The 136,011-nt window shown below is 50.4% G+C and overlaps 6 protein-coding genes and 1 non-coding gene across 9 annotated transcripts; 5 read left to right on the top strand and 2 right to left on the bottom strand.

Annotated features, from left to right (window-relative positions):
* Window positions 1-1,344: 1,344 nt before the first annotated feature.
* CCDC40 (coiled-coil domain 40 molecular ruler complex subunit) lies at window positions 1,345-43,629 on the top strand. The gene is made up of 20 exons (XM_059996270.1): window positions 1,345-1,446; window positions 2,908-2,968; window positions 3,397-3,834; window positions 8,782-8,914; window positions 9,796-9,959; window positions 10,819-10,902; window positions 10,976-11,195; window positions 16,871-17,028; window positions 17,209-17,331; window positions 20,591-20,712; window positions 28,022-28,265; window positions 28,346-28,528; window positions 32,771-33,016; window positions 33,986-34,199; window positions 34,610-34,779; window positions 34,890-34,981; window positions 36,398-36,518; window positions 39,618-39,806; window positions 41,326-41,484; window positions 42,531-43,629. Exons 1-20 carry the CDS (start codon window positions 1,418-1,420, stop codon window positions 42,774-42,776), a joined length of 3,396 nt encoding a protein of 1,131 aa, XP_059852253.1. The 5' UTR covers window positions 1,345-1,417; the 3' UTR covers window positions 42,777-43,629.
* Window positions 43,630-44,043: 414 nt separating this feature from the next.
* GAA (alpha glucosidase) lies at window positions 44,044-67,829 on the top strand. 3 transcript variants are annotated; one of them, XM_059997607.1, is made up of 20 exons: window positions 44,044-44,125; window positions 46,858-47,556; window positions 48,548-48,693; window positions 50,366-50,531; window positions 50,615-50,711; window positions 51,211-51,330; window positions 51,411-51,529; window positions 51,616-51,747; window positions 52,620-52,730; window positions 53,207-53,320; window positions 53,418-53,502; window positions 53,965-54,082; window positions 54,447-54,580; window positions 63,046-63,197; window positions 63,361-63,509; window positions 64,522-64,663; window positions 65,069-65,212; window positions 65,621-65,785; window positions 66,093-66,245; window positions 66,654-67,829. In XM_059997607.1, the coding sequence occupies exons 2-20, from the start codon at window positions 47,032-47,034 to the stop codon at window positions 66,711-66,713; spliced, it is 2,832 nt and encodes a 943-aa protein (XP_059853590.1). In that variant the 5' UTR covers window positions 44,044-44,125; window positions 46,858-47,031; the 3' UTR covers window positions 66,714-67,829. The 3 variants fall into 3 exon arrangements, with proteins under 3 accessions (XP_059853590.1, XP_059853591.1, XP_059853592.1); XM_059997608.1 differs by having other exon boundaries at window positions 44,054-44,125; window positions 47,008-47,556; XM_059997609.1 differs by lacking the exon at window positions 44,044-44,125 and adding an exon at window positions 44,152-44,157 and having other exon boundaries at window positions 47,008-47,556.
* A 2,371-nt stretch (window positions 67,830-70,200) lies between these two features.
* Window positions 70,201-83,165, bottom strand: EIF4A3 (eukaryotic translation initiation factor 4A3). The gene is made up of 12 exons (XM_059997610.1): window positions 82,948-83,165; window positions 80,832-80,904; window positions 80,142-80,208; window positions 79,210-79,272; window positions 78,266-78,398; window positions 77,991-78,071; window positions 75,873-76,014; window positions 75,272-75,410; window positions 74,165-74,280; window positions 70,859-70,966; window positions 70,631-70,758; window positions 70,201-70,445 (listed from the first exon to the last, which is right to left on the bottom strand). Exons 1-12 carry the CDS (start codon window positions 83,114-83,116, stop codon window positions 70,429-70,431), a joined length of 1,236 nt encoding a protein of 411 aa, XP_059853593.1. The 5' UTR covers window positions 83,117-83,165; the 3' UTR covers window positions 70,201-70,428.
* On the top strand, window positions 72,144-72,216 carry TRNAE-CUC (transfer RNA glutamic acid (anticodon CUC)). Its single transcript has one exon. It is a non-coding gene; the product is annotated as a tRNA-Glu (tRNA).
* Window positions 83,166-95,093: 11,928 nt separating the features above from the next.
* Window positions 95,094-109,056, top strand: CARD14 (caspase recruitment domain family member 14). The gene is given in 17 exon segments (XM_069540118.1): window positions 95,094-95,255; window positions 96,253-96,372; window positions 96,995-97,120; window positions 97,559-97,714; window positions 98,750-98,857; window positions 99,389-99,531; window positions 99,620-99,714; window positions 101,358-101,418; window positions 101,613-101,671; window positions 101,674-101,850; window positions 103,092-103,153; window positions 103,874-103,985; window positions 104,870-104,952; window positions 104,954-105,044; window positions 107,303-107,424; window positions 108,116-108,231; window positions 108,861-109,056. Coding segments are annotated over 17 exon segments (1,986 nt in total). The 5' UTR covers window positions 95,094-95,096.
* Window positions 109,057-109,263: 207 nt separating this feature from the next.
* Window positions 109,264-116,679, bottom strand: SGSH (N-sulfoglucosamine sulfohydrolase). The gene is made up of 8 exons (XM_059998037.1): window positions 116,582-116,679; window positions 115,286-115,446; window positions 113,690-113,795; window positions 113,258-113,408; window positions 112,751-112,907; window positions 112,304-112,385; window positions 111,250-111,453; window positions 109,264-110,436 (listed from the first exon to the last, which is right to left on the bottom strand). Exons 1-8 carry the CDS (start codon window positions 116,676-116,678, stop codon window positions 109,877-109,879), a joined length of 1,518 nt encoding a protein of 505 aa, XP_059854020.1. The 5' UTR covers window position 116,679; the 3' UTR covers window positions 109,264-109,876.
* Window positions 116,680-116,801: 122 nt separating this feature from the next.
* SLC26A11 (solute carrier family 26 member 11) lies at window positions 116,802-135,500 on the top strand. Its single transcript, XM_059996701.1, has 17 exons — window positions 116,802-116,866; window positions 117,967-118,181; window positions 118,742-118,934; window positions 119,315-119,400; window positions 121,604-121,683; window positions 122,771-122,913; window positions 127,318-127,493; window positions 127,936-128,008; window positions 129,691-129,741; window positions 130,857-130,917; window positions 131,333-131,388; window positions 131,583-131,723; window positions 132,342-132,469; window positions 132,799-132,898; window positions 133,351-133,484; window positions 133,819-133,891; window positions 134,682-135,500. Exons 2-17 carry the CDS (start codon window positions 117,969-117,971, stop codon window positions 134,771-134,773), a joined length of 1,800 nt encoding a protein of 599 aa, XP_059852684.1. The 5' UTR covers window positions 116,802-116,866; window positions 117,967-117,968; the 3' UTR covers window positions 134,774-135,500.
* The last annotated feature ends 511 nt before the right edge of the window (window positions 135,501-136,011 follow it).

The following is a 136,011-nucleotide window of genomic DNA, read 5'->3' on the forward strand; positions in this document are numbered from 1 at the left end:
TGACATGCGGCTCTTAAACAGTCGAACCACCCACCCTAAGGCCGGGAATGGTAAGCGCGCGCGCTGTGCGGGTGGAATGCACACTTTAGGGGGCTGTGTCGGCGAACGGCGGGCCCCTACAACTTCTCATTCGCGTGCTCTGACGACCAGCCAGACAAAGACCGCAAGTTCTCCGGCCCAAAGCTCCAGACAGGCAGACACCGAATCTTCCCGAAGTAGGCCCACTCCCGGCCCCAGGGGCCCGCATCCGCCGCGGAGAGGGGGCCCAGGGATCTCTCCGCGTGATGCGGCGTGCTCCTGCCCGCCCGGCTCCTGCTCCGGCCCTGCACCTCTCTGGGCTGCGGCCAGACCCCGGCCCCTCCCGGGCCCCGCGGCTGCAGGCCCACGCGCCCCACGCGCCCCCACCCCGTCCGGCGGAGGGGATGTGCCCGGTCCCCCGCGGGCCCCTTAGACCCCGCCCCCGCGGCCCCCGGCCTGCCCCAGATACCCACCCGGGTCCCGCACCGGGGGCCGGATTCGCGCCGGCTCCCGGAGCCGCCGCCGCCGCCACTGCCGCCGCCGCCTGTGAGGAGCGGTGGGGCGGGGACGCGAGGCGAGGCCCGGCCCCCGGCACGCCCCCCGGGCCAACCCGGCCCCCGGCCCAATCAGGCCAGCCCCCCAACCCCCAGGTCCCAAACGGGCTCCAACCCGGCCGCGGAACTGCCTAAGTCACCTTCCGCCCTCCGACCCCAAGACCCGGCCCGGCCGTCCGCATCCCGTTTCGGGCCTCGTTGCCCGCCTGGGACTCCGGCCCCAGGACTTTGCCCCGGAAGGAAGCCCCGAGCCCCCAGAGTGAAGGCAGAACCCCTAGGACGCTCCACATGCGTGCTCGCCCTCTCTGTTCCACCCTCTGCGTTTGTTTTTCCTATTTTGAGGTAGGAAAAGAACACCAACCATCAGGAGACCACGGAGCATCCCTCTTCCGCCAAGAATTCTTCTTAGGAACCCCGGGAAAGGGGTGCTGAGGCCCCCAGGTCTGCAGATGGACAGGCGGGCACTAGGAGAGGTCTCGGCATCCGAAGGTGCAGCCGGCTACGGAGCCCCTCGTGCCCCTACCTCCGCCTGCCACCCTCAGGGCACTTAGCCGTCCCAGGTCCCCGGCTCCCCGAGTGCCCTGCTCGAGCCCCCGGGGAGCCGGAGTTGCCCAGCTGGACGCACGTTGACATGTTTGTCGCTTTACAGAAACTGAGCCAGGAGGGGTAGAGCTCGGCCTTAGAGATAAAGATGGAGAAAATGCATATTTATCCTTTAATATATTTACATAGTTAGATGTTCTGTGTTTCTAATGCACATAAATGGCACAAAGGCCGTCCGCCCCGCACGCCCAGCGCGTGGTCCTCGCCAGCCGGATGTTGACGGCGTCGCGTAGCAACGGGGGATGGCGGAGCCTGGCGGCAGGGCTGGCGGGTAAGCGGGCCTAGGGACCTTGGGTCTCGCAGCAGCCCCCACGCCTCCCCCTTTCTATATCCCCCTAGGCGCCCCTTCCCTTCCATGTCCCTTTCCCCTCTCCTCTGCCCCTGCCATCCCCACCCTCTGGGCCTTTCCTGCCCTCCCCGGCCACCCCCACATTCCGGCGCGCCCTTCTCCCTTCTCACCTCGCGTCCCTTTGTCCTCTCCCGTACCCTCCCCTTTTCCCCTCGCTCCGGGCGCTCCACTCGCTGAAACCCGGGACTTCCTTGTCCCACAGTAACCATGACAACCACTGTGCTTGGTAGTCCCTGCTGCAGAGCCCCGAGAGCAGGGGTCTCTGTACTGGATGCTGCCCCAGCGAGGTGCTGTGACAGGGAGCATCAGCCCAGCCCCCCGCCTCCCTCCCCCTCACCAGGGTTGGAGGTGGCAGGCGATGGGCCGGGGTCCCTATGGTCAGGCAGCCCCACCGTGAATGCCTTGAGCACACAGATAGACCGTAGTAAGGTAAAAATACCAGGCCTCTGTTCTCTTATGCTTTGTTTAAAAGGATAGAAACTATTTTAAAGAATTTAACCTTTTACATTAGACACTGCTGTATTGTTTCTTTTTTTTCTTTTCTTTTTTTTTAAGGTAGGTCTACATGTACTGACATGGAAAGAAGTCTAGATTACAACAAATGAAAAGACTAAATGCAAAACAGTATATATAGTGTGATCTCTAATTTGGGTGGGTGGGTAGCTTTAAATGCATAGAAAAATATTTGAAAGAAGATACCCTTAAATCTCTTACTTTTTACCACTGGTTATCTTGAGAAGGAGAGGAGAAGTCACAGAGGATTTTCATTGTCTGTCACATATTTCTGTATTAGTTTTACTTTTTAAAAAAATATAGTTTTTTTCTAATTAGAAAAAAAAACAATTTTAAAATGTGACATTCTTGTACTCTCTACATCATGGGGTAATTGGCACTTCCCTGGCGGTCCAGTGGTTAAGGCTCTGCACTTCCACTGCAGGGGGCACGGGTTTGATCCCTGGTTGGGGAACTATTATAAAATCCCACGTGCTCTGAGGCATGGCCAAAACAAAAAACAAACAAACAAAATTCACGGGGAAACTAACCAAGAGTTGCTAGGGTATTTGTCCTTTTTGTACAATTTTCTCTTATTTTGCATTTATTTTCCCCAGTTTTGTCACAGACAGAGGTATATTTAAGGTGACTTTTCTAGAGTAATCTACCTGTTCCTTTAATGTTTTGATAATTGCATTTTTCATTCATTCTTGGCATGACTCTTTTGTGCCACTAGTGCTGGTGTTAGTGACAAAGTCATGGCCATCAGCCTAGAGGGAAGGCAGATAATTAACGAGTAAATAAGTAGATATACAGACATCAAGGAGGTGATAAATGCCAAGAAAAAGAAAGATGTTATTTGAAACTGCTAAATTGTTTCTCTGCCACCAGGTCTCACCTGGAAGGCAAATCTTCTGAAGGAGAAGAGGACCAGAATCATGAAGGCAACAGGGTAAAGTTCCTTATGGGATGAATTATTCTGGGCTGTATTTACTAAGAATTAAAGAGAGTTCAGACTTTCTCAAGAAAATTGTACGATGATCCTATGACCTTACTATAGAACAGACTCAAGTCATTTGCAGAGAAGCTCAATTTCCTTCCACCCCATTCTGAAGTGTTGGTGGCTGTTCAGGAATGCCTCGGATATCCTACAGTTAGATTGCCCTGAGTTTTTCAGAGGTCATTTCCTGTAAAGAAGGATGCAAAATAATTACCAAAAACAGAGAGCAGATAAATTAAAGCATGAAACATAATCTCCTAGCGATGCTCAGAGTGTGTAGCTGCAGTTTTCCCATCGGTGTAATTACCTTATTAAGAATAAAACCTCACAAGACCCTTTATACTTTGTATCCTGATTTTTTTCCTGCTACATGGCTACAGGTATCACCGATAGAGAGGAGCAGTGACCAGAGAAATGAAGAAACTGAGGGTGCTACAGAGCATTCTGAAGGGGAAATCAAAAACGATGGGGAAGTCTCAGCGCAGGGGAAAGATGAAGACGATGAGGAAGTCGAAATCCAAGGGGGAGTGGAAACGGAAGAGGAATTCGAATTTGAAGAGGAGTTAGAATCTGATATTGAAGCCACGGCCCCTGAAGGGGAAGTCACTTCTCCAGATCTGGCTTACTCAGACATCAGTCCTGGGGAGGTGGCCAGAGATGAAGTTGGCCCCACACACCGGCATGAAAGAGCAAGGAGGAAGACAGGTCTTGAAGACGGAGAGGCCCCTGGCCCATCCAAATCTAGAGGAGTGGGGGTCATCTCCACAGAGCCCTCCCAGCAAGTATCAGGCTCATCTGAGCAAACGGACCAGGAATCGGTGAGTAGCCTGAGGTCTGTTTTACACAAGTGTTTTACTGCTCAAGTTGTTTGTACTCCTATGTGAGGAACTCAGGGTACACTATAAATAATTCACATTGCAATCCCTGTTAGAAATGGCTTAGTAAACTTAGGTCTCAGGATCTACCATCAAATGCCAAGAGTTTCTGGACCCTCCCTTGCTGTTCCCAAACCCAAGTTGGGAACATTCCATGTAAGGGCATCTAGGTGTCCAGTCTCTGGAGCAGCACTGTCCAGTAAAATTCTGCATGATGATGGAAATGCTCTTTATCTGCTCTGTCCAATATGGTACCCATTACTCACTTGTGGCTATAGTGCACTTGAAATGTGGCCAGGGACATGGAGGAACTGAATTTTTAATTTTTTGAAGATTCTAATTAATTTAAATTTATATAATCCAATTGTTACAAGTGGCTACCATACTGGACAGTGCAGTTCTAGATAATGACAATAGTTACATTCTTATAATTTTCATTTTTAAATTTTTTTTAAAGATTTTTTGTGTGTACCATTTTTAAAGTCTTTATTGAATTTGTTTTGGGGTTTTTTTGGCCAAGAGGCATGTGGGATCCCAGCTCCCTGACCAGGGATCGAACCCACACCCCCTACATTGGAAAGCGAAGTCTTGACCACTGGACCGCCAGGGATGTCCCCTCATTTTTTAATTTTTAAGCAAGCACAGACTTACAGAAAAATTGGAGTACCATAGAACTTTTAATTTTTTTTAGCATTTGAGAGTAAGCTGTCGATCCGATACCCCATTGCCTCCTAATGCTTCCATGTATGTTTCCCACAAACAACAATATAATGACTATCAAAATCAAGAAATTATATTACATTACCCAATCATCCTCAGGCCTCCTTCACCAAATGTCCCAGTAATGTCTTTTATAGCAGAGCTCCAGTACGGAGTTGCCTGTTGCCTTCAGCTGCCCAGTTTCTTTAGTCTTCTCAATCTGTCCTTGACCTTGATGACCTTGACACTTTTAAAGGTCACAGGCCAGCTATTTAGTAGAATGTCCCTCAGTTTGGCTTTGCCTGGTATTTCCAGGTTTCCAGGTATGGTTTATGATCCTTCGGCAGGAATGTCACAGAAGGATGCTGTGTTCTCCTGATGTCCTGTCAGGTGATACATCATTTCAGCTTGTCCATTATTGATGATGTTGGCTTGGATCACTTGATGAAAAAAGTGTCAGCCTTATCCACTGTAAAGATACCCCTCACTCCTAGGCATTTAAGAAACACTGTGTGAGAAGGTGCTTTTTTGGTTTAAGATAGGAAAGTGAATATTTATTTCAAATGAGAAAAAACAACAACAGATTACACCATTGTTTTAGGACTTCTTACTTCTCTCAGCAATGTGTACTGTTGTTGCACATCTTTTGTCAGGTTTATCCCTATATATTTTGCATTTTTTAAAAAGAATTTGTGGAATATTTTATTTTATTTTTTTATTTTGTTGGCTACGCTGTGTGGCATGCAGGATCTTAGTTCCCAGACCAGGGATCAAACCCGTGCCCCCTGCAGGGGAAGCGTGGAGTCTTAACCACTGGACCACCAAGGAATTTCCTATTTTGCATTTTTTGATGCCATTATAAATGGTTTCCAATTGTTTGTTGCTAATTTATAGAAATACAATTGATTTTTGTATATCAATCTTATATTCGGCAACATTGCTAATCACCCTTATAGGGTCTAGTAGCTTTTTTTTTTTGTAGAATCCATAGGACTTTTCATGAAAAGGATTGTGTTGTCTGTGAAAAAAGGCAGTTTAACTTCTTCCTTTCCAATCTGGATGCCCTTTATTTCTTTTTCATGTCTGATTGCACTGACTAGAACCTCCAGTACAATGTCAAATAGTAGTAGTGAGAGCAGACATCCTTTTTCCAGATTTTAGGGGGAACATTTTCAATCTTCACAGTTGCATATGACGTTAGCTGTGAGTTTTCATAGATGCCTTTTGTCGGGTTGAGGAAGTTCCATCTATTCCTAGTTTGTGGATTTTTTTTTAATCATGAAAGGATGTTGGCTATTGTCAAAAGTGTTTTCTGTGTCTATTGGGAAGATCACGGTTTTTTCTTTTTTAGTTTGTTAATTTGGTGGTTACATTGATTAATTTTCAAATATTAAAACAACTCTTCATTCTGAGATAAACATGGGAGGGATACTCTGAAACTATGGTAACATCCATTCCTCATTAAACTTTCAATTTATTCATGTAAAATTTCATATCTGTATGGACTCATTGTTTCCCATTTCATTCACTGTGTTATAATTCATTACTATCATTATTTATATTGAGACTCAGATTGTTCCCAATTTGACCCGTGAGCCTATTCAAATTGGCCTTTGTGTCTTTCTGACACATCAGTACCATTCTTTTTTTTCTTTTTTTTTTTTAACCACCATCATCCTTTAGGCACTTTCTTGTTCTCTGGCACAGACTGCCCCAGCCTGAGAACCAGACATTTCTCCAGGAGCTTGGTTTCTTTTCACGGAACCCTCGACCCCAAACACACCATACACATACACACATACATGTAGCTCACACCAAAACGTCTCTAATTCCAAACACCCTTGACATGGTTCCTGCTAGTTTTCTCCCCTTCTATATTTTAACTCCTTTTTCCAACAGTAGGAGACCTGGTCCCTATTATCCTTAACATATTATTAATTTGATCAATCCCCCGAATGTAACCCTCACTGCACTTCCCTGCCCCCATGTGGACACTCCTCAGCCCACTCAGGCTCAGACACACACCCTCACTGGGCCACCCAGACTGTGGACACCCTCATCACCTTGTTGGGCCAACCCCACCCAGGCCAGGCCCCAGTTGTTTGGGCTGTGACTCTCCACACCGGGACCCCTCCTCAGCAGGCCCAGGCCTGATACCTGTGCTATCATGACCCACCTCGGGGACAGTCTCTGGAATCTGCTCTCCTCACCTTGTCCAGGCTCATCACCCCACACTGGACCAAGCCAACCTGTTGGCTTAGGTTTGATTGTTCTAGAAGGGAAGTGAGGGGCAGGGCGGGGCAGGAAAAGAACGCGTAACGTTTCTCCATCATGGACTCTGGGCTGGACACTTCAATGCCTTTGACATGTGTTGTTTCAGTGAATCCTGACAACAACCCTGTGGGGTGGGAACTATTATTACCCCATAGTTCAGGTGAGGAAACTGAGGGGCCAAGGGACTTCCTTGCCCAGAGGCATGCAGCTGTGATGGCAAACGGTCACTCTGGCTCTGAACAGTGAAGTGACAATCCCTCCCCACCCTGTGAAACCTAGAAGAGTTAATAACTTTAGAGAATGACACAATTCAATATTCGATGACCCCCAATTAAGCTTTATAATTACAAATGACAAGTACATGATCAAAACCACTTTTAAGAATTTAACACAACAAAACAGTGCCCTCCTTTCTAAGAAAGCCAGGACTGGGAATTCCCAGGCGGTCCAGTGGTTAGGACTCTGCTCTTTCATTGCCAAGGGCCCAGGTTCAATCCCTGGTCGGGGAACTAAGATCCCACAAGCCGTGAGTCATGACCAAAAAGTAAATAAATAAAAGATAGCCAGGAGTGTTGAAGTACCGATCACTTGTTGAGCTGTAAAACCAATTTCCATCCTCGAATCTAGTTTCTGGAAAACTCATGAAGAAACAGTCTCCAAATTTGATCAGCCAGAAGGGCAGAGACAAGCCCAAAGAGAGAACCCTATTTCTCTCCTCTCAGCTCTCAGTCTTAAGAAGTAACTTAATCGTGGAGTAGAAGCTGCTGTGTCATTGGGGTGTTCTGACACCTCATTGACGTCTCATTAGGAGAAGCCCTTTCTGGACACCCCAGAGGTGGGCTTTGGACTCTGGGCCCCCATTAATGTCATTGTGGTTCTGGATGCCTCAGAAATCATTTCTAGAAGGAGCATCACCTGAGGAAGTACAATTAGAAAGAACAGGAGCTGGGCGTTGAGATGACCCTTGGCTGGCTGTGCGAACTTAGGCAAGGGCTTCAGCTTCTGTGAGCTGCTTCCCCTACAGATGACAGAAATGACTGGCATCCACCTTGCAGGGTCTTGTGCAGGGTCATTGTCTGTTGTTACTAATATTCACCTATTCATCAGCAGCAGTAATTACTGTCAACAATAATCATCGCAAGAGTCCCCTTTAGAGCTAAAATGGAGCCAGGTGCTTCTATTGAGGGAAAACCTTTTCATATGGAAATGTCCCTAAAGTGAAATAGTTTGAAAGAAGAGAAGAAACAGCCCTCTTGGGAGACCCTGGCCAGGGCTCAGGCTTTCCAGCATCCCTTTATAAAGAGGATGCTCAGAGATGTTTCTTACCATCCTTGGAGAGAGCAGCATTTGGGAGTAAAGGAACCCACGTCCAGCACACGCCCATGCCTCAGCGTTCACACTTTGCTACAGATCTAGACGGAAAGAGACCACTCCCGATTCCTCATGGGAGTGGCGGTAGGTGTTTTCTGTTTTGACCATTTGCAAAAGCCAAATGTTATGCAAACAATATTCTATTTTTTAAAATAAATTTATTTATTTACTTATTTATTTATGGCTGCGTTGGGTCTTTGTTGCTGCACGTGGGCTTTCTCTAGTTGCAGCGAGCGGGGCAACTTTTCATTGCGGTGCGTGGACTTCTCATTGCCGTGGCTTCTCTTGTTGTGGAGCATGGGCTCTAGGTGCACGGGCTTCAGTAGTTGTGGCGCATGGGCTTAGTTGCTCCGCGGCATGTGGGATCTTCCCAGACCAGGGTTCGAATCCGTGTCCCCTGCAATGGCAGGTGGATTCTTAACCACTGCGCCACCAGGGAAGTCCACAACTATGTTGAATTGAACACTGTAATGAATTAACTCCTTTGTCCTGACTAAACCCTCATAAATTCAGATTTGGTTGTTTTTGCTCTAAAAACAATCCCAGGGAGCGCTCCAGCAGAAGGTCTTTCCTCTGGGGGCTCAGCACCGCCTCGGACAGAGCCGGGGGAGCAGCAACACATCCCTGGACTTTGACGAGCCGCCTCTGGTTACCGAGGGCCCCTCCACGCAGGAGCCAGGTATTGTGGGACAAGCCCCTTCACACGCCCTTCTACGCGAGGGCTGCCACTCATTCACCACCTGTTACCTTGTTTCCTGTTGCGCTGTGAGCCAAAAGATAAAAATATCATTAACAGATATGGATAACACATGTGGAGCATTTTTCTGTTTTATCTCATTTAATCCTTACCCTAACCCAGTGAGGTAGGCACTGTTCTCCATTTTAGAGACCCTAAGCGTCATTAAGTAACCCAACCGTGTAAGCTCACCCCTAAACATGTGTCTGTTTGCTGACTTTCCAAGGCTTTCCCGGCACACCCTTATCTTTCCACTTGGCTCCGGTATCCCAGTGTTGAGTATGTGGGAAAGCAGATTGGGTTTTTTTATCTTCCATGTGATGGGTGTGTGTGGATGGTCCAGCTAACAAGCCTCACGTCGCTCACAAGCAGCAGGCAGACAGCACACATCTAAAGGAGTTAGAAACAGAACAGGATCTCTGCAGCTCAGGAAGGGAGAGAAGTTGAAACTAGAGCCTCACTGATTTCTTTTCAATTATATCTGTTTTCCATTAAAAAAAAATCTAGTCCATCATTAAGAAGCCACCTTTCTGTTCACTATTTGTGTATTAAAAAGTATCAACAAAATGTGTTTCCTTCTTGTCTACCTTTACAGTGCAATCCTTTCTACAGAATGTGTTGAATCAGCTAGTAGAAAATTCATGAGCAGAAGACCCTGTGAATAGCACTTGTGAACCCTAACCCAAAGGGATGCCTTTTGTTTCTTTTTTCCATCATGTTGCACGAAACTGGGCGTCAGCTTTGCCTGATAATTCCTCCAGAGAAGCACTCTCTCTATTAACTCCTCAGTGATGTTTGTTGTTCCCCACTACTCGTCCCCCCAGAGCCTGATGCCCACCCCGGGGAAGGAGCCACATCCTCATTCCTGGACAGGACCCAGCAGTTAAGCATGGCCGAGGAAGGAAGCCTGGTGGAGAGTGTGGAGTCTGAGGCCAGCGACGAAGCCGAAGAAGACAGATCCCAGCTGGTGGTTTTGGACCCAAACCATGTAAGGAAACATTCTGGAGTTTTGCTTTTGCCCCATGCAGACGAAGATGGACTTAGAGACACTCCTACACCTGCCCTGTAGGCCCTGCCCTGCCCCAAGCCTCCACGGCCCACCCTCCACCCGGCAAATGCCACACTCAGGTCTCACCTGCTCCCTGAATGGATTACCTGCAGGGTTTGAGCTGCCACCTTGTAAAGTTTATTCTCCCTTTAAGTTCATTCACTCAGAGTCAGCATTTCCCAGCCTCCACACTATAGACGTTTGGGGCCGGATCACTCTTTGTGGTGGGGGCTTCCTGGGCACTGTAGGATGCTGAGCAGCGTCCCTGGGGCCTCCACCCACTAAATGCCAGTAGCACCCCCTTAGTTGTGAGGGCCAGAAATGTCTCCAGACTGGGTATTGGGTGGGCGCAAAATCACCCCCACTGATAGCCACTGCCTTGAGTGTCCCACCCCTCTGGCAAGTGGGGAGGGCAGGTCTTGGTTGGATGAACCTCTTTGGAAAGACTTGGTGCTCCCGGTACCACGGGAAGGATCAGGGCTGCACTGGGAAAAGGGGCTGAGAGTTCATTTGGTGCTGGCATCCCAGGCACTGCTCATCACTGCCCTCTGGCCCCAGGGATTAAACCAGGACCACTGCCCCAGCCCACCCTGTCATTTTGCACTCAGGTCCTTCAGTGCCTAGGGTGAGACCACAAGTGCCTTGAATTTGTGGTCTCTGGAATAAGAATCCTGGGCAGAAGTGGGGAGCACCCAGCGTGGAGGTCATTTCTGCTGTCCCCTGCCAAGAGTTGTGGCAATTCAGGCTAAGCCCTGGAGGGGACAGCACAGTAACCGGCTGTGCTCTTCCACTGTTTTAGCCCCTGATGATAAGATTCCAGGCTGCCCTGAAGAACTATCTTAACCGGCAAATAGAGAAACTGAGGCTGGAACTTCAAGAGCTGGTGCGTACCTGTCCCGCTTTCCACCTGGCTGTGCACCCGCATCTCCATGACCCAGCTTCTCTCTCTGGTGCAGGGCGTGGCCACCAAGCAAAGCCGAATCCAGAGGCAGGAGCTGGGGGTGGACCTTTACGGGGTCCAGCAGCACCTGGCCCGCCTGCAGATGCAGCTCGAGAAGAGCCACGACCGCCACTCGATCACAGCGTGCGAGAGGCGGAGGAAGGAGGAGGAGCTGCAGAGCGTGCGCCTGCGCTACGCCAGGACCTGCGAGACCGCCGGCGAGGAGCGCAAGAAGCGTAAGGCGGCCCCGTGTCCTCGCAGGCGTCCCCGTGGCGCGGCCCCGCGTGCCATAGACACCCCAAGGGGCATCCTCACATGCCTTCGTATCCCTGAATGCCATTGCAACCTGGTGGGGTGTTCCCACGTGCCATCATGACCCCGAGGGGTGTCCCCACATGCCATCGCAGGACTTCATGAAAGGCAAGCTGTGTTCCCGTACTGGAGGGGTTCCCAAACTTTTGGGGGAAGGAAAACATAAATGTCTTAAAATGCACCTAATTAGGCAAAGTAGCAAACACTGAAAGCCGGCAGGTGGGGTATTTGGAGTCAAAAGCGGGAAAGGCGGGCTTCCCTGGTGGCGCAGTGGTTAAGAATCCGTCTGCCAATGCAGGGGACACAGGTTCGATCCCTGGTCTGGGAAGATCCCACATGCCAAGGAGCAACTAAGCCCGTGTGCCACAACTGCTGAGCATGTGCTCTGGAGCCCGTGAGCCACAACTACTGAAGCTCGTGCGCCTAGAGCCTGTGCTCCGCAGCAAGAGAAGCCACCACAGTGAGAAGCCTGTGCGCAGCAACAAAGACCCAATGCAGCCAAAAATTAATTAATTAATTAATTTTAAAAATGCTGGAGAGGCTGGTGGGCTGCTGGGGTTGAAGATGGGGTATCCAGAAGGCAGGGAAGAGCGGGGATGGGCAGAGTTTAAATAGGTGGGGAGGTACAGGTGAGGCCAATCCAAAGCACAGGAGCCCATGGTCCAGAGCCCTGCAGCCCCACGATGTGTGGCAGATTACGGGGAATAGGTGGCTTTGGAGCAGAAGAGACAGTGAGGGTGCGACTAATCACCGTGCACTGTTCCTACCAAAGCAACAGCTCTGCACGGAGCGGAGGTCGTGGGCCACAGTGAACAGCGTGGTCACAGCAGGCTATTTCAGTTGTTGTGCTTTTTCATGTTTCCAACTTTCTTTATCAACTCTGTATTACTATAATAATGGGGAAAATAACCTAGAAGAATTTGGGAGGAACAAAAATCACACGTATATCCCAACTGTGGATGGAAAGAAGCATTTTGGACCCTGAGAAATGCAGGAGAGTTTTCTGGACAGAGTTGGGGAAGAGCACCCCTCCCTGAGTATCACCAAATTAACAGAATCTACCAAAAAGAGAAGAGCACGACATTCACACTAAAACAATGGAGCCACATCCTCCGGATATAACAGAATTTAGACCAGTCTGAAAGAGGACACAGGTCCCCCACCCCCTCCACACAGGAGAAGTGAGTGCCCACCAACACCCCTCATCAGATCCTCGAGGTGTGGATGGGCTTCTGGAAAGATCCAGTCATCTTTTGGACACTCTGTCCTTTCTGGAAGTCACCAGGTAGCAGGAGCAGAAGCTGTTCAACCAAGCAAGGACCCACCTAACGGCACCTTTTCTCCCCTCTTCAGACTAAAGAACTCGGGTGGCGGTCCCAGCCCTGCCTACCAGGTGCCGCCACTGCACTGTCCCATAGGTGAAACGTGGGGCTTGGCCTCTGGAGAATGTCCACTGTTGACCTCCTCACTTAGGAGGGGGGTGGAGCCCACCAGTCAGTAAACCTTCACATCCAAATGTGAGTCATCAGTGGCAATCCCCAGACAGGAGAGCAGACGCCTCCACAGACACAGACCGGGTTCCGAAAACATAGCATACGCCAGCTGGTGTTCGACGTGAGATTTTAGAGGACATCGCATCAGTCAAATGAGAACCAACTATTAGGGAAAAGGATACTCGGAATTAAAATATAGAATCACCCCCCACACCCTGCCAGAAGTACTAAATAGGCAAATCAGCACTGCTGGAAATTGAACAATTGAACTTGTGTCTAAAAGGCCAGTTTGAGGAATTCTGCCCAGAATTCAAAGCAAAAACTCAAAGTGATGGACGTTTTGAGAAGGAGATAAAAGACATGGACTGTAGGTCTGGTAAAGTCAGTATCCATGAGATAGAAATTCCAGGAGATTAGGGGCATTAACCAGTGACATCAGAGGAAAACATTTGCATGAGTTCAAGAAAGATGAATCTTCAGATGTAAAGTCTCATGGAGGGCCAGATGGGTGGAAGAAAAAATAAACATGCCTAGACATAGTTGGTGAAATTTTTAAATTCCAAAGGTAAAGGGAAAAAATGCCATAGGATTACAGACAGGACCAAACCAGACACTTCCTATGTTATTTAACCCACAAGTGGGTGGAAAATTTGGGAAACTCTTCCCAGGCTTTTTTTTTTTTTTTTTGGCTGCATTGGGTCTTTGCTGTGCATGGGCTTTCTTTAGTTGCAGTGAGCAGGGGCTATTCTTTGTTGCGGTGCGCGGGCTTCTCATTGCGGTGGCTTCTCTTGTTGCGGAGCACCAGCTCTAGGTGCATAGGCTTCAACAGTTGTGGCACGTGGGCTCAGTAGCTGTGGCTCGCGGGCTGTAGAGCGCAGGCCCAGCAGTTGTGACCCACGGGCTTAGTTGCTCTGCAGCATGTGGGATCATCCCAGACCAGGGCTTGAACCCGTGTCCCCTGCATTGGCAGGCAGATTCTTAACCACTGCGCCACCAGGGACACCACGCCTCCCCCCGCCCCACACACCCCACCCCAGGCTTATTTTACAATGTTCAGTATAATCCTTACTGGAAAAGCTTACAACGTACAAAAACAGAAAACTATAAAGTGTTCCTACTTATGAGGTGTAAAAATCCTAAATAAAATATTAGCAAATATTAAATTTTTACTCAGCAACAAAAGATTAAGTTCAGCAATATATGAAAAGAAAAATACCTCCTAGTCAAGAGGGCTTAATTCTGGAATAATTTGAAATTAGGAAATCTACTGATTCATTGCATTATATTCTTAAAGGAGAGAGAACAAATAGATTTTCTGGGTGGATGTCAAATGGGTGTTTGGATAAAACTCATTGTCAATCCTAAACTAGGATAGAAGGAAAGTTCATTGTAAGTATTTATCAGCAACTAACAAGGCAGTTTTACTCAGAGGAAAGCCCTGTAGTAATCATAGTTAAGGAATGAGACGAGGATGCATTGTTTTGGAAGTTCCAGCCATGAAAGAAAACAGGAAAAATAAACGAAGTATAGATTCTGGATATGAAGTCATGGAACTCATTCTCCACCAATGGTGTGATTGTTTACCTAGCAGATTCAAGATCACTGATGAAAAGCTAAAAAAAACAGTAAGAAATCTATAAAGTAACTGAATACCAGAGCTATAATTTTCTTTTCTACCAGTCATATCCAATTATGAATTATAATTTTTTAAAACCTCATCCATAATAGCTATAACAACCATAAAATACTGAGGAGTAAGTCTAACAAGAAGCAAGTGAACCTATCTGAGGAAAAACAATAAAATCTTACTAAAGGACATAACGCAGATTTAAATAAATGGAACAATCATGTAACCAAATGAGAGGAAACAAATGTCATTTCTCTCCAAATTAATAAGTAGTTCAATGCAAGTCCAGTTAAAATCCACGATGGGATGTTTTGGGTGAACTTGAATTTATTTAACACAGTTATGATTTTCAAGAAGTAATAATACAAAATTAAGGCACTCTGAGTCTCCCCAACCCCAGCCTCCAGCCACCTCCACAGAGGCACATGGTATTATTGATTCTTGTGTATTCTTTTAAAGATGTTTTTGCATATAAAAGCAAAGCTACAAGAGTTGTGGTATTTTTTCTATATTTTTTACACAAGTAGCTGCATATTATACCCAGTGCTCTGTCCCTTGCTTTTTTTCCCTCATCAATGCATGCGTGCAATACCTAAAAAGCTCTCCAAGGATTTTCAAGTTCCAAGTTCACTCGGAACACTAAATGCACAAGAATATCCCAGAAAATGGTGAAAAGGAAGGATAATGAAGGGAAATTGTCCTATCAGGTATCAAAACACAGTATCAATCTACAGCAATAGAAACAAAATGGCACTAGAGAAAAAATGGGCAAACAGATCAATAGTGCGGAGTAGGGAGTTCCAGGAAATTTACTCAGGAATTTAGCTATTTACTGCAAATTGAAAGTACAGGTTGTATTTTTAAATCACTAAATATTTTTGATCATTTGACCACCTGAAAATAAACACTTAGACTCCTATTTCACACTAAACAAATCCCGTTGACCCTGCAAATCTCTCTGGCTTCCTCTTCTGACACCAGGTCAAGAAAACTCTGCTTCTAGAGTGCTCAACTGCTCAGGTCAGGCCCACCTGATCATTTCCCTTTTTGCCACAAAACACAATCACAGGAGTGACACTGGGGGCAGAGGTCATGGGAGGCATTTGAGACTCTAGCCACCCTGTTTTTATTACGTGAAGGGCCCTTTGAAGCCTAATAGGTAAAAGACGACTATCCCACCCGTAGAAGGGCCAATGGTATGAGCGGGCAAGTCGGAGAAGGAAAAGGACAGCTGGTCTTCAAACTGTGAAAACAGACTTGATTTCACTAATGTTGAAAGAATACAAATTAAAAAGAATATTTGAAATATTGACTCTCAGTCACTCAGCCAGGAAAGGATAGAGGGGCAGAAGTGAGTGCCCTGAAGGATGGGTGGGCAAGCTTTCTGATTCAGGTGGGGGTGGGTTAGTTGGCGCCCTCTGCCATAGAAAAGGGCCACAGACTGGGCGGCTTGAAGAACAGAAGTTTGTCTTCTTGTCATTCTGGAGGCCAGATGTCCAAGATAAGGTGTTGGCAGGGTGTTTCCTCCTGAGGCCAATCTCCTGGGCTTGTAGACAGCTGTCTTCTCCTTGTGTCCTCACAAAGTCATCCTCTGTGCGTCTGTGTCCTAACCTACTCTTCTCATAAAGACACCAGTTGTTAGGGCCCACCCTAGTGACCTCATTTTATCTTAATTACCTCTTTAAAGACCCTCTCCCAAAATACACCTCCACCCCAGTCCACCCGGCAACCACTCTTTCTACAAAACCTCCCCCCTCGTTTCCCTGCATTTGCTCCATTCCCCTCCCCTACAACTCTTAGCCACACAGGAGCCGAAGAATTCTCTAGTGTTAGAGTTTTTACAGTCATCTTAGATGTAAAAAAAAAAACAAGTTATTTTTCAAGTTTAAGTTCATCCTTCAAAAACACCTAACTCCAACATGATATTCACCCAGCAGCCTTTTGATCTATAAATCGATTTTCTGTTTAGATCTACCCACGGAATAAGGAATGCTCTACACAAGTGAGCCAACAATTACTGGTTGAAGTCTATCTCCCTAAATAAACTGGTGTTCTACCTTATAAATCAATCTCATGTGGGTTTCGTTCCAAGAAACCCATGCTTCAGTAGTGCTCAGCCCACCCTTCAGGCTGGTTTCCTCCCAGGGGATTTAGGACTGTACCTGAGATTGCCAACCTCTAAGTGGTAAGAAATCTGTAAAATTCACATAAGGCCTCCTAACCTTGACACTGTTTCAGAACATCCTTAGACACGGAGAATCTCTAATATGTGGTGGGAATGGAGGGCTTATTGCAGTTGGCGGGCATTGATTACATATATTTCATCTCTCCAACTAGACTGTAAAGTCTTTGATGGCAAAGGTATGGGTCTTTGTAGTTTAAAGGCTGTTTCCCAGACCCACCCCACAGTGTGGGGAGGGGTGCTACTTCCACGATGTCTGGTGTGCGATGCTGGGACACCCTCCCCCTCTCTCCCCAGTGGCAGCTCTGCAAACCGAGGTGGAGACCCTGGCTCTGCATCTCTTCTACATGCAGAACATAGACCAGGACGTGCGTGACGACATCCGGTTGATGAAGCGAGTCGTGAAGAAGTCAGAAGCCGAGCGCATGCGGGCCGAGTTGGAGAAGAAGCAGCAGGTGTTCTGCAAAGATGATGCCCGTGTGACTGTTTGCCACATCTTTGATTTCCTGATCTGATCAGCCCTGCCCCTGAGTGAATACCGCAGCCCTGGGGGCCATGCCCAGCATGGGGTTGCTGACATGGGTTGAGGTTGCTGGGGACCCATCTCACTGTGCATCTCGTCCCCTCCCTTCCAGGACCTGCACGTGGACCAGCTGACCACCCGAGCCAACCAGCTGGAAGAACAGATTGCCCTGTTCGAGGCCCAGTACCGCGCGCAGGCTGAGGACACCCGGACGCTCAGGAAGGCAGTGAGCGAGGTAAGCGCTCAGTGGCACAGGTGCCATCTGACAGCGCCCAGGCAGTGCCTGCATGCCTGCAAGGAGACTGACTGAGCCCCCAGTTAGCCGGCCAGCCTCCTGCACATCTGTCTGTCCTCATAAGCGTCTCAGAGCATCTGGCTGACCCACGTTGGGGACGCAGTAGATACCAGCTGACTGGTGGCCAGTATTCTTATTCCCACTGTAGCCAGGGATAGATTGAAAGGCCCCTCAGGAGATGGGACATTCTGTCCTGCTTGCTGAGGCATCCTTAGCAAGTTCCTTCAGGCCTCTTTCGGAGAGGGCTGAAGTCTCCCTACCCATTCTCAGCCTGGGCAGGCAGTGCTCCAGGGCAGTGCCCACATCTCCCTTCCCGTGTGGAGTAAGGGAGGGCCCGGGTTCAGTGCAGCTCCCAGTTCAGTGGCCAGCACTGGAAAGCAAAGTGGCTGTGACCTTTTTTTTTTTAATCTGTGAGTCACCATCTGCATTCATACGTGCAGTGATGACACAAAGGAAACAAGACACTTTTATTGAAGGAGAGACAGATGGGCTTGAACAAACGAACAAACACACCTGGGTCCACATGGGAAAGCACCCAGTGCTTGCCAACCTATGAATATACTTAATCTAGAATGTGCTCCCATCAGAACCTCAGGGGGGAAAAAACTTCTTAGTTAGCAAAGTGATTCTTAATTTTATCTGAAAAGTAAATTCAGAGGACTAGCAGAGAATTGTCCAGGGGGGAAGGTTCATGAAGGCTGGCCCACGGTCCCAGTTTGCCCAGAAATGACACATTTCCCGAGACGTGGGACTTTCTGGGCTAGAACCAGGGGAGTCCAGGACAAACCGGGATGGTGGGTCCACCTAGCATTAAATACTATAAAGCCCTAGAGGCTAAAATAATGAATTACTGGAGTCAGGGACCGACAGGTAGGCTGTGGGAGCCTGTGAGAGAGCTCAGAATCAAGGAAACGTTTATATAGAAATTTCATGGATTATAAATTAATGGAGAGCAAGTGAATTATGCACCCAGTGGTGTTGGGACATTTGGTTAATCATTTGGGGAAAAAAAATCAAATCTTTTCCTCATACCACACACTAAAATAAATTCCACATGGGCTCAAGGATTGAAACAAGGGAAACTGTACCAGAAGAAAGAAAATGAGAAATATTTATAAAGCCCTGGATTGGAGAGGCCTTTCCAAGCATAACACCAGTAAGTTTGGTGGTATAAAGAGATTTTGAAAATCGATTCAGAATCTGCCGTGTGCGATTCTGCTCTGTGATGATTGTGTACACACACACGATGCTGTAGTTCTCTTTCATTACGTCTTTTTTGCCTCCCGCCCCTCCCTGCTGGCCGTGTGCCATCGGGGCAGGGCCGTCCCACGTTTGTTCACCCTGCACCCAGAACGGGGGGCCCATGGCAGGTGCGACACAGACATTGACGACAGATGAGGGCGGGACAGGGGTTCTGCCACCAAGTTGGCAAAGATGAACAAGGCAGGGGAATCGGGGCTCCCACACTGATGGTGGGGGTGCAGTCTGTCTTCATCAAGATCCTTATTCAAGGGCAATACTGTACTGCATGTCAGGGACACCCACCCTGCTCCCCAGCAAGCTCTCCCAAAACGTCACTTTTTGGACTTCATTCCAGGGAAAATAGGCATGCAAATAAAATTTCTGTATACATTACATACTTCACGAACAAAATGAATAGAGAGTCACTGGGGACACAGTGCTGTGTGTGATAACCAAGAAAGTCCCAAGAAGAGGATATTGGTTAAACAAATTATGATATATCCATGCAGTGGAGGACAATCCCACCAATAAAATAAATATTTGCTGGCATGGAAACCCATTCACAATATGCTACTTTTTATTTTCATTTTTAATATTTATTTATTTGGCTGCATCGGGTCTTAGTTGCAGCACATGGGATCTTAGTTGTGGCATGCAAACTCTTAGTTGCAGCTTGTGGGCTCTTAGTTGCGGCATGCACGTAGGATCTAGTTCCCTGACCAGGGATTGAACCCTGGCCCCCTGCACTGGGAGCGCAGAGTCGTAACCGCTGGACCACCAGGGAAGTCCTGCTACTTTTTAATACTAAGTTACAAAACAATAATAGGATATGATTGCTTACACACACACACACACACACACACACACAACACACACACAGGAAGATAACACCAGGGTGTTAGAAATGGTAAACTCTAAGTTGTGGGATTCTTTTTATTTTCTTTTTGCTTATTTCCATATTCTAATTTGAGTAGAATAAACACTTTTTTAAATGAGAAGTGTGTTTAAAACATTTAAAGACTGAATTCAGCCTCGATTTTTGCATCTCAGCCTGTACCTTGGTCAGCAAGCCTTCGTCCGGCAGCCTTGGGGACTCGGGGGGCACCTGCCTCTGGCTGACCAGCCCCACACAGCCCAGCCTGGGGAGGAGCCCAGTGGTTTGGGTACCTACTGCCTCGGCCGGGCACTGTTGGGCAGTGCACAACCTACTCCACGGCACAGAGCAACCTCCTCAGTTAATAACTTACCCAAATCTGGAAATGTCTCACCAGTCATGGTATAATTAATTCATACCACTTTATGCTCTATAATAATAATAATGAATAGATGATTTTTTAAAGCCCTGACACCTGAGAGTGGGATCCCCAGGGGTGACGCCTCCTTTCACGTCCAGCTCCACCCTTTTATTGTACCTTTGAGTGTTCAAGGCCACTCTGACTTCCTCCAGCATCTACCATGCACATCCACCAAGAGCAGACGCTGCTGGGACTCAGCACCTCCACAAAGATGCTCGTGGCCTAATGGGGGTCTCACCCAAGCTCCCATTCAGCGCCCCTTCCGGGAATCAGCACGAGGCCAACTTGCTAACGGTGCAATGATTCCACTGAAATGACCCATCAGGACATTCTGAGCACCACGTGACACAGCAATTGTGGTCGAGCTAAGAACGTGCTGGGCATACAGGCACCATCCCCTCTGATCCGACGGCCGCAGGATGTGGGTACTGTTAACTGTTCCCGTGTCACAGCTGGGGCTCAAGGCTCAGGCAGGTGTTAGACAGGTCTTTAGAGCCATGTTTAATTTCACATGTGTCCTTCTGCTGATGCAGATAAAGAAAAGCATGGGTAACAGAGAAGGAAGATGATTCAGGAAGCTTGGGGCTCTCCGACATCCTTTTGGGGCTCTGAACTTAATGACATAAGACCAACATCCAAGTAACCTCAACTCTCCACTGCAGGCCTGCACGGAAATAGATGCCATCAACGTGGAGAAAAAGCGCATCCTGCAGCAGTGGGCCGCCAGCCTGCTGGGCATGAAGCACCGCAACGAGGCTCACAAGACCATCCAAGAGGCACTCAGGTACAGGCAGCCCTTCTGGTTGCCATGGCGGTGGGCCAGGTGGCTCAGGACCAAAGGGGGGTCTGGGCGAGCGGGGAGAGCTCGTGACAAGTGTGGGAATGCGGAGGTGGGTGCGGAGTGGACTCCACGCCCAGCTCCTCACAGGTGAGCACGGAGCGCCCATCCTCGGCTCTCCTGGGACAAAGGGGCACACCTGCAGCCGCGCAGCCCTTCGGCCCCAGCTTCCGTCCTGAAGCCACCCTTATTGTTCACCCAGATTTCAGTGTTTCTTAAATCCTTTCAAACTTTCCGTGGCACCAGGAGCAGTAAAGCTTTCATGCTCAGATTTCCTGGGAGGATTAAGGAGAAACAGTGAGAGAGAGAGAAAGAAAAAGGGGTATTTATCTTGGGGAGATAAAGGTGTCCCTTTGATTTGCAGTTTCACCACCTGTGTGCAGAAACTTCATCCCTTCTCTATTGTTCTGCCAAGGGCTGAGTTCCAACCGAAATCCTGCTTTAATCTCCCTGAAAAGGGAAGGAAGAGGCCCCCCTCGCGTTCCCCTCTCACTTCTAGCGAGGGCTGGATGTGTAGCCTGGGTGGGGTGCTGGAGACAGAGGCTTCCAGACACAGCACTGCCTGAATTCCCCAAACCTCCAGGGTGCTTGGGGCCCAGATGTGGAAGCCGGTTCTGGAGGGAGCACATCATAGCTCGACTCGACCTCAGAAAAACAAAACCGGAGGGACTGATTGTTTTTACAACAAGTCATTTTACATGGGTAATGCTGGATTAAAAATACTCATTTCCTTCATTTCCCTGAGTCGATGAGAGAAAGCCAAAGGGAGAATCATGGAATTATCCTGGCAAAGTCCGGCTAAACATCTGCTTTCCCTTTAAACATGCAGGTGGAGGAACCGGGTGGGCTCAGGGCTGTAGGGTCGGGCTCCTCTCTGCCCTGTCCCCGGGGCTGCTGGCCTGCCCACTCCCGCCGTGTCTGCCCCCTCAATGCTGCCCTGTGGTTGGTGTGGGAGAGGCCTCGGCCTGTGGGCAGCTTTTCCCTCCTGCCCAACGTCGACCTTGAGTAAGGTTGAAGCTGGGAGTCTTATGGCCTGTGCCCCCCACAGGGACCCCCCCCCCCCGTTGTCTAGCACTTCCTGTGTGTGTCTGTTTTGTGTGTGTGTGTAAGCAATCATATTCTATTATTGTGGGTCCCCGCCACACCAAGACTTGAAAGACAGCAGCTCCTACGGAATCTTCATAGTTAGTGACAAAGTCGTATCAGGAGTGCGTCCCAACCACAGGTGAAGAATCATGTTGAGGCTGCAGCAAACACTGAAAGTCATACATTCAAAGCAAATGGGTCATTTCCACATGAAACGTCTCAGAACAAGCCAGAAAATACCTACTATACTGTGGGGCTACCCTGCCTAGAATTTACACCCTCTCAGGGATAGGGACACAGACAGGTCCCCTTGTGCCCTGGTATCTGCCTCTGGCATACTTCCTGACAGGATACGTGTGGTACAGGCAGGGCTCAGCACCTCTGCTGGCTGTTAATTTGTCAGCTTCATCGCCTTGAGATCCTGTAACAGGTTCCCTCTAATCCTCAGATGGATTGGGCCGAGCCTCAGACATATTCTAGATTCTGCCAGTTCTTTTCGTTCTGTTTATTTTCCACTGGTGTCTGTTAATCAAGGACTCTTTTTAATCAACTTGTTAATTGAAGTACAGTTGATTTACAATGTTGTATTAATTTCTGCTGTACAGCAAAGTGATTCAGTTTTACATATATAAGCATTTTTTAAATAGTCTTTTCCATTAAGGTTTATCATAGGATATTGACTCTAGTTCCCTGTGCTCTACAGTAGGACCTTGTTGTTTATCCATCCTATATATAAAAACTTATATCTGCTAACCCCAGCCTCCTACTCCATCCCTTCCCCAACCCCCTCCCCCTTGGCAACCACCAGTTTGTTCTCTATGGAGGACATTTTTAAAGAGTGTCTTTTTAATTTTATTATTTTTTAAATTTTTGGCCATGCTGTGGGGCTTGCGGGATCTTAGTTCCCTGATCAAGGATTGAACCTGGGCCACAGCAGTGAAAGTGCCGAGTCCTGGACAACTGGACCGCCAGCGGATTCCTAAGTGTGTCTTTTTTAGAAATAATTTTTATCAAGTGTAAGTGATCACATTACGGGAAATTAGAGAAAGAGAGATAAAGATTTAAAATACACAGTCTTTCTCCTTTGTGACAATGACAGTTGATTAACTAGCTTTCTGGTGTCTTTTCCCCCATGCATGTTTTACTGAGTGTTCAGATTTGTGTCATAAAAGTTGGATGTCTCATTGTTATTGTTATTGTCAAATTCTAGGTATTTATAAGGCTTCTACTTCCTAAAAAAGAAAGTGAGTAACTTTTAAAAATTTGGTTTATTGAGGATAATTTATGTACAAATTTATTATGTAAATTATTAGTGTTATGTAAAAAGTTATCCTTTTTCAGAGCACAGTTCAGTTCAGCAAATGGACAGACGCAAGTAGCCATCATACACTCAAGATATCAGCTATTTCCTGCATCCCAGAAGTCAGTACCTCTTCCCACCTCCAGCCCCCAGCAAACCCTGATCTGCTTTCTGTTCCTATAGTTTGGTCATTTCTAGAATGTCATATAAACAGGATCACACAATACGTAGCTTTTCTTGTCTAGCTTTTTTTTCACTTTGCACAGTGCTTTGAGAGTCAGCCTGATGTTACAAGATCAGTTGCTGAGTAGTAGTCCCTCATGTGCATATATCAACATTTGGTTGTCTCCAGTTTGGAGGGTAGCATGACCAGAGCTGCTGTGAAATTGTGTGCAGGTCTTGGTATGGGAATGCAAAATGGAACAGGCCACTTTGGGAAACACTTTGGCAGCATTTGAGATCCCCAGCCATTCTCATCCTCACCAACACTTAATAGTGCTGTCATTTAAATTTTGGCCATTAGTAGATATGTCGTGGTGTCCTGTCGAGATTTTAATTTGCATCTTCCTAATGACCGATGATATTGAGCATCTTTTCATGTGAGTATCTGCCATCCATATATCTTCTCTGATAAAAGGTGTCTTTTGCTCATTTTTAAAAATTGAAGTATAGTTGTTTACAATGTTTCAGATATACAGCAAAGTGATTCATATATATATATATATATGTATACTTTTCCATTATAGGTTATTACAAGGTATTGGATATAGTTCCCTGTGCTATTGTTTATCTATATATCTGTTAATCCCAAATTCCCAATGTATCTCTCTACCCCCTTTCGCTCTGGCAACCGTAAGTTTGTCTTCTATGTCTGTGAGTCTATTTCTGTTTTGTAAATAAGTTCATATGTATCATTTTTTTAGATTCCACATATAAGTGATATCATATATTTGTCTTTCTCTGACTGACTTACTTCACTTAGTATGATAATCTCTAGGTCCATCCATGTTGTTGCAAATGGCATTATTTCATTCTTTTCATGGCCGAGTAATTGCATATATATGTGTGTGTGTATGTATGTACGTATATATATACACATACCACATCTTCTTTATCCATTCATCTGTTGATGGACATTTAGGTTGTTTCCATGTCTTGTCTATTGTAAATAGTGCTGCTATAAACACTGGGGTGCAGGAGTCTTTCCGAATTAGTTTTTGTCTTTTCTGGATATATGCCCAGGAGTGGGATTGCTGGATCATATGGTAACTCTATTTTTAGTTTTTAAAGGAACATCCGTACTGTTCTCCATAGTGGCTGCACCAATTTACATTCCTACCAACAGCGGAATGTAAATTTTTCTCCACACCCTCTCCATCATTTATTATTTGTAGACTTTTTGATGATGGCCGTTCTAACTGGTGTGAGGTGATACCTCATTGTAGTTTTGATTTGCATTTCTCTGATTATTAGTGATGTTGAGCATCTTTTCATGTGCCTGTTGGCCATCTGTATGTCTTCTTTGGAGAAATGTCTATTTAGATCTTCTGCCCATTTTTTGATTGGGTTGTTTGTTTTTTTTTATGTTGAGCTGTTTGAGCTGTTTGTATATATTGGAAATTAATCCCCTGTCAGTCACATCATTTGCAAATATTTCCTCCCAGTCTGTAGGTTGTCTTTTTGTTTTGTTTATGGTTTCCTTTGCTGTGAAAAATCTTTTAAGTTTAACTAGGTCCCATTTGTTTATTTTTGCTTATGTTTCCATTACTCTAGGAGATAGATCCAAAAAAATATTGCTGTAATTTATGTCAAAGAGTGTTCTGCCTATGTTTTCCTCTAGGAGTTTTATAGTATCCAGTCTTACACTTAAGTCTTTAATCCATTTTGAGTTTATTTTTGTATATGGTGTTAGAGAATGTTCTAATTCATTCTTTTGCAAGTAGCTGTCCAGTTTTCCCAGCAATACTTATTGAAGAGAATGTCTATTCTCCATTGTATATTCTTGCCTCCTTTGTCATAGATTAATTGACCATTAGTATGTGGGTTTATTTCTGGGCTCTCTATTCTGTTCCATTGATCTATGTGTCTGTTTTATTGTGCCAGTACCATACTGTTTTGATTACTGTAGCTTTGTAGTGTAGTCTGAAGTCAGGGAGTGTGATTCCTCCAACTCTGTTCTTCTTTCTTAAGATTGTTTTGGCTATTCAGGATATTTTGTGTTTTCATACAAATTTTAAAACTTTTGGTTCCAGTTCTGTGAAAAATGCCATTGGTGATTTGATAGGGATCACATTGAATGTGTAGATTGCTTTGGGTAGTATGGTCATTTTAACAATATTGATTCTTCCAATCCAAGAACATAGTATATCTTTCCATCTGTTTGTGTCATCTTCAATTTCTTTCATCAGTGTCCTTTAGTTTTCAGAGTACAGGTCTTTTGCCTTCCTAGGTAGGTTTATTCCTAGGTATTTTATTCTTTTGCTTATTTTTAAACTGAGTGGTTTATCTGATTATTGAGTTATGAGTTCTCATATGTTCTGGATACAAGTCCTTTACCAGATGTGTATTTTGAAAATATTTTTCTCCCAGGCTGGCTTGTAATTTCATTCTCTTAACGATGTTTTTTGAAGAGCCAAAGTTTTAAATTTTGATGGATTCCAATTTATTAATTTTTTTCTTTCATAGTTCATGCTTTTAATGTCCTCTCTAAGAAATCTTTGCCTGACCTAGAGTCATAAAGATTTTCTCTATGTTTTCTGCTAAAGTGTGATAATTTTAGCTCTTCCATTTAGGTATATGATCTATTTCAAGTTAATTTTTTTTTTTTCTTGCGGTATGCGGGCCTCTCACTGTTGTGGCCTCTCCCGTTGCGGAGCACAGGCTCCAGACATGCAGGCTCAGCGGCCATGGCTCACGGGCCCAGCCACTCCACGGTATATGGGATCTTCCCGGACTGGGGCACGAACCCGTGTCCCCTGCATTGGCAGGCAGACTCTCAACCACTGCACCACCAGGGAAGCCCTCAAGTTAATTTTATTATGGTCTGAGGTTCAGTCTTTTTTTGCATGTCCATCTCCAGTTGTCTTAGCACCCTTGGTGAAAAGACCATCCTTTCTCCACTGAAATACCGTGGCACCTTTGTCAGAAATCAGTCAATTGTGTGTATGTGTGTGTGTGTGTGAGTGTGTACACACTCCATCCTGTTCCATTGATCTATTTGTCTATCTTTCACCAATACCACATTGTCTTCATAAGTACAGCTTTATAGAAAGTCTTTAAATCAGATATTGGGAGTCTTTGTTCTTTTACAAAATTATTTTGGCTATCCTAGGTCCTTTGGATTTCCATATGAATTTTAGAATTAGCTTGTCAATTTCTGGGGAAAGAATGCCTACTGGCATTGAGATTGGAAATGCATTGAGACTATAGAGCAGTTTGAGGAGAATTGGCACCTTAATATTGAATCTTCTGCTGCGTGAACACAACATATCTCTTCTGTATCTTTTTTTTTTTTTAATGTGTACAGGTATTTATTGCTATACTGGTGAAATTGGGAAAAAGCAGAAAACTGGATAGAGCCTAAATGTATACCAATGAGATATTTAAAATACTATCTGGTCATTGAAAAGAATTAAGGCGATTTCTGTATACACTGATATTGAATATCTCTAAGATACAACAGAAGAAAAAGTAAGGTGCAGAATAGGATATACTAAGCTTCCACTTGTGATTTTTTAAGTGGAGAGAAATACGCAAACACCCACAAACATAATGTTTATATATACATAAAATATATCTGGCAAGACATTTAAGAGACAGTAACAGTTTGCTGGGGGAAGAGAGTCCAAGGCCCAGGAATAGATGTGAGAAAAATATGGAAGGTATTATTCTAGTTCAAGAAGAAAGTACTTTTTGAATTTTTGAATAAAAACTTATTCAAAGGATAAGATACCACAAGTAGAGAAAAGCATGCTTAAAGTACAGCAGGACAGCACAGAATGAAAGGGAAAAAATGTCTCACACACACAAATTCAAATTCCATTATCCAGGATCTGCATTTTTTAACTTGACATTACTTATGGGTATTTCCATGACCAGTATGCTGAGACGATTTGAAGAGACAGCCACCTGTATTCCTCCCAGCCACACCATTCACTGTGCGCCTCAAATGCTTTAAGCTTCGTGTTCACGAGTACAAAACTGAGATAACAGCATATCCTTTCCAAAGGTTATGGTCATGACTAAAGGAGATGGACTGGCGCCAACCACTCCCCACCCACAAGCACAAGGCAACAGTTTCCTGCCCTTTCTCCCTCCCATAATCACAATATTAGAAGAGTTTTAGACTTGAATTTGAGATAGGTAATAGTTCTTTTAACTTTTATTTTTATTTATTTATTTTATTTTTGGCTGCACAGCATGCAGGATCCTAGTTCCCCAACTAGGGATCGCACCCATGACCCCTGCAGTGGAAGGATGGAACCCCAACCACTGGACTGCCAGGGAAGTCCCAGGTAATAGTTCTAATACATTAGAAAATATTAGTCAAGATTTGAGTACTGTTGGGACTTCCCTGGCAGTCCAGTGGTTAAGACTCCATGCTTCCACTGCAGGAGGTGTGGGTTGGATCTCTGGTCAGGGAACTAAGGTCCCACGTGCCGCACAGTGCGGCCAAGAAATTAAAAATAAATAAATAAATAATGTGCGAAAGTCATAAATTTTTTAAAAAAGATTCAACTACTATTGAAAGAGTTGGTTTCCTAATTTCTTTCTCTCCACTCTGTGAGCTTCCTCTGAGCAGGGTACCACCATACATACATACATCGTTGGTGTTCCAACGTCCTAGCTTTGCTCTTTCACTTTTGGCAGCGAATGCCAGCATCAAGTCAAGTCCATGGATGGCGAGCTCGAAGCCTATAAGAAATCCATCATAAAGGAGGAAGAAAAGAATGAGAAACTGGCCAGTATCCTGAACCGGGCAGAGACGGAAACCAGCCTGATGCAGAAACTGACTTCGCAGTGCCTGGCCAAGGAGGAGGCCCTGCAGAATGAGTTCAACACCTACAGGCTCACCCTGCTGGACACGGAGGACGCACTGGGCAAGGCCCACATGGTATGGTCATGTCTCCCACCTGCAGGGCAAGCCTCCCCGACCTCCTTCACAGCGCCCACCCTTTGGCTCTTTCTTTCCAGGAATACACGGCAACCATAGGCCAATTGCAGACTCTCCACCAGACCATCCAGCATGAGCTGGAGCTGGGGAGGAAGATGGATGCCTCCATCGTGGAGAAGCTGCAGGAGCACGTGACCTCCAACAAGATGACAAAGTACTTCCACCAGCTCATCCTGAAGCTCCAGAAGGAAAAGACCAACCTGGTATGCCACCTGCACACACCCGGGCCTCGAAAGGCAGGTGCCCCCAGGGAGAGCAGGCATTGGGGTGCCTCTCGCGGGGAACAGACCACATGTGGTGGAATGGGGGGGAGCAAGGGGCACTCAGCATGTTCATTCACCTTTCATTTTTTTCTAGTTGAAAAGAAATGCATTTTTATTGTAGGGAACCTAGAAGTACAAAAAGGCATAAGAGGAAAATAAGACAGCTAAGTCCCACCATCCAGAGATAATCTCTTCTGAAATTGTGGTGTATTTCCTTCTGGAAATTTTTCTAAACACACACGGTCATACTCATACACACAAAGACACACAGAAACACACGTGCACATACACATCCCCATGTGCACATGTGAGCAAACACGCACACTCGTTCACACACACGCAAACATGCACACATTTGTGCAACATGTTCACATACATGAACACACATGTGAAGACACCTATGCATACACAACCCTACAGGACATAGGACTCTTACTATATACCAGTTTTTAATCCACTCTAATCCATTTACATTAATTTTAATGAAATATAACACAGAGAGAAAAGTGCACAAACAAGTGTAGTTGTCAATGAATTTTTCACTATGTATGTAGTGTTTTATTTTACATTATTGGCCGCATTCAACATAACATTTTCCATTAAATATGCTTAGAAAAAGTACATGTTGGCTTATGCATCACATTTCATCCTACAAATGTATGTGTTTTGTTCAACAGTTCTCTCATTAGACACTTCAGGTTGTTTCTAGGTTTTAAACTTTATAAATAAGTCAGCACTGAACATGCTTGCTCACACATCTTTGTCCACATGTCTGAGGATAAATTGCTGCAGCAGAAACCCTGGTCAAATTGGTAGGAGCATTTTAAGTGGATTGTGGAGTTGCCCAAGCCTCTGCCTCCCCAGGGTGTGCCTGGAGGTCCTGAGTGAATATGATTGGCCCACCTGGCCTGGGGACCCCACCCCTACCCCTGTCATGAGCTCTCTCTTGCTCCCCCAGGGGGTCTTGCTTTTCTCTGAGTGGGGGGGGGGTCCCTGTGTCCTTAGAAAAGCAATTTGTTACTTAAATAATTTCTTCTTTGGCTCTTCCTGTGATGTGACCCCCTGCCTCGGGGCTGCTGTCTATCTGGCTAGCAGCCTGAAGCACCTCACCCCTCCCAGACACCTGGGAGGAGACCAGCTCGCTCCCAGCCTGGTGTGCTAAGGAACCAGAGAGACAGGGCTGGAACCAAGACCGCCCATGCCTGGATCTCCTTGAGATGCCCTAGCTGACGCTGGTGGAGTACTTCCAGTTCTTATTCTGGGAAGTGGGGGCAAGACTACCTGCTGGGAGCAAAAATGGGGGGGCAGTGTGTACTGGAGAAGCTATGGAGTGTGTTGGGTGTGAAGTAAACCTGCCCAGCCCTGCTGCAGCACCACAGAGGCCGGTCCCCTGGCCCCCAGGTGTCCCTCTTCCCCAGCCACCCATGTAGGCGGCACATGTACTACCACTCATGTCCACAGGAGGGCAATAAGGAGTCCAGGTCCAGCATTTGTTGCAACAGTTGGTGGGCGGCAGGTGTACTACCACCCATGTCCACAGGAGAGCAGTAGAGAGTCCTGGTCCAGCATCTGTTGCAACAATTGGTGGGCAGCAGGTGTGCTACCACCCGTGTCCACAGGAGGGCAGTAAAGAGTCCTGGGTCAGCGTTTGTTGCAATTGGTGGGTGGCACATGTCCTACCACCCATGTCCACAGGAGGGCAATAAGGAGTCCAGGTCCAGCATTTGTTGCAACAGTTGGTGGGCGGCAGGTGTACTACCACCCACGTCCACAGGAGGGCAGTAAAGAGTCCTTGGCCAGCATTTGTTACAATTGGTGGGCAGTCCGTGTACTACCGCCCATGTCCACAGGAGGGCAGTAAAGAGTCCTGGGTCAGCATTTGTTGCAATTGGTGGGTGGCACATGTCCTACCACCCATGTCCACAGGAGGGCAATAAGGAGTCCAACTCCAGCATTTGTTGCAACAATTGGTGGACGGCAGGTGTACTACCACCCATGTCCACAGGAGAGCAGTAGAGAGTCCCGGGCCAGTGTTCGTTGAAACTATTGGTGGGCGGCATGTGTACTACCACCGATGTCCACAGGAGGGCAGTAAAGTCCTGGTCCAGTATCTGTTGCAACAATTAGTGGGCAGCAGGTGTACTACCACCGATGTCCACAGGAGGGCAGTAAAGTCCTGGTCCAGCATCTGTTGCAACAATTGGTGGGCAGCAGGTGTACTACCACCCGTGTCCACAGGAGGGCAGTAAAGAGTCCTGGGCCAGCATTTGTTGCAACAATTGGTGATCAGCCCATGTACTACCACCCACGTCCACAGGAGGGCAGTAAAGAGTCCTTGGCCAGCATTTGTTACAACAATTGGTGGGCAGCCCGTGTACTACCGCCCATGTCCACAGGAGGGCAGTAAAGGGTCCTGGGCCAGCAGTTTTTCCAACAATAGCCAGCAGATGCAAGTCCAGCTCTGGAAAGGGGGCACTTTTCCCAAACTGTTCATTACACCTCGTGGGCTGGTGGCAGACAGGGTGGGCATATCTGGGACAAGGAGCAGAGATTGTGGAGGGACAGAATCATACGCAGCTGGGTCCAGAGGGAGGGCAGGCACAGGTGAACCATGGGGCCTACACAGTTCAGGAGCAGTACTGATGTCCCAGGAGGAGGCCAGGGTGGTCTCAACAAAGGGGACAAACAGCCCGAGGGGACTGAGGGGAGGTCGGGGTGCTCTGGTTGGCCTGGTTGGTGGCTGAAAGGGGACTTAGGAGCTGAAGCCCTTCCAGGGTGGCTAGCACTGGGGTAGAGAGGAAGGCAGGGCCCCTGTGAAGACCCAGTGACCTTGGATGGTCTTGGCAAAGAAAGGGACGGGTGGATAGCCAGAGCTCAGAGGGGCCAGAGGGACCAAGGTGTGACCGCAAGGAGCTGGGTGACTTGAGATGCTGGCAGGGTCTGGCTTTAAACCTAGGAATGTTCTGGAAAGTCATGCATGATGGCTGGTCAGAGAGTGCATGTGTGACAGAGCCAGCTGGGGTCGTGTGGGGAGGGGCAGAGATGACCCTGGGAGACCAGGAGTTGATGGGAGCCACAGGCTGGTAGAGAGCTGAGGATTTTCGTGGGCAGGAACTTGTGGGCAACCAACGGCGAGGGGCTGGCTAGCAAGGTCAAGGCAGAACCACAGCTCGGGGAAAGGGGCCCTGATCCCAAAGTGAGCCCGAGCTGCCTCCCTCCCTGATTCTCACAAGTATCCTTATGATCAACCCTCCATGGTAGGAAAGAGTGGAGCAAATCTGTCTTCGGAAGCCAACAGAGGAGGCAGGGTGGGCTGGCCCAGCCTTCGGGACAGTGGCAGCCCCACGGAGCCCTGGGCACTTCTGCCCCGGGCTGAAGCTCCCACCCCCAGAACCAAGGTTGGCGAGAGCCCCAGTACAGTACAATCTTTTCTCTTAAGGACTGTGTCCAGCTTTTCCAGTGAAATGTAAGGACATTTGTCCCATCAAATAGAAATTAGAAGTTGGTGTTTGTCACAGCATTATTTAGAGTTGGAATGTTGATAAGAGATTGACAAGCTCAAAGAAGGCAGGCATCTTGGTATTCCTCACCAAAACACATGAGCTGTCAAGAGCAGTGCTCCATGATCATTGTGGAACAGATGACATTCCCAGGGACAGCTGTGACTTGCTTCCTAATCTCTGTTACAAATATGACCGAGTATTACACAGCCATTAAAAATGACATGACATGAAAGTTGTCAAATTGCAAAGTGGCTTACAAACCTATATGTAGAGTGCGATCCTGTTTTTCTTTTGGTGGGGGGCAAAGGGGTTTATATACAAAGTCAGGAAGGCAGGATAGATTCTAAATAGTGACGCTGGCTAACTGTGTGGCAGATTTATGGGTGATCATCTGTATTTTCACATTTCCCCGTTTCAATGCACGTTACTGTTTGTTTGATAAGAAGAGATAATAATGTTAGCTTTCTTTTTCTGTGAGAAATCATTAGGGTTCCAACAAGTAGGTCCTTTGACAGGTCTTGAGGTGGAGAGAAAGCCAACATCCTCCTCTCCTGATTATGTTTTGGAATTTCTCCAGATGAATACCTGGATGATCAAGGAAACAAGAAGCCAACCAGCTCCTTTGGAGCCTCCCAGAGAGAGAAAAAAAGTTCAGACATGTTTCCTTCTGCTAATTCAGGTGACACATCATTCCAAAATTGACGGTGACATTGCTCAGACCACCCTGGATGTCACGAACACCAGCTGCAGGCTGGACATGCATCAGAAGACACTGGCTGAGCTGGACAAGGAAGTGAAAAAAGTCAACGACCTCATCACAAACAGTGAAAATGAAATCTCCAGGCGCACAATCCTGATTGAGAGAAAGCAAGGCCTCATCAACTTTTTGAACAAGCAGCTGGAGCAGATGATTTCTGAACTCGGGGTAAGACCCCAGGGCCGGGAGAGGCCGCTCGGGTTGATATCCATGCCTGGCCATTCCAGGAACTTCTTATGTTCAGAAACGAACTCACGTAGGACACACGCGTTCCTGTCCCGCTGATCATACAGGTGAAGCACACGTGTCTGTGCCGAGTGCTCTGACTCGGGCTGTCTGCAGACCTTCTCTGTCGGGCCAGATAGTATTTCAGGTGTTACAGGCCAGATGGTCTCTGTCGCAATCCCCCACCCCAGCGGCTATGAGGAGGCACGGGCAGTACGTAAACAGATGGGTGTGGCCGTGTGCAGTAAAACCTTACCTAGGGCCCCTGAAGTTTGAATTCCATATAACTTCCGCCTGGCACAAAATTCTCTTCTGATTTTTTGTGTGGCCCACGGGCTATGCGAAGATAGGCAGCAGGCGGGATCTCAGCCACTGACTGCAGCTCTAAGTGAAGCGGTCTGATGAGTCTGGGGCTTGAAGTCCTACAGGTTATCCAGGTATCGCTGACCTGAGGAACCCACCAACAGCTTCAAGTCCCAGAACAGGATGGGCAGCTGGGGGCACATTCTTAGGTAGACCTCGACACCAGAGTGCGGTCTCAGAGCTGCAACCTGCTTGGATTCCAAGGGAGTAAAGACCCTAACCCATGACAGTGCGCTGTTAAAAGACAATTTGCAAAGCCTCTTGGGTGACAGAGGCCCTGCTGCCCCTGCCCCAAGACTGGGGCATGGTGGGGCCCGGCCAGTGGAGGGAGGGGAAGGGGTCACAGACCCCCAGACCCATATCTCCCACAGCAGGTCAGTCCATATGGCCTGGGCCCTCGGGGGAAGGGACCCAATGACAGGGTCCCTGGTCCCTCTGAGTAAAGACCCCCTACTCGTCGTACAGACACATGATCTCAGGGGTCCCCACCCTCGGCAGCCCACCCAGATTTAGAGGCTCATTCTTCTTTCTGGTGAACATCACTTTCAGGGGCAAGAAGTGGGGCCCCTGGAGCTGGAGATCAAGAGGCTGACCAAGCTGATCGAGGAGCACAATGCCGGCGTGACGCAGGCCCAGGTGACCTGGCTCCGGCTGCAGCAGGAGATGGTGGCGGCCACGCAGGGGCGCGAGGAACACCTGGCCTCCCTGGACATGTCCAAGAAGGAGATCCACATCCTGGAGCAGAAGAAACTACGTATAGAAAGTGAGCTCCCCTTCCCAGCCCCCCTCCACAGCACCTGCTGTTGTGTCCCGGTCCCACCTGGTCAGCCCAGCCCTGCAGCCCCACAGGAAGTGCTGCCTGGTGTCCAGGGCCCACTCGGCCTGAACACATCATGCCCATTTCTTCCCGGAGGTCCTGCCGCCTGCTTGTCCTGCCCTTGAGCCACCCAAACCCCCCTGTTGGTGGTCAGGGTCGTTGCTTTCCGGCCCTGCCCCTGAGCTTGGCTGGTCTTTCCTAGGGGTTTGGTGTCTGAGCACCAACCCTGTCCCCTTCGGCCTCCTCTGGCTGGGCGGGGGTGCCCGAAGGTCGGCGGGGCTGGGGGGCGCTCTGGGCACAGACCCGGATCACAACCCCCAGGAGCCACCCCCGACCCCCGGCCGCCCTCCCCTCAGACAAGATCGACCAGGAGAAGAAAGAGCAGAAGCAGATCGAGCGGCACATGAAGGACCTGGACAATGACCTGAAGAAGCTCAACGTGCTGATGAACCAGAACCGATGCAGCTCCGAGGAGCTGCAGCAGGGCAACCTGGCCACGGAGGGCGAGTTCGTGCGTGCGCTCAAGGTAGGCTCCACCTTGAGCTCCCGCCCGTGGTGGGCAGGCAGGGGGCAAGGCGGGGGAACAGGTGTGCGCCCGCCCTCAGCCCCACCCTCAGCCGCCCCCTCCCCATGCAGGCCTCGGAGCGAGAGACCATCGAAATGCAGGAGAAGCTGAACGAGCTCAGGGAGGAGAAGGCGGCCGTGCTCAACAGCCTGGTGGAGGCGGAGTGAGTGCCGGGCGCGTCCTGTCCCAGGGTCGCTGCCCCGCAGAGCCGTGGGAGGCCACCATCCACGTAAACCGGCCCGGGAGGTGGGGGCGGCTCTGGAACCCGAGGTGGATCCTGGGGAAGAGTGGGGTTCTTGTCTCCTGAGCTCAGGGCAGCCCTCCCACCAAACCCATGATCGTGGTGGCTGGAAATAGAGTGGCTTCCTTTGGGACAGACTTTTTAAAAACTGTATGATCTTTCTGGTGCCTGATTGTAAGAGTAATCCAGACCCAACGGTGAGCATTTTAAACTGTGACAGTGTGTGCAGAGTAGAAAGGAGACTCACACTCAATCCAACCCTCTTCCTTTACCATTTTCTCTGTGTATTTCTTTCATTTTTTTTTAACAAAAATGAGATTGCTCTCTATGTCCCCCTTTGAAGTAACCTTATATTTTTTTGTGATGTCCTTCCCCATTGGTGCACGTAGATCTGCATCTCCAGTTGCAAGGGCTCTTGAGCGGGTACTGTATGCATGCACCCTGACTGGTGCCATGTGATTGCCAAGGGGCTGAGTGGCAAAGGGATCATCCCCTCCCTGTGGTTTGACAGAATCTACACATAACACCGCCTGGAGCTTGCAGAGGATCTTAGTCCCTCCAGGCTGCTCAACAGAGCACCACAGACTGGGGCTTCTAAACAATCAACAGGAATTTATTCCTCACGGTTCTGGAGGCTGGAAGTCCGAGATCAGGGTGCCTATATGGTCGGGTGAGGGCTCTCTTCTGGGTTGCAGACTCCTTGCTGTGTCCTCACAGGGTGGCAGGAGAGGGGGAGATCTGTGGGGTCTCTTTTATGAGGGCACTAATCCCATTCATGGGGGTTCCACCCTCATGACCTCATCACCATCCCAAGACTTGGCATAAGGATTCCAACATGTGGATTTGGGGGCAGGGGGACACAAACATTCAGACCACAGGGGGTGGGGGGGCATGTGTCTTTGCTAACATTTTAATAGCTTTCAGGCTCTTGGTCTATCTAGGCTTTTGACTTCTTCTTATATCAAATTCTATCACTTATATTTGCTTTTCTCAGTTTCTCCTAAAGTTACATATCTGTTTTCTCCTCTGCCCCAGCCCCCTGCCCCGGCCCCCCAGTGAGGGTGGTGGGCACTGGGGTTGAGTTCACCTTCTGGTCCCAGAATGGTAACATTTGTTTCTATTTAAACCCTTGCCTGGGTGCCTGCAAATTAACCAGGCCACCTGCTAGGTGAGGGCGCCCCTCATGGACGGGAAGGCGAGGGTCTCCTGTAGCCCATTACAGACATTGCTCCTTGTGCTCGGTGCCCACCCCAAGCACAGCACACAGCGATCACCAAAGCATCAGAAAGAAAGCCCCTTCGTTCTCCAGCTCTTACACTGCCTCTCCTTCCCTTAAAGACACCAGATCATGCTTTGGGACAAAAAAATCCAACTGGCAAAAGAGATGCGCGCCTCAGTGGATTCCGAGACGGGCCAGGCAGAGATCCGGGCCATGAAGGCTGAGATCCACAGGATGAAGGTGGGTGGGAGGAGGGAGGTGTGGGGAGCTTGGGAGCTCGGGGTCCTGGGAGGAAACCACTCCAGCACAGCGGCCTGCAGCCCAAGCACAAGGAAACTTGCTGTTCCCTTTGCTGACCTCCTGTATCAGGGCCTGTCCAATTCTTGTTCTTACTGCACCGAAATGGTTACAGGACACACAGCTGTCTGCACAGTATTCATGAACTATTTTACCCTCACTCTGTGCAAGCAATGCACTCCAGTATTTTTAAACGCTGGCTGTGACCCCCACCCCCACCAATCTCACGACCCATTTGTGAGATGTATCCCACTGTTGGACCAGAAAGACTCTCACTCAGTAACAGGGTTCAAGGAACACACCTACCTTTTCCTTCCGAGCCATGTTTTCTCTCTACTGTCATCTTTAGCTGGATTTCATTCCCTTGAGAAAATGCTGGTAATTAAATCACAGGCTGTCACTGAGCCAAAGGTTCAGGGCCTTAAGGATACAAATGAGAGCAGGTAATAAAAACAAATGTGACATCACTTTTCTAATTACGTGGTTAATAATAATAATAACCCCGCTAGCTATTGAGTCCAGAGGAAGTCTGATCAAATGCATCTACTGCTGATAAGTTTTAGAAAACCACTCCATTTAACCGACTTTTCAAACCGCAGAAGTTGCAGCAGGTCAAACCCTCTATCACAGAGCTTACAGCCACACAGGCATGTGCACACACACACACACATGGACGGACGGGGCTACCGCCCCCTTGCCCCCTAGTTGTGGTTTTGTTTTGTTTTGTTTTCCATAACAAAAATAGTACATATAATTCAGCAACTTATTTTTTTAAAAATAATCCAGACATTATCTTTCCTTAACAGTTGCAGAATATACTATGGATATAACATAATTTAATGAAACATTCCTAGGTTGATGTGAAGATTCAGAATGTTTCCAATTTGTTGTTTTGTCACTAAAACAATTGTTACAATGATATCCTTGTGGAAATCAATGACCATATTTGCTTTCATGGGTCTGTTTCTGGGCCCTCTGCTGTGTCCACTGATCCAAGAGCCCAAATCCACACGGTCTTGATTTCTGTGGCCCTGTCCAATGTGATTCCTCCAGCATTGTTCTTTTTTACAAAATTGTCTTGTCTATTCAATATCTTTTTCCTTTCCAAAAACATTGACAATCAGCCTGTCAATTTCTACAAAAGTTCCTGCGCGGATCATGGTTGGGATTTGAGGCTCCAGATCAATTTAGAGAGAATTGACACCTTAGCATTGCTGAGTTTTCCAGTCCGTGAGCAGGTGTGTCTGTCTCCCCATTTACTTGGTCTTGTTTGATTTCCCTTGTTAGTGTTTTTGTCTTCGGCATTCGGGTTTTGCATATGTTTTGTGAGATTTATACCTAAGTGTTTCGTGTTTTCTGGTGCTGTTGTAAATGGTACTTTCTAAAATTTTCAAATTCCAGTTTCTCATTGTTAAGGTACAGAAATACAATGGACTTTTTTTGTGTGTGTGTGGTACGCGGGCCTCTCACTGTTGTGGCCTCTCCCGTTGCGGAGCACAGGCTCCGGACGCGCAGGCTCAGCGGCCATGGCTCATGGGCGCAGCCGCTCTGCGGCATGTGGGATCTTCCTGGACCGGGGCACGAACCCGTGTCCCCTGCATTGGCAGGCGGACTCTCAACCACTGCGCCACCAGGGAAGCCCCTACAACGGACTTTTTTACATTGACTTTGTTCCTGTGATTTTGCTAAACTCACTCGTTTATTGGTCTATAATATTTGACAACCCACTGCATGAAAAGGGGTTTCTCAGTGGATTTGCGTTGCTGGTTTACATGTGGGGGATTGAGCACACGTGTGTGCCGGTGTGTATATGTGTGTGTGTGTTTTGGCGTTTCCTCCTTGGGAGGTTGCCTGTTTATATCTTTGCCTGATTTTCCTGTTTCTTATTTCTTAGCAATTTTTAGGACCTCCTTGTATATTGGGGTTAATAACCCCTGTCTTTAATACCTATTCTAAACGTTACCTCTGGTCTACTGCTTGCCTTTACACATTTTTTTTATGGTCTCTTTCCGCTCAGAATGTGTTTAGTGTTAGTTGTGTATCAGTCTTTTCCTGTATGGCTCCTGGGTCTCCGGTACTGTTAAGAAGGTTCCCCAGCTTGAGGTTACACAAACAGATTCCTGAGCTTTGTCAGTTGTTTGCACATACTTAGATCTTGAATACACCTGGAATTTATTTGGGGATGTTGTGAATAGGGGTCCATCGTATTTTCTCTCTGCTGGGGAGTGAGTTATGCCAGCGGCATGTATCAGGTGATCTGTGCTTCTCTCACTGATTTGAACGGCCACGTTGATCACAGGGATGGAGTTGAGGTTGCCATCCTTGTCCTGCATCTCTGCTCTGCTGTGACAGTTATTTTGACGGGCTCGTGCCAGCGCAGAGCATTTGGTTACTGTCACCCTTGCTCTGTTTTAACCTCGTGGGCTAGGCCTCCCACCACCACTCCTAACTTAACTTGGGGATTCCTGCCTGTCTATCCTTTTGTTATTCTGAATCAACTTTATTGAGGAATAATTTACATGCAGTAACATGAACTTATTTTAAATGTCCAGTGCACACGTATGCAGCCACCACCCCATGGAGACGTAGAGCACGTCCACCCCTGCAGAAAGCTCCCTGGCGCCCCTCGCAGCCCAGCTCCCACCACGACCCAGCCCCCAGCCCAGGCCCTATAGGCCCTACACACCACCATCTCACAAAACCATGGTGCATTTTTCCTAATGAGGAAATTAACCTTGGTGCAATACAGTTAACCAAACTACAAATTCTAACCAGAGTTCACCGTTTTTTTTGGCTAATGTCCTTCTGCTCCAGGACTCAACCCTGGGCCACATCTAGTCCTCATGTCGCCCCACCTGCCCCGGTCTCTGACGGTTTCTCAGTGTTGCCCTGTTTGCCTGGTGTTCTTTACATGGACCTTAAATCACTCTGACCGGTTGACTAAGCCCCCAGGTTCCTTTCTCCCCTGGGGACATCACCCCTGCGGGTTCCCTGATGGTTCAGTTGGATGTGGTGGGAGGTCCCTCTGCTCTGTGCACCCAGGTCAAGCACAGCCAACTGCTGAAGCAGCAGGAGAAGATGATCCAGGACATGGAGCTGGCTGTCGCACGCAGAGAGACCATCTCCACTCGGGCCGAGGGGCAGTGCAAGATGGACAAGAAGCTGCTCACCCGCACAGACTTCCACCGCAAGCAGACCGAGCTGAGACGGAAGATCAGGGACATTCACAAGGTCGGGGAGCCGAGCGACTGGGAAGGGACCACGCTGCAGGCCACCTGTCCACAGGCGGTCAGCCTGTGTCACCAGCCCAGCTGGCAGGCGTGCAGGCATCACTGGCCAGGGCCGTATTTCTGATGTACTTTCCCCAGCTTGGGCTGCGATTTCACTCTGTCCTTCCTGCCTGCTTCTCGGCCGGCCCCTCCCTGCCCCACCTGCCTCACCGCCTCTTCTTCTGCCCCTCATTCCCAGAGCTATGGTCACAGCTGCTGTGTCAGGGCTGTTTTAGGAGACAGAGAAGTGACAGTGGGGGCTGGGGGTGATGAGAGGAGCTCAGGTGCAGAATCAGACAAGCTGCTTTCTTCTGTGCTGGGGACAAAAGCCTGAGCCTCACACCCCACGTGCTGGTTCTGGGTCAAGATACAGTGGGTGTCAGATCAGTAGGTGCTTCCCGAGTGCCCCTAACGTTCTGCTCTGATAGGGGCTTTCTTTGGGAGTTTGTCTTGGGTTTAACAGAAGATCTATATAGGGAGGGTGCAGCTTAGGACTGGAGGCGGCCCTATTTCTGCCCCTTTCTGCCTAACAGAAATGGCATCAGGGAAGTATGGAGTGCTGGTGAAGGGCATGAGTCCCTGTGTCACTGACCCCAAGTGGGTGGTGGGGATGGGCCAGCGGGAACGTGGAGGGCACCCACTCGAGCCCATGTCCCCGTCCACCAGTCCAGATCGACTGAGCATTGTGGTGTGTGCCTTGCCCTGAGAAGGGACCAGCTGTATGGCCCAAGTGCCCCCTCCTTTTGTGATCACCAGGCTGGGCTGTGGGCTCAGACTTCCCTCAGCCCCTGCTGACCAGCTGTGTGGCCTCAGTGCGTATAGAAACCTTCCACGCCTGAATTTCCTCGTCTGCCAGTGGAGATAGGAGCAGTGGCCCCTCCCTGAGAGGCGAGGGTTACATGAGACAGAAAGCTGCCTCGGAGCCCCACTGTGGGTCCCAGCCCTGCTCTTCCACTCATGGCTCAGGCACGTTGTCTGACCTCTCTGTACCTCTGTTTACTGACCTGTGAAATGGGTCCTCACCTCATGGCATCACCCAGAGGACTGAATGGAGAATGTTGGAATAGCCCCTGTAGGGGGAGTCCTGTATGAGGAAAGGTAGCTGAAAACGACAGACTTGATACAACTGCTCATTTGGATGTTACTGGAGGCACAGAGGGGTCTTTTCCGGGCCTGGTTTGTGCATTTCTCTGCCACGTTGGCCACTCCTGGCGTCCATCCCTCTCGACCCCTCGTGGCTCCCCAGGGGCCTCCTCTGCCCAGCTTGGTGACGGACTCCTCTCCGCCCCACCCCACAGAGGGTCTGGCCAGGGGTCCCTTGCTGGCCTCCCCACCCCCAATACTCTCCTGCACCCCGTCTCTTTGGGAATCCTCCTGGATCATGTGCATAGAGGGTCCTGGGGTCCTCCCAGCCTGACTCTGCTCTGTCGGCTGAATAACCGGTGGGCAGGGTCCCAGGATGCTCCTGTCTAACCCCCCAGGCCACCGAGGAGTGCACCCAAACCATCCTAGAACTGGAAGAAACTCAAAAATCCGTGAGCGACTCCCTCCTGGAGAAACAGGAGCAGCTGTCAAGGATGCAGGCCAGGGCCGACGAGCTCGAAGCTGACCTGTACCAGCTGGCAGCCCTCAAGCGGCAGGTACACAAGTCCCCAGGGCCGCCAGGGCCACAGGAACCCAGCAGCAAGGCCCGTTCCGGCCCAGCTAAGCCGAGGCTGATCGCACCTGAGGTGCTGTCGTCCACCTCATGTTTCCCATGAAGTCTCCATGGGCCGGCACTGTCCTGGGTGCCAGGGCAACAGACTAGAATAGAAAAGGTGACAATCCCTGCCCTCCTTCTGAGGGCGGGAGGGCAGGTGAGAAACAAAACGAATAAGAAAAAAGATACCATATATCTGATGGTGATATAGATACTCCGGAGAAACAGGGGGCAGAGAAGGAGCATCGGGTGGGTGGGGGCTGCACTTGCAAGTAGGGTGGTCTGAGACGGCCACACAGGGGAAGCGACACTGGAGTCAAGACTTGCAGGGAGCGAGGGAGTGAGCACCCCCAGGTACAGCAGGAGCTGGAGACTGCTGGGGCCCCTGGGCTTGCACCGCTTGGGGCCGCACCACCGTGGCCAGGGGCTTCTCCCTCAGGGAGGGTGTTGGGGGGGAGGAGTAACTTGGGGGTATCGGGATCGCTCGGCTCTCATGTTGAGTGTGGAATGGGAGGGCCAAGAGTGGACACGGGAACCTGTTTGAGGCCATGATGGTACTTAAGGAGGATGGGGACGCACGGAACACAGCACGGAACGCGGGTAGCCTGGGGCTAGTGCGAAGCCGTCAGATTCTGCGTATAATTTCAAAGTCGCCCCAGTGGGATTTCCTGCTGGATTGGATGTGGTGGTGTGAGCAGAAGAGAGGGGTCAAGCAGGGCTGCAGGGTTTGGGGCCTGACCAGCTGAGATGGGAGTGGTGGGCGCCAGGCCTGGCCCCTGGCAGGTTGGACGGCGGGTGAGGGAGGGTCCAGGCTCCACCCCATGCATGTCAGCCTCTTTGCCTGGAGCTGGAGACTCAGCACCCTCAGCTGTTCATTCCTGCAAAGTTCTCCTCTGGCATGTCCTTGAGTTGGAGTTCGTGCCAGCCCAGAGGGTGTCCTCTTTTTAACGTGCGTAGCCTGACACGGGGTCTCTTGTCCCACCCAAGAACCTTTCCACGCTCGTGGCCCTGCAGTCACGCCTCAAGCACCTGCAGGCCGTGAAGGACGGGCGCTACATCTTCCTGCTCCGCAATAAGCAGTCACTGCTGGCAGAGCTCAAGCGGCTGGACGACCGCCTGGCCAGCATCAGCACCATCCTCCACCACGTGAAGGACAAGTACCCCCAGTTCCAGGAGGCCCTGCTCAAGGTCAGCCGGTCCATCAGCAACAGGCTGGAGTCATCTGGGCCCTAGAGCGCCCACCCCAAGGAGGAGATCAGTTTTGTGTATCATCAGGGGCTTCAAATCTTTCTACCCTCAGAGACACCAGTTAAGAGAAACAGACAGGCCAGCATTGTAGGAATGTTTTTTTTTTAGCCACCCAGTAGTTTAAACCAAGTCAAATGTCAGCGTTTCCAGTTGCATTTCGGTGAGTCTTCCGCTTGCAAAGGCAGTGTCAGTGAACACGAACCCATATTTCCACATTGGGCTTACTCCTCCAAGTAAAATTGGAAACCCAGGTCTCTGCTCCTGCCCCCACTCCCAGCTTGGGTTAAATCCAGATTCCCAGCTTACACGAGCAAGTCCAGGGGGACCCTGGCTGCATCTGGAAGCCTAATGCCTGAGATAAGACCACACAGGTGCATGAACACAGACCTCCTTGTCTGCCCACTTGTCCTGCCCTCTCCTCCAGCCAGGGCTCCTCCCCCCACACTCTGATTCCTGAGCCCCTGCTACCTATGCCTTCTCTGCAGTTTAAAGGGAAAGTGTTCTACAAAGTAATTTTATACTTTCAGCAGAAAAATAAAACTATTTTTCTGAATATGAGAGAAAATCGTATTTATTCTAAAACATTTCAGAAATGCAAAACCCACAAAGAAGCGAGGAGGCCCTCAATCCTGCTCTGACACCGCTGCACTGGGCTTTCTGTGCCTGGTTCCACCTGACAAGGCCACAGGGTCCGGCTTCTGTATGTCATTTTGGAAAGCTTTCTCCTTTTTTTTTTCTTTTTCATTAATTTTTATTGGAGTATAATTGCCTTACGATGTTGTGTTAGTTTCTTGCTGTACAAGCTTCCCCCTTTTTTTTTTTTTTTAAGCTTGCTCGCCTTAACATGAGACTTTGTGTACGAAAAGTTCCTTGTCATTGCACATTTTCATGACAGTCATTTTATGGGTTATGACAATGTTTTCCTTTTCAGAAGAACTTTAAGTTGCTTTCAAATTTTCGCTATTTTGTCGTCTGGGTGCTAGATTCGCAGAGCCGTGCCTCGGCGGGCGGCCTGGCGGGCTCCAGGATGCTGAGGGTTCGCTCATGCGGGGGCGTAGCGCCCTCTGCGACCCCAAAAGACGAGGCCCCGCCTCTCCCCCAGAGCTCTCCCCTGCAAGGTGCGCGCCCCCTGAGCCCCTCCCACGTTCCAGGGACGCCGAGGCCCAAGGAGGGCGAGGACGCCACCAAGCGCCCCGCCACCAGAGGGCGCATCCCCGAGGCGAGCACTCACTAAAGGCGCCTGCGCAGGGGTCTGTCACGTGACCCGCCGCCGCTGCTCTGGTGGGCGCTGGATCCTGAAGTTGCTGCTACGGGCCGGGCGTGCGTGCGCGGAGGTGAGTAGGGGGCCGGGCGCGCGTGCGCGGAGGTGAGCCGACCTGACTGCTGAACCCGGGCTGCAGTGGTCCCAGCGAACGGCGGGGCAGGGGAGGTCCGCGGCAACCCCACAGAGTGGAGGCTTGGCGGGTGCGGGCAGTCGTGACGCCCTAAATGGGAGGGGTCGAACGATAGAGGGATTGGTCAGTGCTTTCCTACTGGAGAAGTTGAGCACACCGTGCCAGGGCCGCGCGCGGCAGGAGGCAGCAGTAACGACAGTGACCCCAGTAACATCGGGGACCCCGGAAACTCCACGGTTCCCACTCACTGCCCCCGAGCTGGGCGAGGAAGGCTGCGCTTGCCCCCGTTCACAGGGAGGAAGCTGAGGCACAGGAGGTTGAGAACCCTTTACTTCCCTCTGCCGGTGGTGGAGCTGGGCTTTGAACCCAGCTTGTCTACACCACCACCGTGGCCTGGGGAAGCAGCAGTTCTGAGACACTTACCTGAAAGCGGGGTGACCGACCCACTGGGTCAGCAGTGCCACTTGATCTACTGACCTTCAGTTCTTCCCCGTTTTCTCTCTAAATTGTCAAGCGCTGTGAGTGTGGCTCTTCCCCATTTTAGGATCTCTTCCCCTTTCTAGGCTCTCTTCCCTGTCTGTAAACTGGAAGCAGGGAAGGGCATGGGGTGCTGCCCTGGCCGTGCTTCTGGACACCTCTGCAGCTTCTGAAGTCTGGGTGGGAAGGGCTGAGGTCATTGCCCAAGAGCTCCCAAGTGAGGACCCCTGGACTCCACTCTGAGTTCCTTAGTTTCTGAGTCATTATGATCACAAATGTGTCTGGCAGGGTCAGGTGAAGCTGGGACACTATGTGGTATAAAAAAAGAGATATTAGTCTTTGTCTCCAGTCCCTGGCACACAACTTCTAAAAACCCTGGAATCTTGGGGGTGGTAAGAGTGTCTTTTATATGCTAATGAGATGACTGGGGGCTTGTAGATAGCTTCAGAATGGGGGCTAGTCCCCAGAAGGACCAAGGCAGGATTCGAGGGTGGGAACTTTCTCCTGGGCTTCCTCTGGGCCGGAAGCTCTTGATTAAGAGAGGGGACTGGTGATTAAGTTAGTCACCAGCGCTCAGTGATTTCATCGTTCATGCCCTACATAATGAAACCCTAAACTAGTTGGGGTTTGGAGAGCTTCCAAGCTTGTGAACACATTTTGGTGCTCAGAGGGTGGCCAGCCCAGAGAGGGCATAGAAGCTCAGCACCCCTTCCCCATACCTTGCCCTCTGGTTGTTCCTGAGTTGTATCCTTTATAATATACAGGTAACAGTAAGTGAGTTCTGTGAGTTGTTCTAGCCAGTTGTTGAACCTGAGGAGGTGAGGGGTGCTGTGTGAACCCCGGAATTGATAGTGGCTTGGTCAGAAGAGCCGGTGACAACCTGGGAGTTGTGGTTAGTGTCAGAAGTGGGGGAAGTCTTGTGGGACTGAGCCCACAACCTGTGGGGTCTGCACTAACTCTGGGAGTTCATGTCAGAATTGAATTGAATTGCTGGACACCCGGCTGGTGTCCAGAGAATGGGAAAATTGGTTGCTGAGAAAAAGCTCCACGCTTTTGGTGTCATAAGTGTTGTGAATGAAAACAGTTCACTCTTGCATCTAACGTACTGGTGACCCATGGTGGCCAGAATGTTCCAGGTGACCGGTGTGTGTCTGTGACAGGCTTGGACTCTCTCAGTGACCTGGGCGCACTTCTGCCTGGCGTGTGACATTTCCCCAACACCTGCATGTTTCTGGAGGCCATGAGAATGCAGCTCACAGACCTCCCACCACAGGGAGCTTCACTGACAGGCTCAGCCGCCGTGCTCTGAAATCATCACTGCATTTCCTGCGAGGGGCTGCCTCCCGGCCCTTAACGCTAGGGCAGGCCGCTTCTGGGAGACCTGGACCCCTCTAATGGCCAACTTTGGCTCAAGGAATCCCAACCCTGTGGCCTTGCCCAAGCTTCCCTAACCTACATGGCAGTCTGGGGCTCTTGAATCCACACCGCCCTCCCACGGGTTCAGACCTGCACGGGTGTGTTGGTGCTCTCAACCCTCTCTGGCAACCTCCCCAGTTTCTCTCAGACAGATAAAAAGGACCCCCCTAATAAAATCCTTGCATATTTAGTCCCATATCAGTGTGTGCTGCTCCTTGGAGGAGCTGGACCAGCAATGTTCCCTATAAAATATTTAGAACATACAGATAATCAAGACACAGGTAAGAACAGTCTTAGTACCAAAGTAACCAGAGTGAGGCTCCAGTGCAGCTGCTGTGACAGAGACCCAGAACCAGACCCCACACGAGCCTGACTGCAGGGGCGGGGAGGGGCTCCGCCTGCCCAGTCCTGGGGGCCAGGCTTTTTCTTCTGTGCTTGGCTGTCCCTGAGTGTTGACCTGGGCTGCAGTGCCCAAGACCCCTCACAGGCTGTATCCACGTCCTGGTCAGCCCAAGAGGGACAGAAGGAGGGAACACTTCCACCCCACTGGCCAAGACTCACCTCGGCCAGTCTTCATACGGGAGCGGGACTTATCTACTGTGGGAACTTGTTTGTTCCACTTGATCTATCACGTGGGTCTTTCTGTGTTATTAGATTATTTTTACTGACATTCTAGATGCGTTTATTTGTAACATATTAGAAGACTTCACAATGCACAGGATTCTGCAACTCCCTGTTTGGGACTTTTCTCTCCTTTTCCTTTTTCCTCCCTCCCCCAGGTCTGCCCTGCTTCCTCACCAGACCTCACTTCTAGCCTGTGCGCTGCTGGGCTGGCCACAAGTTCATGTCTGGAAGCTGCTTTGAGAGTCTCCTGAGGCCCCGGCCACTCCCTGCTGCCGTCCCTTTGAGCCTGGTTCTTCTGTCTGCAGGCCTCCTGGGCCCGCTGCCCACACATGATGAGGTGGCCACCCCGTTCCTGCCCCTTGCTGGGGGTCTGCGCCCTAGTCTCCTTGGCCATCCTGGGGCACATCCTGCTTCATGACTTCGACGTGGTCCCCCAAGAGCTGCACAGCTTCTCCCAAGAGGAGATTTACCCAGCTCGCCAGCCCAAAGCCAGCAGCCAAGGGCCCCAGCCTGTCCCACGGCGCCACGGCAACCAGAGGGCAACACCCACACAGTGCGACCTGCCCCCCGACAGCCGCTTCGACTGCGCCCCAGACAAGGCCATCACCCAGGAGCAGTGTGAGGCCCGGGGCTGCTGCTACATGCCTGCAAGGTGGCCTCCGGGCACCCAGATGGGGCAGCCCTGGTGCTTCTTCCCTCCCAACTATCCCAGTTACAGGCTGGAGAACCTGACCACCACCAAGACGGGCTACACGGCCACCCTGATCCGTGCCACCCCGACCTTCTTCCCCAAGGACATCATGACCTTGCGGCTGGACGTGCTGGTGGAGACTGAGAGCCGGCTCCACTTCACGGTGGGCGGGCGGGGGCTGGGCAGGGGCAGAGAGTGTGTGGACAGTGGATAAAGACAGACTCTACGGGGTGTTTGTTTATGCACAGACGTGTATTATGCCCTCACCTGGAGTCTGGGTGTGAGCAGACACAGTGCCTATGCTCAGGGAACAGTGGGCCGCTAAGACAGTCACTAGGAGGTTCTACAACATGTTCTAGGGGACAGGGCTCAGGGCAAGGTGGTGGGAGGTTAGGTCGCCCCCAGGAAGTGACATCCCAGCTGGGACATAAAGTAGGAGTCAGGAAGGGGAAAGGTGGAGAGGGAGGAAGGGGGACGGTTCCAGGCAGTGGGCAGTGGGATCCCAGCCACTGAGGGCAGGGCCTCTTGTCTGGTTTATTCCCTGCTGCTTCCCAGCCCCTGGAACAGTGCCTGGCACATATTAGGTGCTCAGTAAAAAGTTGTCAACTGAATGAATGTGCAGACACAAAGGTGAGAGAGGCTGAAGTACGTAATTCAGTACGGCCCTGTTATTTTAACAAAGTAACTGATGGCAGCCGTGGGTTACTGAGTGATGACTATGTACCAGACAAGGGCTGGGTGTTCTAATTATGTTTTCCCGTTCACCCTGTGACTAGATATGCCAGGTGGAAAAATGTTGCCAGATTCAGCAAATAAAAATACAAATATGAATTTCAGATAACCCAGGAATTAGTTTTTTTTTTAGTGTAAGCATGTCCCGTGCAATATCTGAGATGTATTTATACTAAAAAAATTGTTTATCTGAAATCCAGATTTCCTGTGTCTTACCTGGCACACCCCACAGGAGGTGCTCTCCTGGCTCTATAGACGAGGAAACAGGCTTAGGTATGTGGACCAATCTGTCCACACGCTGTGTGCGGCCACCCTGAGACTTGAACTGACGCCTTGCTTCTCTGGAAGGTGAAAGATGGAGTGGACAGGTGTGCAGGGCAGCCAGCCACCAAGGGCCTCATGACACTGCTCTCGTCCTCTAGATCAAAGATCCCACCAACCAGCGCTATGAGGTGCCCTTGGAGACCCCACGTGTCCGCAGCCAGGCGCCGTCCACGCTCTACAGCGTCGAGTTCTCAGAGGAGCCCTTCGGGGTGATCGTGCGGCGGAAGCTGGATGGACGGGTGCTGTGAGTGCCCAGTTTCTGTGCCCACTATCTGCTGGGAGGGTTAGGGAGCTGTAGGGCATCGTCCCTGACCCTTTTGTAGTCCACCCTCCTGCTCTGGCCTCCTGGCTGTTCCTTGCCCCGCAGGGCCCTGGTGCTTGCTGTTCCCTCCACCCCGAGCCCTCAAAGGCCCGTTCTCAGAAGGGACATTTGGCAACAGCTGGAGACATTTTTGGTTGTCACCACTGGGCGTTAGGGTGCTGGGATACTGCTAAACACCCTACAATGCACAGGCCGGCCCAGAACACGGAGCGATCGGCCCAAATGTCAGTAGTGCCTCAGCTGAGAAACCCTGGTCCAGTCTAAAGTGGCAACCCCACTCCAGGCAGCAACCCCAAGCCTGCTTTATTCTTGTTTATTTATCACATACTACACATCAGTATATCAGGCATTGCAGTGATTAACTCGTCCAATCCTCATAACAACTGGGACGTAGGCGCTGTTATTATCCCCACTTTACAGATGGAGAGACAGACATAGAGAGTCCAGGTGCTTGCTGGCAGGTGACGGAGCCCAGCCCAAGCGTCCGTGCTGTCGGCCACTCTGCTCCATGTCCCTCCGGGGTTTGTGTGCCCCCACGGGACCTTACCTTTGCTTGGACCATGGCTGCCATCTGCCTGAGGCAGGAGCCTTTCCTGTTCCCTCCTGAACCGCCAGCTCCTAGAGCAGTTCTGACCCACAGCAGAGCTCAGGGGTATTTGTGGAGAGGATAAGGGTGTTGCTTGGTCTCGCCCTCACCTCCCCCCAGCCCACCCCCCAGGTATTAGATGCACCGAAGCATCTTTTAGACTCAAACGCTGTGGCTGTGAGTCCAAGTGTTCGGTGTCGCTCTGGCCCAGAAGCGCCCGCCCATACCCCCAGCCACGGGGTCAGCAGTTTTGCCGCGGCTGCCCGCTGGCCCTGACGCTGGGCTGTGCAAGCACCTTTCCCAGGACGCATCCCATGCACTTTGCCCACATAGTCCTACACGAATATGTGCTGGCTGACAAGGCCCTGCTCTGCACCGAACTCTGCTACACGCTCAGAAGGAGGGACCTTGGACTTGCCCAAATCTTCAGAGCACTTGCCTTGTGAAGTGCATTTCTTTCTTTTGTGGCCTGTTCATTTTTTGGCCGGGTGTTGTGGACCTGCTAGCAGGACTGACATAGCAGAGGGAGGTAGAAACGGGCTGTGCAGATGCAGGGTGTGGGCTGGCTCTGCAGCTGGGGGGCCTCTCTGAGAAGATGACCTGCAAGCGGAGTTTGGAGAGAAGTTTTTTAAGCATTTTATCAGATCTTGGTCTTGAACACGCACAGACACCCACAGGCAGGTGAGCAAAGTCTTAACACGGGCTGGTGGGGTGCGGCAGGAACTTGTCCCATGAAATTAGCCGGGATGCGTCTGCCATGCAGAGAGGGGCCCTGTACGTGGTTTTTGCCTTCCTCTTGATCCCATGGAACCTCGGGGCACCCTAACTGCCCCTGGCTGGGCAGCTCCACGATGCCTGGGAGCAGTTTGGCCCTCCTGGGAGGTGCTCAGGGCCACGACTCCCAGGACTGTAAGGGTTTTGGGCAGCCCTTGCCCAGCACTTGCTTGTGGTCAGGGCTCGTGGGGCCATTGGCTTCTTGTGCGAGGCCACCTGGTCTCTTCCTGGCAGGCTGAACACCACAGTGGCCCCCCTGTTCTTCGCCGACCAGTTTCTGCAGCTGTCCACCTCCCTGCCGTCCCAGCACATCACGGGCCTCGCCGAACACCTCGGGCCCCTGATGCTCAGCACCAATTGGACCAAGGTCACTCTCTGGAACAGGGACGTCGCCCCTACGGTAAAGGGGCGGCCAGGGAGGGGTGTGCGATCGGAGGGGCTTCATGGGCCAGGACGTAAAGCAGGGTGTCTGCCATGTCCCAGCCCGACGTGAACCTATATGGATCTCACCCTTTCTACCTGGGCCTGGAGGATGGCGGTTTAGCTCACGGGGTCTTCCTGCTGAACAGCAATGCCATGGGTAAGCAAGGGGGTACTGGGGCCCTCCACATCCCCCAGCCAGTTCTGCTTCTGAGCTGCCGGCCAGGGTTTCCCTGGTGCAGCCACACCCCCTCCTTCGTAGAGGGGGCTGGGGCTCTCTGCACCTATCTGACAGACTGGAGGTAGAGGAGGAGGCAGGGGGTCGGGTCTCGTACACTGTTCCGAGAAATGACCATTGGGCTGTGGCCTCTGCCAGCTCTGTCCTTCAGTGCTTCTAAGGTGGGCTCTGGGACCTCTGACCTGGGTGGGGTGGGGCTGAGGCCAAAAAAAGGGGCCCCAGGCCCAGCTGCTCAGCGTCTTCCTGTCCTGCTCCAAGGATCTCAGCAAGCTGGGCTCAGAGTGACTGTCCCAGGGCCCCCAAGCTCCCTGTGGGAGGACCCCGCCTCTCCAGCGGTGGTTTGGCCCATTGGTGCAGTGCCGAAGGCCCTGGGCAAGGGGGGTGAGTATTTGTCTCTGAGCCCCAGGGCTGCTTCCCCCAGATGTGGTCCTGCAGCCCAGCCCGGCCCTCAGCTGGAGGTCGACAGGCGGGATCCTGGATGTGTACATCTTCCTGGGTCCGGAGCCCAAGAGCGTGGTGCGGCAGTACCTGGACATCGTGGGTAGGCCTCTCCCTGGCCCTGGCCCCCGGCCCCTCCCTCCCCAGCCCCTCCTGCCCGCTCACGGTCGCCTTGGCTCCCAGGCTACCCATTCATGCCACCGTACTGGGGCCTGGGCTTCCACCTGTGCCGCTGGGGCTACTCCTCCACCGCCATCACCCGCCAGGTTGTGGAGAACATGACCAGGGCACACTTCCCCCTGGTGAGTGCCGGGGAGGGGCCTGGGGCCCCCAGGGTGGGGCGGGGGCAACGAGCCTGGGTCCCGACCACCCTGTGCTGTGGCTGCAGGACGTCCAGTGGAATGACCTGGACTACATGGACGCCAGGCGGGACTTCACTTTCAACAAGGACGGCTTTGGGGACTTCCCGGCCATGGTGCAGGAGCTCCACCAAAGTGGCCGGCGGTACATCATGATTGTTGTGAGTGCCTCCTCCCCTCTTGTGCCACAGGAAGCAGGCTCTTTTGGAAGGAGAGGGGCCCAGTGTCTGGTGGCTCCAACTTTCAGTCCTCATGGTGGCCATGGTCACTGAGAATGTTTCTGAGGGTCTTTGATATCGAGGGAATATCAGGTTTATAGACTTGACTCCTGCTATCCAGTCATGTCCCTGGAGACATCTGTCTGTGGCTCAGGATCCTTACGGCTGTAGGTTACTTGAACAGCTTAAAGCAAGGGCCGGGTGGAGCTGTGTGCCAGGGCGGCTGGAACCCCAGAAGCTCCGTGAGACTCCTGGCCCTGCCTCCCTGCAGTCAGCTTGTGGGAAGGAGGGCAGGATCTGAGTGGCTCAGCAGACAGACACACTTCCCTGGGCCAGTCCCTGCAGCCAGAGGGGTGTGATTCAGGGTCTGGTACAGCTGGGGGGCCGGAGGAGGGGAGGGGGAGCCAAGACAACCCCTCAGGAGAGGAAATCCGTTTGGAATTGGGCTGATGGTCATTTCCATCCCTGCAGCCCCTCTGAAGGCAGCAGCATCCAGGTCCACTCAGAGCAGGGAGCGGGGAGGGCAGACGCAGACCTTTTCTTTTCTTATTCAAAATGAAATAAACGCTCCCTGTAGAACGTTTGTGAAACTCTGGGCCCTTAAAGCAAAAGTAACGCCTGCATCCAGGTGCGCCCTTTTTGGCAATGGGGGCGGGGTCACGTGCACGTCCACGCACACGCAGCGCGTTGGCGCATCCAGGGCACATCCACCTGTGCCTCGTTAACGTTTATCGAGAGCATTTTCCCGTTTTCCCAGCGATGGGTGCCGAGGCTTTGGGCATTTCTCTCTCATTCTGACTGGTTTCTCTCCCCAGGATCCTGCCATCAGCAGCTCCAGCCCTGCCGGGACCTATCGACCCTACGACGAGGGTCTGAGGCGGGGGGTCTTCATCACCAATGAGACTGGGCAGCCGCTGATTGGGCAGGTACAGCAGGGCCTGGGGGGCGAGGGGGAGAAAGCAGGGGTCCCTGGGCAGTGGGGCTGCAGGGGGGGCGGCAGTGACAGCTGGGGGTGACAGTGGCCCCTGACAAGGAAGACCACCCTGAATCCTTTTGTCAGGGGCCCTTGTTTGCGGGCAGCTCAGAAACAAGCTCCACAGATGCTTGCGGAGGCCTTGGGGTCCTCCACATCCTCTGGGCCCCCAGGGGCTTCCTGATGGTTCCCAGGCCTTCCCGGTGGGTGGGACAGGCCCAGAACCAGGAGGAAGGGGGTCGAGCCTGAGGGGAGGCTGGCAAGGCTCCCAGCAGTGCAGATTCTGGGGCCTCTCCCCGTGCTCCTACCCTTGCAGTCCACCCATCCCTGGGTTAGATGAGTGAGGCTACGGCTCTGCCTGCAGTCAGGACAGACAGGGCCTCCGTGCAGGCTCCAGGGGCCCTGTCTCCCCTCTGGCCTTTCGTCCAGGTGTGGCCCGGACTCACCGCCTTCCCTGACTTCACCAACCCCGAGGCCCTTGACTGGTGGCAGGACATGGTGGCCGAGTTCCACGCCCAGGTGCCCTTTGACGGCATGTGGATCGTGAGTGTGGCCCCACCCTTGGGTGTCCGGTGGCCTCAGGGACCGGCCCCACTCTCTGTACCAGGCAGGGCACCCACCCCCAGGGCCTCTCTTGCAGGACATGAACGAGCCATCCAATTTTGTGAGGGGCTCAGTGGATGGCTGCCCCAACAGCAACCTGGAGAACCCGCCCTACGTGCCAGGTGAGCTGCCTCCACCTGCCGGCCCCCCAGCACTAGTCGGCTGGGGATTTAATGGCTCAAATCAGGGATTTCCTTCTCTGGTCTGGGAGACTCAAAGCTCTGGTTTCTGAGAAGCTGATGGGCAGCGGCCAGCCCGGGAAAGGCAAGGGGTGCCCTGGGAGTAAGGTTCATGTGGGGAGACCCCAGCCACGTGATGCTGACTGGGCATGTGCAGCTGAGGCTAGACCCTTCAGAGGGGGTATTTCAGGCTTTGGCAGTCGGACAGGGAAAAAAAAATGGTTAGGAGCAGGCAGACATGAAGTCTGGGTGTGCAGACCACAGCCTGCGGCATCGCCTTGTCCTGTCCTTGGAGAAGTGGAGACTGTACAGGGACGCACCCCGTGTCCCAAGGGGTCTCTCAAGATGTGGGGGGCACCAGCCTGCCAGGAGGAGGCTCCAAGGAAACAGCCCCCTCTCCTCCAGGGGTGGTTGGCGGGACCCTCCGGGCAGCCACCATCTGCGCCTCCAGCCACCAGTTCCTGTCCACGCACTACGACCTGCACAACCTGTACGGCCTGACCGAAGCCTTCGCCTCCCACAGGTGAGGGGCCAGGGTGCAGGAAGGAGAGGAGGAGGCCCTAGCCATCCCTACATCCCACCCCCGCCCCCCACCCCAGCTCCATGCCTGGTGCCTCAGAGGAAGGGCATGGTGACGAGACAGAGAGGCCAGGGCTGACCAGGGCCTCTGGCCCCCTTGAGTTTGTCCTCCCCGTGACACGTGCATCTTCGAGGGTAAGTCAGGTGGCAGGGCTGACTGCCTGGCAGACAGTGGCGGTGACCTCAGCAAGCCAACTCCTTGCTCCCAGCTTGTCCTTCCTGCTGCACTGCCAGGCACTCTTGTGGGCAGTGGTGGGGCTCCTGGTGACCCTGCTCAACGCAGCTCTCTGTGCCCCTGCTCCACCCAGGGCTCTGGTAAAGGCTCGGGGCATGCGCCCCTTTGTGATCTCTCGCTCCACCTTTGCCGGCCACGGCCAGTACGCCGGCCACTGGACAGGGGATGTGTGGAGCAGCTGGGAGCAGCTTTCGTACTCCGTGCCAGGTGAGCACACCTGTCAGGAGGGGTGCAAGGAGGTGAGGGTGGGCCCTTCTCCGGGCGTGTTTGCCCAGAGCTGGGTCCTCAGAGAGATGCTGCTGCAGTGGCATGGGGCCCGTCGCCAACTCATGTGCCATTGGACTCACCTGTGGTGCCCCTCTTCCAATGTCCCCATCTCGGATTCATGCTAACATCAGAATGTCCCTTCTGGTGACCACATTCTGAGCTGCATGAAATAGCATCTGAGCTCAGTCCAAAGGGTGCCCCCACCCCTCTTGTCTCAATGCCTGGCTCCACCCTGCAAAGAAAATTTTGATTTTTGTTCCAAGAGCTCTGATGCTACAGACAGATCTTAGGCCCAGGGATGGCTCAGGAGCCCTGGGGAAGGGGATAGAGGTGACCCCAGAGGTCACAGCTGAAAAGAGCCTCCACCAAACCCCCGGCCTGGAAGTGCTTTCATAGTCGCAGGCTTGCTTCCATGTGCGATGCATCTACAGAGCCTCGGGCCACAGGGATGTCCTGCCGAGCTGAGCTCTCGGGTGAGAAGTCCATTCCTCCTTCACAAAGTGGCTGCTGGCTCTGCCCACGGGTGCCGACCGGCTCTGATTTTCACCCTGGGGCCAGCATGGTGGGTCGAGCCTGAGCACATGCAGGCCAATCCACCCCAGAGCCGGATTCCTGGGCTTTGTGTCCACCTGTCTAGTTCTTGGGTTTCAGTTCTGGTGTGAGCTGTTGTTACCAAGCTAAAATAAGGCTGTGCAGCTCCCAGGACCTGCTGTGACCCAGACCAGCACTGCTCACAGCCCCAGGCTGCGCCCCATCCTGCCCATTGGGCTTCCAGTCTGGGTCCTGGCTCCCGAGGAGACGAGGAGAGGGTAGCCCAGCAGCCTCTAGTCCTGCCCAGCGGTGGTGGGATTGGCACGGGGCCCAGATGCTCTGGAAGCTGTCTGACCCTTCAGCAACTCAGGGGACTCACTGACCCTCTGCTGTAACGACGTACCACACCCCAGGTGATTTAAAAACAACAAACTTATTCTCAGACTGGAAGTCTGATCACGGTGTCGGCAAGGCCTTGCCCTCTCTGAGACTCTAGACAGAATCCCTCCTTGCTTCTTCCAGCTCTTGGTGGTTGCCAGCAGTCCTTGGCCCTCCTTGGTTTGAGGCTGTGTCACTCTAACCTCTGCCTTTGTCATCTCTCGGTTTTTTTCCTGTGTCCTTGTCTTCACATGGTGTTTTTCCTCCTCTTTTCTTTTTTAATATAGTTCCCTGGGCTATACAGTAGGACCTTATTGTTTATCTATTTTATATTTAGTGGTGTGTATCTGCTAATCCCAAGCTCCTGATTTATCCCTCCCCCACCCCCTTTCCCCTTTGGTAACCATAAATTTGTTTTCCACGTCTGTGAGTCTGTTTCTGTTTCGTAAATAAGTTCATTTGTATCATATTTTAGATTCCACATATACCTGATATCATATGGCATTTGTCTCTAACTTTACTTAGTATAATAATCTTTAGGTCCATCCGTGTTGCTGCAAATGGCATTATTTTCATTCTTTCTTATGGCTGAGTAATATTCCATTGTATATATGTACCACATCTTTATCCATTCATCTGTCAATGGACATTTAGGTTGTTTCCATGTCTTGGCTATTGTGAATAGCGCTCCTATGAACATTGGAGTGCATGTATCTTTTTGAATTATAGTTTTGTCCAGATATATGCCCAGGAGTGGGTCACATGGCAACTCTATTTTTAGTTTCTTAAGGAACCTCCATACTGTTGTCCATAATGGCTGCACCATTTTACATTCCCACCAACAGTGTAGGAGGGTTGCATTTTCTCCGCAACTTCTCCAACATTTATTATTTGTAGACTTTTTAATGATAGCTATTCTGACTGGTGTGAGGTAATACCTCATTGTAGTTTTTCAAGATTTAATTGTATTTATTTTTGGCTGTGTTAGGTCTCTGTTGCTGTTCGCGTGCTTTCTCTAGTGGCAAGCGGGGGCTACTCTTCATTGCAGTGCATGGGCTTCTACTTGCGGTGGCTACTCTTTTGTGGAGCATGGGCTCAAGGCGCGCAGGCTTCAGTAGTTGTGGCACGCAGGCTTCAGTAGTTGCGGCGCACAGGCTTAGGTGCTCCGTGGCATGTGGGATCTTCCCAGACCAGGGATCGAACCTGTGTCCCCTGAATTGGCAGGCAGATTTTTATCCACTGTGCCACCAGGGAAGTCCCTTATTGTAGTTTTGATTTTGCATTTCTCTACTAATTAGTGATGTTGAGCATCTTTTCATGTGCCTATTGGCCATCTGTACATCTTCTTTAGAGAAATGTCTTTTTAGGTCTTCTGCCCATTTTTTGACTGGGTTGTTTGTTTTTTTGATGTTGAGCTGTATGAGCTGTTTCCATATTTTAGAAATTAAGCCCTTGTCAGTCACATCATTTGCAAATATTTTCTCCCAGTCCATAGGTTGTCTTTTCATTTTGCTTATGGTTTCCTTTGCTGTCCAAAATCTTATAAGTTTAATTAGGTCCCATTTGTTTATTTTTGCTTTTATATCTATAGCCTTGGGAGACTGACCTAAGAAAACACTGCTATGATTTATGTCAGAGAATGTTTTGCCTATGTTCTCTTCTAGGAGTTTTGTGCTCTCATGTCTTATATTTAAGTCTCTAGGCCATTTTGAGCTTTTTTTTTTTTTTTTTTTTTTGGCGGTACGCGGGCCTCTCACTGTTGTGGCCTCTCCTGCTGCGGAGCACAGGCTCCGGACGCGCAGGCCCAGCGGCCACGGCTCACGGGCCCAGCCACTCTGCGGCATGCGGGATCTTCCCAGACTGGGGCACAAACCCGCGTCCCCTGCATCGGCAGGCGGACTCCCAACCACTGCGCCACCAGGGAAGCCCTTGAGCTTATTTTTGTGTGTGGTGTGAGGGAGTGTTCTAACTTCATTGATTTACATGCAGCTGTCCAGCTTTCCCAACAACACTTACTGAACAGACTGTCTTTTCTCCATTGTATACTCTTGCCTCCTTTGTTGAAGATTACTTGACCATAGGTGTGTGGGTTTGTTGCTGGGCTCTCTGTTCTGTTCCATTAATCCATATGTCTGTTTTGTGCCAGTACCACACCGTTTTGATTACTGTAGATTTGTAGTATTGTCTGAAGTCTGGGAGGGTTGTGCCTCCAGTTTTGTTCTTTTTCCTCAGGGTTGTTTTGGCAATTCTGGATCTTTTGTGGTTCCATATAAATTTTAGGATTATTTGCTCTAGTTCTTTGAAAAATGTCATGAGTAATTTGATAGGGATTGCATTAAATCTGTAGATTGCTTTGGGTAGTATGGCCGTTTTAACAATATTAATTCTTCCAATCCAAGAGCATGGGATATCTTTCCATTTCTTTGAATCATCTTCATTGTCCTTTATCAATGTTTTGTAGTTCTCAGCATATAAGTCTTTCACCTCCTTGGTCAGGTTTCTTCTGAAGTATTTTATTTTTTACCTTTTGGCTGTGCTGTGTGGCTTTGTGGGATCTTAGTTCCTTAACCAGCGACTGAACCCAGGCCCACAGCAGTGAAAGCGCCAAGTCCTAAGCACCGGATCAGCAGGGAATTCCCCAAAGTTTATTTTTTTTGATGCGATTTTAAAAGGGATTGTCTTTTTACTCTCCCTTTCTGCTATTTCATTGTTAGTGTAAAGAAATAACAGATTTCTGTATGTTAACCTTGTATTCTGCTACCTTGCTTTATTTATCAGTTCTAGTAGTTTTTGTGTGGAGTCTTCAGAGTCTTCTATATATAGTATCAATGTCATCTGCATATAATTACAATTTTACCTTTTCTAATTTGGATACATTTTATTTCTTTTTCTTGCCTGATTGCTGTGGCTAGGATTGCCAATACTATGTTGAATAGAAATGGTGAGAGTGGGCATCCTTGTCTTGTTCCAGATTTTAGTGGAAAGGCTTTCAGCTTTTCACCATTGAGTATTATGTTGGCTTTTATTATGTTGAGATATGTTCCCTCTGTACCCATTTTGGTAAGAGTTTTTATTGTGAATGGATGTTGAATTTTATCAAATGCTTTTTCTGCATCTATTGAGATGATCATGTGGTTTTTTTCTTTTGTTGATGTGGTGTATCACATTGATTTGCATATGCTGAACCATCCTTGCAACCCTGGGACGAATCCAACTTGATCGTGGTGTATTATCTTTTTTTATGTGTTGTTGGATTCAGTTTGCTTTTATTTTGTTGAGAATTTTTGTATATTAATCAAAGATTTTGGCCTGTAATTTTCTTTTTTTGGTAGTGTCTGTCTGGTTTTGGTGATGGTGGCTTCATAGAATGACTTTGCAAGTGTTCCGTCCTTTTCAGTCTTTTGGAAGAGTTTGAGAAGGATCAGTATTAGTTCTTCTTTGTATGTTTGGTAGAATTCACCAGTGAAGCCATGTGGTCTTGGGCTTTTGTTTGCAGGGAGTTTTTTTAAATTACAGATTCTATATCACTTCTAGTGATTGGTCTGTTCAAATTATCTATTTCTTCTTGATTCAGTTTTGGTGGGCTGGATGTATCTAGAAACTTGTCCATTTCTTCTAGGTTGTTCAGTTTGTTGGCATGTAATTGTTCATAGTATTTTCTTATGGTTTTTTATATTTCTGTGGTATCAGTTGTTATTTCTCCTCTTTCATTTCTTATTTTGTTAACTTGGGTCCTCTCTTTTCTTCTTGGTGAGCCTGGCCAGAGGGTTGTCAATTTTGTTTACCCTTTCAAAGAACCAGCTCTTGGTTTTATTGATTTTTTTTCTATTTTTTAAAAATCTCTATTTTATTTGTTTCCTCTATGATCTTTATTATTTCCTTCCTTCTGCTAACTTTAGGTTTTGTTTGTTCTTCTTTTTCTAATTCTTTTAGGTGGTAGGTTAGGTTGAGATTTTTCTTGTTTTTTTTTTTTGAGGAAGGCCTGTATCATCATGAACTTCTCCATAAGGACTGCTTTTGCCCAATCCCACAGATTTTGTTTGGCTGTATTTCCATTATCATTTGTTTCAAAGTATTTTTAACTTTTCTCTTTGATTTTCATCACTGACCCATTGGGATTTTTTTGTTGTTAGTTTCTGCTTTATAACAAAGTGAATCAGTTATACATATACGTATGTTCCCATATCTCTTCCCTCTTGTGTCTCCCTCCCTCCCACCCTCCCTATCCCACACGTCTAGGTGGTCACAAAGCACCGAGCTGATCTCCCTGTGCTATGCGGCTGCTTCCCACTAGCTATCTATTTTACGTTTGGTAGTGTATATACGTCCATGCCACTCTCTCGCTTTGTCACAGCTTACCCTTCCCTCTCCCCATATCCTCAAGTCCATTCTCTAGTAGGTCTGTGTCTTTATTCCTGTCTTACCCCTAGGTTCTTCTTGACATTTTTTTCTTAAATTCCATATATACGTGTTAGCATACAGCATTTGTCATTCTCTTTCTGACTTACTTCACTCTGTATGACAGACTCTAGGTCCATCCACCTCATTACAAATAGCTCAATTTCATTTCTTTTTATGGCTGAGTAATATTCCATTGTATATATCTTCTTTATCCATTCATCTGATGATGGACACTTAGGTTGTTTCCATCTCCGGGCTGTTGTAAATAGAGCTGCAATGAACATTTTGGTACATGACTCTTTTTGAATTATGGTTTTCTCAGGGTATATGCCCAGTAGTGGGATTGCTGGGTCATATGGTAGTTCTATTTGTAGTTTTTTAAGGAACCTCCATACTGTTCTCCATAGTGGCTGTACCAGTTCACATTCCCACCAGCAGTGCAAGAGTGTTCCCTTTTCTCCACATCCTCTCCAGCATTTACTGTTTCTAGATTTTTTGATGATGGCCATTCTGACCAGTGTGAGATGATATCTCATTGTAGTTTTGACTTGCATTTCTGTAATGATTAATGATGTTGAGCATTCTTTCATGTGTTTGTTGGCAGTCTGTATATCTTCTTTGGAGAAATGTCTATTTAGGTCTTCTGCCCATTTTTGGTTTTTTTTTTTTAGTAGCATGTTGTTTAGTCTCCATGTAATTTGTTCTCTCTGTGGTTGATTTCCAGTTTCATGCTGTTGTGGTCAGAAAAGATGTTTGAGATAATTTCTATCCTCTTAAATTTGTTGAGGCTTGTTTTATGTCCTAGTATTTATATAGTCTATCCCAGAGAATAGTCCATGTGTACTTGAAAAGACTGTGTATTCTGGGGTTTTTTTGGATGTAATGTCCTGAAGATATTAAGTCTGTTTTATTGTGTCATTTAGGAGCTCTGTTGTCATATTGATTTTCTGTTTGGAAGATCTGTCCATTGATGTCAGTGGGATGGTAAAGCCTCGTGTTATTATTTTTATTCCCATCAATTTCTCTATGTCTGTTAGTATTTGTTTTATGTATTTAGGTGCGCCTATACTGGGTGCATATATGTTAATGAGTGTAATATCCTCTTCTTATATTGATCCTTTTATCATTATATAGTGTGCTTCTTTATCTTTCTTTATGGCCTTTATTTTTTTGAAGATACAGAATTATATTTAATCATTTTTTGTTGTTAATAAAAGTCATTTTGAATGTTCACTTTGACAATCAAAGATCCCATTGCCCTTTAGCATGGTGCAGCCCAAGGTTACCTGTGGTTACTTCAGGTAACCACACTACAGTCAAGGGCACCATCCCCCTCTCATCTTCAACTCTGAGCGAGTAATAGCCCACATGCACACCCCTGCCACTTAAGTTTCTAAAGATTCCTATTAGCAGAGGAATGAGAACCCTGTCATCTAGGAAATTTTAGTAGCACAGCGTCTAAAGAAATGGCAGCTAATAGCTACAGTAGAAAACAGTAGCTAGCAAATTTCATGCATGGGTCAGAATTCTGTATTTTTATATTCCCATCTTAGTTTAAAATACTAAGCCTCAATGACCTGTAACGTGAGAAAGAGTTGGTTACACCTGGGTCACTGATGAGAAAACAAGATCTCTGAAAATGTTGCATGGGCTTTGTTTTAAAGTCTGTTTTGTCTGATACAAGTATTGCTACCCCTGCTTTCTTGTCATTCCCATTTGCATGAAATATCTTTTTCCATCCTCTCACTTTTAAGCTATGTGTGTCCTTTGCCCTAAAGTGGGTCTCCTGTAGGCAGCACCTTGTAGGCTCTTGTTTTATTATCCAATCTGCCACTCTGTGTCTTTTGACTGGAGCGTTTAGTCCATTGACATTGAAGGTAATTATTGATATGTGTTTATTGCCATTTTAGACCTTGTTTTCCATTTGATTTTGTATTTCTTTTTTGTTTCTTTTATGGTTTGATGGTTTTCTTTTGTATTTTCCTTGTGTTCTTTTGGTTTTTGTGAATCAATTTTATGTTTTTGATTTGTGGTAACCTGTTTTTCAAGTATGTTAACCTGTTACTATATCTACTTGCTTTAGACTTGTAGCCATACAGGCTCAAACACATTCTGAAAAAAAAATCTATATTTTATTACTCCCCTCCCCCACATATTATGATTTTGATGTCCTCTTACATTTTCATGTTTATCCCTTTGCTGTTCATTGTAGTTATCATTGCTTTCACAAAAATATTTTTGATTTTTTTTTAAATCTTTGTACTGGCTTAGGTGATTTACTTTCCAATTGTGATTTTCTTTTTCCTATAGATTCTTGCTTCTTTTCTATTTAGAGAAGACCTTTCAGTATTTCTTTTAGGATAGGTTTAGCATTGCTGTATTCTGTTAGTTTTTGCTTGTCTGAGAAATTCTTTATCTTTCCTTCTATTCTAAATGATAACCTTGCTGGGTAGAGTATCCTAGGTTGCAGGTTTTTCCCTTTCAGGACTTTGAATGTATCTTGCCACTCCCTTCTGGCCTGCAACCTTTCTGTAGAGAAAGCAGCTGATAGCCTTATGGGGTTCCCTTGTAATTAACTTTGTTTTTCTCTTGCTGCCTTTAGAATCCTCTTTAACTTTTGCCATTTTAATTATGTCTTGGTGTAGGTCTGTTTGGGTTCATCTTGTTTGGGACCCTCTGTGCTTCCTGTACCTGGTTCCCTCTTCTGATAAGGTCACCAGTCATGGTGAATTAGGGTCCACCCTAACGTCCTCTTCTCAACCTGATTACATCTTCAATGACCCTATTTCCAAATATGGCAACCAGGGGTTAGGACTAGAACTTACTTTGGAGGGAAATACAATTCAGCCCTAACGGGTCTAGTTTGCCCTGCCCACCCTGCGAGCTAGGGAGCAGATGCAGCTTGTCATTCTGCTGACCACAAGTGCAAGGTGCAGTGGCCATTGGTGTACTGACCATCAGGTGGGGGCTGGGTGGGAGGGGCTTTGGGAGGGATCCTTGCCTCCAGCCAGTTCAACAGACATGTCTGTCAGGCTCCTTGGCCCTAGACTGCTCCTACTGTAGCAGCTGGAGGCCCATCTGACTCTGCCCTCCAGAAATCCTGCTCTTCAATCTGCTGGGGGTGCCCCTGGTGGGGGCCGACATCTGTGGCTTCCTGGGCAACACTTCGGAGGAGCTGTGTGTGCGCTGGACCCAGCTGGGGGCCTTCTACCCCTTCATGCGGAACCACAATGGCCTGAACAGCCTGGTAGGGCGGGGGCAGCAGGGGAGGCCGTGCCCTGGGGAATGCCACTTTCTGTGCCAATGAGCCCAGCACTGGCTGGCCCAAAGTGCTGGGTCTCCTGGGGTGGGGGGACCTCGGAGTCCATGGTCCTAGATCCCAGGTGCTTCCTCCACTCCCTCCACTGCAGCCGCAGGAGCCGTACAGGTTCAGCGAGACGGCACAGCAAGCCATGAGGAAGGCCTTTGCCCTGCGCTACATGTTGCTGCCCTATCTCTACACGCTGTTCCATGGGGCCCACGTCAGAGGCGAGACCGTGGCCCGGCCCCTTTTCTTGGAGTGAGTGCCTGGGTTGGGAGTGATGGCCTCCGGCCCACTGACCCCAGGGCAGCTAACCTGCTGCAGGGGGTGTTCTGGGCACTAAGAGAGGAAGGAGGTTGCAGCAAAATCTGGGCACTCCCCACTGAGGTGCCCCCCTGAACCCCCAGTTCCCACCCATTAGATTCCAGCTCAGGGCAGGGAGCACTGGATAATGGAAAAACCCAGGATGAACACTGAGTACAGACCAGGCCTCCCAGATGGTAAAACAAGTTATAAGACTATCATGATTGAATCCATCTGGGGCTTAAGGGGACAAGACCACTAAAGAAATCCAATAGATATCCCCCAAGTAGGACTTAGTATATGTAAGAAGTTACCGTACCATAAAATGGCACCTCGAATCAGAGGATTAAAGGATCCTCCAGTAGTAAGGTAATTAGTTAGCTATTTGCAAAAATCAACTTATTTTCCACTCATCTGTACAAACCTAAGTTCCAAATGATTACGTAGTTAAATGACAAAAATTAAGCTGTAGAAAAGCTGCAGGAAAACAGAAGCGAATGCTTCTCTATGACCTGTCAGGAGAGGGCTTTCTAAGCATCAAAAGCAAAAAAGCAAAGGGAAGGAGGTTTCATTTAGGAAAAAAAAGTAACACTTCTTTGAATATAAGCAGAAAAATATTAAAACTGCTCTGAACATAGATTGTCAAGGCAATCGAATGGGAGAAAACATTATCAATAAAATGACAGTCACTGTCCCTAATGTACAGAAACTCAGACCAGGGGTAAGAGCCAGATAGACATGTGGGCAAGAACACAACTTGCAAACAGGGAATGTGAACAGGTCATGCCCAAGTAGTCGGGCAGGGAGAGGTTATTCTTGGCTCCTGCCTTGACTTAAGCTGGCCAGAACCGGCCCTGCCACATGTAACCCAGGTCCTCTGGCTCCTGTCCACGCCTCCCCATGGGTCCCTTGAGCCCACTGACCTCAGAGGTCACCAGGCCCCCCTGCCCATCCCTCCTGTTTGAAGGTTCCCCGAGGATCCCCGCACCTGGACAGTGGACCGCCAGCTCCTGTGGGGGGAGGCTCTGCTCATCACCCCGGTGCTCAAGGCTGGGAAGGTTGAGGTCACTGGCTACTTTCCCCGCAGCACGTGGTATGACCTGCGGACGGTGAGTCCTGGGGCCCTGAAACTTGGGAGGACGGGGGAGATGGAGCGGGTCTTCCCTCCAGCACCATCCGTGTGGACCAGAGTGAAAAAGGAGTTCTGGCTACATGAGGGCCCTCACCTGGGTGCTCCATCAGCATCATCCTGTGTGAGCCTTACAGGACCCATTTTCCAGATGGAGAAACCGAGGCTGAGTGGGTGACTTGCCACTGAGCTGAGCTGGGACTCCAGTTCTGCTCCCAAACTCCTGCCCCTTCTTGCGTCCTCTGACCTGCCCTACCCGAGCCCTGGCTCAGGCCTCGCATGCTCTGTCCCCACCATGTGGCCAGATCTTTGCTCTCAGCTCCTGACAACAGCACAGGAGCTTGGCAATGCCCAGGACCCTTTGTGACATGAAATCCCCCTCCAGGTGCCAGTGGAGGCCTTTGGCAGCCTCCCACCTCCTGCACCCCTCACGTCTGCCATCCACAGCGAGGGGCAGTGGGTGACACTGTCCGCCCCACTGGACACCATCAACCTCCACCTCCGGGCCGGGCACATCATCCCCATGCAGGTACTTGGGCCGGGCCCCTGATCCTATTTGTCCAGCCCTGGGGTTGCTGGGACCCCACATGCCTCTGTTCAATTGGGGGTCTGCCCCCAGGCAGAGATGATCCTTCTGAGGGTTGAGGATGAGCTGGGCTGGGGAAGGACAGGATACATCCTTGCACTCACTTGCTCCCGGGCCTGGTGAAGGAGAGGCCTGCTTCATTGGCCTTTCTCAGAAAACTGTCAGTCTGCAAACCTCTTTGGGCCTAACGTCCTCTGAGGTGTCCACGGGCCTCCAGGCCGCTCGGCCGTGGGCTGTCCTGCGGATCGTGGTTTCTTCTAGCACGGCACTGTCCCAGCCTAGTGCTCCTCACGCCTGGGTCTGGAGGCCTCCACCAGGTTTGGGACAGTGACGGGGGCCACCCCCTCCCAGGGCCCTGGCCTCACAACCACAGAGTCCCGCAAGAAGCCCATGGCCCTGGCTGTGGCCCTGACTGCAAGCGGGGAGGCCCGAGGGGAGCTGTTCTGGGACGATGGGGAGAGCCTAGGAGTGCTGGACCGTGGGGCGTACACGCAGGTCATCTTCCTGGCCACGAACGTGAGTTCTGGGATCCGCCTAGGCTGGGGGCTGTCTTGGGGTGATTATCCTGACTTGGTGAGGGGAGCTGGCCTGGGGTCCTGGGATGGCCACCTGTCCCTGGGTCAAGCAGACTGAAGGGGAGAAGAGCCTGTAGGCCAACTGCCTTGGCTGGAGTTCCCTGCACTGCGCCAGTGTCCTAGGGTTTGCACGGGGTGTGCTGCCGACCTGCCCTCCCCATCTGCTGTCCAGAGGCCCTGCCCTGGTGGGGCTTCCTGGCCCAGGCCACCTGCTCACACCTCTGGTCCTGTCTCTCTGCTTCGGCCAGAACACCATCGTGAACCAGCTGGTGCACGTGAGCAGTGAGGGGGCTGGCCTGCAGCTGAGGAAGGTGACCGTCCTGGGGGTGGCCACAGCCCCCCAGCAAGTCGTCTGCAATGGCGTTTCTGTATCCAACTTCACCTACGGCCCTGACACGGAGGCAAGAGAGCCTACATTTGAGGCCAGAAGGCCTGTCCCTGAGGGTGGGCGAGGGGGCGGGAGGTGCCCGCTGAGCTGGCATCATGGGATTCCCTGTCAGAAGGGAGAGGACACTTAGGCCTTACAAGGGGCGGAGAGGAACTGATCCTTGCGGGGAGGAGTGGGAAGGTTCAGTCCCCTCGCACTTCACATCTTTTCCCTGCCTGTGTCCACACTGTCAGCCCCTGGTTAGAGGGCAGCTCATTTCCAAAGCAAATTAAGGCGGCCACTGCCAAGAGTGCTCAGAGGGAACAGAGCGAGACACTCCCAGGGCTAGGTCAGACCCCATGTCCACCGTCCACCCATGTCCACAGACTGCTGTCTGCCCCACCTCTGTTGCCAAGCAAATTTTCCTATTTCTTGTCCCCAGACCCTGGACATCCCTGTCTCGCTGACGATGGGAGAGCAGTTCCTCATCAGTTGGTCTTAATCTGGGGCCCAGTGGTGTGCTGCTCCTTTACAGACCTCCCGGCAGCCCAGCACCTGCACCCTCAGTCGGCGGTATGTGGGCCTTGGGTCAGAGCACTTACCCCGAATCGCATGTCACTGACATCCCTGAACACCCGGATCTGCTTGTGAGTCTGCCCCCCAGGCTCTGGGCCAGCAGCTCTTCTGAGTCTTCTGTCCAGATCCCAGTTGGGTCAGTGCCCTGAGGGGTGGTGCCCTGTTTACTGTAAGATTTGCTTCTCTGTAGCCTGTCACTGTGACGCATGCAATGTCAGTCACCACTGCCTGCCTGTGACGCAGAGGTGGTGCTTGGTATGGGGTGGTACCTGCACCCCAAGGTCCTGGCTCTGACCTGATGAAAGCAGAGCTGGGGGGCCGCTGCAGACTGCTTTCTGGGCAGCTGCCCCCGACAACAGGGGTGGAGGCTGTCCACCAGTCTGACAAGTGGGCCTAGACACTCGGCAGAATTCCCAGGACTTGGGGATCCCTTAATCTGAAGTGCAATTATTTTTAATAAAAGGGGCATTTGCAATCAAGCTTCTGCCGGTCCTTCTGAGATTCAGGGTAAGGAGGATGTGTCTAGAGGCCCTGACACAGAAGCAGGACTCCTTCCTTGATGGGCCCCTGGACGTTCCCAGGCAGGGTGTGCATATGTGCTGTACTGTGCATGCTCAAAGCAGCACCCTCACGTCCCCACCTCACACCCTAGTATCACCCATCTCTAAGGTGACTGGAAAACATCCTGCCAGGCCTGGTGTCAGTCATGTGGTGGGAGATACACCCTCCCCCCGACCCTGCCCAAGGGCTATGCAGACTAAGCTGCTACCCCCAACACCTCCGTTCCCAGGCAACAGCTGGTCTGCTTTTGGTCACTATAGACTAGTTTACATTTTCTGGTATTTTATATAAATGGAATCATATAGCATGTATTTCTTTTGGTCTAATTAATTACTTACTTTGAGATTTATCCATGTGGTGTGCTTTTTAATTGCCAAATAGTTTTCCATTGGCTAGAGGTGCCACATTTATTAAATTTACATGGATGTAAGGATTGTTTTCAGTTTTTGACTATTGTGAATAAAGACGATGTAATCATGGACCAGTCTGTGAACGGACATGTTTTCATTTCTCTTGAGCAAACACCGCAAGTGTGATATGGTCAGGTCATATGGAGGGTGTGTGTGTGACCGAACTGTTTTCCAAAGTGGGTGACACACTGCACTCCTACCAGCCTTGCTGTCGCTTGGTGTGGTCCGTATGCTCATTTTCAGCTGTTCCAGTGACAGTGGATCTCGCAGGTCTGATTTGCAACTGAAGATGGCGAGCATCTTTCATGGACTTGTCACCCATAAATCTTCTCTGGTGAAGTGTCTGTTCAGGTATCTTGCCCATTTTTACTTGGATTTGTTGACCTTATTATTGAGTTACAAAGTACATTGTTTTTCCAATTGCTACCATAACAAATTACCACAATCTCTGTGGCTCAAAATAACACATTTATTCTGTCACAGTTCTGTAGGTCAGAAACTTGACACGGTCAGCTGGGCTAAATTAGGTGTCAGCAGGGCAGCTTCTTCTCTGGAGGCTCCAGGGGAGAATGTGCTCCCCTGCTCATGCAAGTTGTCGGCAGAATTCAGTCTCCTGAGTGTATGGGTGTGAGGTCCACATGTCCCTGTGGTTGAGCCAGACGTCCTCCTCAGCTTCTAGAGGCTGCTCCATATCCTGACTCGTGGCACCTTCATCTTCAAATCCAGCAATGGTGGGTTGAGTCCTTCTCACCCCAGAGAATCAATCCTGCCTCTTCCTTTATACCACTCTCTGACCCGTGGTAGCCCAGAGCATTCTTGACTTTAAAGGGCGCATGTGATTAGATAGGGTCCACCTGGATAATCCAGGATAATTTCATCTCAATCTTTAATTACACCTGCAAAGTCCTTACCATTTAATGTAGCATATTCACAGGTTCCAGGGATTAAGATGTGGGCATTTTGGGGGGACCACCATTCTACCTACACTTAAAGTTCTTGATATTTTCTAGTTTAAGTCCTTTGTCAAGTATATGCTTTGCAAATATTTTCCCCCCTTGCTCATGCCCTTTCTGTCTAAGTATAATTTTAGAGGAGGAAGTATAAGACTGCCCGATTTCTGAGGTATAGTTCACATACCACACAATTTTACCACTTTAAAATGTACAATTCAGTACTTTTTAGTACATTCACAGAATTGTGCAACACTTACCTCTGTCTAGTTCCACATTTTCATCACCCCCAAAGAAGCCCTGTCCCCTTTAGCAGTCACTCCCTGTTTCCACCTCTCAGCCCCCAGAAAACCACTAATCTGCTTTCTGTCCTATGGATTTACCCATTTGGGACATTTCACAGAAATGGAAACACTGTGGCCTTTTGTGACTGGCTTCTTCCAGTTAGCCTATTTTCAAGGTTCATCCATATTGCAACGTGTCAGCACTTCATTCTTTCTTATTGCCAAATAATATTCATGTGTACTTACCACATCTTTCAGTCGATGGGCACTTGGGTTATTTCCACTTTTCAGCTATTATGAATAATGCTGTGAACATTTCTGTCTAACCTGACACACCAGCCCCTTGTTTCAACACTTAGCCACCATGGATTACAGCTGAACCCACCTGACCTGTGACTCGAGTGGCCCCAAGCACCTGCCCAAGAACCTCCACCCACGTGCGTCAGTGCCAATGTCCCATTGCTTCCCTCCCCGAGCCCCCAGTGATACGCACTCCTTTCCTGGTGCTGGAGGACACTGGTGAGCTCACCTGTGCAGTCTGCACTCCAGACTACTGCCTACGCAGAAGGACGCCCTCAAAGGGAAGTATTCTAATTTCTCCTACTGCCCAAGAGCCAGGCTGCTTTCCAAAAAGTCTGTACCTACTAACACCACCATCACGCCCCCTACACCTTCACCAACACTCAGCGTTAATGGTTATGAAAACATAACACTTCTGAATCACCCCCAAGGATACACATTTCCGTGGATGTTTGCCATTTCTTTGTTACCTTACTTGACAGCATCTCAATTAAGTTAAGTTTCTCAGGTGTCTTACCTTCTGGCTTGTTTCCTGCTTGCCCCTCCCTGAATCACCGATGGTGCCCTGTGCACAACCCCTCCTCACCTGTGACCGGTGGGCTCATTAGTCCAGAGGGAGCCTGGCTGGTGAATCCTTCCTCCTGGTTATCTGCCCAGGGTGCCATCCTGCCCCTCTGAATCTGGGCACACAGACCCAGGCCAACCCAGAGAAAAGTATTTATGGTCTCAACTCCCCCACCTGCCATCCATAAGAAATGGGGTTGGGTACCAATCTGGGTAAGTGTGGAGAGGCCAGGCAGCTTACCACTTCCATTTCACCATCTTAAAGATCAAAAAAGAGTGAAATGACTGCCCAAGATCATACAGACAGCAGGTTACTAGAAAAGCTGAGGGCAAACAAAAATTAAAAAGAAATACAAATTAGAGTTTATGGGAAAAGTTTTAAATGTTTAATGAAAAAGACTTAAAGCAATGCATTATTTACATGCGGGTAAGAAAAGGTGGCAGAATCTCCAAAGTTTGTCCTGTGGGGGCTTTGAGAAGAGAATTCACATAAACCCCATTAAATAGAAACCGCCCCTAAATATTTCCAAATTGATACAAAATAGGTGAACAGGCTCCAGCAAGCAGACTGTTCAAATCAGATCAGCAACTGAAAGAGAAGATAAACAAGAAGGAAGAATACAAACAAGTGAAAATTTGTAAATTTAACTAAAGGCTCACAAAAGACTTCTCAAAAACAAAAGAAAAATAAAGCGGGAAAAACCTCAAGTGCCCCAAACCAGGAACCAGGAAGCTCTCTCTAAAACAATCACAAATATGGATTTATTGTCTTACCGTTCATGGGCATCTCGTCAATCTGAGTGGAGTAGTACTGCTCAATGTCTCTGAGGATTCGGATATCATCATTCTTCACAAAATTAATGGCCACGCCCTTTCGGCCATATCGACCTGATCGCCCAATTCTTCAACAATAAAGCAAAATCACTTCAGTAAACATAGCAAAAAAGGTTTCAGTAAACCCATCAACAAGACTGAAACCAAAGAAAAACTTGTGCTGCCTACCTGTGTATGTACAGCTCTCTGTTGTTGGGCAGGTCGTAATTAATGATGAGGGACACCTGGGGCACGTCCAGCCCCCGGGCCCAGACGTCTGTAGAAATGAGCACTCGGCTGCACAAAGAAAGGCATTTGAGACAATCACCTTAGCATAAAAGGGTCAGACCGGCTACGAACACATCAGGGCCCCTCACACTGGCCCCTCTGCAGGCTGAAGCACAAGGGACAGCACCAGAAAGCCGCGTTCAGAAGGCGCGTTTGGTATATTTCATTACTTAGGTCATGTGTGCTGATAAAAAAAAAAAAACAATTTGGCTATCTTTTACACTACTACATTTAATTTGTTTCGAGCCAGTCCCATACCAATAATTGGGAAGGACATTTTACTTTTGTCTAGCAAAAACTCAAGTACAGCGGCCTCACTGATTTTGGTGCAGTGTTTACAGTATCTTCAAATTAGAAATGCAACTCACACCTCTCTGTCCTTCACACAGGACAGAATCTGACACACCACAGACCCACACTATCCAATGCTGAGGCCACCAGCCCACCAAGCACCAGAGTGGCTGGTCTGAAATGAGATTGTCTTACGGTGTAAAATTCACATTGGATTTGAATACTTAGTACAAAAAAAATGCAAAAAACCTCGTTAATATTTTTAATGTTGATTACATGTTGAAGTGATATGATATATTGGGTTAAATGACATATGTTTACTTGAATTATATTTCTATTGGACATCGCTGGTCTAGAAGCATTCAAAGTCTGAAGGGACAGCAGAATAGGAGAAAATAATCCTGCCAGATAATCACATATAACTGGAGCCCTAGAGGAAGAGGAAAGAATGGGGCCAAAGCACCAACAGAGGGGTAAGGCCAAGAGTCACAGAAGTGCCAAACGGAAGGAGTAAGACTGAATCACACATGGACCCATCAGCGTAAAACCACATAAACAAAACAGACCTAAGAAGCAGCCTGCAGAGAAGACACTGTTTTACATGAGCAGCAGCAGGTGACATCCCCACAGGACTGACACAACCAAGAAACACCAGATAGAGAGGGCCGACTGCACTAGGCCACTTCATATAAGGGATTAGAATGTCTGCAGAGTTTGGTGTCCACAGGATGTCTGGGACTGATCCCGCCTGGATTGCCTCCTTCAACACATCAGAAGGAGGTGTTTCAAGATGAAGCAGACATTTCCAAAGAAACTTAAACATTTTGTTACCAGCAGACCCAAACTAAATACAGAAAGACATTCTTCAAGCACAAGGAAATGCATCCCTGGGACTTCCCTGATGGTCTAGTGGGTAAGACTCTGCACTCTCAATGCAGGGGGCCCAGGTTTGATCCCTGGTCGGGGAACTAGGTCCCGTATGCATGCCGCAACTAAAGATCCCATGTGCCGCAACTAAGACCTGGTGCAGCCAAAATAAATAAACAAATATGTATATATATGTATATATTAAAAAAATATATACATATATATGTATATATTAAAATGCATCCCTGATGGAAGCTCAGAGATAAAGGAAAAACAAGAGTAATGAGTATGGTCACTGTGCAGCATTCATTATATGAATTATGTAATGATATAAAGCGCAAATTTCTTGTTGAGGTTGAATATATGTAAATTAAAACACATGACAACAGTGACAGAAGTCTGGGGGGGGTGTCACTGAAGTCAGGGTTTCAAGTTCTCTGTGCTCTCAGAGGAGATGGTAAAAGTACCAAGCAACCACAGCTGCTGATGACTCTTCAGGGTGACCACTAAATAACATAAAGAAAGAAACATTTTCCAAAATAAAAAGTGGGGAGGGCTTCCCTGATGGCGCAGTGGTTGAGAGTCCGCCTGCCGATGCAGGGGACATGGGTTCGTGCCCCGGTCCGGGAAGATCCCACATGCCACGGAGTGGCTGGGCCCGTGAGCCATGGCCGCTGAGCCTGCGCGTCCGGAGCCTGTGCTCCGCAATGGGAGAGACCACAACGGTGAGAGGCCCACGTACCGCAAGGAAAAAAAAAAAGTGGGGAAAAGGAATAACAACAACAAAAAATCCAAACTAAAGAAAGAAAAAAGAACCACACAAGAGAAATGACAAGATATAAGATGGTCAATTTAAAACCAAATATATCAGTATTTACATTAAACGAAACTGGACTAAATGTTCCAGTTAAAAGACAATTATGGGCTTCCCTTGTAGCGTAGTGGTTAAGAATCCGCCTGCCAGTGCAGGGGACACAAGTTCGAGCTCTTGTCCAGGAAGATCCCACATGCCACAGAGCAACTAAGCCTGTGCACCACAACTACTGAGCCTGCGCTCTAGAGCCCACGAGCCACAACTACTGAAGCCCACACGCCTAGAGCCCATACTCCACAACAAGAGAAGACACCACAATGAGAAGCCCGCACGCCGCAACAAAGAGTAGCCCCCACTCACCGCAACTAGAGAAAGCCCCGCAGCAATGAAGACCCAATGCAGCCAAAAATAAATAAATTTAAAAAAAAGACAGCAATTATCATTAGATTAAAAGGAAAAATAAAACCCAACTATTTGCTGGTTGCGTGAAATCCATCTAAAGCTTAAGTCTACAAACCAGAGGTGAAGGAAGAAAGGTGGTACTAAGGAGACACCAAGCGTTCAGAGCCGGTGCTGCTGGTCAGACAGAGCAGGATTCAGGACAAAAGCCCTAGTAGAGAAGGGCAGACACTTCCACAGCAAAAGCTAAATCCTCCAGAAATGTAGTAATTCTGAACTTGTACACTCAGGTCTCTGGACCCATAATGCAAGAACGGACAGAACCCCCAAGAGGAAAACCGGCACTCTCAACACTGATGAAACAAGGCTTAAGGGAAAAAGGGTAAGGATGCAGGTTTGAGAAATACAGCTAGCAACTGAAATCCAACACCACACAGCACCCATCTTGTCCAAGCACAGAGAACATTTGTAAAATGACCGACCCCGTGCTGGGCCACAAAGCAAGTCTGAATACACACTGAGGGGATGAAATCACACAAAGTGGGTTCTCTGGCCACAGTGGGATTAAGCTAAAACCAATACAAAAAGATAAACAGAAAATCTCCATTTATTTGGAAACAGAAAAATACGCTTCTAAATAAGGCAACCAACCTACGTAGTTAAGGCTAGTTCTCATCTCAGCCTAACCTATCACACCAGCAGTGGCTGCCCTGCTCACCAGCAAGTTGGTGACCTGCCCAAGCTCAGCTGTGGGGGGGAAAACTCGGGTAACACCCCGTAAATGCTGGCCCACAGCACCAGCACCAGGACCACAGCAGAGAGCTCAGCCAACCCACCTGGCACCCGACCGGAACTCCTTCATGATGGACTCACGCTCCTTCTGGGGCATGTCCCCGTGCATGGATGACACGGTGAAGTTGGCTTCCCTCATCTTCTCCGTCAGCCAGTCAACCTACAGATGGAATCAACAGATGCTGCCATAAGTTCACAAACCAGAGACTGTATACAGGATTTCATGTCAATTACCTGCAGAACCAATTCGAATATTCATAAACAAGTGCTCTTAAAACTCAGGCTAGGGACTTCCCTAGTGCCGCAGTGGTTAAGAACGCCACCTGCCAATGCGGGGGACAGGGGTTCGAGCCCTGGTCTGGGAAGATCCCACATGTCATGGAGCAACTAAGACCGTGCGCCAGAACTACTGAGCCTGTGCTCTAGAGCCTGCGAGCCACAACTCCTGAGCCTGTGTGCTGCAACTACTGAAGTCCGCGTGCTTAGAGCCCTTGCTCTGCAACAAGAGAAGCCATCACAATGAGAAGCCTGCACACCACAACGAAGAGTAGCCCCCGCTCGCCACAACTAGAGAAAGTCCATGCGCAGCAACGAAGACCCAGCACGGCCAAATTAAAAAAAAATATATATATATATATATAAATAAACAAAACTCACGCTAATCCTCACTGGCTGTGTAGAAAACTTAATTCTGCCCAGCAAATATCGGGGCAAAAATTCTCTTAAAAGACAATATGTCACGGTTCTCATTTGAAATTTAAGTTCAAATCTTTTTTGGAATGTGGTCCAAATCTTGTTCCTATTCCAAGGAGAGCTGCCAGGGTTCTCAGCTCTGCCGGCACATCAGCATCACCTGGGAGCTCAAAGAACGTGTGTCCAGGCCCCACCTGAACCAATGACCCGGAGCCTTCAGTCAAGGGACCAGATCAACACCCTGCACACGTTCCCTGGATACACCCGCTTGTCCGCTCATCGTCCACGGTGACTTTGAGCTAAAGGGCAGAGCCCAGTGGCTGCCCGAGGAGACCACGTACCCAGAGCCTAAAGCACGTAATTCTGGTCCTCAACAGAAAATACCTGACCTAAGTTCTATGAAAACCGATCTTTGGTTTTCGCCACAAGGACATTAAAGAGCCAGGATGGCCGCGCACCTTCCTCTTGGTGTTACAGAAGATAACAGCCTGAGTGATAGTCAGCGTGTCATAGAGGTCACACAGCGTGTCGAACTTCCACTCTTCTCTCTCCACAGCCACAAAAAACTGCTTGATGCCTTCCAGAGTCAGTTCATCACTGGAGGACAAACACAATCCTGTCAACTCATCCTTCCAACCAAAACTTGAGGACGTGCGCAGGCCAGGGACTGTTCCAGGCACGGGCCCAACCCCCAGCGGCCCAGGAGCCTGGGCATTAAACCCCCGCCCCTCCCGCCAGCCACATCCTCCTAGGAGTCGCCACTTCCACCACATGGGCCCAAGCCCTGGATCAGTATGAACCTTTAACCACACCTTGTATATGGTTCTAAACAAAGTGTTCGGCTGTTCAATAGAATACACATTTTACTGCCAATCGTAAATAATTCCATCAATAAGTAAATACTATCAGCAAATTTTTAAATTTGGAATTACTGGATCAAAGGAGACTATATAAAAGCTGGCTTTTCAAAAGAGAAAATTAAAAAGAAATTTCATGTTTTAAAACCCAAATACAACTATGCTATGTTTTAGTCCCACCTGAGAAGTAGGGCATCCTCACCGTTTCACCAAAATGCGGATAGGGTCAGTCATGAACTTGTTGGTCATCTCCAGGATCTCATGAGGCAGTGTGGCACTGATAAGCACCACCTGAGTGGCCGGGGGCAAGTACCTGTACACATCGTAGATCTGTTCTTTGAAACCTGGGATGAGGAATGAGACACACGGGGAATTTTTAAGGCTGCACACTTTGAAACAGAAGTTGCACATCAACTGTTCACATTTAACTGGATGCAGCACTGTGACTGTAAAGGTGCAAGATTTCACACGGAAGCTTCTTCCAGAGCTGGACCAAATTCTCACATCCCCTCTCCTCTCCCTGGTGTGCTCTAGGGATCAGAGCCCCACCCAAGAGTCCTGGATGCCAACAGGTAAAAGCAACAGAAACCTGAGCCCTGAGCCCACAACCTCAGACCCTTGCAGGTAGTTTCACATCTCAGTTCCAGCTGCTGCTGCTCTGTGAGGGTATGCATCCACTGTGGCCAGATCTAACACATTTTAAATAAATCTAGAGATCTAGATTTTTTTCTTTTCTTTTTTTTGCGGTACGCGGGCCTCTCACTGTTGTGGCCTCTCCCGTTGCGGAGCACAGGCTCCGGACGCGCAGGCTCAGCGGCCATGGCTCGCAGGTCCCAGCCGCTCCGCACCATGTGGGATCTTCCCGGACCGGGGCACGAACCCGTGTCCCCTGCATCGGCAGGCGGACTCTCAACCACCGTGCCACCAGGGATGCCCGAGATCTAGATTTTCACCAAAAAAATCTCCACTTAAATAAAAAGCCGCTGAGCCTGCACGTCCGGAGCCTGTGCTCCGCAACGGGAGAGGCCACAACAGTGAGAAGCCCGCGTACCGCAAAAAAAAAAAAAAAAAAAAAAATCTCTCACAGATACTGACCCATGCTGTACACCTGAAAATGTTACATGTCAATTATACCTTAATTTAAAAACCTCCCAATTAAATAATGCAGCTAGTTTACATTATTTCATATGGTGCAGGCTGAATAAAACCCAATGGCAAGCAGGACCTGGCCCTCGGGTCACCACACCACCACCTCTGCAGGACGGGTTAGGAGGCTGATGTGTGAGAAGGGGACAGGTGGCTGCGAGGTTCTGACTGTAGAGATCAGGGGGCCAGAAGCTACATTTCCGACACGTTCCCAGCTGACATAGATGCCACTGGTTCTGGAGACCTCACTTTGTAGTAACTGTACCTTTAACTTAGCTGAAGAGCAGGGCCTCCAGGTAAGGGGCCCAAGACAGAGGTGGGTGGAGGGCTGCTCCAAGGGGTGGCATCAGCCTCTAGGCTCCTGAGAGAACTGCTCAAGAACCAGGGAACAGGAAAACGTTTGAGAAGAACCCCATGAGTTACTGGTGACTCCTGAGAAGCAAAATATTCCCTTCAAGCCAGGTGACCCCAATGTCTAAGGGGACGACCCACCCGACCCCCTGGTATGGAAGTAAGACTGGAGGGGGGTGTGCAGGGAGGGGAGGCTTGAAGACACTGTGAGGTACTGCCCGCAGCTGTTACTCAACCAAGGTGACAGCTGTCGTTATGCATTTCCCAGTTGCTGTGCTAAGAGCAAAACTGCTATGACTTACGGGTCCTCACATATTTGTCCTCATACGTTTTGGGAGAAATACATGAAATACACCCCAATTCTAGAAATTTACCTTGAAAAATAACCGATAAAAGAGTAAAAACAACCTGGACAACCAATAAAATACAACTAGTGAAATAAATTATGGAACATCCAAACCACAAAATACCCTACTGCCATGTAACAAAGATTTATTCAGCTATCTGTTCACCCCTTCCCCACCACCAGGCATCTCTGCACCACATCCCAGCTCCACGCCGCAGCCATCTGTGCTCACCCACCACACAACGAGCAGTACCCCATCAGTTTGGCTGAAATGCTGTTGTTCTGGTTGTCATCAGTCTTACAAACCACTACCATAAAAAAATCAGTTTTATGTTCCTAAGTGCACCCAGGGCATAACTGTTTTCCACAAAGAACATACTACTTATACTGAGTTCATTAGTTCCACATTTCCATTTTACACGGTGAAAATTTAAGAATTTTACATCAATAGAAAATGAATTCTTTTGTTACTCATACCTTTATTCAACATTTCATCAGCCTCATCCAAAACCAACATCTTGATAGCACGTGTCCTCAAACTTCTGCGACGAATCATATCTATAAAATCAGATTTTGAAATAAGTAGACCTCAGGCTATAAGAGCCAGCCATTTCAACCAGTTTCCACAGCATTTCAGGGACCTTCCCTCCACTTCTTACAAGTTACTCAAATGCAAAAATCCACTATGTAGCATATCAAATTGAAAATGGTCCTCTATTGTTTAAGCACTTTTTATAGACAAAAGCAATTACCAAAGACACGCCCAGGTGTGCCAGCGACAACATGCTGTCCATAATCCAGTTTCCTGATGTCCTCCCCCACGTTGGTGCCCCCAATGCAGGCATGGCACTGGACGTTCATGTAGTCACCCAAAGCAAGCAGGCCCTGAATTAAAACAGATTCACGTTCAAAGTCTGCCCCAAGACTGCTATGAAGTCCGAAACATCTGAGTTCCCCCAAAATGAAGATTGTTTCTATTCTAGTTTAAGATGACCACCGGGTATTGTTTATGCCATTATTTCTATCATAAAACTACAGAGAGCCCAAGTCTCCTCCTTCCACTCTTTTCTGTGCCAGAATGAAGTCAGTTTTACTGTTTTCTCATTACAAAAGCAGTATGTATTTACAGAAAAATAAGAAAATATATAAAATTCATAATCCTATCCACCCACAGATGCTATTAACATCTTAATAGATACACTTCCAAAATGTTTATACTATAAAAACAAAATACTTACAATTATTTTTAATTTTTTTGGAAGAAAATTACAATTCTAAGATTGTAAAAAACTATTGGAATCACACAAGCTACACTAACAATGACTTCACACAAACCAGCAACTCATATGTGATTTATCACAAAATGTTAGGAATCAGGGGAAAAAAACCTGACAGAACAGAAAAACCGGATTAGATTAAGTCAATCAGTTGGCTTGAACAGCGTGGGATTAGGGAGGGAGGTTAGGTATGCCGGCCCACCTACTGACTGCTCAACTCCAGCTTAGTCAGATATCCACACAGACTTTACAATCAGCCCTCCCTAACCTTGGATCCAACCAACTTCGCATCATGTAGTGTTGTAGTACATATTCATTTTTTAAAACCTGCATATAAATGGATCCATGCAGTTCTAACCCATGTTGTTTAGGGTGAACTGTACTTGCAAATACGACAGTGCCATCTTTAACTGTCTTACCTTCTGGATCTGTACAGCTAACTCTCTCGTTGGAGCCAAGATCAAAGCTTGGGTTTCACGAACCTGGTAAAATAATTTGTCGGAAAATAGAGAATCTCAGTATCTTCACGGTAGATTGCACTAATTCAGACTCAGATCTATTTTGAATATTATCTCAAGTTAACCACACATCTGATTTCAGGTAAGCGAACCTGAATGTTACTTAAATTGCGTATCCAGTGATAATGGGTATACTGGTCAGGATTCTTGTTTACAGACAAGAATTTCCACTAGTTAAAAAAATCTCCCAGTTTACAGACATAGAAAACAAACTTATGGTTACCAAAGGGGAAAGGGTGGAGGGAGGGATAAATTAGGAGTCTGCGATTAAAATATACACACTACTATGTAAAAAAAGAGATAACCAAAAAGGACCTACTGTATAGCACAGGGAACTATATAGATCTGAATCACTTTGCTATACACCCGAAACTAACACAGCATTGTAAATCAACAAAATTTCAATAAAAATTTTTAAAAGACTCTCAGTTTAAATAAAAAGGAATTTATGACAGGATATTAGCTCAGATATTAGTGTGCACTTAAGATTCTCTTTAAAAAATGTGCTTAATCAGTACAACTAGAGATATTTAAGAACTGTACTTCTTTTTTTTTTTTTTTTGCGGTACGCGGGCCTCTCACTGTTGTGGCCTCTCCCGTTGCGGAGCACAGGCTCCGGACGCGCAAGCTCAGCGGCCGTGGCTCACGGGCCCAGCCGCTCCGCGGCATGTGGGATCTTCCCAGACCGGGGCACAAACCCGTGTCCCCTGCATCGGCAGGCGGACTCTCAACCACTGCGCCACCAGGGAAGCCCAGAACTGTACCTCTTGAACACTGTAGTTACAGAAGGTAAAGGAAGTATTTCCTAGGATTAAAGAGAAGTTTAAGATTACCTGAATATCCAAACACTGGAGGACAGAAATACTGAAGGTGGCTGTTTTGCCTGTACCAGACTGAGATCTAGTAAAGAAAACACAGATAAATGGGATTTAGAGTGATGGGCTACATGCCACTGCTCCCATTCATGTAACCCCCGCCCCAGCAGTGCTCTGAGGAGATGAGCTGCAGAAGCACTGGGCAGCTTTTTCCAAGTCGATTCCCCCACACCCCCTGACCAATATCTTAACTGCAAGGTGGTGGGACTCAGGCATAATGTCACAACTTTTAAATCACGGGTGATAAGGACAGTAAATGTGGCCTTTGCAGCAGGGGGTGACAGAGCTGCAGAATCTATAGAATGGCTGTTAGAGGTGGCAAAAAAAAGATTCCTCTTTATATAATTCTTTTCTACGACTTCAGACTTTTTTTTTGTCAATGAGTCTTTAAAAATTAGGCAAATAGGGAATAATGTTATTAAAAGAGTATTATATACAATTCCATATGCCAAATAATAGGTTAAGTAAATCTGGCTTAAAAAAAAAAAAAAGAAAGCTTTCTAGAGTGGAGGATGCAAAACTAAAAACAAACAGCCCATAGCTGAAGTCAAGGCAAGAGCTGGTAACAGCATCTGAATGAAGAAGCACTGAACTACACACTGCTGTGCTAACCAGCACCTGACTCCCCCTCTGCATGAGCAGACTTACTGTGCAATGACATCTCTCCCTTTAATTATCTGCTTAATAGCTCGCTGCTGGATTGCTGATGGTTTTTCAAAACCTGTAAATTAAAACAGAAAAACTGAGCTCTAACCACTAAGACAGCATACTTGCAACCATACACTGGAGCTCCTTGTGCCAAGGATGTTACCTTTTTAAAATCCCCCACCCCCTCCTTAACCCAATGTCCAACGTACTAAGCTCTCAAGAAACAGCTGCTGAATGAAGTAGGCTGAAGTGGATTTTTATACTAACATACCATCTTACACAGACACAATCTCTAAGGAACACTGTTGCAAAACAGAGACACCCCAGTTAGGTTAAAAAATGTTGGTGGTTACTCCTGGAGAATGGGGTGAGGGAGGCTCATATTTTACTCCAATTACTTGTGTATTGTTTGACTATATTACAATAACTTGCACTAATGGGTTTTTTTTTGTATTACTTTTTAAGTTAAAAAAAGGAATATAAACCCATCAGTGCTGTAGTCACCACTCCCCACCAGCAGTAAGTCTGCAGGTTGTTTGTTATCACCTACAACCCCATTTCATCTACTCCTCCTGCCTTGATGCAGCTACATGAACTACAACACCACCCCTCTACTGTCCAAGTAAACAAACAAAACTTTACGTACAAATAATGTACTTTAATTAATTTTGGTAGCCTTTTAAAATGTAGTACAATTTCCCATCTAACACAAAAGCAAATATAACAGATGATTTAAACCCTCAGGATGACCCAGCAAATAGATGGGAAACTAAAAACAGTGTTTTAGGGCAGGGACGTCCTGGGTGCCAAGAGGCAGGCAGGGATGTCGGCCACACTACGAGGGCCAGCTGCAATGGTTCTTCACCTCGCATTCCCTCCGTACCTTCTCTGTGCTAGACTGTCATGACATCATGAACTGTTGAATAAAAAAGATGTCGGCCCCAGTCCCAGGCATTAAGCATAGATGCTGATCACGCCCATCTACATCCCCAACCCGAACTCTTCCCAACTGCCTCCTTGACATCTCCTACTGGATGGTTTACAGGTCCCTCAAGCTCTCCTCATTCAAGAAGAGCTCCCTCGAGTGCTCCCCGCCTGAGGAGAGGGCATCATCACCTGCCCAGTTACTCAAACATCCAGGACTTTCATCTCCTGCTCACATTCAACCCATCAGCAAACTCTGTTAGTACTCCATCTCCACCACAATACCATCATCACTCCCCTGGACTGGAACAAAAGCCTCCTAACATCTCCCTGCTTCCTCTCCTGCCTCACCTCCCCCCATATCCAGACACCCAGGACCACCTGTGACTGTAAATCTGATCCCATCACTTCCCTGCTTAAAACCCTCCAATGGCCTCCCACTGCACTTAGAAATAAAATTCAAACTCTATCACCTCGCACCATGCTTTTCAAGATCTGCGCCGCCCCCCCAAAAAAAAAACTCGCCCCTAGGCTCCCAGGACAGGGAGATTCTTTCTGTTCCTGGAATGCATAAGGCTCCCAGCTGCAGGGTCCTGGCACCAGCTGCCCAGTTCTACCATAATCTTCTCATAACGGGTTCCTTAGCCCAGATCTCAGCTCAAATGCCAGCCACTCCTGGGAGCCCCCTTACCTATGTGCTCTATTTTAACTCTCTCCTCTCGCCAATCACGCTTATAAAGTTATCCCGCTTTATTTTCTTCGTAGCCATTACCACTGACTATATAACCCTTCTCCCAAACATAACAAGCTCCCTAAGGCCTGCCTGGTTCACTGCTAAGCCGCCAGTGCCTAGAGCCGCGCACGTTCCTAGCACCTGGCAGGTGCAAGACAATCATCTGCTGAATGAGTGACTCCGGGGTGCAAGGAGGACCCTGCAGACCTCGCGGGACGCTGCAGCCCTCGCGTGACCCAGCATGGCGCCCCGCCGGGAAAACAGCACCCGAACCGGCCGACACAGACGGGGGTGGGGACACGTGCTGGGGGCAGGGGTCGCCCGTCAGGGCCCCCGGGCTCGGCCTCAGCCCCGACCCCCAGCCCCGCGGCGGCCGCACTCCCAGTCTCGGGAACCACCCCCGGCTGGGCCCCCCCGCCTCCCCGCGGGCACCCTAGCCCGCGGCCCGAGCTCACCGACCGTAGGCGTAGATACCGCGCAGCAGGTCCTCCCGCAGGCCCATGGTGTCGAACGTGGGGGTCACGTCCACTTCCTCACTGGTCTCGAATTCCACTTTGGTCATGTCTTCCTCTTTGAGCAGCCGCTTCCGCGCCGAGCCCGACGTCGCCATTGTAGCTGTAGCCGCCATGATTCCGAGCAGGCTAAGAGCCAAGCTCGCGTCTCAGAGGAAAGCGGAAGCAGGGCCCCGCGCCGCCGGTGCCAGGAACTGACGTCATAGCACGAGCGTGCGTGCGTGCGTACGAGCGTGCGTCAGGGCCAAGCCTCGGAAGGGGCGGTGAGCTCCTGGTCACGTGAAAGGGAAAGGGCGCCTGCTGCAGGGAAAGGGGCGGTGCTGCGGCTCTTGCGCGGGAGGGGCTCCCGCGGGATCTCGCGGAACCGTGCTCCGCCCACCCCTACAAACGGTGCGGAGGCGGCAAGGCCCAGCGGTTCGTACTGGGTGTGGTACTCCCGGCCTGGCTCTTCGGCTGATGTAGCCCTTTCCAATAACTGGATCCTCCGCGCGGGATGGTAGACCTCGCGCCCCTGCAGACGGGCTGCGGACCGCGCCAGGGCGCCCCTGCTCAGGGCGGGGTCTCCAGGCGGCCCTGCTTCGAGTGGGAACCTGGGCGCGCGTCCCCACCGGTATCCATTCCTTCGTGTGTACGCATGTTCCGACGTTGTCGCCGGCCGGGGACGCCGGCAAACGCATTACTACTCGTTATCATTGCCGCCCGATGGAAAACCTCACTGCACATTGTCTGCTTTTGGAAAGTCTGGAATCTTTAACTGCCTGCTTGTCAGCTCTCACTTTAACACCCCCAGGCCGGTTTTTAACCCCCTAAGGGAAAAGCCCCTACCCGGGGTCGAGTGTGTTGGGAGAGTAAGGGTCCTGCGACGGCCCCCGGCACCAGGACCCCCAGAGCTGGCCGCGTGACCTTGGGCCGCGCCTTGCTGGACTGTGCGTCTGTTCATTAAGGCCCTGGATTCCGCGTGTCTGGCGGAGGTGCTGATAAATCCCGCCCTGCAGAAAAGATGACCCTGGAGGTGACGGCTTTCGGTTGCCCTGTAGACTATTTCCAGTTATGCCATGTTACCCTAAACTTCTTTAAGTGCCTCTAAAAATCCGGCTCCCGAACCACCGTCACCACCTGACGCGCGTTCATCTGTGTTGTGTGAAAAGAGCGTTTTTAACTTTGTGAAACTTACACTTGCCCAAGCTCAAGCTCTGTCCTTTCTCATTGTTTGCTTGCCTCGCATCACTGGGCACATCGTTCATCTCTTTAACAGCCTCTTTCCAGGACTGCTTGAACGCTGTCCTGTTGTGAAGGTTAATTTAGTGAAAACTTTTAGCGGTAATCATTTTATCCACTAAACCAGGCGCACTTAGAATGCAGAGGTTTGCAGTATGTTGACAGGGAACAAGGAAATGGGGGGGTCTTACTTGCCCTGAAGCTCTTGCCCTGACTTTGGAATATGTCCAGACCTTACAAGATAATTGACCTGATAAACATGCCTGATAAGGATGCCAGTATCAGTCAAATATTTATAAATCTGAATTTCTTTCTTAGACTTTAAAGTAAATAAAATGCAAATATAAGTTCTTATGTCTTCTCACTCCACAAAGAGTTGAGTTATACACTACCCTCTCTGAAGTTGCCCACACTCCGTTTTGCAAGCTGTGCCCTAGGGCAGTGTCGTAAAACGCACACAGGTTTCAGCCTTAGTATAAGAAAAGAATGTGAAAGACCTCATTAATAATTTTTATACTGATTATGTGTTGAAATGTCCATATTTTTGATACACTGAGTTAAAATATGTCATTTAATTTCACCCATTTTTTACTTTTTAAAATATGACTACTAGAAACATTTTAATTATATGTGGTATTCCTATTAGATGGTGCTGCTCTAGGTACTTAACAGCATGTGAAATAACCTTGCCAAGGGTATGGGGAAAGAGTAAACTGAAGATCGCTGACTTTATGAATCTGATATCAATGGGGAGGGGATGAAATTATTGCACTCTTCTACTAAGTTTGAAGAGGATGATTGCCTCTTTTGTACTTATCGAGAGATTTTTGATCTTATTCATGATCCCCCTGGACTTGTCTCTTGCCTTCACATATTTATATTTTATGCCATTTTCCTGGCAATGTCCCTTTCGCTCAATGTCTGAATTCACATCTTAAAGCCCTCTTCCTTTTGTTTGGCGCCAATAACTTTTTAGACCACAGTCCGTGAAGATGACGAGAGTCAGGAGTGGGCGTGGGCATGTGTCAGGGAACAAAGGTCTCAAGTGAAGCAGTGGCAACCAAGCCGACTTGGCCTTAGTCCTCCTTGAGGGTCCTCTAATCAAAGGGGTTGACCCCTCCCCCAAGATAACGACAGAAGGGGCAGGTCCACCGGGAGGCCTCTTTGGGATGATAAGGAGTGTACCTGCACTCTTCCAGGAACCAGGAGCTGGCAGTGGGCACAATAGGTCATAGAGAGCCATGTTTTTATTACTCAGGAAAGAGGGCTCTGGGTAATTGCAACCAGGATAAGAGCTCCTCTCAGGAGAAGAGGTTTTTCTCTTTTTTTCTCAAACACGGTGCCAATTTTCATAAGGCCTGTACGATGCTCACCAAAGGTCTCAGTGTCACTAAGATCCGAGATCCGAAATGCACTTTGCTTTTTTTTTTTTTCCTTTTTTGTGGCCTTGCCAGGCAGCATGCAGGATCTTAGTTCCCTGACCAGGTATCGAAGCCAGGCCCCCCCACCCCCCGAAGTGAGTGGACGCGCTGAGTCCTAACCACTGGACCACCAGGGAATTCCCTGAAACGTGCTTTGCTTTATCAACGGCAGGTGAGAATAACCTAGGCAGTCGTGTGTTGGAACATGCCTGGCTCTTCTCCCTATTTGTTGAAATACTTGCTCTGCGTAGCTATGTTATGCTGGACCTAAGCCTCCACAGTTGACCCTTGAGCAACATGGGGGTTGGGGGCGCCAACTCCCTGCATATTCGAAAATCCAAGTATAACCTTTGACTGCCCCAAAACTTAACTACTAATAGCCTACTGTTGACCAGAAGCCTTACCCATAACCTATAGTCGATTAACACATGTTGTATTTATATGTATTATACACTGTATTCTTACAATAAAGTAAGCTAGAGAAAAGAAAATGTTAAGAAAATCATAAGGAAGAGAAAATACATTTACAGTACTGTACTGTAATAATCGATACCCCAAGTTTACATTGTCTGTTTGAAACAGAGCAGGACACAATGGTCCTTCCCCTCTGTCCTCCACCTGCCTTTTGTCTGTGGTAAAACTTTAGCCAAAGAATAAGTTAAATCAAAGTGGGAAGATGCAGAAACAAAAGAAAATCGTCCAAGACTAAATAATGATAGTTTAGTCATTAAGCAAAGTCAAGGACCTTTAGTTCCTCCACAAGGGCTGTAGATAATATTCTGAGCCGTGTCCTCTGAGCTGTCTTATAGATGCTGAAGCCCCCACCAGGTGGAAGAAGTTAACTACATGATGACCAGACTGTAGCTGCCACAATCCTGAGAATTGGCCTCAAGGAAGTGGGAACAAACAGACCATGGAACTGAAGATTAACTGTACTTAAAGCTATCAAGATGATGCTGGTCAGACCACCAAGGACCAATTTCAAGATGATTGTCAGCTGACTGTGCTGCTTCTACATGTAGCCCCCTCCCTCTGCCTATAAAAACTCTTGCCCCCTGATTGTCAGGTGGGGGGAGTTGGCCTTTGGACAGGTGTCCGCCTCCCCCCACCTGCCATTCTCAGCAATAAAGCAAACTTTCCTTTCCACCAACCTTGCCTCTTTATTCGCCATTGAGGGGCGAGCCGCCGGACCCCGCTTTCAGTTACATGTTTACAAGATGAATCATCCGTCTCTCAGTACCTACATCAATATTGCCTCACATGATATAAAACACTGTAGATGTTACCTGCACAGTTCAAACTCCTGTTGTTCAAGTGTCGACTGTGACTAAGTTCATCAGTACCACTTTTTGAAATTCCATATATATACATTGGTATTTGTTTTTCTCTTTCTGGCTTACTTCACTCTGTATGACAGATTCTAGGTCCAACCACCTCACCACAAATAACTCAATTTCATTCCTTTTTAGGGCAGGAATAAAGATGCAGACGTAGAGAATGGATTTGAGGGCACGGTGGCGGGGGGGCAAGGGGAAGCTGGGATGAAGTGAGAGAGTAGCACTGACATATATACACTACCAAATGTAAAATGGATGGCTAGTGGGAAGCTGCTGCATAGCACAAGGAGATCAACTCGATGCTGTGTGACGATCTAGAGGGATGAGATAGGGAGGGAGGCTCAAGAGGGAGGGGATATGGGGATATATGTATACATATAGCTGATTCACTTTGTTGTACAGCAGAAACTAACAAAACACTGTAAAGCATTTATACTCCAATAAAGATGTGAAAAAAAAAAGCTATCTCCTAGAAACTTCTGATCAGAAAAAAAAAAAAGTCAACTGTACTTACAAAGCAAGAATTGACAGCCCACATCAGTTGTCAGTACATAATTCCACTGCTTAAATGTCCAGATTAATGTTTCAATTTTTATCAGAAACCTCCATTGCAATTTCAACTAAGGAGTGCAGGCATATATCTTGTCTTAATAATTTTACTGCTGGGAAAACTAACGCCCAGCCTGTTAAGTTAAAAGTAACTTCCAGCGCAGCAAGGGGTAGAAGCTGCCCCACTCTGAGTCCCCAAAAAAGTGTGTTTATATGACTTACCACGCCTGCATCCTTTGTCCCAGGGCTCTGGGTCACCCAGGTGGACCTGCCTGTTATGTCTGGGCACAGCCCTCTGTCTCCTGCACCTCACTTCCCATGCTTTCCAAATCTGTGGGAGGGAGGTTATCTCTCCTGATTAGACTAATCTCGAGGAGGGCAGGCCCATGTCTGTTTTGTTCCCCAGCGCTGCCCTAGTACAGCGTGGTGTGCCTGGATGTCCACCACAAGAGGGGAGGAAGAGCCCAGGAACTCTCCCAGCTCATGCCGGAGGGGTGGGCAAGACAGGAGCAGCTCAGCGGGCGCTACCTGAGGAGCTGCCCTGCCTCTTCCCTGAACCTTTATTGGATGTACACAATCAAGTCAGCTCATCTTGTCTGGGATGGGTGGAAGATTCGGTGTAGTGCTGCTGGGCTGGGCTGGGTTTCCATAAATCATCACCACAGGAGTTGATGTCCTGGATCCTAGGGGCTGTACCCAAAGAGCGACTTCCTGCCAGAAACCTCACCTATCACCTGGTATTAAATGACAAACACTGTTCCTTTGTAGGCACAGCCACCTCTAACCCACCCAGCAGGCAGGGCACCTTACTAAACATCACCAGATCCCACCCAGCTGGACCCGGGACTCCACACTGCTGGCATCTGACATTTTGGCCATGTGCCTGGAGCATCTTCCTGGTGCAGGCGCTGTTCCAGGGGCTGTATTGGGTGGCAAACAGGACAGACAGTGCTGTCCTCATGGAGCTTGTGTTCCAGAGGAGGGCAATAAATAACTGTAGGCTTTGTAATTTCTGTGATTCAGATAAAATGAGGCAAAGTGGCAGACTTAATGGGTTGCAGATTTACCAGGTGACTGGAGGAAGGTTCCACGTGAATTGTGAGAAGAGGTGGCTGCAGTAACATCCCAGGTTCCAGCAAGAAGGCACAGGGAGTGTGGAGACCCCCAGGTGGACTGGGGATTGACACAATCAAGGGACAGAAAGCCAGCATGGTTGCAGCATCGAGAATGTCGGCAAGAGGGGGAGTGGGAGAAGGGGTGAACAGGGCCAGATCATAAAAGGTCTTATAGACTATGAAATAGAGTTTAAATGCATCATGGTTGCCATAGGAGCCACTTCAGGGTTGTCTTTCTTTGTGGGGAGAGGATTCATTCTGATAAACAGTTTGGGAAGATGACCTGCTTTTCACTTTTCACCCTTTTGGCTAAGATCAAGTGTAGAAAGATGACCTGACTGCAGCAAGAGGTTGAAAGGTTGGTGTAAAGGGGCCAGAGAGGAGCTGGGAGCCCCGTTGGAGAGGTGGTGGTGGCTGCTGGAGCTGATGCAGTGGAGATGGTGAGAGGAGGGCTCAGGAGACATTCTGGACAGGGCTGACACATGGGATAGAGGGAGCTGTTAGGGTTTAAAGGATGAAAATTGGCTCCTGGGTTTCAGGTGTGAGCATCTGGGTGGTACCATCATGAGATGAGGAAGCCATGGGCAGCAGTGTTGTGCTGGTTTAAGGGCAAAACCAACAGATCCAACAAACACATGTGCCCATGTGTTCATAGCCATAGGACTCACAACAGCCAAAAGGTAGGAACAACCCAGTGTCCACTGACAGATGAATGGATAAACACGACGTGGTCCACCCACACAATGGGACATTATTCAGCCATTATGCTGTACGAAAGGAGCTAGACCTCCAAGGTCACATATGTATGATTCCATTGATGTGAAATGTCCAAATTAGCCAAGTCCATAGAGACAGAAAGCAGCTTAGTGGTTACCAGGGGATGGGGGGAGGGGCTGCTTGATGGGCACAGGTTTTCTTTTTGGAGTGACAAAAATATTTTGGAACTAGATAGAGGAGATGGTTGCACAGCATTGTGAATGTACTACATGCCACTGAATTGTTCACTTTAAAATGGTTAATTTTATGTTATGTGAATTTCACCTCAATTAACAAACTTTTTTTATAGTAGATCTGTGCTTGAGCCCAGGATTTCTGGGCTGTAGCACGCTATGCCAATCAAGTGTCCGCACTAAGTTCAGCATCAATATGGTGACCTCCCGGGAGTGAGGGACCACCAGGTTGTCTAAGGAGGGGTGAACTGGCCCAGGTCAGCAATGGAGCAGGTCAAAACTCCCATGCTGATGAGTAGTGGGACTGCGCCTGTGAATAACCATTGCACTCCAGCCTGACCAACTTAGCAAGACCCTGTCTCTTAAAAAAAAGGAAAAAAAGGATCTGATTTCCCTGGGTTAAATTTGAGATGCCTAGGTATCCAAGGGGAGTTGTCAGGTAGGCAGTTGCATGTTCAAATGTGAGAAGCAGCAGGGAATGACCGGTCTCACCTGTTCCTGTGGAAATTGCTGCTTCCCGACTTCCCCTGGCCCACTCCCCGCTTTGGTGCGGGCCAGGGTTAGTGGCGGGGGGGTCCGTGCTCCCATGCAGAGGCCAGCGAGCCACACTTCAGCCTGGAACCCTGTCCCTGGGTGCTCTCTGCTGCGAGTCTGAACTTTATTCCTACAGGGCCTTCCCTGTAGCACCTGCATTCGCAAGTGGTGTTAGCATCTTGATTCCAAGGCAAACCCAGAACCCCCACCAACTCCCTACATTTTATGGATAAAGTAGCACACAGAGGCCCTCCACAGAGTGCCCAGGGCGTTCACAATGACCGTCTATCGTTCACTCCTGGATCCTTTATTGATTGCTGCCGGGGGCTGTGCTCACCAGGTGGTGCTATCCTGGTGCCCCCTGGGGCTTGGGAGTTTCTCCAGGACATACTCTTCCCCCTGAGCCAGGTTACCAAAATGCTGCTTGATTGACCCTAGAATTGTGTACACAGCTATAGTCCCGTGTCATACAGAATAACTGTCAGTCGGGGTGCTCCTGAAGACCCAGTGGTGACTAAGAAACGGTTTTTGCCCTCAGAAAGCTCATGGACCTTGGGGGGCTGGGGCTTTCTCAACTCCGGTCCTATAACGCTCGGAATTTCTGTTCTTAACAGAGGCTTAGTGAGGCTCTGGCCCCCTCTTTTACCTGGAAGGACAGCATTTTGAGTTTTTTATAACTATCTAGAACTTTCTATGCACCAGGCACAGAGAGAAGTGCTTTCCCACCATGAAGCAGGTGCCACTATTAGCCCCACTGGAGAAGTAAGAAAGCTGAGGCTTGAGGGTTTAAATAACCTGCCCCAGAGGGTAGCTGATGTGCAGCAGGGCTGGGGCTCTGGTCCAAGAACTTGTTTTCTTATCTGAGTTCGGACCTGTGTTCTTACCTACTCTGCCCCGAGCGGCCGCAGCCCCATCCCTCTCACTCACCAGGAGGAAGAGACTTGGGTTCTGGTTGCTGCTCCTTCATCAATTAGCTGTGTGACCTTGGGAAACTGCCTTTGTCAGGAGGAGAATCCTTAAGGTCCTTGCTACTCATATAGGCCATGGAACTATGATTGTCCCTTCTTTCTTGAGTAGTATATACATCAGTGGGAACCAGGCACCCAACCAATGCTTATTGATTCACCCAACTAGTATGCATGGAGCATCACTCTTCTCAGGGTGGGGACACAGAAGAAAACAAGAAAGGCAAGAATCCTTGTCCTCTGGAAGTTTCAGGCTTGTCATGAGGAGGCAGGCAAGAGACAGATAAATAATTAGAATATATAATATGCCGGGGAGCAGTGTGTCCAATAGAGAAAAATGAAATAGGGAAAGGGGGATGGAGAGCCGTGTGGGAAGTCTACCATTTTACTTTTTTTTAATGAGACCTTTTATTTATTTATTTATTTTATTTTATTTTGGCTGCATTGGGTCTTCATTGCTGTGCATGGGCTTTCTCTAGTTGCAGTGAGCGGGGGCTACTCTTCGTTGCAGTGCGAGGGCTTTTCATTGCGGTGGCTTCTTTCGTTGTGGACCACCTTCTCTAGGCGCGCAGGCTTCAGTAGTTGTGGCTCATAGGCTCTAGAGCGCAGGCTCAGTAGTTGTGGCGCACAGAATTAGTTGCTCCGCGGCATGTGGGATCTTCCCGGACCAGGCCTCGAACCCGTGCCCCCTGCATTGGCAGGTGGATTCTTAACCACTGCACAACCAGGGAAGCCCAGTCCTACAATTTTAAATAGAATGGCTGGAAAGGCCTCTCTAGGAAGGTGGCCCTTGAGTGGAGTCCTGAAGGAGGTGAAGGAAAGAGCATTGCAGGCAGAGGCAAGTACAAAGGCCCTGGGACTGGCATGTGCCTGGAGCAGTCAAAGGCTAGCAAGGAGGCCCCATATGTGGAGCAGGTAAATGCAAATAGGGTCAGCAAGTACCAGGAAATCAGAGTCTCACCTGTGGGGCATGGTTAGTCCTCGAGGATTTGTAGAGCAAAGGAAATGACATGACCTGACTCATCCTTTAGCAGGGAGGCCCTGTCTGCTGTGTTGAGAGCCTGCCTCGGGGGGCATGGAGAAAGCAGCTAGGAGGTCATTGCAGAGGTCTGCGTAGGCGCTGATCAGATCCCAGCAGTGCAAAGGGCAAGAGTGATCACATTCTGGATATATCTTAACATAGAAGAACCAAGACTTTCATTTAAATTTAAATAGTAATTATCAAATGTTGATTTTAGATGGATCTATTGGAACTATTTAGATACTTCCCAGAATTGCTCATGAGAACCAAAGAAGAGGTCCAGAATTTATCCTAAACTTCCTAGAACTTTTCTGAAGGATCTATGGGCTGACTGTTCACATAGAAGAGAAGATTCTATCCACTCCAAGATTTTCCATCATCTTCTCAATCACCGTCTTCTGTGGGTTGACCACATACACGGGCAGTTCTCGGAAGGTTCCTGCGGTTCTCACAAAGGCAAAACAAACCCTTCACACCCGTCCTCCCTGCTGTGGGAAAATGTGTTGGCGTTTCACTGATGCGTGGAGGCTCGAGTGAGGCTCGGCTCCTGTGGGCAGGGCCCAGACAGATGCGCCTGTCAAGCCTGCTTGTCTGTGGCTGCTCAGTCAAGACTGTGGCTGGTCAGCCATCGCTTCTCAAGGACAAGGAAGGCAAGTACGCAGAGTCTGTCCCCAGGAGAGCAGGTCATCATACCCAGGGAGGGTGGATAGGCCAAGAATGGGGTCCAAGAGCTGTCTACAGGGGAATGAGAGGGGCCGGCTTCCTTCTTATAAGGCGTGGAGGTGGTGCCTGGTTTGGGTACGAGAGGAGAAAGCAGGTCGTCCCATTTTGCTTGGTTAAATTACTTGAACATTCTCTGGCTGCTAAGTACCACTTTCAGACAGTATGGGCCATGCTGGGTGAAAGGAATGCTCTGTTTAGTACTCTTATCTCTGCAACGTTGCCCAGGACAAAAGAAAAGGAAGGAAGGTTTCTAAGTTCAGGTATAAAGTGAGTAAGACCAGCTGCCTCCTATCTGTGGTAAGGGCATAGCTGGACAGTTACAATGGCACTTTGGTGCCGGATTTTAGCTGAGGGGTGCAAGGGAGCACCCCTTTTGTGCTTGGTGAACTTCTGCCTCACACACCATATTTGGGGGTCATCAATTCCTTTAAGCTTCCTCTAACTCATTCTCCCTTTTCTGGAGTACTGTGCATGCCTGTGTGTGTGTGTGTGTGTGTGTGTGTGTGTGTGTGTGTGTGTGTGTGTGTGTGTGTGTGTGTGTGTGTGTGTGTGTGTGTTATCCTTCTTCCCTACTTCACAGGCAAGCGAAGATCTGCGCCTTGGGCTTTGAGAAGAATGTTGACATGGGAAAGGGTCAAGTAGGAGGACCCGCATCTTAGAGCCTCAGGGCTCTTATAATCTAAGACTCCCTCTAGAATTGCTGTAGGGTGAAAAGAGCATTTTATAGAGTTCAAAATATCCTTAGGGATCTCTGGGCTAATTTTTCTTTACTGTTAGGACTAACCCCTATTTACATTGGGGCTGAGTTGCAAAGAAACTCCCACATTTTAAATTCCCATTTGGGGACCTGTCTTGAGCTGCTTCACTGCATGAAGCAGGGACTAGCATGGCTTCTACTCAGCTACTCCCACTTATACTCAAACCCCGGTGTGGCTGACAGGTACCAGGAGCCAGGGGTAGTTGGCTGAGGTTTAGAGAGACCTGTCTTCAGCTGTCCTGGTAAGGCAGCTTGTCGCTTGAGCTGGCCCTGATTTTCTGAGTTCACTTTGATGGGAGTGGGAGTCTGTGAACAGTCAGGTGTTCCTTGGGAGTCCTGTGATGCTACGGTAGGTGGGGGCAGGAGTGGCAGTCGGATTAGAAGGCGCTCCCAGGGGAGGCTGTCACCCCCTGTGACCCAGCCCAGGGAAGGTTTTCCAGCCAGTCCTGGTTGTCAGGGCATGCACGGAGACCTGGGCATCTGGAGCTCCCAGAGTTTGAGCTGCAGGCTGGAGATGTGCTCCCCGACCCAAACCCATTTGTTTGGTTTACTTTCAGTTTTAGGTCTCCTCCTTCCAGATCTTAATGATTTAATTTTACTTTTTGAATCTGGAGAATATGATATGCCTAACCTAGTTATTAGTCCATAGCAGGAACTTGGTAATTGCTTATGGAAAGTTTGCTCACTAGATGTCAGAGGTAAAAAGTCCAAGCCCAAAGGTTCTTCCTTCTCCGCTTGACCCCAACCCTGGAGTGAGTGCTGAACTCCACCCTGACATCCAGACCTCCTGGGTTTGCCTTACAGGGAAACTCCCCTCTTCCCAGGGACACCACACCCGAGACGGGGAGAGGCCAGGCCCATCAGCTCGAGGTGCAAGTTTCTCTTGGACCACTACCCAGCAGGACCGAGGCCAGCAGGACCTGGCCAGGTCGTTTACAGAGCTCATAGCCCTGGACATGCAGCCCACTGGGTGGCAGGCGGCTCATACTAGCACACAGAGTTCAAGTGTGTCTGAATAGACCAGGTCCTGTATTCCCAGGCATCTCTGCTCTATTTGACTTGACTTTCCTCTTTTTTACTTACTGATTTTTATGAATCCAATTTCCCTTCATCTGACGTGTTTAGCAGAATATGGAAAGGCAGAGAAGCAGGGCCATGCTGGAGGAGGCTTACTGGACATTCATTCCCGGCTGTGCTGGCTGTCAGATCCAAGAGCTGGTGGCCAGGGCTCCTTGTTCTGTCCCTGGGGACCCCAGCCCAGTGATTTAACCCCTACACTTCATCTATAAAATAAAGCTAAAATGCCTTTCCCGTCCCGCAGGGACTGGAACTATTCATTAGGTAAAATCCTTTAATGGATTTTGAAATCTCCGGAGAGGGACCTCTTCGAGTATGAACAGCATCATCCTTAAGGAGAAACGTTGAGAACCACAGCTGGCTCCTGGTCTCGTGGAGAAACTGCAGTTACATTCTCCCCCTTGATCTCCATCCTGGCAGCTGTATCTGATGAAGCAAGAGCTGCAGCGAGAGAAGATGTCTTCTTCCTGTGAGCGGGAATTTCAAGAGCGGTCCCTGAAGATGACGAATGAGCTGGAGCCTGGAGATGAGGAGCTGAGCCGCCTGAAGGAGGAGAATGAGAGGCTCCGCTCCCTGACCTTCAGCCTGGTGGGTCCTGGTGCCTCCAAGCGTCAGCTTCCTGCCCTGGTCCCCACAAGATTCAGCTTCCTTCCCTGGTGGCCAGCGGGGAGTGTCCTTGACCTTGGCCTGTGGCCTCCAGACTGTGGGATTTCTGACAAGTGGTTCTATTGAGGTGTGGCTAAGACCTGGGTGAGATGAAACCTAGTGACTCATCTCCATGGCTCCTTCTCGCATCCCTCATTCCCACTCTTCCCAGCCCCCAAATGTTAGCAGAATTGATAGCTGTTGCACACATATTCGAAAGTCTTACTAAGCTGGTTTGCTGCTGCCCTGTTGTTCGGAATAGACGAGGCTGATTATAATTGATGGAATTAGCTTAAGGTTGTGGGAGCAGGGCAACGTTTCTGCCTGCAAAATATTCTGGCGCCCTGCCCACGCAGGCATGGGGGAGTGGGGAATGGTAGGATGCAGAGAAGTTAGTGATGCCAAAGCCCTGGAATTATGCAAGCCCTCTGCCTCTCCTCTCCAGTCCCTTTCAATCAATAAATATCTATTTTTTGAACTAGTCCTTCAATAGACGTTCAGGGGTGTGGGGCAGGCCGCCACCTGGCACTGCCACCCCATGGCCTGAACTGTGCCATCACTCATAAAAGTGAGCGTGAGCGGGGAATGACACACCCGTTGGTGTTCCGCCTCCTGGAAGCTCTGCTTGTGGATTTGTTGAAGGAGCAGCCTGAAGCTGCCTAAACAGTGGAGGTGCTATGCTACCCTCAGAGGCTTTCAGCTTCCTGTACTTTGTTTCCTAGCCATGCACACTTGGAGCTGAAATGCATGTTCTCCATTTTAACTGCTGACCTTGCCTTTTTTCCTGCCTGATGTGCGATAATAAGGCTAAATCTGCCCACACACCACCATCCTTGAAGCTTCCAGCCTCCTATCCTTGGGACGAGATGATGGGGATGCTTCCCCAGGGGCAGGCCTTTGGGGAGGTCAGGGTCCCTGGGCTGACCTCTCTTTGCACCAGGCGGAGAAGGACATTCTGGAGCAGAACCTGGATGAGGCCCTGGAGAGCAGGCAGGAGCTGGTGAACCGCATCCACTCTCTGAGGGAGCGGGCCATGGCCGCTGAGAGACAGCGAAAGCAGGTGACCCTTCTGGGCCGTGTTTAGGGGCCGGGCTGCCTGGGTGAGGAAGGAGATTCTTTAATCCACACTGAGCTTAAGACCAGCTTTGCCTAACGAATGCATGGGCCTGTTCGTTGATTCCTTTGTCAAAACTAGATTGGGCACCAACTCACAGTCAAAGACTAGAGGTCACGTCTACTTTGTGGGGTGGGGAGAAAACATGTCAGGCAAACAAGTGATTAGAACACAGAGTGATTTCAAGTGCATAGGGGCCCCAGGGTGAGAGCCAGGGATTTCTTTAGTTGCTATAAAAGGCAAGGGGAGGATGAGAGAAAGGAGACAGTGGAAGAGAATGAGGCAGGTAGAGGGAAAATATTTATGCATTTTGGGACATGGAATAAACAAAACACAAATAGACATGCAGCACCCATGCATATTTTGATGACCAAATTAAAATATAATCAACACCGCAACTCTGTAGATGCACGTGGAATCCAGCACTTAAGAAATGAGCATGAATTCACCTTATTTCCCCTCTAGAACCGCCCCCCTCCCTCTCCTCGAGGCTCCCCCACCACCCATCCTCAGCCCCGCCCTCACAGCCGCTGACCTTCATGGGCCATGTTTGTCCCCCTCTGTTCAGTACTGGGAAGAGAAGGAGCAGACCCTGCTCCAGTTCCAGAAAACCAAGGTGGACTGCGAAATGTACAGGGAGAAGATGAACGTCCTGCAGAGCCAAGCGGTCGAGCTGCAGAAGGAGCGGGACCAGGTACCGGGGAGAGGCAAGGGGCCGGCCGGGGTGACGGGCTGAGGGGCTCCGAGAACAGTGCTGCGCCGGCGGAGTCTCGGGAGGTCGGGAGGCTCGGGAAGGCCCCGCCCCTCTGGGTGTGGCCGAGGGCTGGCCGGCCGGGTCACCCGCCCTCGATGGCAGCAGGTTCCAGACTCGGGATGTCTCTCCCGATCCCTGGGAGGTTTCTTGACTCCCCTTGACTGTCATCTCCTGACATGCCTGCTGTACAGCGTCCTCCCTCCTTTCACTCCTAACAGGGCGTGTTTGTGTGCACCCCACCTATTGGGTGTTACTAGAACTACACACATTTACGTGAGCTGGCCAGAAACGGGGGGCTTTCTCTAGCTGGACTTCTGCGTGGTGGCGGCACAGCCTCTTTATCCTCTGGGCGTCGATCCGCTCTATCTCGGCTCGCAGGCCTACTCAGCAAGGGATGGATCCCAGATGGAGATTTCTCAGAACCTGGCAGAGAAGGACGCACTCCGCGGGAAGGTGTTTGAGCTGACAGACCAGGTCTGCGAACTGCGCCAGCAGGTCCAGCGGCTACAAGTGCAGGCCGAGTCGCTGCCAGGGGTGAGCTCTGCTGCTGCTCAGGTGAGGCGGGTGGGGATGCAGGGTGTGCTCGGGGTGGGACCGAGCCGGCCACACGGGCCCTGCTGGCACCACCGGATTCAGCTCCACCCACCACGCTGGCTCCCGTGAGCAGACAGTGTGGTCAGAGGTTGAAGGTACCCAGCTGGGCAGGCTGAGTCTCCTTCTGCATTTCCTTTTATGGTAATACTATGCACGTCATAGAAGGGGTAGCTTAGTGGAAGGTTCTGGAGTCTGTAATGTGTGGTGTTTGATGAAGAAAGAAGGCAGCATATGAAGCTGTGCAGGCAGCCACTTGCTCTGGTGGATGATGCCTTCCTGGGATGCTTGAAAGTCAACTATCTGAGAGCTGAGTGATAGACCTGGAGGGAGCTATGTTCTCAAAGAACTAAAATTACTGTAAAACCTCTAATTATGGTCTTGCTGGCAGCTCCAGGTCCAAGGCACCCTGGTGGGTGGGCAAGACTCTTCAGAGGTGCCCAGGGACCTGGGTGAGGCACAACCAGACCCTCCCCTCCCTATGCCGGGGCCCTAGCCCTTCCTTCCTACCCACTTACCACATCAAACATGTTCAAAAAATATACACATGTATTGAAAAAAGACTGATGGACAGATAGCAAACTGCTAGCTGTTCTATTTCTGAGTGTGGGAGGACGGGTCAATTTTATTTTCTTCTCTAATCAGCCTGTTCCTCCCCACCAATATTCTTTGCGGAGTATGTTTAGATATATTATACATATAGTATGTATTATTTGTATAACCAGGAAAAAATAACAGATATTATCCAAAAGGAATAAAATGCAGTCACCAAGCTGGTTGCTGCATGTCCCCTTGGTGGCCAGTTCCCACAGTGCTGGTTGTCCCAGGCTGGGAGGAGGGGACATAAATGTTTTGCCTTGAAGCCAATGAAAGGAAACCACTCAGGAGGCTGGAGACAGGGGTTGGGACTTGGTAGAAACCCCAAGAGCAACCAAAGGACGTTTCCTGAATTAACCAGCCTATCTGGGTCTTTGGCAGCCCAAGCAGGAGGCGGGAGCCAGGGAGCCCTGTCTGAAGAGGAAGCAGCGGCTGGTGCGCATGTTTGCCCTCTGCCCGTGGGACGACAGTGACGGCAGCTCCTCTGAGGTATGCCAGTTCCTCTGCCACTGCTGGGGCCAGACCAGGTGCACCCTCGTCTATCGGGACAGAAGAGGGTCTGGCACATAGTAGATGCTACAGAAATGCTTATTAAGTGAACCGAGGGGCTACACCTGGATCTACACATTTCACCTGCATTCTCCAATGCCACACTCTGCATCTTGCATGTTTACACCCCGTCAGCGTGTGACCCTCACTAGCCAGTAATTTGGCCTCTCTGGGGCTCAGTTGCTTTATATGTAAAGTGGGACAATGCTACCCACCGTGTAGATTTATCGTAAGAACTAAGCAATATAAAATATAGAAGGTAGGTAATAGAGTGCCCAGCACATAGTAGGTGCTCAATTAATGTGGCCTGGCTCTTTGCTCCTCCCTCCCTTCCCTCTTGCCTCCTCTGCCCTGTCAGTGGGAGGCTGTGGTTTATCATCATTATACTCTTTACACAGTATGGCAGCAGGAGAGGTGTCCCGGGCGTCCCTGTGACAGCCCCGTGGTGACTTCTGCCCCGTCCTCCTCCAGTCTCAGCTCTGGTCTGACCTGAGCGCCACGTCCAGCCGAGAGCTGGTGGATAGCTTCCACTCCAGCAGCCCTGTGCCTCCCAGCCAGCAGTTCCTGTACAAGCGGGCCACAGAGGACTTCTGGGAAGACCCCTCGTCTTTCAGGTAGAGAGGGGCTGGTAAAGGGATCGGATGACTCCAGCCCCCTGGCAGCTCACTGGGACATTGGCTTCCATCTTCTTATGTTTTTCAGTGGCTGCCCCAAAACCCTGGAGGTGGACCAGGGAGGCTCCCTGGGTGCTAAGAAGGGTGATACAGATTTGGATTACGAGATTGTAGACAGGGCAGGTGAGCATACCCCCCAACCTCTGCAGCCACCCCACCACCCCTGGGCTGGGCTGGCAGAGCCAGGCGGGGAAGTGAAGACAGGGATCTTAGGGAGGTAGATGAGACACCCCAGTTTCTGTCCAGGGGATGGGCAGAGAGAAGCGAACTTGACTACTGCCCTGCTCTGAGCCTCTGGGAAAATCCAGACTACCTGGCAGTTCAAACCAGTGTCCAGATGTGCCGTGCTTACTGGGCGTCCTTTTGTTTTCACCTGGAGGCTAAGGGAGTTGCATTCGCCTCCACATCCAGCTTGGCATAAATGTTTAGACAGCTCCAGACACACACCTCGTCTCTCTGTCCCTCCCTGCTCCGACCCATGGACACTTGGGCCTCCCAGTGATATCAGAGGACAACAGGCTTCCATCCTCACTGTTCCTGGCCGAGGCACCTGCTAGGAACATTTCTCCTGGGTGTTGGCACCTGAGACATTCCCATTTCTCCTGTGGCTTATTCCTCATATTTGTCACTTAACTGGTCCTCCCTCCTTCTCAAGACACAGACCCCTCAGGGGCAGCCTCCTTACTTTGCCACCACTGCACATCTGCCTCCAGCCTTGGGCCTTGCACACAGTAGGTGCTTAGCACCCTCTAGATTTCATCCTACGGCCACCAAGGGGCGCGCGTACCCCATGCTGTTCTGCCTAGCGGCACCTTTAGGACAGACGGCCCCAGGCTTTCTGTGGGTCACATGACCAGAAACCTTGCCTTTTGCAAATTCATTGCCATTTTTATTTATAACGGTGATCAACTGAGAGGATCCACCCCAGGTATAACCAACTGGGATGTAAGAGCACGAACAGGAAAGAGTCATTGCTCTTTTTTTTTTTTCCTTTTGTCATTATTCTGCATAATGTCCTGGTTCATATAACTTTAGTGGAATTGACCTCAAATACATCAGGAGTGTATAATTTCACTTGGCTTTGAATGTAAACGCAAGTGGCTGTTTGCCTGTGAGCTGGGCACAGGCTGCCTGCAGCCAGCAACTCTTAGCTCTCTGTTGGCCCTCTGGTTCTTGTGAGAGGCTCAGGAGGTGAGAAGGGCAGCCTCACCTGGGCTGGGGGCGGTGTGCCATCTGCCTCACAGGACACATATAAAATACAGGCCTTGGAGAGACTCTGGGGACATCTAGTCCTAGGAGATTGTCAACTCAGAGGCCTGCCATGGCCAGCTGGTCAGCAGCGTGGCCTGGGGAGACAGGAGGCAGCCGATGGCCAGTGCCGGCGATGGCTGCCACACAGAAATACACAGCCAGGGTTATGCCAGATTTGATTTCTCAAGTGAAGCCAGAAATCCAGATTCCAGATTCCCTATCTTGTAAAATGCTAGCAACTCATTCAAGGATTGCAAAAGGACACAATGTAGGTTAAACTCTCGCAGATGCAGCTCTCCACCAGCTACTCCTATTTTAGGGGAGGTGAATCAAGGTTCTACACATCAAGGAAGGGAGGGGCAAGAGAAGGTTCAGCCTCAGCAAAAGACAGAACAGGTAGGGGGTGCCTGTGGTGGCGGCACTGAGGTTGCACGGGTGAGCCAAAGCTCCTTCAGAAGGGGGGTGACCTTGAGGGGTAGGCTGGCTCGAGGCCTAAGTCCGTAGCTTCCTCCTAGAACTCCCTGAGTCCGAGAACATCCTGCAGCTGTCTTCTGGGGGCCTCCACCTCGCCGCCAGGTGAGCAGAGGGCGGGGGCCAGGGCCAGCAGGTGGCAGAGCAGAGTGAGGACTGTGTCCCCACTACCAGCCTTTCTGAGGCCAGGGAAGGAGAATTCCAGAGCGATGGGACTAGAGGGGGCAGATGGGGAGATGGCCTGGCCCGACCTCTTGCTCTAGGATGCATGAGCTCTGTCCCCTCCCTTTCTGCAACAGTGTCCCGGTGAGGCGGAGGCCAGCCCGCAAGATCCTGAGCCAGGTCACGGTGCTGGCCTTCCGGGGGACACGCTGCTGGAGCAGATAAGCGTTATTGGCGGGAACCTCACAGGCATCTACATTCATCGGGTCACCCCGGGCTCCGCAGCAGACGAGATGGCCTTGTGCCCCGGCACCCAGATTGTGATGGTGAGTGTGGCACCAACCCTCGAGCCCCCAGGATCCTCTCAGGGGTGGGGTCAGTGGGAGGGGCAGGTAACCCAGGAAGCCACAGATTCAACTTGACAAAGATGTATTATTGGATAGGCCCACACTCCTTCTTGGGCTGATGTAAAGCAGAGTGTCACACGTGTTTAGAGGAGAGTCCTGGTGATTCTCATCAAAACCCTGCACCCTTCTCCACCTTGACGTCCTTGAACTCTGGAGGGTGAGCCTGTGAGCTGTTGTAGTCTGGACTATGCACCAGTTGAGAAGGCTTTGGGGATGCGGCAGTCTTGACCCAGGGATCTTCTGATATAGGCTACATAAGATTCTGATGTGGGGCTTTTTTTTTTTTTTTTTTACTGTAATGATCTTATCGTTACTGTGTGTGTATGTGTTAAAATACGCATTATAAAATTCACCATTTTAACCATTGGGGGCATCTAAAATTTTTTTTTACTGTAAAATATTCATTAAACTGCAAAAACCATAAATGTACAACTGAATTATTATTAAGTGAACATATGGGCAGGGAGGTGACTTTGATGTAGCCTAAAAGCAGAATTATTAAACATTAGGCCCTTTAAGAATAGCAAAAGGGCTTCCCTGGTGGTTCAGTGGTTGGGGGTCTGCCTGCCAATGCAGAGGACACGGGTTCCTGCCCCGGTCCAGGAAAATCCCACATGCCGCGGAGCGGCTGGGCCCATGCGCCATGGCCGCTGAGCCTGCGCGTCCGGAGCCTGTGCTCTGTCTGCAACTGGAGAGGCCACAGCAGTGAGAGGCCCCTGTACCGCAAAAGAAAAAAAAAAAAAAATAAGCAAGAAATTCTCGAAACAGGTGTCACTCATTCCTCCCAGGGTAGGGGTGCGGGTAGGGAGTGAAGGCAAGTGCTGAGAGGGAGAGGGAGGGGCTGAGCCCTCAGTCAGGAGTCCCTCGGGCCCCATGGCTTCTCTCTCGCTGTCTGTGTGCTGAGCTGAGTTCTCATGTGTCTCGAATGATCACACACAGAGCTCCTGATGTAAGCATCAGTCCACCCAAGATGAAAGCCCTTCGTCACACTTCTAACAGTCCTCGTGAGATTCTCAGTTATCAGCTCATGTTGTGGTTAAGGCAACGGATCCCCTTTATGAGACAGTCCTGATATCCAAATGGGGCCAATTCAGTTCTAATAGCGTTAAAAACATCTCATTTTTTTTCTTATTATAAAAATATCTACTCTCCTAAATCAAAACAACACCGGGAATAAATGAATGGCTGAGAGCCCTGTTGATTTCATAGCTCAGCAGCTGCTCATCGCCCTCATCCAGGACATGGCTCATCAGAGCACCATGGCCCACAAGGTGAGGACCAGTCAGCCCAGGTCCTAGATGCAGGGTCCCGCTCGGGTGGGCCCTGCCTCTCTCTCCCAGCTCACATCATCTGGAGGGAGGGGCCCAATCAACCCCTCCTTCCACCCAGAGGGTCCCAGCCCCACCTGGCATGGGCTGGAAGACAGGTGGGTACTGGCTGAGGGTCCCAGGTGGAAAGTGTAGGCTGCTAACCTGAGGGAGGTGACACAGCGTGTTTCTCCCCTGGGCCCTCCAAACCTTCACCTGGGTCTGCGTGCCACCCAGCCTGCAAGCTCCTCTACTGCGTGCAGATACGTCATGTATGCTCTCTCCGTCTTGCTCCCTCCATCACCCCATTTGCCTACCATCTGGCCCCCATCCTTATTCCCCACTGAGACCAGGCACTGTTGGGTTCTCCCGACATAGAGCACTCAGCGGTCCCTGAGCAAGGCACTAGGGCAGCCCCCTGGATCATGGCAGGGCCAGGCCGGGGGTTCCCTACTCTTCCCTCTTGCTTCCCACGGATGCCCTGCTCGGGAAGGGGGCTGGGGGGCTCAGCCTGAGGACCCTCTCCTGCCACCCTCTGTCACCTACCCCCTGGCATGGGGCCTGGGCCTGCTGGCTGTTCAGCAGGCACAGCCTGGGAGTCCAGGGACCACGCTGGATTTGCCGGCGGGGGGCTGGTGCCAGCCCCCCAGCCCCGTGGGACGTCCCTTCTGCCTCGTCCAGCAGCCTTCTGGGGGAGCCCAGAAGCTGGTCCGCATCATCGGTATGGACAGAACCAAGGCCAGCCCTCTGTGGTCATCCTTTGATGGGGGCCAGTTGGACCCAAGCCAGGTAGAAGGTGAGGCGAGTGGAGCTGGTGAAGGGTCTTTGGAGGCTGCTGTGGTTGGTGAGCTGGGTCAGGGTGATGCCACTCATCTAGGCCAGAATCTGTCTTTAAGAACCATAACTGACGTCTACCTGCCCTTCTGGAGAGCAGCTGAGCTACACACCTTTAATGTCCTTTAACTGACACTCCTACTTCTGTAACCTGCCGCAATAAGACTGTCCGAAGCCACTGGTACAGTCATCTGGACAGCAGTCCTTTTAGAATATTAAAGTCTGAACACTCTCCAAATGCCCAACACTGCACAAACCAGTGGACCCTCAGACAACTGCTGAGTGACTGCTGTGGGCATGAGGCCGTGACAGAGGCCGGCACAGCACAGACCCCTGAGCAGGTAAAACTGTGCAATGAGATAAGCAGAAGTGAACTTAGAGAAAGGTAAATCGTTTTGAGTTTATTTTCTTCTTGAAAAGTGTTTTGAGTGCCTAATATAACCTAAATGACCAGGAGAGGAGATCAGGGACCAGAGAGGGAGGGAAGGACTGGGATCACGTGTCCCTTGAGGCTGAGGGAGAAGACACAGGAAGCTTCCAGATTGTTTGCAAGGATGAACATGGTTTCTCTATCCTCCCTGTGAGCCAAACAAGGAAAAGGTTTTAAACTGCAGCCTATGAAGCTGATCCTAGAGAAGCACAGGGAATCTAATCAACAGGTACAAAGCAATCAGCCGGGGCAGGTGTGGAGGGCGTGGTGCGTCGTGTGCGAGCCCAGCGTGCCCTGTGTTACTTACTGCAGGTGCCAGGGCTGCAGTGGCGAGCCAAACAGACACACGCCTTCCTGGGGGTGGGGGGCTGCTGCAGCCTGGCGCCGGGCCCACTCATGGCTCCTTCCTCCCACAGACCCCTCCACTGTGTGCTTCTGGGCCGAAAGCTACTTCACCCTGGTGCCCTACACCCCGGTGCACAGCCACAGGCCCAGCCGGCCCCCGGCCAGTGCTCTTCGTGCCCAGGGTGGTCGGGAAGATCCTGATGGAGAAGCTGTGCCTCTTCCAAGGATATAAGAAGTGCCCAGCAGGTACGCTGTCTCCTGGGAGTCCCACCTGACTGTCAGGTGGCAAGGAGAAGTATCTGCTTTCAGGAGGGCGGCACGACCAGAGGAGTGTCCTGGGGCTGCCGAAACAAAGGACCACAAACTGGCAGGGCGGGGGCCTTAAAACAGCAGAGATGTGTACTCTCACAGTTCTGAAGGCCAGAAGTCTGAAGTCAGGATGTCTTTGCAGGCTGCACTTCCTCCAAAGGCTCCAGGGGGAGTCCTTCCTGCCTTTTCCTGCTCTGGTGGCTGCTGGTGGCTTGTGACTGCATTACTCCCATCTCTGCCTCCTTGTCTGTGTGTCCCTCTGTCTTCATGTTACTTTCTTACAAGGAGCCAGTCATGGGATTTAGGGCCACCCTACTCCAGTGCAACCTCATGTTTACTAACCACATCTGCAAAGACCTTATTTCCAAATAAGGTCATGTTCTGACGTTTCAGATGAACATGGATTTGGGGGGTATGTTATTCCACCCAGTGCAGCTCTGCTGGCAGATAGGTTTGTACTTAACCGGAGTTAAACAACCAAAGGGCTCCATCCACCTGCCCAAAGCCACTCAGTGTAGGGCCATGGAGATGAACTGGCCAGTGGGAATCTTGGGTCCCATTGGCCCTGCTCAGCAGGAAAGGTGGCTCAGCTGGTTGGAGAGTGGAGAGCAGGAGTTAGCTCCTTGGCTTTCTTCCATCCACCCATCACTGGTTGGTGGTTGCCTCAGAGAGTTAGGCTACAAGCTGAGAGTGAATAGGGCCCTGTCCTTCTCCCCTGGAGTTCACAGAGGGGACAGAGAGAAGCAAGTGTGGCCCACGCAGTTCCTCCAGTGAGCACCTGCTGTGTGCTAGGCTCTGTGCAGCGGGCTAGAGATAGAGAGTCCAAGAGGCCCTCAGGGTCTATTCTGCTCCTCTGGAGACAGACACCTAAAGACGTGGCAGACTGACCCATCTTAGCTCCACAAGTGATCCAGAGAGGGATTCTTTGGAGGGGGTGGGAGTGGGGCTGCAGTCTGACGGCAAGACAGGACAGGAGTTTGCGAGCAGAACCAGGAAGTCCAGGCTGAGGGAGCAGAGTGTACAAAGGCACTGAGGCACAGACGGCACCATGGGGAGGCAGCGGGTGCCCAGACGTGCCGTGTTACGTGGTAGGCAAGGGGACATGATCAGGCCCGATCTTTGAATCAGGCCCGTTTTCAAGTGGAATAGAAGACGGACTGGAGAAGGGCTTGGCTAGGGGCTGGGCCAGAGGTGGTACAGCAAAGCCACAGTGGGGAGAAGAGGGCAGCCCCAAGAGCTGTCTGCCAGCTGTCTGCAGGATCTGGTGATGCTTTGGAGGGTGGAGGCTAGCAGGAGGGCACGTGCAGTTCTCACTTGGGAGACTGGGTGCTATTCAGGAAGAAGGGAAAAGTCAGGGTGTGGTTTTTTTTTTTGTATTTTTTTTTTTTGGCGGTACGCGGGCCTCTCACTGCTGTGGCCTCTCCCGCTGCGGAGCACGGGCTCCAGACGCGCAGGCTCAGCGGCCATGGCTCACGGGCCCAGCCGCTCCGCGGCATGTGGGATCCTCCCGGACCGGGGCACGAACCCGCGTCCCCTGCATCAGCAGGCGGACTCTCAACCACTGTGCCACCAGGGAAGCCCCAGGGTGTGTTTTAACATGTTTATACAGGGCACAAGTTCTCAGCCTGGGCACGACATTTAGGGCTGGATCATCCTCTGTTGTGGGCTCTCCTGTGCATCACAGATAAGCAACATACCTGGACCTCAACCCATTGGATGCCAGGAGCATACCCACTTCCCAGCAGTTGTGACAGTCAGAAATGTCTCCAGACATTGCCAAGTGCACCTTGGGGGTAAAATTGCTCTTGGTTGAGAACCACGGATTTAAGGGATTTCTGGGTGTAAGAAGTTGCATATGTAAGTTCGGAGCTTGGGAAGTGATGGGAGAAGGGTTTATCTACATTTGTCCGTCTTTCCTTCTTTCCCTCCACTCTTCCTTCCACCCAACCTTCCATCCATCCACCCACATCCTGGCACTGGCTAGGCACCTGCTGTGTCCAATGGTTTCGGGTGAATGTACAGGGCATGGACTCTTCCAAGCAGGAAGAGCAGGGTCAGGTTTATAAAGAGGACACCCTAGGAAGAACTTGCCCCAGAGCTGGTGGGGGTCCGTGGGGGCAGACCCATGGGTGTTCAGCATGGGCTCCTGGGAGAGCGGCTGGGTGGGTGACATCCCCATCAACTGTCACCTTCAGCATACTTGAGCCAGGAGGAGTATGATGCCTCCAGCCAGAGAGGGGACATCATCCAGAAGAGGGAGGCGCCTGGTGGTCGCTACTGTGTCACCTGCAGAGCAGTCGAGTCCCTCATGAGAAAGGTAAGGGGTGGGGTAGGGGCTGTGAGGAACTCCATTCAGATAACGGCAGTGGGAAAAGGAAAGGCCAACCTCCAGGGCCCCCTGGACACCCCAGGTTGGTGCTCATCTTGTCTCTGGCTCCATCATGGAAAGACCAAACCCCGTTTCTGCCATTTGGTGTCCACATGATCTCGGGCGGGACTTTTAACTTCCCTGAGCCTGTTTCCTCAACGCAGGAGATGTTTAATAAACATTTGCTAAATTAGTAAAGTGGAGATAACACTCCATGTTTTAAGACTCAAACAAATATATGAAAAGAAGCTTACTGTGAACTATAAAGTTTTGTGTTGATACAAAGCAGCCAGGAACAGCTGTGAGTCAGAGGCACAATGGCCCCCCATCCTTCACAACCCCAGAGGTAGATGGAGCCATCCAACTCCTAGGATTTGAGCTCTACGCAGTCTCCCTCAATCCCGATGGCCTCTGATTTCTAGATTTCCCAGGCAAAAAATCAAACGGATGGAAACTTTCAAAACTGTACAGCCAGCACGCTCATATACAAAAGGGCATCCCTGAATTCTTCTCCCCACCTCCTTTACAAACTTCAGTCTTGCCTGTACCCTTCTCTCCCTTCTCTCAGCGTCACTCCTGGGTGTGGGCTCCGCTCGCTTCCTCTAAGGCTGAGGCTCACTTCCCTCCCCTCTCCCCCCAGAACACCCACGCCCTCCTGGATGTCCAGCTGGACAGTGTCCGCGTCGTGCACAAGATGGAGATCTTCCCCATCATTATCCACATCTCCATCAATGAGAAGGTGGCAAAGAAATTCAAGTAGGTGTACACCTGGGGGCTGGTGGTGAGGTTTGAATGGGCACCAGAACTCCCCATAAGGCCCATGGCGACCACATCCAGAGCCCGTGATGGGGTTTCCAGGATCTCACCTAGTGCCAGCCTTGGAAGTGTCACAGGGCAGTTCCCCTAAAACATCCAGGATAGAGGTCCTGCAGCCCACCCCCGGGGAGCAGCCCAGAGGACAGTAAGGTGAGACCCTAGAACCTGACTGACCTCGGCTGAGGCCACATGTTTCCTGGGGTAGAGTTAACAGTCCATCTGTGTTAGGTAAGGACAGAGACTGAAAAACACTACTTGGTCCATGGCTGGGACAAGCCCAGATATCCTGCTGCCCCCTTTATAATTTGAGAACCGAAGTTATAAACTAGATCTGCCACCCCACCCCACCACCTCCGTTAGTGCAATGTCATCTAGGGCCCCAGTCACATCTGCTTCACAAGGCACTGGGTCCCCTCGAAGCAGGCCATCTGTGTCTAGGGGCATCTGTTGCATCATCGGTCCATCCAGGTCCCTAGAATTCCAAGCCGGCGGCTGATTTCTGGGGCTCCGTGCTGGGAGGCTAGTGCAAGGCTCTCCCTGAGCCACGCTCCCACCTCCGGCTCTGGCAGGAAGGCTCTGCAGCAGCTCGGCACCGCAGAGAACCAGCTCCTGGAGGCTGCCAGGCAAGAGGAGGGTGAGCTGGATGAAGTGCCCTGTCTGTACAGCAGCCTGGCCCCCGACAGCTGGAGCGACCTGCATGCCCTGCTCGGCTGTGTCCGCCTGGCCATTGCAGATGAGCAGAAGAAGGTTGTGTGGACAGAGTAGAGGCCTTGCTGATGGCCCCTGTGTCATAAACAAATTCAGAAAATGAACTTGGTATATTTTACTAAAATAAAAAGCTTTTACAACGCTCTGGCCTGTGGCTTCCCCACCATGTCCTCCAGGATGGAGTTGATGGGGGTGGGAAGGGTGATGGGAGCCCATCCACTTGAAGGAGAATGCCCCCTTTCTGGGTTTTCCAGGCAGGCGGAGGCAGGGCAGGTCTGGAGCATTCCATGAGTACTGTCTGTGCTACAGACTTGTGTTTACCCAAACAGAATTCACCCAACCAGAGGATGGGGCGGTTTCAGGCCTTGAGCGGAGACATCTTCATCCTTGGACACTCTCAAAAAGAAGGGCAAGCTCTGCCCATACAGACCCCAGGATGAAACTCGTCACTTAGGGAGCCTGCCAAGAATCAGTGGTCTCATGGAAACCCAGCCCGGGGCTCAGGAGCCTGACTGTGAACAAAGTGAAGGAAGAAGACAAGCCCAAGTTTCCTTCAAAGGCTCCCTCCAGACCAGGACTGACAAACAGACACTGTCCCCTCATTGAATGCAGTTTGCACTCACCCACCACCCTCGTGGCACACAGAATCCCATCTCCTCTCAGGTGAAGGGCACAAGAACGTCTGTGGGTTCCAGAGAACCAAGAGGGACTGAAGCCCCATGTCCCAGACCCTTCTTCCTGCTGTTCCCCAGACCACCTTCACCTTGTCACAGGTTGGGGACCCTGCACCATCCTGGGGACCCCCCAGGGAATTCCTGTGCCAGGACACAGCTCAGACACAGGACAGCGGTCCCCCACTGTGGGGGTGGGGAGGGCCTCACAGTTCGTTGTGCAGTGGCCTGCACTGGGGAGAGAGCTTCTCCTCTAGCACCCCACTGGGAGCACATACCCAGGGGTCGTGGGTCTCCCACTGCCACTTAACCAGTTGGGTCTGAAGCAGTTCCAGAACCTGGGCATAGCGGGGGTCAGTGGCCAGGTTCTGGGTCTCGTGGGGGTCCTGGCTCCTGTCAAAGAGCTCCCAGCGTTCCCGGTAGTAGTAGTGATGCAGGTCCTTGTACCAGCCCGTGGGCCGGCCGGCTGTGGTGCGATTCAGGAGGTCCTGGAAGGTTGGCGAGACGTAGAAGTCCTGGTCAATGGGAAAGGGCATCTTGAAGTGGAGGTTGTGCACAAGGTGGAAGTTCTGGTGGTGCACGGAGCGCATGGGGTAGGACATGGTGACTTCATGGTGGCTCTGGCTGCCAAAAACCGTGGTCCAAAGAGGCTCCGCCTCCAGCGCCGGGAGGAGGGACCGCCCAGTGAGCTGGACAGTCTTTGAGCCAAAGATGGCATAGCTGGGGTAGGGGATAGAGAACCAATCCAAGATGGTGGGCGTGAGATCTGGAAAGGAGATGACATCTCAGTAGGGCGGGCCCTCCAGGGCACCAGACCCACCCCCGTGGAAGGGCTGAATCCAGGCCACTCTGGAAGCTGGTGGGCCACCCTGCACATCAAATCACCAACAGGAAAAAGCTACTACAGGCCAACCCGTCACGGCTGCGTCACCCTCTGGGCCGTCATGCTTTCAATGCCATGACAAGAGCCCCCAACTTGGTGATACCCAGGATCCTTCTAAAATCCTTCAGACTAGCGAGGAAGCCCCCACACAGGGGCCTATTCCTGTTCTGTGCTGTGGCCAGAACGCTTCCTGACCTTGGGGCCAAAGGGAGATGTGAGCCCTGAGCCCACAGGGGCCCAAGCATGCTGCTGCCCTGACCCCTCAACGTGGGGTCAAGGGGCATCAATTATCACCTGGGAATTTGTCACAAATGCAAATTTTGGGGCATCACCCCAGACCTACTGAATCAGACACTCTGGGGTGGGATATCTGGATACTAGCAAGTGCGCCAGGTGATCGATGCTCACCAGTGGGCCAGTGGAAAAATGACTGGCTTGAAGCCAGTGAGACCCAAACTGGAATCCAAGCTTGGTGCTTACAAGCTGTGTGACCTTGGGCTCCTAACTTCATGTCTCTGAGCCTCATTTCTATATCTGTAGAATGGGGCTGACCATCCCTTCCTCACTGAGGTGATGTGGCAACCGCATAAGGTAGTGGGTGAGGAGCTACGTCTGGTCGTGGTGGTCCCACTAAATGTCCTCTTCCTCCTCCGTTCCCCCTCCTCGACCCCTGCTGCATGGAATGCAGAGTCATACCTAGGAGGCTCACGTAGGCCTCGCTGACCTGGCCCCAGCGTTTTGGGTGCTCTGGGGATGACACCAGCATGGGCTCAGCAGTGCCCGGCCAGTAGAGGTTGGTCCTGCCGCTGGGGAAGGGGATACCATTGTCGGATGTGAAGATCACCAGGGTGTCATTCAGGACACCCGCCCCACGCAGCTCCTGGAGCACGAGTCCAATCCCTGCAGGGTGTGGAGGGGATAGCAGAGCTCAGCCGCAGGCAGATGCGCAGTTGTGGGAATGCGTGTGCACTAAAGCATTTCTTCATCCGGCTGCTGAACCCTGCACCATCTTTTCCTTCAATCACCCCGGCCCTCCTTGCCACCAGCCAGGCCTCCCGCCCAGCACTCTGCCCAGGGCCCTGTCCTGGAGCAGTACTTGCATGGCCTCCACCTGAGTGCACCCCTCCAGGACACTGGCCAACCTTGGCAGTTCCGTGTCACCCCTATGCAGCTGCTACCTGCCATGCAGTGGTTTCTGTGTTTCCTGGAATCTCCCCGTGGAGGTAATAAGGATGGTCTTGGGTGGGGCCAGAAGATAGGATTCTCTCTACACCCACCCCCTTCCCAAGTCCCCATGAACTAATGGTACCAACAGGGAAACGATAAAGGCACCAACCTCCCAGACTGGGTTGAATGGTGGTTCCCCTAAAAGATATGTCCACACAGAACCTGTGAATGTAACGTTATTTGGAAAGAGGGTCTTTGCAGATACAATTAAGTCAAGGATCTTGAGATGAGATCATCCTGACATACCTAGGTGGTCCTTAAATCGAATAAGTGTCTTTAAACGAAGAGGAGGGCCACAGACTAAAGAGAAAACACAGGGAAGGAGCTCATGTGACAACAGAGGCAGAGACTGGAGTAATGCTGCACAAGCCAAGGAACACTTGCGGCCACCATGAGCTGGAAGAGGCAGGAAGGACTCTCCCCCAGAGGGGACACGGCCCTGCGGCACTGTGATTTCTGGCTCTGGCTCAAGATGGAGGCCCAAGCTGTGCCCTATCCCACCACCTGGGCTCCTTGAACCCACCTTGGTCCATGCGGCTGATGGTGGTATACTGCGCGGCCAAGTCAGCTCGGGCAGCCGGTGTATCAGGGACGAAGTAAGGCACCTGGGATGGGGCAGGTGGGTGGCACGTCAAGGTTAGAACAGATAGGTTGGGTGGAGGGGGCAAAGTGGCCAGCGCTTGAATTAGGGTGGGAGATACAGGTGCCAGCCTTCCTCCCAGGGCCCAAAATCATCTCTCTTCCTGAATGGATTATCCCAGAACACCCACGCTTCTGGGTACATCATTCCATGTCTTTACGCTTCTCTCTGCCACCCCACAGATGGGGCCCTGGCTCCAGTGAGTCAGTGGGTTTCTTCTTACACACCTGGGGCCAGGGCTGCCAACCCACGAGATGGGCACAGGTCCCCATATTTACAGGGTGGAGGACGAAGGGTAGTTCTCAGAAACGTGGTGAGGGGTCCTCCTACCTGCACATCCTTTGGGTTGTAGGTCTGCGGGGTCCAGTCTGGGATCTGCCCCATGCCACTCTCTCCATTGCCAAACTTCTCACAGAAGGCCCCGTACTGTGGCTGGGAGTGCCCGCAGCGGTGGGGGTCGTGGAAGGCGACATAGAGGAAGAAAGGCCTGCAGATGGAAGGACGGGCTTGAGCGTTGAGGTCAAGGTCAGATGGCTGACCCACCACCTGGCTTCTACCCTGGGGAGCCTCATCCTTTGGAAAGGAACACCCCTCAGCTTTGCCTACTCCCCTACAACTGAGAGCCTCCCCGTGATCCACACTGCCTCAGTGTCCCCATGTCCCCTCTTCTTCTGACCAGATCAACTTGAGCATCTGGAACCTTCTCCTCCACCCACACCCCAGCTGTCTGGAGACTCCAAGAATCCCAACCAAAGACTCTGGGATCTGCATCCAGCATTAACTGTCCAGAGGTCTGGCTGTGTGAGAGCAGTTAAGGGGGAGGGACCCTCCTCACACCTGTTGTCCCGAGCCTGCAGGAATTTCCGGACCAGCAGTTTCATTCTAGTGATGTTCCGCCCCACCTGGAGGACAGAGCCATTCTCCTCCGTGTACGCAAAATCAAACGGGTACACCGTCTCCGGCCCCACGTGCTTCTTCCCAATGATGCCTGGAGTCGGGGAGATAGGCCTGTCCAGAGCCCTTTCGGTCTCCCACTCCCCTCTGCCCCCTTCTCCACTCCCCAGGCCCTGTGTCTTGTTGTGGTCTCCAGGAGGCAGCCGGGCCCTTGTTCTCGTGTGGCCATGGCCCAGCCAGAAGGCCCAGATTCCTTGGGGTCAAGTGCTCAAGCAGGCAACACAGGGCCCATGGTGGCTCGGGACAAGGCCTTGCCCCTCTGGGGCAGGGAGGTAAGTTGCTGTCCTGCCCCTGTGGCTACACGAAGCCCCTCACCTGTGAGAACACCAGCTTGGCCCAACAGCAAAGGCAGGCTCTGCACCCGGTCGAAGGAGTTGAAGTGGTGGACATCCTGGTGCAGGCCATACATTCCGTTCTGATGCTGCCAGCAGAGATGCTGTGAGGCCGGGCGCCTCCTGGCAGCCAGGGTCCTGTCCCCCACCCCACCCCCAACGCTTCTGCTCTCCCAGGCTCACCAGCCTGGCCCTTTGTAGGCCCCTGATTTAGAGTTCTCATAGAGGTTTTCTCCATCTCTCACTCCCCGCCCAACAGGCCCACAGGTCCCTACCATGGGACGACAGCAGGAAATACAATAGACTGGGAGAATGTACACTAAAATTAGGGGTGGCTTTTATTTTCTTCTTTTTGTGTACCTGTACTTCTCAATTTTTCTATCAAGAGCACACATCGTAGAGTGAAAACCACACCAACAGGCCTCTTTTTATTAGCTGACGTTTTTAGAGTGTAAAAAAAATTGTTGTACGTGTTGCAAACTCAAACAGGCTAGAGAGATGTAAGAAGGAAAATCCCTGTCCTTATTCCTGTGGCTCACTGCCCAGAGGTGAGCGTAGCCTACAGCTGCCTGATTAACCTTACAGGAAGCTTCTGTGTACAGGTCACAGTCTGCTCTTTATGTAGGCCTCCTACTCACAGCCTCAGGCTCTCAGAAAGGGACAGCGCATCCCCCGCATAAAATAACGCTGTGAGATAATACATCAGGAGTAAGCGCCCATGTACACCCAGGTTCACAGCAGCATTATTCCAACAACCAAAGGTGGGAGAAACCCAAGTGTCCACTAATAGAGAAATAGATAAACAAAATACGCTCTATCCACACAATGGAACATTATTCAGTCTTGAGTAGTGAGGTACTGACGTACTCGGGTGAAGCTTGGGGACATTATGCTCAGTGAAACCAGCCAGCCGCAAAAAAGCAAACACTATATGATTCCACTTATGTGATGTACCCAGAGTAACCAAATTCACGGAGACAGAAAGTTGAATGGTGGTTGCCAGGGGCTGGCGGAGCAGTGGGAACAGGGAGCTAGTGTTTAATGGGGACAGAGTTTCAGTTTGGGGTGATAAAAAAGTCCTGGAGATGGACGGTGGCGATGGTTGCACAACAATGTGAATGTACTTAATGCCACTGAACTGCAGCCTTAAAATAGTTAAAATGGTAAACCTTTCATTACATATACCTTAGCACAATAGAGCAAGTGCCTTAAATGGCAGCTTTTATTGTCACAAAAGCTCCTGGGACAATATCATGAAAAGAGTTAACACTGGGCTGGGCAAGTACCTGCCAGGCACCTTGCTGTGAGCTTTACATATAGAGAGTTAACTTGGCCAATCCTATAGTAATCCCAGGAGTGAGGTATTACTAACACCCCATCTTTCAGGTGAGGAAATTGAGGCACACAGAGATAAGTGATTTGCTCACAGTCACACAGTGGTGGAGCAGGGCTGCACTTGGACCATTTAGCTGGGGGTGGGGGAGGGAAGGTGGGCACATCCCCAGGGAGACCAGGGAGGGGTTCCCAGCAGCAGAAGCCGTGGGGGCTCTCCCTCCTCCTGAACTCCTGCTGCCCTCACCTGGGGCAGGCCAGTGAGGAGGCTGGCCCGGCTGGGAGAGCAGCTGCTCACGGAGGTGAAGGCATTGCGGAAGACAAGGCTCCGGCGGGCCAAGGCATCCAGGTGAGGGGTGGTGATGGCACTGTTGTTGTAGGCACCACTCTCAAAGCCTCCGTCATCCGCTGAGGAAGGAGGGAGACATAGAGGACCTGATGGCCTGGGCTCCGAAAGAGCAGCATGTGCAAGTGAGAGAGACCTGGGTCCTGCTGCAGTGGCCTGGCAGTGATGCCCAGGCGGGTATGATACCTCTGTAGACTTGATATCAGGCAGGTGTGATTTCCAAGTGGGAATGACCCAAGTGGGCATGATATTCAGCAGGCTTGTTACTTGAGTGGGAATGCCACCAGGCATATATGAAAACTGGGTGAACATGTTAGTAGGCAGGCATAAAACTGAGGGGAGCATGAGATCCAAGCAGGCATGATTCGGCAGTCCTGGGCTCTGCAGACGTGCCTGAGGACGTGGATCCACGTGCTGGTTCTCCGCCAATGCCCCTGAGATAGGGGGAGTTGAAGGGAGCCGCTCTGTAGGGTGCTGTTTAAGTTACAATTAGCTGAAGGACCTGCCCCAGACCACAAAGTTAATCAGAAACAGTGGCCCTGGCAGACAGCCAGACCTCAAAAGAGGAAAGAATCAGGTTGCCTTGTGATAGCTGGGCTCGGGTTACCCAAGCAGAAAGTCTCGTGAACAACAGGGCACTAGAGGAACTTGGGGTTTCACGGAGGCGGGGAGGGCCAGGGGAGAAGGCGGGTGGGTGAGTGGGGGCTGCTCCCTTCAGCCAGGAGAAAGAGAGTTGAGCCACAATGCTCTGGGGTCTGAAAAGGGAAGGGAAACGGGGTTATCACTGCTGGGGAGAAGATGAGAGATCCAGGGCACCCTGCTGGTCTCTGAGGACTTGGGCACCAGCCCCTCTTCTGGCATCCCCTCTGCGATCTGTGGAAAGCCGCCCAACGCCCTGAGGTGGGTGGGGACCCCAGGCTTAGCCCTGGCTGCTCTGGTCACGGTTCGGGCTACAGGGTCAGAACCGGGGGCAGGAATGGGGTGTGAATGCTGGGGCCGAACCCTCCAGACCCTGCAGTGGGCAGGGCCGCCTCTGCTTGCCTCTCCAAGAAGCCGACCACGAAGAGTCTGGGGCCAGCAAAAAGAGGAGTCGGGGAATGAACGGCAATGGGGTCTGCAGGGCACGGAGGGTTAGCGCTGGCCTCTTCCGGCGGCCGTGGAGGGCGGTGCCCGGGGTGCCGGCGGGTCGGAACTTACCGAGGATCAGCAGCACGTTTCGGGGCCGCGCCCGGTGCACACAACAGAGACCCGCTACGAGGAGCAACACCCAGCAGGCCGGCCCGGAGCAGCGCATAGCGGCGGTTCCAGCCGGGCGCCGCCCCGCCGTCACGTGAGCACCAGCCCTCCCGCCCCAACCCTCGGTCACGTGTACATCAGGACCCGCCCAGGACCCGCCCCGGCTCCGGCTCCCGCTCCCCCAACCTCTGCGGTTTCTGCAGACCAGCTGCGGAGACGACGGGAGACCCCGAGCTGTGGCGTCCGGTGAGTGCGTGGCTGACGGCGGCGGGGCCCGGGGCCGGGCGCTCGAGTTGCCAGGGCACTGGCCGGGGTCGCTGGTGGGCGGCCGACGTGGGGGGGCGGCAAGTGGTCCGCGGGTACGGGTGCGTCCCGCGGGGACCCCGCTCCCCACCCACCTCATCCCCACCCACCTCATCCCCACCCAGGTCCCCGCCATCCTCCGCCTTGCTGAGGCCGGCAGGCCACGGACCGGCAGACGGTGTGGGTCCCCCCCTTAGACCCCAGTGTCTGGGGCAAGCGGCTTCGGGGGTGGGGGGCCGGTTCTGTCCAGAGCGGCCCCACCGGGGCTGGGGGTGGTTTGGGACAGGCTCTGCGCGCCAGGAGCACCAGGACCCTAGAGGATGCGCGCCGTGAATTACCGGGGGGAGCCTCTGACGTTCTTTCAGAACAAACTAGAATACTTAAGGCTCCTCTAAGGATGTAGACGCCACAGGTGGGGGTTGGGGTGATGCGCAGCTTCAGGATGGGAGCCCTCCCACCACCGCAGCGCCGCAGTCTGCCGTAGTGGGTGGAGCCTGCTATGCTGCGCACTTGGAAAACCTCAGGGCCTCCAGTCACCCCACCCACTCATCGCCAGCCACATGTGGGTATCTCCGTGGACCTGCTTTTCTCTGCACTGCTCCTCGTTAAATTTCCTGGGGGGGGGGGAATAAAAAAAGGAAACAAATTCTCCGGGGAGGAGAAACCTTGAGTCTAATTAGTGATTAGTGTTTGAACTTCTCAGTGAGAAATCATTTATTTTTTCTGGCCAGAGTGGATGGAGGAAGAGAAGGCACCTAGGGTCTGGGCAGGTGGGGTTAAGAGAGAGCAGTCGGTGGCGGGGGGGCACTCCACCTTTGGTTGACGCCTTCTCTGCGCAGGCTGTTGGCTTCCTGACTCAGATCAGCAAGGTGAGGGGAGATTTAACGCATCTAGCTCCACCCCCCTGGGTGAGAGGAGACCGATTGCGCATCTCCTGATGTTTCTGGACCTCACCCTCACTCTCACCCTGTTGCTGGGTTTTCTGAAGCCCAGGCCCTGACTGCTGGTCTGTGTCCCCCCGCCCCCCCCCCCACTCTTCCTAGACATGTCATCTACTATGAAGCCGCCCAAGGGCTTTGCCCCGATGTCCTGCTGCTGGTCCACTGCGACCATGCAGAAGAGGCTGCCTTTCCTGGCTTGGCTGCCTGACTACACCTGGCACGCGCTGAAGATGGACTTCATCGCTGGGATCTCAGTTGGGCTCACAGTCATTCCCCAGGCGCTGGCCTATGCCGAGGTGGCTGGACTCCCTCCCCAGGTGAGATGTGTGCCCTTGCTGCCCACCACATCCCTTCCCCTTAGCCTGACCCCACTCCAGGCCTTAGTGCTCACCCAGGAGCAGAGTAGAAATGCATGCATAGTATTCCCTCCAGACAAGGGGGCACCCTGGGCTCCAGTCCCATGGGGCCCAAGAAGCCTTAGTTTACAACCTAGAGCATGTGACTGCCTTTGGGCAGACGCGTGCTCCTGTAACCCCTCTTGTCATGCTTGTCACACACAGGCACCAAGCTAGTTCTGGATTGCCTGATGGGGCCAGTGGGATGACTCACTCTGGCTTTAAGAATGCTTTCTCAGAATCACAGGCTCAGACATAAGGACACGAGGCCCCAGTTGGGTGTGGGTAGGAAAGAGGCCCCGTAGTCACTGTAGGTCCACAACCTTGGGTAACAGGGTGATCAGTGCACCCTGCCTGTATGTGCTGCTGTGCCCAGAATACACAATGGACCACACAGATCCCTGTGCTTAACCAGCTACACCAGGGACCCTGTGCGGGTGCCGTGTGCCTCCTGGATATTCATTGCTCTCTCTGCCCAACAGTACGGCCTCTACTCTGCCTTCATGGGGTGCTTCGTATATTTTTTTCTGGGTACCTCCCGAGATGTGACTCTGGGCCCCACGGCCATCATGTCCCTCCTGGTCTCCTTCTACACCTTCCGCGAGCCTGCCTATGCTGTGCTGCTGGCCTTTCTGTCGGGCTGCATCCAATTAGGCATGGGGTTCCTGCGCTTGGGTAAGACACTCAGACCTTCCTGTCATGGGGACGGGGGGTTGCAGCTCTGCTCTTCCTGGGGTACCAAGGCACCTCCTTCTGGGGATGCCCTGCCTTCAGCATTTCTTTCTTTGCATTCCAAGGGCTATCCGTGTGTGTGTGTGTGTGTGTGTGTGTGTGTGTCAAGAAGGGTGGCTCTCAGCTCTCTACTGTGCTCAGAGGCCAGGACACTTGGAGAAGTGCCCAGGGCCTCAGTCCCTAGTCTCTTTCCTGCTCTCCAAACCAGCCCAAACAGGGTATGCCACTAGTCTTTAGACCCAGTCCCACCCATACCACCTCTCCCAGCCCACACTGACCCAGTGGGGCTGGGACCAGCTTGGTGTTCCCTCTTGGCTGTCCAGGGTTCCTGCTGGACTTCATCTCCTGTCCCGTCATTAAAGGTTTCACCTCGGCTGCCGCCATCATCATCGGCTTCGGGCAGATTAAGGTAGGCACCCTAGTTGGTCCTGGGACATCTGCTGGCTAGCAGGACCAAGGCCAGGTCCTGATATGTGTGAGTCAAACTCTTGCTATTTTGGGGCTCAGAGCCTGTCGTGCTGGCATGAGTCTCCATTAATAAAATCATCCTTGGGCTTCCCTGGTGGCGCAGTGGTTGAGAGTCCGCCTGCCGATGCAGGGGACACGGGTTCGTGCCCTGGTCTGGGAAGATCCCACATGCCGCAGAGCGGCTGGGCCCGTGAGCCATGGCTGCTGAGCCTGCACGTCCGGAGCCTGTGCTCTGCAATGGGAGAGGCCACAACAGTGAGAGGCCCACGTACCACACACAAAAAATAAATAAGTAAAATAAAATGATCCTTCGGGGGAGATATTGAGTGATGGCCAAGTTCTACAACAGGTAATTTGGGGGACCAGTAATGACAGTCCCCGCTCTTGCTGGAGTTTTCATGCCTGAGTGCTTGGTTCACCTCACAGAGTTCTGCCCCTACTGCATATTGAACCATTGGGCCTTTACAAGTCACGAGTGTGCTGCCAAAATTCCGACAAGCAAATTGCTCCCTAAGCTAATTTAGCTACGTGATTTCACTTTTATGTCTGTCTTTTCCAATTTTTTGTTTAATGTTTTTCAAATATTGTACTTTTTTTATGTTTCTGTTTAAACACAAATGAGAAGTATTGGAATCAGTGATCATTGGTTATCTGAGGATATCATTTACTCTCCTTCCATTGGGTTCTGCGTACCTGGAAGGCAGGTACTGTTTTACTTCCAATGTGGCCGCCTGGAGCTGTGCTTGGGTGTGCAGAATGAAACTGAGCTGAATCGTACAGATTGAGGGACACACACACACACACACACACACACACACACACACACACACACACACACATATACACACGCCTCTCCACGGTGTGGTTCCTACAGTCAGGCTCTGCTTCACTCTAGTCCGTGACAGTCTTCGCGGATGGAGGCCGATTGAGAAAGTAAGAACGTGAAGCCCAAGAGGGTACGTGTGAGAGAGAATAAAGTAGTTGACACGTCACTGGGTGCTGGGTTAAGCTCTCCCTATGTTTAGTTCTCAGAAGTCCTCTGGGAGGTAGGCATTACTATCTCCACTTACAGAGGAGGAAACAGCCTAGAACAGTGTGCGTAATTCGAACTATAGATTATGTACACACATATGTCAGGGTAAGCCTGGCAAGTGCTGTTTCGTGGGATGTTCTGTCCTTTATTCTGGAAACATTATCTTTCATTTTTAGTGTCAAGAATGTTCTTTTTTCGTAACACAGTGAGAGGGTAGCTTCTTTATGCATTCGTATTTGGCACCCCTAGGTCCCTGTCTTCAAAACCTTGACTAGGTCATGACAGTCATCTGAGAGCCTCTAGGCTTGGGGTGGGGGTCCTCTTGACCTGCCCACGCAGGAGTCCCTGCCCAGGACAGAAGCCGCTGTCCGTGTCTGCCCTTCCCCTTCGGGGGCTGTGTACACAGTGGGTTTTGGGGTCCTTGGAGCCTGATTGCCTTGCGAGTCTGGGCCTCGACCTCCCCTTCTGATCCCAACCAGATAACTGAAGTACAGAGTGGCGCCCCTTCTCCCACCTGAGGACCCCCGACCTGGCGGGGTCCCCTCAGCGCTCCTCCCTGGAGGACCTCGGCGCCCCCTCGACCCCCGCCCTTGCGGGTCTGCCCGTCTCGTGGCGAGACTTCGCTTCTGGCAGGGGGCGGTCCCCGATGGGCGGGCCTCCGAGTGACGGACGCGGCCTCGAGCCAATGGCGGTGGGGTCTGTGCTGTGAAGGACGGGCCGCTGAGTGATGGACGGGGCCGCGAACAGATGGCAGCCGGGCCTGAGGGGGTGGGCAGGGCCCCGGGCCAGGGAGCGGTTGAACCAGTCTCCTTGGTTTGAGGTCGCTCAAATTACTTTGAGTAACTTGCAACGACTTGCGACAACCGGAACTTTGTGAAATACCGTCAGCGCCCCCACTTCCCCCCGAGAGGGATAACTTTGATCTCCTCCCTTTGGGGACTTTGGGAATGGACAGATAGGCCCGGGAGAGCCAGGAGATGTTTTCCCCCAGGAAGGGCCCTTGGAGGGGTAGGGGGTTCCAGGTTTGGAACAGTATTGAGATGCTGCAAGGGTTGGGTTTCAGGCCTTTATATCGCAGAAGGCTGTCTAATCAGAAGCTCTTGTTTGACAGAACCTGCTGGGACTGCAGCACATCTCCAGGCAGTTTTTTCTGCAAGTGTATTACACTTTCCGCAACATCGGAGAGACCAGGTACTGGTTGGCTGTGTTTCACCCCCCGCCCCCATAAGTAAGCTCTTCCTTCTAGATTCCTCTCCCAGTTCCCTCCCCATTTCCACTCCCAGGTGGCATTTATTCCAATCCTCTGGGATCTTGCTGCTCAAACAGGGGTCCCGCGAGCAGCACCATCGGCATCACCTGGGAGCTGGTTAGAAGCACAGTCTGGCCGGCCCAGACCTGCTGACTCAGTCGGCTTAACAAGAGGCCCACGTGGCTCATTGAAGCTTGAGAAGCTCTGCTCTGGTCAGTCCAGTGCACCAGTCAGCGTGACCCCATGCAGGGCTTTCTCCTGTGGTCGAAGTGAGAAGAGACCATGTGAAGGAAGGGCAGGTGGTCTCTCGTTCAAGGAGTTCATAGTTCAGTGAGCAAGAGAACCACAGGGCAAGGGAAGGCAGAGGCCAACAGACATGCAGGTGCCAGGGGACGGGTGGCAGGTGGAGAGAGTTCCTACAGCAAGCACATCACTCAGATGGAGGGGTTTCTCTCAGAGCAAGCAGATTAAAGGGACAAATAGGAGATGCAGCTCGATGAGCCCAGCTGGAGGCCAGAACACCTCTCTGGCTGGAGGGGCAAGAGGAGAAGTGACCTGGGGGGAGCTGTACGGGGAGCTTCCTGAAGGGAGTGGAGGAGACCCTGTGACCATCCTCTCCTCCCCTTCTGGTCTGCTGCTAAGGTTTCCTGGCCTATAAGATGCACCTGGTTGGGGTCAGCCACATGGAGGCCAGTGGAGATGGAGATGGACTGGTCAGAGAGCATCATAGGCAGTCAGGAGTGAATCTCCCGGAACTGACGAGACACGTGTAGCCCAGAGAGCTATGTGACTAAAAACGTGAGTTGGTAGCGCGCCTATGGCTACCACTGTGATCTGGGCTTCAGCTCCCAGGGCCTGTGTACCTACTAAGTTTCGAATAAAGTTTTGAAATGGAACAGGGACAGAGGTTACTTAGGAAAAAACAAAAAGAGCATTCGAGAGAGAAAGTTTTCCAGCAGAAGCAGCAACCAAAGGCCAGAAGGCCTGTGCTATCAGCAGGTTTGGGCGGTGACTGGTGTCTGTCTGCAGGGTGGGCGATGCAGTGCTGGGACTGGTCTGCATGGTGCTGCTTCTCGTGCTAAAGCTGATGCGGGACCACGTGCCTCCCGTCCATCCCGAGATGCCCACTGGCGTGCGGCTCAGCCATGGGTTGGTTTGGACTGCCACCACAGGTGAGGGGGCCTTCTGGCTGAGGGACCATTTCCAGATTTGTCCTGCACAACCTGGTCTCACATTGTAGTCACCCCAGGAACCCGAATTCCACCCCTAGAGAACTTCACGTCACTCGCTAAGTGGTTCTGATATGCGTCCAGGGCTGAGAACTCTGTTTAACGGCAGAAGTTCTCAGCTAGGGATGATTTTGCTCCCCCGCCCCCGCCCCTGGGGGACATTTGGCAATGTTCAGAGACATTTTTGGTTGACACTACTGGGCAAGACTGTTTCTGGCTTCTGATGGGTGGAGTCCAGGGATTTTACTAAACATCCTGCAATGTACAGTCTCCCACGGCAAAAAAACTGATCTGGCCCAAGGTGTCAGCAGTGCTAAGGTTGAGAAACTCTGGCAGGTCTCTGGGGGAGAAAACAAGTTCCACTGAGACAGACTGGTCCTGTTTTAATTGTGCAGCTGCAAAGGGTAAACATTTTGCTTCAGGCCTGGAATCAGCAGGTTGAGTTGCAGTTAACCAGAGGATCTGTAAAGAAAGGCTGAAGTAAAAGGCGGCAAGATGAGGAGAGTTAGTGGAACCATTGGCTGGTTGAAGGGCCATCTCGGGGTGGCGGTGGGGATGGACATCTCTCCACTGAGCTGCCAGTAGGTGACACAGAGAGAGAATGGCAGGTACAGCAAAGCAAGGAAGCATTGATACCTACTGGGCCTTTCCAGAGCTGAGGGGAATGGAAATCATCCCGCTTGGCCCTACTCCTCCGTGGCCATGAAATCCAGCCAGTTGTGGGAGGGAGGGGGTGACTAGATTTCAGCCCTTGAGTCACTTCCAGCTTCTCCGGCTGGTCCCCAGTCCCAAGAGTCACTCACCAGACGCCATTCTGCAGCCGGGAGGCCATGGGTAAACGCTGAGCGCTTGGGAGGGTGGAAGAGCACTGGGTTTATGGTGAAACTACTGGTTTCAAGTCCTAGTTTAGCCACTTACCTGGCACTTGCATGAGTCACTTGTCAAAATTTTATGAGCTTTAGTATAGTCATCTGTAAAATAGTGAAAACAGGCTCTGTTGCCTAAAACTTAACACTCGAAATGTGGCCTCTGACCAGCAGCACAGGCATCCCCTGGGAGCTTGTTGGAAATGCAGGTTCTCAGGCCCACCCAGACCTCTGAGGCAGAATCTGCACGTTAACATGCTTGTCAGGTGACTTGTAGGCACACTGAGGTCTGAGAAATGCTGCTCCAAAACCCTGTAGGCTTCTCAGGGACTACTGTCTTCTTTCTCTCCAGGATATGTGGTGTGTCCTTAGGAAACTAGTTACTGAGCTCCCAACTATGTTTATTAAAAAGTCATCGTTTCAGCTTGTATTTTAGCTGAGTGAGTACAGGTTAACCTATAGTAGTACCTTGTGTTTGTTTAGCAATTTGTAGAGAATTTGTTTAGCCCAGAACACTCTTGTGGGGTAGGTGGAACAGTTGTAATTTCTCCCCTTTTGCAAATGAAAAAGTAGAGACTTGCAGAAATTGAATGAGCTGTGATCTGACATACAGTGATGGATGACTTATAAAGCATTTTACAAACATCACTTGTTTTGATTCTCATAGCAGCCTTGAGGATGGGATATTATTTTCCCTGTGTTGCCAGTGAGGAAAATGAGGCTCTGAAAGGTAAAACAGACAAACCAAATAAGACTTCTCAAGGTCACATAGCTAGGAGCAGGCAGAGTGAGGACTTGCTCCCAGGTCACTTGCCCTTTTTCTTGATCAGTTGATCTAGAGATGTATCGATTTTATTTATCTCACAGAACCAGCTTTTGATTGCATTGATCTCTCTATTGCTTTTGTTTTCTTGTTAGTAGATTTTGATCTGATCTTTATTATTTCCTTGCATTGGCTACTTTTGAATTTAGGTTTCTTTTTCAAATTCTTAAGGCAGAAGCTGAGGTCTTTGAGACCTTCCTTTTCCAATATAGTGATTAGGGTCATAAATTTCCTACTCACCACTGCTTTAGCTGCATCCCACAATTTTGATAGGTTGTGTTTTCATTTTCACTTCGTTCTAAATAGTTTCTAATTTCCATTTTTACTTCTCTTTTGAATTGTGGATTATTTACCCTTTGAACCAGGAGCCTTTTAGGAATTAGTTTCCAAATATTTGGGGATTTTTTTAATTAGTATTTTGCTACTGATTTCTAACGTAATCCCATTACTATCAGAGAACAAACATTGTATGTACATACATGTGTAGAATTATATTTTTCTCTGGAAATGACCCCCTTTATCCTGGTAACATTCTTTGCTCTGAACTCTACTTTCATGTAGAGTTGTTCCAGATTTCTTTTGGTTAGTATTAGCATATGTTTTCCCATCCTTTTACTTTGAATCTATTTAACTTATTTGTGTCTTTATGTTTAACAAGTGTGTTTTTTTGTAGGAAACATATAGACGGGTTTTGTTTTTTAATACAATCTGATGATCTCTGCCTTTTCATTGGGGGGTGGGGTAATGTTTACATTCCATGTGATGATTGATGTATCTAGCTTTAGATCTACCATATTGCTCTTTGTTTCCTATTGTCTCATTTCTTTGTTCCCTTTTCCCTCTCTTTCTACCATCTTTTGGATTGAGTATTTTTCTATGATTCTTTTTTTATTCCCTTTATTGGCTTATTGGCTATAACTGCTGTGTGTGTTTTTGTTTTTGCTTGTTTGTTTTTGGTGGTTGCTTTAGGGTTTATCGTATACATCTGTATCTTAATACAGTATACTTTCCAACTTCACGTTGATATAAGAATCTTTTGACCAGATACATCCATTTCTCCTCTTCTAGCCTTTGTGCTATGGTTGTCATATATTTTTCTTCAACATGTGTTTTAAATCCCTCAGTCGTTATTATTGTTTCCACTTTAACTATGTAGTTACTTCTAAAGATGTACAAGTAATGAGAACAGAGTCTGTTATATCTTCCCACATTATACATCTTGTGCTTTTCGTTCCTTTGTGTAGATCCAGATTTCCATCTGTATCATTTTCCTTCTGCCTGGAGAGCCTTCTATATTGTTTCCTGTAGTGCAGGCCTGTTGGTGATGAATTCTTTCAACTTTTGTATGTCCAAAATAGTCAATGTTTTACTTTTCTTTTGGAGGGTAGCTTTGCTGGATATAGAATTCTAGACAGTTTTTTTCCTCCTCCACACTTTAAAAATGCTGTTCTCCTGTCTTCTGGCCTGCTTTGTTTCCTACAAGAAGTCTGCTGTCATTCTTATTTCATTCCTCTAGATATGACCTTTTTCTCTGGCTGCTTTTAAGACATTCTCTTGGGCTTCCCTGGTGGCGCAGTGGTTGAGAATCTGCCTGCCAGTGCAGGGGACACGGGTTTGAGCCCTGGTCTGGGAAGATCCCACATGCTGCAGAGCAACTAAGCCCGTGCGCCACAGCTACTGAGCCTGCGCGTCTGGAGCCTGTGCTCCGCAACAAGAGAGGCCGCGACAGTGAGAGACCCGCACACCGCAATGAAGAGAGGCCCCTGCTCGCCGCAACTAGAGAAAGCCCACGCACAGAAATGAAGACCCAACACAGCCAAAAAAAAAATTCTCTTTATCATTGGCTTTAGGCAATTTGATTATGATGTGCCTTGTTGTAGTTTCTTTTTTTTTTTTTCCCATGTGTCTTGTCCTTGGAATTCACTGAGCTTCTTGGTTATGCAGGTTTGCAGTTTTTATCAAATTTGGAAAAATACTCAGTCATTGTTTCTTCAAATCCTTGTGCTGTCTCCCCACGCCACTCCATGGTCTTTCTTTGTGGACTCTGACACATACTAGGTTACTTGAAATTGTTCCACAGCTACTGATGCTTTGTACAGTGTTTCAATCTTTCTCTTCTTCTGTGTGTTTCATTTTGAGGAGATTCTATTGCTACATCTTCAGTTTCACTAGTCTTTTTCCTGTGATATCTAATCTGTCTTTAATCCATTCAGTGTATATTTTGCCTCAGACGTTACGGTTTTCATTTCTAGAAGGTCAATTTGGGGGATATTTGGGTATATATACACAGGCACCGTTGTTCCATATGTTTTGTCCAGTTTTTAGTTGTTTCAGGCAGCAGAGTAAACCTGCTCTGTTTCTCCGTCTTCAAAGGGGCATCACTTTGGGAGATCTGATCTCAAAGTCTTTCCAGCTCTGCCTTTGACCATGCAGTCACTGGTGACCAGTAGATGATATGCGTGCCGGCCCCGTGTGTCACCACTCCTCTGGTTCCCCATTGTGCGTTTTTCATGGTGTCATGTGTTCATGCCTGCCATACGGTTGCTTGTATCCATGCTGTTTCCCAGGCTGGGGTGGGGTCTTCCACCTCCTGAGGTGTATTTGCCCCAGTTACCCAGACGATCCAGGTTTCACTGACAGTCTCTCCCCCTGTCCTAGCTCGCAACGCCCTGGTGGTCTCCTTTGCTGCCCTGGTCGCATACTCCTTCCAGGTGACTGGATACCAGCCTTTTGTTCTAACTGGGAAGACACCCGAGGGGCTCCCTGATGCCCACATCCCTCCCTTCTCAGTGACCACTGCCAACGGGACGATCTCCTTCACCGAGATGGTACAGGTGGGTAGAGACAGGGAGCCAGGCCGGCTTGGCTGAGGCCGCAGCAGCCCCTGGGCCTGGTTCTATCTCCTAATGCATCCGCTTAGTGATGCGCAGCTCTGAACTCAGCTAGGACTGCTGTTCTCAGGAAGGGGCATCTCTGGTGCAGGGACAGGTAGGAATGAGTTCCAGATTAGGCACAACCTCAAAGGGCACCACATTTATTTTTCTACCTTGAGCCCAGGGGTGTTCCTGCCATCGTGGACGCTGGCAGAGCAGGAATCTGTTGTGTTCTGCTGTGTGTCGTGTTTCTTGCAGTGTGAGCTCACAGCCCTGCAGCTGAAGTATGTTTGCTTCTGTCAGACATGGACGAGCCAGTGCCTACCTTATCAGGTTACTGACTGGTCAGGCCTCTTCTGTCCTTCCCCAGAGGGTCACTCACCATCCCTCTCTCCTCTCTCAGGGCATGGGGGCCGGGCTGGCCGTGGTGCCCCTGATGGGTCTCCTGGAGAGCATCGCAGTGGCCAAATCCTTTGGTAAGATGCTCACCACCCACGCCCTCCCTGGCACCTCAGCCTGGAGCCCAGCCTGCCTTGCTTGCCTGCTCTTCCGCTTGCTTTTTATCTGCTTTGATTTTTAAAACTTTGAATTTTTATCTGAGTAATACATGCTTTTTTAAAAGTATTATTTTTTAAGTATTATCTTTGTTTTTAATATAACTTATTGAATTGACAGTTTTCACTTAATTGGTAATAATAGCTGTATTTGATACCCTGTTAGCAAAATTCCTAAAAATCTGACAAGGTGCCCTTTCCGAGTGTCTGAGCACACCTGGCCTGACCCCTGGAGAGGCTGGGAAGCGTTAATCTACTTATATGTTTGCTGCTCAATACTGATTCCCTCTGCCTGAGCTGAGGCTGCCAGACCTTTCATGTGTCCCTGCTTCTGTCTTAGGTCCCTGGACTTTTGTTCTGTGTTGTCCATGAGGATGATGTGTTTCTTCTGTTCTATAAGAGGGTTAATTAAGTCCTTTGTTTGGATCTAATTTGACTCTAAAGGTTAAAATTCAGATATATGACGTGTATATTACTACGACTACCTAACTTGTGTTCACTGCCCAGCCCAGGTTGTGCCAGGATTATGTTTCCTTCTTTGAAGTTCCAGCATCTGGATCCTTAGACCATTCCAAGGAGACTATAAACCAGTGTTCATTCTAAAGGGTTTTCCTTTCCAAACGCCAGCAGTTGCTCAAGACCACGCTGCATTTCAGTTTGCGACCTGTTCAGCTCACATCTTTCTTGTTCAGTTTTTATTTTTCTGATCCTTTTTTTTTTTTCATTTGGAGGGGCATATCTCAGAATCTGCATGTGACAGATTTTACTCATCTTGTCTATTACTTAGAAAACTCTCCATTTTCTTTTGAAGTCTGCTGACTTCCTGTGCTCATTTGTAAAGCTTGTCCTGCTTTTAAATCAAGGCTTAGTAAACCACAGCCTGCTGCCCATCACCTGCGAATGGCTTTTGCATTTTTAAATGTTTAAAAAAAATCTAAAGAAGATTTGGATTTGATGACACATGAAAAGTATATGAAATTTGTATTTCAGTTCACAAGTAAGGTTTTATTGGAAGGTGATCTCTTGTTCACTTGTTTCGTGTTGTATGGCTGCTTTGTGCTATAATGGGGAGCTGAGCAGTTGTGACAGAGGGTGTGACCCTCAAAACCTAAAATATTGACAGTCTGGCCCTTTACAGAAAGTTTACCAACCGCTGTCTTAAAATTCATGCTGCTCCATAGTTTCTCCCTAAATCTTCCCGCTCATGTCTCTGGGCCTCATCTGAGACTTTCTAGTCATCTTGACTTGCCACCAGAGAGCTTTTTAGTTTAAAACATCTTTCCCTTATTATAAAAGCAATACATGTTTGTTGCACAAGATATTGAAAGTTCAGAAATGGATAAAAAAAACGAATCACTTGTAACGTCCTTCACTACCTCAATTAACTGCTAACGTTTCGCTCTACATCTACTTTTTTTTTTGTAAACACACAAAGACGTGTGTACATTTGCATATGTGTATATTTTATCTGTGTTTATACCTTCTATTTACAAACATAGACAATGCTGTAGGGAGAAACTGGTAGCCTGTTTTATCATTTCATAGACAGTTTCCTGATGATATGTAACTAGTGACAGTGTTTTTATTGTCTGTTCTCTTTATAGCTTCTCAAAATAATTACCGTATTGACGCCAACCAGGAGCTGCTGGCCATCGGTAAGACTCCAGTGGCGGGTGGCTCTTGGGGTCTGGGTGGTGGAGGTGCTGACACGCAGGGTGCAGAGCTGGCCCGAGTGGGGCCCGTTCTCCCATCTCAGGTCGTTCAGTTTAATCCCTAGGAGTAGGGTGCCGACATCTAGTGTCTGACTGAGGCTCACTGAGCACCTGCTGTGTACCAGACCCTGAGGGCTGTGGCCTGTTCTGTGCCTGGGAACGCCTGGAATGTTCCACCTGGGCTGGGGGTGGGGGCTTCCAGGGCGAGGGTCAGGTTGCTGAGGAATGTGGCCAGGTAGGATCTCAGGTGAGCCTGCTGATTGTGTGGGATCTTGGCTGCCTGTGCCTCGCCCTGTGCCTCCCTCCAGGAGGGGCAGGCGGATGAGTGAGGACTCAGATGGGCCCCAGGCTTCCTGACTGTGGAGCAGTGCATCCCAGGTGACACCTGAGCTGTCTCTAGAGCAGGCCTTGAACCTGTGACCAGTTGTGGGTTTGTGGAGCCAAGGAGACCATGGTGGTCTTTGTGAAGGCCCCTGGGTGAGGTGGGTGCTGACGAGCTGATGGTGATGAACTTGGGCTAGTTACCTCCATTCTGAGGTCCCAGCCAGGTTCCGGGCATGGCTGTGTCCAGTACAGCTTAATCAGAGGCACACAGGGAAGGCAGCTTACTGGCCATGACCTTCTCCCATTCACCTTGGCTAGTCATCTCATGGAAGTGTGGGTTTGAAGGAACTCAGAGTAGCAGGGATGCCGGCAGGCATACTGGGCACTTCAGGCCTGTCTCTGCACGCTTGCCTTACTCAGCCATCCCCCTTTCTGGGCAGGAGGGATTCCTCATTCTTTTATACGTGGGAAAAGGCATATGTCACATAGGCAGGGCTGGGGTCAGAACTGCCTTATAGCTAGAATTAATCTCGGCGCACTTGGCAAAGATCATGATTTGACCTTCCTAGAGGGAGAGAGAACCAGATATAGGATGCCCCACTGGGTAGTTCCTCTCACCTTCTGTCTTCCTGTTTCCTTTCTGGTTTTTATCTCCTTTCTCCTCCTCTCCTTTTTCTCTCTATTTTATGCTGCTTCTCGTCCTGGATGAGCTTTTTCCTTCCGTTTCTCCACAGGCCTGACGAACATCCTGGGCTCCCTCTTCTCCTCCTACCCGGTCACGGGCAGCTTTGGCCGGTGAGTGACCACGTTCCCCCTTCCCTGTGTCTCCAGGGAGGTCCCCGCCCAGGTCAGAGGGTCCTTGTCTAGCTTGAAGAACTAGGTTCCCCCTCCTGGGCCCTTGCCCATGTCCTGAGGCCGTTTTCACTTTTCTCCACATTGGTCCTCTCTCCCTTGGTCAGCTGTGACGGTGTTTATGGGGAGACAAGAGGGGGCTCCCTTTGCTTCCCTCACCATCTTAGCTGGTTTTCTTTACCCCGATACACGGCGCTGCAGTTCAACGTTAAAAAGATCCCCGTGCATGGAAATGCTCCCAGCATCTTGGTGCTGGAGTTAATTCCTGAAAGACAGTGGAGGTGGGAGGGATTGTGGCTCCTCGCCTCCCCTGCTCTCCCAGCCCGACAGCCACTAATGGGTCTCTGTTGCCTTCCAGGACGGCTGTGAATGCTCAGTCAGGGGTGTGCACCCCAGCAGGGGGCCTGATGACGGGTGAGCACCCCTTGCACAGACACTGTGTTCCCCGTGTCCGCCGCAGTGAGATAGGAGGAAAGGAGTGGAGGGAGCCCAGGGTGTGGGTGCCGTCGGCTCTGGTGCCTGGCTGTGTGCCCCAGAGCAGGGACTCCTTGCTGGGTGGGAGTTGGGGCGGCAGGGCCATGAGGTCACAGCACCCCACGCCCCTGCAGGAGCCCTGGTGCTGCTGTCACTCGACTACCTGACCTCACTCTTCTACTACATCCCCAAGTCTGCCCTGGCTGCTGTCATTATCATGGCCGTGGTCCCCCTGTTCGACACCAAGATCGTGGGGACGCTCTGGCGAGTGAAAAGTATGTATCTCCTGTCCGTCGGCACCAAGGTTATCGATGATCCTCCGTCTGCCATTGGCTGCTGCCCAGGCTGGCCCAGCTCGGGGAGAGATGGGGGCTTTGGGGTGACCAGCAGGGCTCATGTCATAGCCTCCCTTTCTCCACTGGTCATAGCAGCTCAAGGTTCTCCGGAACCTGCAATTCCTTTACCGTAACAAGTTTTTGTTCTCTTTTGTTTTTCAAAGCAGTTAAGGGATTTATGTGGTTTCTACATCTAAGAGAAGTCTCGGTGCCTCCCTGGTCCTCATATCCCTTTTTCCTTGGTCCCCTGAGAAGTGCCCACTGGGACCTCTCCCCAGGGGCAGGGGACCAGGCCGACCAGGCAGGTCTTAAGGGCCCCTCGCCCAGGTAGGGAGGGATTTCTTGCCTCTGACACATCCTTGAGGTGGCATGGCCTGTCAGAAGCATCAGTCCCCAAGTCTCTGGATGGGGGTCCCCCGGGAGCTGTTTGGGGTCCATGACACCTTCACTCATTATGAGGAAAGCCACGCATGAGGTGTCTCTTGTCAGGGGGCTCGGGTAGCTGGGAGCCAAGGTCGCTGAGGAGGGGCCATTCCTCAGCTGGACCTCCTCTTCCAGGGCTGGACTTGCTGCCCCTCTGCGTGACGTTCCTGCTCTGCTTCTGGGAGGTCCAGTACGGCATCCTGGCAGGGACCCTGGTGTCTATGCTGGTTCTCCTGCACTCCGTGGCCAGACCCAAGATACAGGTAGCCCATCTGGTCCCCCTGAGGGGGACCTGCTGCCCTCAGGGGGCCCGGTGGGGTGAAGCATGCCATGGGCAGACCCTTTGACCCCACTGTCTTGCATTTTGAGTTCTTGGTGTGATTGTGGCCTGAGGCACTGCCAAGTGACCATTCACCTAGCGGATGGTTTGACCTTCCGGTCATAACCCCACGGTGCTGTCTTGCTGCGCGTGGGGCTGTGGCGCAGGTGGGGGTCCCGCCAGCTCTGCACCCTCCCGTCCACCCTAGGCCTGGAAGAGCTGCCCTGTTGAACTTGCCTCCAGGGCTCACTGGCTTCCCCACACTGTCCCCAGGTGTCAGAGGGCCCGATGCTGGTCCTGCAGCCGGCGAGTGGCCTGCACTTCCCTGCGATCGAAACCCTCCGGGAGGCGTTACTGAGCCGGGCTCTGGAAAGTATGTGGCCAGTTGGGCTGCGGTCACCCCCAGCTCCCTGCCACCCTCTCAGCAGGGGTTCCTGCTGGACCCCGAGACCCTGCTCTCGGCTGTCAGGAAGGAGCTTGCCTGTCCTTGGGTCCTGGGGGTCTCGGGAGTCGCAAGAGTGGCGTCCAGTGGACACCCCCCCACCGTGTGTGCATGCAGCAAGGGCGGCAGTTTCCCAACATGTGTCCCTGAGGGCCCGCTCCTTCCAGGAGTTGGTATTTAGGGGAGAAAGGGGTCTGTTTGCCTGCCCTATGAAGGAAATGGTTGTTGCTGTCTCCAGACAGCTAACGTTTTGGGTCCTTGTCCTTTCCCCTTCCCGTCCCCACTGGGGAGGAGCTCTTGATGGCCTTGTTTGGCCCCATGCCCCTGGCCAGAGCCTTTTCTGGCAGCCTCTGCCTGGTGTGACCACTCCCCTGTCCCCCCAGCATCCCCGCCACGCTCTGCAGCCCTGGACTGCACCCACATCTGCAGCATTGACTACACGGTGGTGCTGGGGCTCGGGGAGCTCCTGGAGGACTTCCACAAGCGGGGCGCCACCCTCGCCCTCATTGGCCTGCAGGTGGGTGTCGGCATCTGCTCTCGAAGTAGCCTGTGAGGTCTGTGTTGTCACCATCCCTATGTCAAGGTGAGGATGCCAAGGCCCAGAGAAGCTGAGTGACTTGCCCAATGTCACACAGTGAGGAAGGCGGCTGGGCTCCATTTTTGTGGCATCTGGCTGCAGAGCTCTGCTTGTGTCCATTACATCACGTGTTGTATTTGCAGAGCATTCATCTCTGTGTTCTTCAGAAGGTATTCACTTAAGAAGTGTTCCTCTTACAGAGATGTGAGTTAGCCTGTGACGTGGCTTGCTAGGGCAGGAGCATTCCCACCTGGAATCACCGTTTGTCCCACAGGTCCCCGTTCTCCGTGTCCTGCTGTCAGCTGACCTGAAGGGCGTCCTGTACTTCTGCACCCTGGAAGAAGCAGGTGGGTGTGGCCAGTCATCAGAGTGAGAGGCACGGCAGCCTGGCTGCCACACCCCACAGGGTCAGGACGGCAGGACAGAAACCCTGGGAGGTGGGAGGGTCAGTGCTCGAGTCCAAGAGTGGGGAGCATTCGGACGAGGGTGAGGCAGTGGACAGGTTGTCAGGGGGCCTTCCTGCTCTGGGGTTTTATGTTTTGGGACTGTATGTGAGTTTTTAATTGAGGCACAGTTCACATACAGTGAAATGCACAGATCCTAAATGTGAGTTTGAGTCCTGACACATGGATGCAATGGGCGTCCAGTCAGGATGTAGCTTTTCTCCATCGTTCCAGAAAGTTCCCTCTTGCTCCCTTCCAGTGGCCCCCACTAGGGGTAAGCACTGCTCTGATTTCTTCCACCATCGGTCAGTGTAGCCTGTTCCGGAACTTCATGTAGTGGGATCAAGAGGATTCTTTCTGTGTTCGGCTTCCTTGGCTCAACTTGGTGTCTGTGCGATTCGTCCATGTTGCTGCTAAAGCAGCCAGACGCTGATCCACAGGAACTGGATAAGCAGATTGGGCCCAGCCGCACCATGGAACCCGCGCAGCAGTGAGGAGGGTTATCGTGGCATGGAGAGTGGTGAGGTGCTGGTGGAGACTTAGGTGAAACTGGCCCAGGGCTGGAGATACTGGTCCAGGGACCTTAACTCCCCAGGCTTGAGGCCCCCAAAAGGCTAGCCTTTAATCCCATTCTGTGAACTGACCTATCCTCACTTCACTTTTTTAGTGTTTGGAAACCTTGTGTTTTCTGCAGAGAAATACCTGAAGCAAGAACCAGGGACCCAGCCCTACAATGGCAGCGAAGACTCTGTTCCGGAACACAAGATCGCCCTGCTGAAGGCCTGATTGGGCTGCCGATGGGTGCCCGACATCAGAGGGTCTCACGGAAGGTTCTGGTCACTGTGATGCCGGATGCCGCCTTGCAGATGGATCTGAGAAACCTGAGTAGGTGTCCCAGAGGAGGGGGAGGGCAACTGCGTGGGGGTCCGCAGGTGGGACTCATCCCTTCCTCTGAGATGATTGAAAAAGTACCTCCCTGCTCTTCCTGGTATGCGAACTCTTTTTTTAAAGAGTGATTTGGAGAACACTTTCTAGAATGGCAGACCACTTGAGAAAGGAAAGGGCAGGGATTTCAACCTGGTCTAGGAGAGGAGACCTCTCGCCCCAGCTCCTTCCTAGATTTCAGGGGAAATGGGGAGGGTGGGCATCTCTCAGGTGGGTTCCCTTCTTGATGGCGGCAGCTGAGCTGTTGAGAGGAAAACCAAGGTTTGCCAAATGACTTAAAGTGTCTATTAAAAATAACTTCGTTGTGTTTTCTAAATAAGTATAGCTTTGGTGTTTTTGTAAAAACCATAAATGCTTATTGTAAAAATTACAGGTAACCATCCCCCCATCCACTTTGGTGATAGCTCCACACCTCCTCCCTCCAGTACACGTACATGTGTGTACGTTAGCATGTGGGTGTGTGTTTACAGTCATGTAAATGGGATCATTTCATCCATGGTGCTCTGTGACCCACATTTTCATGCGGTCATTGCTGTGAATTATTTGTTGTGATAATAAACAGAATACGTGAATATCAATGGCTACGTGGTATTTTATTCTATATGCGTCATAATTTACTTAGCAAGCTCTCCATACAGGGACTTGCCTGTTTTAAATTTCACTTCCATCAATTTTTAGAGGTAAATCCTAGCTGAGGAAGGTTGTGCTCCTGGACTCTTTGAGAAAGAGCTCACCATGCAGATGGCCCTGGATGCGGTGCCATAGAGCCGCCAGTGTTCTGCCCAAGCCACCCTGGCCAGTATCTGAGCAGAGCAAGGGTCCAAGCCTGCCCATAATACGTGAGTCTTTTCAGATTCCTTGTCCTCCATCTTCTGGTGTTTCTCCTTCCAGGACCCTGACCAGCCAGCTAAACGGTTCACCGCTAGCCCCAAGGCAGCCTTTCCTTACCTCAGTTTCTCTTTTTCCACAAGGTGAGTGTGTCCTGAAGCTCTGCCCGCTGGGCCACACCTGGCCAGAGCTGTGATGGGAGTTATGGTCCCTTTTTGGCCTGCGCCCACATTCTGAGCCCACCCATTCTG

Source organism: Delphinus delphis, chromosome 19, assembly GCF_949987515.2.
Source record: "Delphinus delphis chromosome 19, mDelDel1.2, whole genome shotgun sequence".
NCBI lineage: Eukaryota > Metazoa > Chordata > Mammalia > Artiodactyla > Delphinidae > Delphinus > Delphinus delphis.

Coding starts and splice junctions, on each gene's coding strand:
- CCDC40 (XM_059996270.1), top strand. CDS start 1,418: ATGGCGGAGCCTGGCGGCAGGGCTGGCGG. Junction 33,017..33,985: donor AGATGATTTCTGAACTCGGG/GTAAGACCCCAG, acceptor CATCACTTTCAG/GGGCAAGAAGTGGGGCCCCT. Junction 39,807..41,325: donor AGATCAGGGACATTCACAAG/GTCGGGGAGCCG, acceptor CTAACCCCCCAG/GCCACCGAGGAGTGCACCCA.
- GAA (XM_059997607.1), top strand. CDS start 47,032: ATGATGAGGTGGCCACCCCGTTCCTGCCCCTTGCTGGGGGTCTGCGCC. Junction 54,083..54,446: donor GAAGCCTTCGCCTCCCACAG/GTGAGGGGCCAG, acceptor TGCTCCACCCAG/GGCTCTGGTAAAGGCTCGGG. Junction 63,510..64,521: donor GCCCGGCCCCTTTTCTTGGA/GTGAGTGCCTGG, acceptor TCCTGTTTGAAG/GTTCCCCGAGGATCCCCGCA.
- EIF4A3 (XM_059997610.1), bottom strand. CDS start 83,116: ATGGCGGCTACAGCTACAATGGCGACGTCGGGCTCGGCGCGGAAGCGG. Junction 76,015..77,990: donor TGATGAAATGTTGAATAAAG/GTATGAGTAACA, acceptor TCCTCATCCCAG/GTTTCAAAGAACAGATCTAC. Junction 70,759..70,858: donor AGAGAGCTGTACATACACAG/GTAGGCAGCACA, acceptor TTATTGTTGAAG/AATTGGGCGATCAGGTCGAT.
- SGSH (XM_059998037.1), bottom strand. CDS start 116,678: ATGCGCTGCTCCGGGCCGGCCTGCTGGGTGTTGCTCCTCGTAGCGGGT. Junction 115,447..116,581: donor AAACGTGCTGCTGATCCTCG/GTAAGTTCCGAC, acceptor CTCCTTCCTCAG/CGGATGACGGAGGCTTTGAG. Junction 111,454..112,303: donor CATCAGCCGCATGGACCAAG/GTGGGTTCAAGG, acceptor CACACCCTGCAG/GGATTGGACTCGTGCTCCAG.
- SLC26A11 (XM_059996701.1), top strand. CDS start 117,969: ATGTCATCTACTATGAAGCCGCCCAAGGGCTTTGCCCCGATGTCCTGC. Junction 131,389..131,582: donor AGCAGGGGGCCTGATGACGG/GTGAGCACCCCT, acceptor ACGCCCCTGCAG/GAGCCCTGGTGCTGCTGTCA. Junction 131,724..132,341: donor GACGCTCTGGCGAGTGAAAA/GTATGTATCTCC, acceptor CTCCTCTTCCAG/GGCTGGACTTGCTGCCCCTC.